We start from the raw sequence: 144,179 nt of genomic DNA on the forward strand, positions 1-144,179 counted from the left end.
TATACTTGCCATCCGCTATATGATACCATTTCCAATGAATGTGACTTTGATATCCATACAGCATCAGTGATCACTAGTGATGAGCAAATGTGTTCGGATATCATCGTATATTTTATGTTTGACCCTCTGTGGCTGCATGATTTGCGGCTCTTAGGCAGCCTGAACACATGTTGGAATTGCCCGTTTGTTAGGGAATTCCCACGTGTTGAGGCTGTATAACAGCCACAAGTCATGCAGCTGCAGGGACTGAAACATAATATACTAGCACTCCCAAGATACTCAGATAACACCAAATCGTGCCTTCGATAAGACGTTATCAGAGCACGTTTGCTCATCAATAGTGGTCATATGTTCCACCCTCTGGTTATGTTCACTGGCCCACTTTGGTTCACCTCACAAACCATGTAATCACCATTGCGAACACCTCTTTCAGCTTCAGCTTTGTTTTGTGGCTAACCTTGATATCAGCTTCAGTACTGTACTACCTCTGGTATGGCTATCATCAATACAGTAAACTGAAGTTCTTATTTACCATTGTTGGCGCATGTGCACATTATGAAAACACTGCAGATAATCTATAGATGTGCGTCTATTGATCACTTGTAGTTCAAATAGATGATTGGGATACTGGTTCTAACACCCTCACATTAAGCTTTCCTTTGCGAAACATCCATCCAGAACGAAGAGTCCCCCCGCCCCGAAGGCTGCTATTCCTTGCAATATTATTAGTAAAGCTTTCTTTGAACCTTCAGTCACTTTTTTCAGATTTTTACTTGATATTTGTTATACAGGTGCTTCTCACAAAATTAGAATATCATCAAAAAGTTAATTTCAGTTATTCAATACAAAAAAGTAACACTCATTATAGAGAGTCATTACAAACAGAGTGATCCATTTCAAGTGTTTATTTCTGTTAATGTTGATGATCATAGCTTACAGCCAATGAAAACCCAAAAGTCATTATCTCAGTAAATTAGAATAATTGACAAAAACACCTGCAAAGGCTTCCTAAAAGTATAAAAAGGTCCCTTAGTCTGTTTCAGTAGGTTCCACAATCATTGGGAAGACTGCTGCCTTGACAGGTGTCCAGATGGCAGTCATTTACACACTCCACAAGGAGGTAAGACACAAAATGTAATTGTTAACCCCTTCATGACCCAGCCTATTTTGGCCTTAATGACCTTGCCATTTTTTGCAATTCTGACCAGTGTCCCTTTATGAGGTAATAACTCAGGAACGCTTCAACGGATCCTTGCGGTTCTGAGATTGTTTTTTCGTGACATATTGGGCTTCATGTTAGTGGTAAATTTAGGTCGATAATTTCTGAGTTTATTTGTGAAAAAAACGGAAATTTGGCGAAAAATTTGAAAATTTTGCAATTTTCACATTTTGAATTTTTATTCTGTTAAACCAGAGAGTTATGTGACACAAAATAGTTAATAAATAACATTTCCCACATGTCTACTTTACATCAGCACAATTTTGGAAACAATTTTTTTTTTTGCTAGGAAGTTATAAGGGTTAAAATTTGACCAGTGATTTCTTATTTTTACAACAAAATTTACAAAACCATTTTTTTTAGGGACCACCTCACATTTGAAGTCAGTTTGAGGGTTCTATATGGCTGAAAATACCCAAAAGTGACACCATTCTAAAAACTGCACCCCTCAAGGTGCTCAAAACCACATTCAAGAAGTTTATTAACCCTTCAGGTGTTTCACAGCAGCAGAAGCAACATGGAGGGGAAAAATTAACATTTAACTTTTTAGTCACAAAAATGATCTTTTCGCAACAATTTTTTTATTTTCCCAAGGGTAAAAGGAGAAACTGGACCACGAATGTTGTTGTCCAATTTGTCCTGAGTACGCTGATACCTCATATGTGGGGGTAAACCCCTGTTTGGGCGCACGGCAGGGCTCGGAAGGGAAGGAGCGCCATTTGACTTTTTGAATGAAACATTGGCTCCAATCTTTAGCGGTCACCGTGTCGTGTTTGGAGAGCCCCCGTGTGCCTAAACATTGGAGCTCCCCCACAAGTGACCCATTTTGGAAACTAGACCCCCCAAGGAACTTATCTAGAAGCATAGTGAGCACTTTAAACCCCCAGGTGCTTCACAAATTAATCCGTAAAAATGAAAAAGTACTTTTTTTTCCACACAAAATTTCTTTTAGCCTCAATTATTTCATTTTCACATGGGCAACAGGATAAAATGGATCCTAAAATTTGTTGGGCAATTTCTCCTGAGTACGCCAATACCTCATATGTGGGGGTAAACTACTGTTTGGGCACATGGTAAGGCTCGGAAGGGAAGGAGCGCCATTTGACTTTTTGAATGAAAAATTATCTCCATCGTTAGCGGACACCATGTCAGGTTTGGAGAGCTCCTGTGTGACTAAACATTGGAGCTCCCGCACAAGTGACCCCATTTTGGAAAGTAGACCTCCCAAGGAACTAATCTAGATGTGTGGTGAGCAGTTTGAACCCCCAAGTGCTTCACAGAAGTTTATAACGCAGAGCCATGAAAATAAAAAAATATTTTTCTTTCCTCAAAAATGATTTTTTAACCCACAATTTTTTATTTTCCCAAAGGTAACAGGAGAAATTGGACCCCAAAAGTTGTTGTGCAGTTTCTCCTGAGTACGCTGATACCCCATATGTGGGGGTAAACCACTGTTTTGGCACACATTGGGGATCGGAAGGGAAGTAGTGACGTTTTGAAATGCAGACTTTAATGGAATGCTCTGCGGGCGTCACGTTGCGTTTGCAGAGCCCCTGATGTGCCTAAACAGTAGGAACTCCCCACAAGTGACCCCACTTTGGAAACTAGACCCCCAAGGGAACTTATCTAGATGTGTGGTGAGCACTTTGAACCCCCAAGTGCTTCACAGAAGTTTATAACGCAGAGCCGTGAAAATAATAAATGTGTTTTCTTTCCTCAAAAATATTTTTTTAGCCCAGAATTTTTTAATTTTCCCAAGGGTAACAGGAAAAATTTGACCCCAAAAGTTGTTGTCCAGTTTCTCCTGAGTACGCTGATATCCCATATGTGGGGGTAAACCACTGTTTGGGCACATGCCGGGGCTCGGAAGGGAAGTAGTGACGATTTAGAATGCAGACTTTGATGGAATGGTCTGCGGGAATCATGTTACGTTTGCAGAGCCCCTGATGTGCCTAAACAGTAGAAACCCCCCACAAGTGACCCCATTTTGGAAACTAGACCCCCCCAAGGAACTTATCTAGATGTGTGGTGAGCACGTTCAACCCCCAAGTGCTTCACAGAAGTTTACAACGCAGAGCCGTGAAAATTAAAAATCATTTTTCTGTCCTCAAAAAAGATGTTTTAGCAAGCAATTTTTTTTTCACAAGGGTAGCAGGAGAAATTGGACCCCAATATTTGTTGCCCAGTTTGTTGTGAGTATGCTGGTACCCCATATGTGGGGGTAAACCACTGTTTGGGCGCACGTCAGGGCTTGGAAGGGAAGTAGTGACATTTGAAATGCAGACTTTGATGGAATGGTCTGCGGGCGTCACGTTGCATTTGCAGAGCCCCTGATGTGCCTAAACAGTAGAAACACCCCACAAGTGACCCCATTTTGGAAACTAGACCCCAAAAGGATCTTATCTAGATGTGTGGTGAGCACTTTCAACCCCCAAGTGCTTCACATAAGTTTATAACGTAGAGCCGTGAAAATAAAAAATAATTGTTCTTTCCTCAAAAATTATGTTTTAGCAAGTAATTTTTTATTTTTGCAAGGGTAACAGGAGAAATTGGACCCCAATAGTTGTCGCCCAGTTTGTCCTGAGTACGCTGGTATCCCATATGTGGGGGTAAACCACTGTTTGGGCGCACGTCGGGGCTTGGAAGGGAGGGCGCACCATTTGACTTTTTGAACGCAAGATTGGCTGGAATCAATGGTGGCGCCATGTTGCGTTTGGAGACCCCTGATGTGCCTAAACAGTGGAAACCCCTCAATTCTAACTTCAACACTAACCCCAACACACCCCTAATCCTAATCCCAACTGTAGCCATAACCCTAATCACAACCCTAACCCCAACACACCCCTAACCACAACCCTAACCCCAACACACCCGTAACCCTAAATCCAACCCTAATCCTAACCCTAATCCCAACCCTACCCACAACTGTAACCCCAACACAACCCTAACCCTATCCTTAACCCTAACCACAAGCCTAATCTTAACCCTGCTTTGTGCAAAAAGAAAAAAAAGAGCATGAACCGCACATCCCAAAATCATACGTTGATCTAAAGCCGCTAGGCAAAAATTTAAATACTGAACATGAGGTTTTCAGTTTAACATTCTGATCAGACTGTATGAAGCCCACTGCCCCTTCACGGCAAACCTCGTAGTGGGTCCTAACGCCCTAACGGAGCGGAGCCGTGCGGCAACCACCGCCGCAGCGGCCATGCACCAGCAGGGCGGACGGCCTGTTGCCCCACAGCACCCATGCTGCGAGACTGAGCCCCCAAGACTCCAGACCGCGCCGCCCCACCAGCACAAAGCCACAGCAACAATGGCCGCCACACAGCACCAGCACCAAAATGAAAAGGAGCATTTAAACTCACCTTCCTCCAGCTCTTCAGTGAGAGCCAAAATGGGCTAGACCCCTTACTTTGCAGTCTCCTGCTAATTAAAATCACCTGAGCCAAATGGGAGGAGTGCTGGTCCAAAAAAAGAGACAAGTACATGCTTTGTGCAAAAAGAAAAAAAAGAGCATGAACCGCACATCCCAAAATCATACGTTGATCTAAAGCCGCTAGGCAAAAATTTAAATACTGAACATGAGGTTTTCAGTTTAACATTCTGATCAGACTGTATGAAGCCCACTGCCCCTTCACGGCAAACCTCGTAGTGGGTCCTAACGCCCTAACGGAGCGGAGCCGTGCGGCAACCACCGCCGCAGCGGCCATGCACCAGCAGGGCGGACGGCCTGTTGCCCCACAGCACCCATGCTGCGAGACTGAGCCCCCAAGACTCCAGACCGCGCCGCCCCACCAGCACAAAGCCACAGCAACAATGGCCGCCACACAGCACCAGCACCAAAATGAAAAGGAGCATTTAAACTCACCTTCCTCCAGCTCTTCAGTGAGAGCCAAAATGGGCTAGACCCCTTACTTTGCAGTCTCCTGCTAATTAAAATCACCTGAGCCAAATGGGAGGAGTGCTGGTCCAAAAAAAGAGACAAGTACATGCTTTGTGCAAAAAGAAAAAAAAGAGCATGAACCGCACATCCCAAAATCATACGTTGATCTAAAGCCGCTAGGCAAAAATTTAAATACTGAACATGAGGTTTTCAGTTTAACATTCTGATCAGACTGTATGAAGCCCACTGCCCCTTCACGGCAAACCTCGTAGTGGGTCCTAACGCCCTAACGGAGCGGAGCCGTGCGGCAACCACCGCCGCAGCGGCCATGCACCAGCAGGGCGGACGGCCTGTTGCCCCACAGCACCCTATTTCCAACCCTAGCCCTAATTCCAACCCTAAGGGTACCGTCTCACATAACGATTTACCAACGATCACGACCAGCGATACGACCTGGCCGTGATCGTTGGAAAGTCGTTGTGTGGTCGCTGGGGAGCTGTCACACAGACCGCTCTCCAGCGACCAACGATGCCAAGGTCCCGGGTAACCAGGGTAAACATCGGGTTACTAAGCGCAGGGCCGCGCTTAGTAACCCGATGTTTACCGTGGTTACCAGCGTAAAAGTAAAAAAAAACGTACATACTCACATTTCGGTGTCCTTCAAGACCCTACCCTTGCCGTCTGCTTCCCGCTCTGACTGAGTGCCGCCGTACAGTGAGAGCAGAGCGCAGCGGTGACGTCACTGCTGTGCTGTGCTCTCACTTTCCGGCCGGCAGACAGTCAGAGCGGGAAGCAGACGGCAAGGGACCTGAAGGACACCGAAATGTGAGTATGTACGTTTTTTTTTTTTTTACTTTTACGCTGGTAACCACGGTAAACATCGGGTTACTAAGCGCGGCCCTGCGCTTAGTAACCCGATGTTTACCCTGGTTACAAGCGAACACATCGCTGGATCGCTGTCACAACGATCCAGCGATGACAGCGGGAGATCCAGCGAAGAAAGAAAGTTCCAAACGATCTGCTACGACGTACGATTCTCAGCAGGGTCCCTATCGCTGCTGCGTGTCAGACACAGCGATATCGTATGGATATCGCTGGAACGTCACGGATCGTACCGTCGTAGCGATCAAAGTGCCACTGTGAGACGGTACCCTTACTCTAATTCCAACCCTAACCCTAAGGCTATGTGCCCACTTTGCGGATTCGTGTGAGATTTTTCCGCACCATTTTTGAAAAATCCGCAGGTAAAAGGCACTGCGTTTTACCTACGGATTTACAGCGGATTTCCAGTGTTTTTTTGTGCGGATTTCACCTGCGGATTCCTATTGAGGAACAGGTGTAAAACGCTGCGGAATCCGCACAAAATTGACATGCTGCGGAAAATAAAACACAGCGTTTCCGCACGGTATTTTCCGCACCATGGGCACAGCGGATTTGGTTTTCCATAGGTGTACATGGTACTGTAAACCTGATGGAAAACTGCTACGAATTCGCAGCGGCCAATCCGCTGCGGATCCGCGGCCAATCCACTGCGGATCCGCGGCCAATCCGCTGCGGATTCGCAGCCAAATCCGCACTGTGTGCACATGCCCTAACCCTACCCCTAACCCTACCCCTAATTCTAACCCTAGTTCTAACCCTAACCCTAGTAGAAAAAAAAAATATATATATTTTATTTATTTTTATTATTGTCCCTATGGGGGTGATAAAGGGGGGTCATTTACTATTTTTTTTATTTTGATCACTGTGATAGGCTATATCGCAGTGATCAAAATACATCTGAAACGAATCTGCCAGCCGGCAGATTCGGCGGGCGCAGTGCGCATGCGCCCGCCATTTTGGAAGATGGCGGCGCCCATGGAGAAGCTGGACGGACACCGGGAGGCCCGGTAAGTATGAAAGGGGGGTGATCGGATCACGGGGGGGACCGGAGCACAGGGAGGGGGGACCGGAGCACGGGGGGAGCGGACAGGAGGACGGAGGAGCGGACAGGACGACTTAGGGGGGCGGACCACGTAACGGAGCACTGGGGACGAGATCGGTGGGTGTGGGGGGGGGACAGATTAGGTTTTCCAGCCATGGCCGATGATATTGCAGCATCGGCCATGGCTGGATTGTAATATTTCACCGTTTTTTTGGGTGAAATATTACAAATCGCTCTGATTGGCAGTTTCACTTTCAACAGCCAATCAGAGCGATCGTAGCCACGAGGGGGTGAAGCCACCCCCCCCTGGGCTGAAGCACCACTCCCCCTGTTCCTGGAGATCGGGTGAAATTGGAGTTAACCCTTTCACCCGATCTGCAGGAGCGCGATCCCTCCATGACGCATACGCTGCGTCACAGGTCGGATTGGCACCGACTTTCATGACGCAGCGTATGCGTCAAAGGTCGGGAAGGGGTTAAAGAAGCTGGCTGTTCACACAGTGCTGTATCAAAGCATATTAATGGGAAGTTGAGTGGAAGGGAAAAGTGTGGTATAAAAAGGTGCACAAGCAACCGGGATAACCGCAGTCTTGAAAGGATTGTTAAGAAAAGGCCATTGAAAAATTTGGGGGAGATTCACAAGGAGTGGACTGCTGCTGGAGTCATTGCTTCAAGAGCCACCAGAGACACAGATGTATCCAGGACATGGGCTACAAGTGTCGCATTCCTTGTGTCAAGCCACTCATGACCAATAGACAATGCCAGAAGCGTCTTACCTGGGCCAAGGAGAGAAAGAACTGGACTGTTGCTCAGTGGTCCCAGGTGTTGTTTTCAGATGAAAATACATTTTGCATTTCATTTGGAAATCAAGGTCCCAGAGTGTGGAGGAAGAGTGGAGAGGCACACAATCCAAGCTACTTGAGGTCTAGTGTGAAGTTTCCACAATCAGTGATGGTTTGGGGAACCATGTCATCTGTAGGTGGTGTAGGTCCACTGTGTTTCATCAAGACCAAAGTCAGCGCAGCCGTCTACCAGGAAATTTTAGAGCGCTTCATGCTTCCCTCTGCCAACAAGCTTTTTGAAGATGGAAATTACATTCTCCAGCAGGAGTTGGCACCTGTCCACACTGCCAAAAGTACCAATATCTGGTTTAAAAAGAACAGTATCACTGTGCTTAATTGGCCAGCAAATTTGCCTGATCTTAACCCCCATAGATTTATTGTCAAGAGGAAGATAAGAGACACCAGACCCTACAATGCACACAAAGCTGAATGCTGCTATCAAAGCATCTTGGGTTTGCAAAACACCTCAGCAGTGCCACAGACTGATCGCCTCCATGCCACGCTGCATAGATGCAGTAATTGATGCAAAAGGAGCCCCGACCAAGTGTTGAGTGCATTTACTGAGCATACATTTCAGTAGGCCAACATTTCGGATTTTAAAATCATTTTTCAAGCCGGTGTTATAAAGTATTCTAATTTACTGAGATAACGACTTTTGGGTTTTCGTTGGCTGTAAGCCATAATCATCATCATTAACAGAAATAAACACTGGAAATAGATCACTGTTTGTAATGACTCTATATAATATATGAGTTTCACTTTTTGTATTGAAGAACTGAAATAAATTAAACTTTTTGATAATATTCTAATTTTGTGAGAAGCACTTGTATGATGTGGCTTCCGGGAACAATGGGTGATGTTATTGTAACTGGAGCCTTAGATTTAGATGCTCTTGAACTGTTCCTCCTTGAAATCAATGCCAATCCAGATGAACATCACAAGAAAACTAACAATAACTCAGATGGCACATGTAAATGGTTTTTTTATGCATATTTGACAAGGACCAAAGTGTTTGTTTCCAATGTGAGCCAATCAAATCTAGCTTCATTATGACATGGACAGTCACTGCAATATGACTTGTCATATAGAAAAGTGTGGAAAAGGAAAAACACAAACATGATAAAAAAAAAAAAGAGATTTATTCGTCAGCATGCCTATATTACATTTGTGCATTTATTCATGGACTTTTAGCAAATACATTTAAATCAGGCCAACATTTTATTTTCAATTATAGCATAATATACAAGCTTCTCAATGGCGTTTTAGAAGACACTTGACTTTTCACCAGCCCCCACAAAACTTTTTTTTTTTTTCAACAAAGACAGGTTACCTTAGCCATTCAAATTCTGGATTTTATTTCCAGATCTCTTGTATTTAAAGTGTGGCTGTTGAATATATATCGCAGTTTACTGTAATATAAGGGACTTTGTTCAAAATCCAACTTCTTTTCATTTTTCTGACTTCAAAGTTTAAAATTGAGTGACTGCCCCGACAAAATAGGGTCCATTGGACATTGTATGGAGACGCAGTACAACAGATACATCTGCGAATTGAAACCATAATACAAGTGTAACAAAAAAAATGTAATTACATTTACTCCTTCAGTTTACAATAACGGGCCATTACTCAGGTATTAATGGAATCAGATAGGTGCCAGATCATCAGTCTGAATTATTTGACTTGTCATAAAAAATGTATAATTCTCACTTATAATAGTTAAGGCTTCAGGAAGACCAAGGAATAAAATAAAATGTCAGTACTAAATGTGCCAATGTTTCTCATAAAATGTCACATGATGTTGCAGTTATCAAGCTTTACTGAATAGCAAATGCCAGAGTAAAGAACATTCATTTACTGTGCTTTTTTGTTGCAGGTCACAACTAATATTAGTGGCAACATACGTGGCCTATGACAACAATTTCTGTCTATAGTTTTCATACAGAAAGAATATATTAACAGTCATACAGTTTGCCAGATCTGAGGTGTGTGTAATATGCTCACAGTTAGTATTCGGCTCCACATTCTGATTCCATTGAACATCATGTGACAGCAAGTATGATTTTTGCATTGTTGCGGTCACGTGCCAACTAGAGTCTTCCTTGCTTCTCTCATTCTTCTACTGAGAGAAGTGTCTCAAAGTCTAGTTGGCATGTAACTGCAGGATTTGCCAAAAATTACTGCAGGGGTGGACAATCCCTTCAATGCATGAAATATCTAAGTGCCTGATTAAGATGTATATATACAAGCAAGCATATGCTCCCTCACCAATGTCAGGTTCCTGCCAATGCACAGTATACACAAAAGTGTCAATCAGTGATGTGGGCAGGGTTATACAGATAGAGCACTGCTAGATCTGTGGCAGAGAAAACAAAAATTTGATGAAAACTATACCAGGCAGCCCAGTATGTGATACATCGTTGTTATCAGAGTCTTGGTCACTAATTTATGCTGCCCTCAGAATTGGAAGCATAAACTTTTAAAGAGGATCTGTCAGAAGGTTTATGTCGATGTTTACAACCATTTTTGTTTTCACTCTTTCAATGCATATGAAAGCACATTAAATTCACAATAGTGGATTTATAAAGAGCTTACTATGTTTGTTGTTCGTTTCAGTTGTGACACAAAGGAGCTGTAGAAATAATCTCTGGGAAGCTTAACCTTGCAGTCAGACTCCCATCGATCTGTCTAAAAAAGCTACTCTACCAAATGTACACAAGTACAAGTGGGGGAAGAATGGAAAAAGTTGTATGGGGCTGTTCCACGGACAAAGTACATTTTAATCAATAGATCCTGGAATAAAAATAAGTCGAACAATTGGATATATAAAAAAAAAAGAAATAAAGTCCATGTGTTGAGATAATCTTATAAATGTGCCCCTGCTGTGTACTGTGTAATGGCTGTGTCTGACCGTACAGGCACATGGTCTGATCATACCACAGTTCCTGGGCAGGGGAGGAAGCAAAAGAGTAAACAAACATTAAAGCATGTGGTCACAGCTGATTTTTTTTTCAGTGAGGTTAAACATTTTCCTGCCTGTGAATACTGGAAGCCATTTCCCATGAGGTATTTCCTCAGAAACAGTGTTTAAAAACAGACATGGATATATGGTTTTCCCTCACAGAAAGAATCAGCTGTGATCCCATGCTATTTTATCTGTATACTCTCTTTTGCTTCCTCCCCTGCCCAGGAGATGTGGTATGATCAGACCATGTCCCTGCACGGTCAGACACAGCCATTGCACAGTACACAGCAGGGGCACAGTTATAACATTATCTCAGCACAGGGACATTTTATTTCAACAAATCCAATTGTGGAACTTATTTTTATTCCATCGATCTATTGATTAAAATTTACTTTGTTCTTGGGAGAAAACCTTTAAGACAGCAAGAATACACTACAAAGAATTTGTTTTCTGTCGGTTTTGGATGTTAGTGGTCAGTGTACAATTAAATAAAATGATTGGAAATATTTAACTAGAACCTTTTGAAAAGTTACTTCATTTTTCATCTTTGATTTATTGAGACAATAAATTGGATATGCAGGTGTACATAACTTCTTAGGGCGGTGTAAAGCTATTAGTTTTGCAGTTTTATTGATGCAAGATAAACAATCTGTTGTGAAATCACATCATGCATGTGGTATTAAGTGTTCTGCTAGAGCCAAGAAATACTGACTGTGCTCACTTGTGTCACAACAGGACTTCTATACGGACATCACCAAGTCCTCAAGTGTCCTACAGTGGAATGTACAAGAGATAAGGCGAGCTCCGATCACTTCATAATCTACAACCATTGCGAAGATCCACGTTTAGCTCATCACAAAAGCAACCACGTGTACATTTATAGAGCGCTGCAAACAAAACCCATATAAGCCTTCATTCATATCTGCGTTAGATCTGATCAGGACTGAAGTGCAAACACGGCAGTGACAACAGTTTAGGGTCCGTCTGTGTACTGTTATTTTAAGGGATGAAATAATGTCGTTTTCTTCATTATTTTATCCATCATTTTGAGTAGACTCTTTGGCAGCTCTAACACAGATGTGAATAGGGCACAAGTTAAAAAAAAAAAATCAATAATCCAATAAATCAATGGCTCTAAGACACAAAGTGCAAAACTACTGCCAAAGTATTACGTTCTCAAATAGTGCGTATCACAACTGAAGTGTGGAAACGCCAAGCTACTTACCTTTTGTCTATCACTAAGAAGTGTCTGCAGAAAACAAAGGTAAATTGCACTTTATTGAATAAAAAAGGCTCTCAAAAATCTGTACATTCATGTAACTCATGATGAAGAGGAGAAAGCTTTCTTTTATATGATAATTACAACATTCCTTGGTGCTCAGCCTTTTCTATCTGTCCTGTTGGCTGCCAGAAAGTTCAGTCACGGGGTTTACAAACCCTGCGTATTCTGAGTTACCATTGTCGTCCATCTCCGCACTCACAAAATCATTCTCCCACTCAAGTCCATTTGAGTCATCGGAGGCAGAGGCGGTGTGGCTTCCTGGTTTCTTGCCGCTGGATTTTAAAGCTGCTCGGAGGATGTCCTCTTCTGTTTTCGACCGTTCTCTCATTGGAACCATCCTGTTTATTCCTAGGTAAATGGAAAGGATAAAATGTAATCTTATTTACAGGGTCACTAGATTTAACCATTAAATTTGGCCAGCTTACAAAAATTATTTTTATGTAACCTATTAGGCAATTTGGAGTTAAGGTAGGAGTATCCCTTCCTACCCCTTACCCATATTGGAACTTGGCTACACAGCGTTCCTCTCTCCGTCTGGAGGACCTATTCAGTCCTACATCATGCAGATTGCCCACTGTATTAAGCACTGTCTAATGTTTAATATTCAATGTGCAAAACTGGAAACTTTCAGCCAGGTTTCCCATGTATTATAGATGATCATTAGGGGTCCCAGCAGGGGGGGGGCAGTTTTTGATCATATTATTGTCAATAGATTCCTCCAGCTAAAGCCTCATTCAGAAGTCAGCAATTTATTTTGTATGCAGAAAAGACCGACTGTATATAAGAAAAAAATAAAAACACTGACAGATTTCTCAGTCAATTAAAAATATACAGCACTCCGATTGCATCTGGGTGCTGTCTGATTTTTTTTAATGATCCATAGACCTGCATTGATGAGTTTGATCTGTGACTTGGATTAAAAATAAGACAAGTTTGCTTTTTTTGGTGCAGAAATACACAGACATGTGGACAGCTCCATAGACTATAATAGGTACGAGTTCTATCCGTGAGAAAGACAGGTCAGGTAGGGCTCACTTAGATGTTGGACAAATTCTAACAGAGAAGGATCGTCAGCCTGCTGGATATGTAATGCTTCAATATACGCAGTTTCATAGTTTTTAAGGTAGACAATAGACATAAGTCTACTGGGTACAATCGACCTAACATTGATCCAGAGAAACTCAAAAACACCATAAAGCAGATGCCAATTCCCAATATTACAAAAAAAATTCCTTCCTGACTCCACATACAAAAATCAAACTAGTTCCCTGGATCAACGTCCTATTACAGAATCTATTACCCATAACCTGCAATATCAACTTGATTAAGGAAAGCATTCAGGCCCTCCTGACTGAGGAAAATACCAGAAGTAATAAAATATAAAAATACATCATCCACAAATTAATCCAGTAAAAAAAAGTTGAGACGGCATGCAATGTAGATCAATTATCTTATATTGTGCCAAGATTTACAGTGTGAAGAAGCAATGTCTCAAAACTTCAACTGTGTGTTTGTCATGGTCTAGCGAAATTCCAATGAGATTTTGAATTTAGTTATTAGATAAACAGGCACCAACAGAGAATTCGAGAAATGGACAGGCCCTAACAAGTAAGTATGGCATTACGGTGCTGTGAATTAAAGGATTGTCGGCGTGACGTCTGCTCATATGTAGGATGTAATGTGGAAATAATCTGCTCAAATTGTTCTTGGCCTTCAGACCAATCTCTTACCTTCCTCATCCTCCCACTCAAGGTCTAGAGATGTGCTATCATCATTTCCACTTGTCGACTTTGTTCTGGTTGTAAGATCACAGCTACTCTCTGTGTTAGGGGTTAATAGGTTTGTGTCTGATGATAACCCTAATAAAAGAGAAACAAAACATACAAGAAACAGGTTTTACATTAAAACAAACTTTTATTTTTCTTAAATTGTCTTATTTGCAGAGGTTTGTTTTCCTGGAAAACATTAAGAATGATATCCACATTATTATTATTACTAGACAAAGTACAGGTCATGTGTAGCAAAAAAAAAACAAAAAACTGAAAAACATTCTGAAGAGTAAGGTTAGTGATCCTGACTTAAAGGGAACCCATCATGTCCCCAAAAGCTATTGTCCTGCTGATATGAGGTTAATCTGCAGATTAATAGCTTTCTAAGGGCTCTTCCACACATCAGTTTGTCCAGTATGTGTGGTGACAGTTTTCACACGTACCAGAGACACTTCCACATGTAGACCCATTTAAATGAATGGGTCTCCGCACATGTCAGTGTGTTTCCATGGACTGCGTGTCAGTTGGCAAAATACGCCGACATGTCCATTTTTTTAGCAGCCACACAGGCCTCAAAACGTTCCACATACATGCGCATGGATGACACACGAATGAAACACGGGTAACATCCGTGTGTCATCAGTGTGACCCGTATTGGCGCCTGGGAATCAGCAGTACTGTTCATGCTGATCCCCAACGCCGGGTGCTGAAGACAGCTCGCATCATTGTCCCCTGCTCTGCCGGTGATTAGCGTGAGCAGGGGACAATGTTAAAAGTTGTAGTCAGCTCCTGCTGTCTACATCGAGTGTAAAGTTAAGAATACAAAAAAAAAAAAAAAATCACATTATACTCGCTTTAACACCTAATCCCCCTAAGCCATTGTCCCGGTGATAAAACAAACAAAACGAAAAACAATATCCCTCACCGGTCCATAGTTGCAAGAATCCATAGTGTCCCACGCCGTAATCCATCTGTGCGACATTTGCTCATCAGCATGTGCGGTGGCCTGAGGTGACCACTCATGCTGAAGAGCGGGGGAGAATGACTCACTGCAGTGACAGGGGGACTCACAGTGAACTGCGATCATCTCACTGAGGTCCCCTGCAGTTCATGGGTCCACTCTCGCTGCAGCGAGTCATTCTCCCCTGCTCTTCAGAGTGAGCAATTGCCTTTGGCCACCGCACATGCTGATGAGCAAATGTCGCACAGGTGGATTATGGCGTAGGACACTATGGATTCTTTCAACTATGGACAGGTGAGGGATATTGTTGTTTTTTTTGTATATAATGTGATTTTTTAAATTTTACTCTTAATTTGACACTCTATGCAGACAGCGGCGGCTGACTACAACTATCAACATTGTCCCCTGCTTGCTCTGACTGCTGAGAGAGCAGGGGACAATGATGTGAGCTGTCTTCAGCACCCAGCACCTGAGAACAGCGCGAACTATGCCGGCTTGTCTCAGGCGCCGGTACCTGAGATACTGATGTGGCACACAGAAACATGTAGGAAACACACATACACACAGACACGTGTATCCCCGGTACTGGTTTTTCAAGTACTGGAAATATCAGGACACATGAAAGAGCCCTAAAGCTGTGTGACCACTGCACTGAATGCCGGGCTACCGGGAGGAAATTAACTTTATCCCTTCTGGCAGCCTTGGGCTTTCAGTCACAGAGGTTTGCTAGCATGGCTTCAGTCACCACTCAGACAGCTGTGCTGGACGCGCTTATAGCCCATGGACTGAGCGTTGACTGACGCTGCGCCTCTGTGACTGAAAGCCAGATGGTAGACAGGCTTTCAGTGCGGTGGTTCAAAGCACTATTAACCTACACATTTACCACAAATTTGGGGACATGACAGGTTCCCATTAAGATGCATATGTTTGATTTTAATTTATGGATCGTATTCACAAATGTGTAGAATAAGCATATTAAAGTGCAAAAGTTTTAGGCAAGAATGAAAAAAAAATACTGCAAAGTAAGAAAGCTTTCAAAAGTAGAAGTGTTAATAGTTTATTTCAATTAACAAATGAGAAATCTGAATCAAATCAAATTTGTTTGGTGTGTCCACCCTTTGCCTTCAAAACAGCATCAATTCTTATAGGTACACAAAAGTGAGAGATTTTGTAAGATTATAGACAGGTGAATGCGTAAATACACCACAAAGGTGATAATGTTCATCATATTCATTTATAGATTGAAACAGGAATAGCTGTGTAAGAGGCTTAAAACTGGGTGAGGAACAGACAAAAGGTAAGGCTGTGGAAGACAGTTTCACGTCACAAGTTATACACTGTGGCAAGACTGACCTGACCACATGAACAAGACACAAGATAGTACTTATACTGCATCAGTAAGGTATACCCCAGGCAAATAAATTTACTGTTCTGAGAAGTTGCGTCTGAAGTCGTCTTCATAAAAGAATTGTGTCCCAAAAGTAAACCTTCAACATACAAACAAGGCCAAGAGACTAGTGTGTAGAAAAATGGCAGCAAGTGCTCTGGACTGAGTAGTCAAAATGTGAAATATTTGGCTGTAACAGGGGGCAGCTTGTTCACCAAAGGGATGGAGAGGAGTACAATAATGAAAGTCTGCAGGCAACAGTGAAGCATGGTGGAGGTTCCTTGCAATTTTATAGCTGCATTTCAGCAAAATGGAGTTGAAGATTTATTCAGAAATAATGGTGTTCCTCAATGCTGAGATATACAGGCATATATGTATCCATCATGCAATACCATCCAGGAAGTCTCATATTGTCTTCTAATTTATTCTTCTGCAGAACAACCACCCAAACATCCTGTCAATGTCATTAAGCACTACGGTAAATTCAGTGTAGAGAAGAACAAGGAGACCTGGAATTGATGATTTGGCCTCCACAGAGCATTAACCTCAACATCAAGTCTATCGGGGGTTACATAGACAGAGGAGGGGAACAACCTCCCTGCAGAGATCCTTCAAAGACTGTGTGCAAGTGTACCCAAGATTGATGCCAATTTGAAGGCAAAGGGTGGTCACAACAAATTTTGTTTTGATTCAGATTTCCCTTTTGTTCACCCACTTTGCATTTAATTAATAAAAAATAACTATTAAAGCATCTATTTTTTTATTTTAAACCAGATGATTTGAATCTTGTTAATAAAAATTTAACAGAAAATCTCAGTAATACCAAGACTAACAAGGTCACATATTTTCAAATTACCGCTCTTCACCTCCCTCCCCCCCATTATATATATGAACAGCAAGTGATCAGAAATACAGCCTTCACTTGAGATCATCTTCTCTCCACCCATGGTTTCCACAATGTCTCAAATGTTTTTTCGCTCTTTCTTTTAACAAATATCATTTTCCATATTTATAATAAAGTCAGATTGTCTAATAAATTCCTGTAGCGTCGGCGGTTCTTCATTTATGCAATGTCTGGTAATTAATTTTCGTGCGACATATAACAATCTAGCTATTGCCAATTTATATTTATTTTGAAATTGAATCTCCTCCATGTATCCCAAGATACACACCACAGGATCCCTCTCAATTCTACAGCCATACACTCAACAGCGTTAACAACTGTCATCCAATATGTGTTCAGTTTGGGGCATTGCCATAAGATATGGAGGATCCCAGCCCCATCAGCCTGACATCATCGTGGACACTCAGAAGTCTGTCTCAATCCAGCTCTATACAGTCTGGAGTCCTATATACTCTATGGAGCACATATCTGTGAGAGCCTACTCAGTTCACTCAATGACAGTTGGGGTATGTATTCCAAAATCACCTCCCATTTATCCTCCTCTATCCTCCCCAACTCTTCCTCCCACTTCTCATTTGCTGTAATCAGGTACTTACTTAAAAAGTCTATAACATAGGAAGTGGCGCCAAGTGTCACAAATGCTAATACCCTGCAGCGAAACCAACAATTTCCCACGGAAATAAATTGTGCAATAAAAATTCAATATCACATATATACACTAGCGTGTATATGGGTTCGCGCTGGAAAAAAGCCAGCACAACAGCCAAATAAGTGTCCACAAAGGTGAAAATTCTTGCAAACACCAGTCCAGATAGGCATTAAGATATAAAATGGCTCAGGTATAGAGCAAAATGGTAAACTTTTTGATAAGCAATACTTCCAAATATCAGTAGGAGAGAGATTTTAGCTTACACACCGTGTAGGAATGATGCAAGAAACAAGTCCAGTAGCCCTGTCAGGCAGCGGCGAGTTTTCGTCCAGAAATTTCTTCGGTCAAATATTTAACAAAGCTAGTGGCTGCCCCGGCCGGTAGCAGCCACTGCTCACCGGATTGCAAGTGGAAGCGGGGTCCAGCTGCGCCGACGCCGCGTGTGATACGAGCGGTGCGTCCGGCTGGTCTGCAGGACCTGTGTGACGTAATCGCCCACGTGACCGCCGCTGCAGCCCGGTGATGTGTACGGAGTGCGGTAAGGACCTCTATCCTACACGTTTCGGAGACAACTGTCTCCTTCCTCAGGGATGGTCCTTACCCCACAAAGGATCTCCTTATAACGCCTCCCATAATCAGCTTGATTACTGAAAGCCGAACAATTCAGCTCCAACGTTGAGTCCTCTTGGTGCGGTGGTGTCCAGTAGAAATATCCACTTAGTCTCAGCTCTGGACATAGCCTTAATGTAATTACCACCTCTCCAATGTTGGTGCACCACTGCAATGCCTGAGACTTCCATATCTTGCACTCGTCCCCCATGATAGTCTATAAAGTGTTTCGAGAGTGGGGGGCCCATAAATTTATTTTTGATATTTCGGATATGTTCATTAATTCTTACTTTCATTGAAAGTTTGGTCCTCCCTACGTACCTTTTAGCACAGGGGCACTTAATAGTGTATATGACCCCTGTAGTAGAACATGTAATAAAATCTTTGATTATGAATTTTTGGTTACCTTTTTCAATATTAATTTGTTTGTGCACTCTTGTTTGTTTACACATGGTACATTTGTGACATGGGAAAAACCCCTTCAATATGTTATGAAAAAAGGTGGATTGTTTAGGAGGAGGTTTGTCCTGGACGGTGGGTGCAATCATATTTCCCAAATTACGGGATTTTTTATAAACAAAACGCGGGTGGCTAGCTATTTTATCCCCCAAAATTTTGTCATTTCTAAGTATATGCCAATGTCTGTTAACTATTTTCCGAAGGATGTTTACATTGGCATTATATTGTGTTATAATGGGGATAAAATCCGCTGTGTCTTTCGGTTTATAACTTGCATTCATGAGCTCCTCTCTAGATTTTTCGGAAACCATTGCTTTTGATAGTTCCAACATTTTTTCATCATATCCTTTCTCCAAGAATTTATCGGTGAGTAATTGGGCCTCAATGTTAAAATCATGGGGTCTAGAGCAGTTGCGGTGGATCCTCATGAACTGACTCTTAGGAATATTCAGTAACCAACTGGGGAGGTGGCAACTGTCCAAAGGAATGAAACTATTCGTGTCGGTGGGTTTCCTAAATGTGCATGTTTGAATTTCAGAGTCGTTGATAAAAATATTTAAATCTAAAAAATTTATATTAGTGGAGCTGGTGGTTGACGTAAATTTTAAAAAATATTTGTTTTTATTAATGTCCATTAAAAACTGGTTAAGAGTATCCAATACCATCCCTAATTCTCCACTAGTTATCCTGAATGACCAAAAACCAGCTCAGGAAACTCTCCCTTCAACCTCTATGGCCAGCCAGAATCGGTACCAGACCCTGACTGACATTTGTCAGTCACCATTAAGTTCAACCAATGGTCCTCGAGCCACCTCATCTAAGAAACAAAAAAGGGGTAGACCAAAGACCACAACAGGTCAATGAAATCAGAATAAAAATAAAAATACTACCAAACACCCTTTTTTTCAGTTGGGTTTAAAAAAATACGTAAAAAGGGTTGTAGAGGCGGGAAATTCTCCAAAAAGAAAAGGACAGTAGATATTTCCACTATGAATGAACCTACTATTTTTAATTTGAGTAAACATACTTTAAATACAGAGGAAACCTCTCTTTTAAAAAAGGGCTTGAAATATGCTCCAGCAAAAGGTCTTGATAAATTCGAAGCCTATGTGGGCATTAAATTATTCATGAGGAAATTGGCAATTCAAAGACAGTTTTTAAAAAATCCGTATGCTATTAACTCGGAACCAGTTTCAGACATGGGCTTTGTTCACACCAATCTAAGGAAGAAATCACACTTTCATCCCATTAACGAATACTCGGAACACATGGAAAACTTTCCAAACTAATGTTATAGATGAAATACGCAAAATTAATGACAAAAGATGTAAGAAATATAAATACAATTTAACTAGTGGAGAAAGAAAAGCCATTTTATCTCTACAAGAAAACAGAGAATTGGTTATCCGACCAGCTGACAAAGGGGGGGGGGGGGGGTTGTTATATTGGACCAGGAGGCATATCATAGGGAAGCCATGCGCCTTCGAATTTATTAGCGATGGACCTCCCAGACTGGCAGTATTCTACTATTTACCAAAGATACATAAAGATCTTAGTAATCCACCAGGGAGACCTATTGTGTCGGGCAATCAGTGCCTAACAGCCAACATGTCAAAATTCGTGGATTCCCATTTACAGAAGATTGTACCCTCGTTACCATCCTATTTAAAGGATAGTGCACATGTTTTGCGTCTCTTACAAAAATTTAAATGGCAGAATCACTATATATTAGGCACTTTGGATATTACCTCCCTTTATACGGTCATTGACCATAAAAAAGGGTGCGATGCGGCCAAATATTTTTTGAATAAGCTTTCTATGGTCCCGCGGGAACAGATCGATTTTTTTATGTGATTTTATGCAATTCATTTTAACACATAATTATTTTTTATATCAGAAGGACTACTACTCCCAGCAGTGGGGTACTGCTATGGGGACCAGGTTCGCGCCCAGTTACGCAAATCTGTATGTGGGTAGGTGGGAGGAGTCCGCTATCTACCTGGGGGGCTGTCTGCGCGCGGACCTGGTCCTCTGGCAACGTTTCATTGACGATGTCATTTTTATTTGGTCTGGTGGTTTGGATACTCTTAACCAGTTTTTAATGGACATTAATAAAAACGAATATTTTTTAAAATTTACGTCAACCACCAGCTCCACTAATATAAATTTTTTAGATTTAAATATTTTTATCAACGACTCTGAAATTCAAACATGCACATTTAGGAAACCCACCGACACGAATAGTTTCATTCCTTTGGACAGTTGCCACCTCCCCAGTTGGTTACTGAATATTCCTAAGAGTCAGTTCATGAGAATCCACCGCAACTGCTCTAGACCCCATGATTTTAACATTGAGGCCCAATTACTCACCGATAAATTCTTGGAGAAAGGATATGATGAAAAAATGTTGGAACTATCAAAAGCAATGGTTTCCGAAAAATCTAGAGAGGAGCTCATGAATGCAAGTTATAAACCGAAAGACACAGCGGATTTTATCCCCATTATAACACAATATAATGCCAATGTAAAAATCCTTCGGAAAATAGTTAACAGACATTGGCATATACTTAGAAATGACAAAATTTGGGGGGATAAAATAGCTAGCCACCCGCGTTTTGTTTATAAAAAATCCCGTAATTTGGGAAATATGATTGCACCCACCGTCCAGGACAAACCTCCTCCTAAACAATCCACCTTTTTTCATAACATATTGAAGGGGTTTTTCCCATGTCACAAATGTACCATGTGTAAACAAACAAGAGTGCACAAACAAATTAATATTGAAAAAGGTAACCAAAAATTCATAATCAAAGATTTTATTACATGTTCTACTACAGGGGTCATATACACTATTAAGTGCCCCTGTGGTAAAAGGTACGTAGGGAGGACCAAACGTTCAATGAAAGTAAGAATTAATGAACATATCCGAAATATCAAAAATAAATTTATGGGCCACCCACTCTCGAAACACTTTATAGACTATCATGGGGGACGAGTGCAAGATATGGAAGTCTCAGGCATTGCAGTGGTGCACCAACATTGGAGAGGTGGTAATTACATTAAGGCTATGTCCAGAGCTGAGACTAAGTGGATATTTCTACTGGACACCACCACACCAAGAGGACTCAACGTTGGAGCTGAATTGTTCGGCTATCAGTAATCAAGCTGATTGTGGGAGGCGTTATAAGGAGATCCTTTGTGGGGTAAGGACCATCCCTGAGGAAGGAGACAGTTGTCTCCGAAAGGCGTAGGATAGAGGTCCTTACCGCACTCCGTACACATCACCGGGCTGCAGCAGCGGTCACGTGGGCGATTACGTCACACAGGTCCTGCAGACCAGTCGGACGCACCGCTCGTATCACACGCTGCGTCGGCGCAGCTGGACCCCGCTTCCACTTGCAATCCGGTGAGCAGTGGCTGCTTCCGGCCGGGGCAGCCACTAGCTTTGTTAAGGATTTGACTAAAGATTTGACCAAAGAAATTTCTGGACGAAAACTCGCCGCTGCCTGACAGGGCTACTGGACTTGTTTCTTGCATCATTCCTACACAGCGGGTAAGCTAAAATCTCTCTCCTACTGATATTTGGAAGTATTGCTTATCAAAAAGTTTACCATTTTGCTCTATACCTGAGCCATTTTATATCTTAATGCCTATCTGGACTGGTGTTTGCAAGAATTTTCACCTTTGTGGACACTTATTTGGCTGTTGTGCCGGCTTTTTTCCAGCGCAAACCCATATACACGCTAGTGTATATATGTGATATTGAACTTACTTAAAAAGGTATACATTAAATCCTTATAAATATCCGACACCACTCCTTTTGTTCCCCCCTCTCCACAAACATATTCCACCAGTATGTCTTTTTAGATCTCCATATTTACCGTCTTGCTCTGTGTTACGTAGGCATGACTAAGGCTACGTTCACATTTGCGTTGTGCGCCGCAGCGTCGGCGCCGCAACACACAACGCAAACAAAAACGCAGCAAAACGCATGCACAACGCTGCGTTTTGCGCCGCATGCGTCCTTTTTTTGATTGATTTTGGACGCAGCAAAAATGCAACTTGCTGCGTCCTCTGCGCCCGGACGCGTGCGCCGCAGTGACGCATGCGGCGCAAAACGCAAGTGCGACGCATGTCCATGAGCCCCCATGTTAAATATAGGGGCGCATGACGCATGCGGCGACGCTGCGGCGCCCGACGTTGCGGCGCAGACCGCAAATGTGAACGTAGACTAAGCTGTCTATACTGGAACCGACAAACCTCCAGTAGCTCATAATCCTCCTGTAATTTTTCAAAAGACAATAATCCTCGTGTGTCCTGTACCTGAACCATGTATTGTATCCCCAATCTCTTGTTGTCCAATTTGTTCTGAGTACGCTGATACCCCATGCCTAAACAGTGGAAACCCTCAAATTCTAACTCCAACCCGAACACATTCCTAACCCTAATCCCAACCCTAACCACGCTCCTAACCACGCCCCTAACCCTAATCCCAACCCTAACTACACCCCTAACCCCAACACACCCTTAACCCCAATCCCAACCCTAACCATAACACTAAACACACCCCTAACCCTAATCTCAACCATAATCCCAACTGTAAACGTAATCCAAACCCAAACTTTAGCCCCAACCCTAACTTTAGCCCCAACCCTAATGGGAAAATGGAAATAAACACATTTTTTATTTTATTATTTTTCCCTAACTAAGGTGATAAAGAGGGGTTTGATTTACTATTTATAGCGGGTTTTTGTTTGGCAGCTGCCACACACTAAAAGCTTTTTATTGCAAAAACAAAGTTTTTGCATCAACACATTTTGAGAGGTATAATTTTTCCATATTCTGGCCCACAGAGTCATCTGAGGTCTTGGTTTTTGACGAGTTGACGTTTTTATTGGTACCATTTTCAGGCACATGAAATTTTTTGATCGCTTTTTATTATGATTTTTGGGAGGCAGAATGCACAAAAACCAGCAATTAATGAATTTCTTTTGGGTGGGGCATTTTTATACCGTTCCGCGTTTGGTAACATTGATAAAGCAGTTTTATTCTTTGGGTCAGTACGATTACAGCGATACCTCATTTATATCATTTTTTATTTGGCGCTTTTCTATAATAAAAACTATTTTTGCATCACTTTATTCTGAGGGCTATAAATTTTTAATTTTTTTGCTGATCACGCTGCATGGCAGCTCGTTTTTTGTGGGACAAGTTGACGTTTTTAGCGGTACCATGTTTATTTATATCCGTCTTTTCGATTGCATGTTATTCCACTTTTTGTTCGGCGGTATGATAAAGCATTGTTTTTTTTCCTCTTTTTTTTTACGGTGTTCACTGAAGGGGTTGACTAGTGGGACAGTTTTATAGGTCGTGTCGTTACGGATGCGACGATACTAAATATGTGTACTTTTATTGTTTGTTTTTTTATTTACATAAATGTATTTTTTGGAAAAAAAAAATGTTTTCTTTATTTAGGAATTTAAAAAAATATATTTTTAGACATTAATTTATTTTTTCAATTTTTTACATTGTCCAGGGTGGGACATCACTGTATAAAGTCAGATTGCTGATCTGACACTTTGCAGAGTGCTGTGTCAGATCAGCGATCTGACAGGCAGTGTAGGAGGCTTCTCAGCGCCTGCTCTCAGCAGGCACTGACAAGCCACCTCCCTGCAGGACCCGGAAGGACCCCGCGGCCATCTTGGATCTGGGGCCTGCAGGGGGAGACCCTCTTGTTTGATCGCAGTGTTCTGGGGGTTAAAGTGCCAGGAGCGGTCCGTGACCGCTCCTGGAACATAGTGCCGTGTGTCAGCTGTGACAAACAGCTGACACCCTGTCGCGCTCCCCCGGTGAGCGCGGCTGATCGCGTTATGACGTACTATCCCATCCATGGGAATTAAAGGGAACCTGTCACCCACAAAATCGAGGGTGAGCTAAGCCCACCGGCATCAGGGGCTTATCTACAGCATTCTGTAATGTCACCTGAAAGAGAAGAAAAAGGTTAGATTATACTCATCTGGGTGGGCGGTCCGATCCTGTGGGCGTCGTCATCCGGTCCAGGGCCTCCCATCTTCATAGGATGACGTCCTCTTCTGGTCTTCACGCTGCAGCTCCGGCGCAGGCGTACTTTGTCTGCCCTGTTGAGGGCAGAGCAAAGTACTGCAGTGTGCAGGCGCTGGGCCTCTCTGACTTTTCCCGTCGCCTGCGCACTGCAGTACTTTGCTCTGCCCTCAACAGGGCAGACAAAGTATGCCTGTGCCGGAGCCGCAGCGTGAAGACCACAAGAGGACATCATCTGATAAATATGGGACGCGCCGGACCAGACCGCGACACCCATTGGACCGGACCGGACCCACCCCTGGGTGAGTATAATCTAACCTCTTTTTCTCATCTTTCAGGATACATCGAGGGCTTATCTACAGCATTACAGAATGCTGTAGATAAGCCCCTGATGCTGGTGGGCTTAGCTCACCCTTGATTTTGGGGGTGACAGGTTCCCTTTAAGTCCCAGGTCACATGGACAAGATAATACATCCAATGGCAGAAAGGGGTTAAAGGGGTGCTAATGTTCATTTTGTGTTAAGACAAGTTTTCTGCCATGACTGCATTCTGAAAGTGGCGCTAATGAATGGACATGTGACCCGACATGTCCATTCTGTGCTACTTCCATGGAAGCACATTGTGCATGCACATGTTTACTGGAGATGTATGAACTGAATAAGAGGTATTCAACATCTTACTATTGAGTATGCGTAATGAGTTAGCACAACATTACTTATAGACTGTCCATTTCAAGAACACAAGCGGTGTGCTGTAAAGGCAGAAAGCTAGGCTTAACAAGGGGGTGAATCTGTTTATGGCAAGCAGAAGTTTTTAGAGATATGTTGCCAAGTCGGCTATATGCCCATTTCACCCACATTTATCTATTAAGCTGCCAACCCCTTTGTCTCACTCTCTCTCTCTATATATATATAGTGGCCATTTCTGTGGGATGCTGGATGTATAGTGTGCTTTCATATAGATGCTGTGGATTTTTATGTGGACTGTGCATTTTAGATACATTGTGGGACCTGCTGACGGGCAGCACAGGAAGAGTTGGTCTTCTCCTCACAGGCTTGATCGTGTGACCCAGCTCTGTTTTAATATGCAGAAGGTTCTGGAAAAATGCCTCAGGGCAGTAAGCCAATGACTGCAGCTCTACAGTCACATAGAAGGGGAGGAGCCAAGTCCTGTGAGATAGTTTTAATGTTTTAATTTGAAGTGGCAGTTGGTGGTCAGACATCTTGAGAAGAGGAAGCCATTTTGTAGGTGAAGGAATTACCTACCTTCTCCCTTCCTGCTTTGCTTAAAAAGGGGACTGACACTATAAGGGGAGTTAGTAGTCTTCATATGAGGAAGACTACCACTGCACCTTTAGGAAGAAGAATGACCTCAGAGCAGAAAGAGCACAGTGCTGAAGAAAAAATATTCAGACTTAAAGGGAACCTGTCACCCCGTTTTTTCCGTATGAGATAAAAATACCGTTAACTAGGGCCTGAGCTGTGCGTTACAATAGTGTATTTTGTGGACCCCGATTCCCCACCTATGCTGCCGAAATATGTTACCAAAGTAGCCATTTTCGCCTGTCAATCAGGCTGGTCTGGTTGGATGGGCGTGGTGACATCGCTGTTTCTTCCCCCAGATCTTGCTTATTTTTCCGTTGGTGGCGTAGTGGTTTGCGCATGCCCAAGTGCCGAATCCACTGCAGAGTTGTGAAGAAAAAGAGCGCGATCTGCGCTATTACCCTGGTGATCGGTGGGGGCGGCCATCTTGCTGTGGCCGCGCGTGCACAGATGGAGCGCTCTGCTGCCCGGGGCTTCAGGAAAATGGCGGCGGGATGCCGCGCGTGCGCAGATGGAGATCGCGGCGGCCATTTTCCTGAAGCAGAGTTCGCATCTCGGCTTCAGGAAGATGGCCACCCCTACCGATCACCAGGGGAATAGCGCAGATCGCGCTCTTATTCTTCACAACTCTGCAGTGGATTCGGCACTTGGGCATGCGCAAACCACTACGCCACCAACGGAAAACTAAGCAAGATCTGGGGGAAGAAACAGCGATGTCACCACGCCCATCCGACCAGACCAGCCTGATTGACAGGCGAAAACGGCGACTTTGGTAACGTATTTCGGCAGCATAGGTGGGGAATCAGGGTCCACAAAATTCACTGTTGTAATGCACAGCTCAGGCCCTATTTAACGGTATTTTTATCTCATATGGAAAAAACGGGGTGACAGGTTCCCTTTAATAAAACCAGGGGCTACAAAGATCTGCCTGTCTGCAGGTACACAGCAATCATCAGCCGTGAGTGTAATCCTGTACCTCAGTTTCCTGCTGTTTGTAAATAATAATTTGCCCCATTATCTTCAGTAAAAAGACTTCTGTTTTAAATTCAGCAGCTTCATGACCGGGGCTCAAAGGCACCAACTACTACCACCATCATCATCATTTTCTGCCTAGAGGCAGTTACTGTGCAAATATTGTATTGTGGAGTTTCCTGTGTGTGTGTAATTTGAGAAGGAAAGACTCCTCCTGACAGAAAACTTGGCCACAGTAAGATACATCATACCCTGCTAGGAGTACAACCCTCAGCCATATACCACATGAGAACACCACATACACATACACAAAGATACAGTCTGTATTTGTGTGCATTCACACAAAGCAGATTTTTTTTTTATTTTTTTTTTTTACAAAAAAACAACCACTGCTGGATGTGAATAAACCTGCAGAACATTAAAAGATACCATAGCCTATAGAACAACTCCGGATTAATACACATTGATACCTAATTAAATAATAATTCATGAAATTACATTGAAGGGTTATCCAGCTCTATAAAAATTGGAATTGTACTTTAACTTTTTTTGCGTAAACCTACTCTATTTGTAAAGATAAAAAAGCACATGAACATCTTAACAGCAATGCATAGAAATGCCAACTCTCAGACCTTCCATTCTGTGATTAATTATAGTATGTCAAGGTAACATTTGTAGAGTTGCAAAAGCATACAATGATCACATTCATTTACCAATAGTAATGGGCGAACCCCCCCGATGTTCAGGATCGGTGGGATTGCCAAAGTTTTTTGTAAAGTTCGAGTTCGAGACCAGACATGACACGAACTTGCATCCGAACTCGGACTTTATAAATATGGGAAGGGGTGGGGGCTGTAAAAAAAAAAAAAAAAAGAAGCCGAAAGTTAATAATAAACATTGGAATTATACTTACCTGTCCAGCGACACGGCCTCCCGTCCCACTGTCTCCCGACTGCATCTGCTTCCAGGGCCGCTCATTAACTGCCTGCAGTATTCACTGCACTCGGCAGTCTTCAGCTTTTTCCGGCAGTGTTCGTGCTGTGACGTCACTGCTGGAAAAAAGCCTTAGGCTTCTTTCACACTTCAGTTGTTTGGCGTCAGTCACTTCCGACATAGTGACGGATAGACGGTTCCGTCACAATTGTTGAGAAAACGGTTCCAACGGATCCGTTTTTTTGATGGATCCGTTACTTGGGGGTTGTCTGGGAAAAGTATCTACTTTTTGGAGCATGCGCAATTGAAAAAGCGGATTGGGGCGACGGATCCGCCGAAATGACGGTCGCGACGGATCCGTCGCCCATAGGCGGCCATTCTATGGAATGACGGACGCGACGGATCTAGACAACGTCCGCCAAATTTCGACGGATCCGTCGCATGACGGATGGAACGGACGACCATCCGTCACAATCCGTCGCCAATGCAAGTCTATGGGAAAATAACAGATCCGCCCAAAAAAAATGACGGATCCGTTATTTGAGGAAACTGGCGGTTTTAGACTGACGCCAAACAACTGAAGTGTGAAAGAGGCCTTAGACTGCCGAGTGCAGTGAATACCAGCTGAAGATAATGAGTGGCCCCGGAAACAGATGTGGCTGGACCAGGAACAGGATGGAGCCAATCAAATCATACCAGAATAAGGATGGATCCATGCATACCAGGATGGGGATGAGGGCCAATCATACCAGGATGGGGATGAGGGCCAATCATACCAGGATAGGTGATCTTAAGTACAGAATTGAGCACATTTTTTGCTTCAGTTTTTTTTCCCCCTAATTTCCTCCTCTAAAACCTAGGTGCGTCTTATGGTCCGATGCATCCCCATAGTCCAAAAAATACGGTAGTTAAAAAGACAGGGCAGAGTAAAGCCTCTAAAGAAGTGGGGAGCAGTAGCAGCAGCAAGTAATAAAGTGCACAGTCTTTAACTATATATTTTTTTCATCTTTGTTATTCAATAAAGTATTTCTTTTAAATTTTACTACTGTGTTTCTTCTCACTTCTTATCTACATGGCACCTACCATAGTATATTATATTGATATCGTACCATATTGGTAGTAGAGAGGAAGAAATTATAGCAAATTTTTAAGTTGTCATCACTGAGGTGGTCGCTCACATCATTTTTCTCGACAGTGACAGAAGAAGTCATCAGAAGGACACATTAGAAAGCAACAGCGCTGTCCTCATGAAAACTGGTGAGACTTATGACTAGCTAGGCTCAGTGAGTGCTCAGTGGTTGTTACAAGATCCTGCTCTTTAATAGGGCAGAACCATATTGTGGTCACAAATCTGACAATCCCCCCCAAAACCCTCAAAACACTGGAATTTTTACTTACTGCTACTCCGGACAGCTTCATATTGAGATCTCACATTTCGCAAATAGGATTCAAAATCTTCAGCTACCGAGCTGTAATGACAGAATACGGTTATCAGTATTTGTGCACGCTGATGTCTTTCATTGACTCAAGCATTGCCTAATGAGAAAAAAATGTATACACCTACCACGTCTAAGCAATTTCAAAATGGAGGTGTAGATTGCGGAATTACAGTACTTTAGATTCACAATTACAGCAATGGCTGAAAGTGTTGGCACCTTTGAAATTGTTCCAGAAAATCAAGCATTTCTCCCAGAAAATTATTGCCATTACATATGTTTTTTACACATGATTACTTCCTTGTGTGTATTGGAACACCACAAAAAAAAGAGCAAATTGGATAATTTCACACAAAACCCTAAAAATACGCAAGTCAAAATTGTTGGCACCTTTCCATAATGAAACAACTTTGTTTCAAGCATGCAATGCTCGTTCAAACTCACCTGTACCAAGTAACTGGTGTGGACAATATGAAAATCACACCTGAAACCAGATATAAAGGGGAGAAGCTGACAGTGTAGTACATACAGATGCACAATGCAAAGACTAAGTTTAGACAACAGAACTGTCTAAGGACTTGAGATCCAAAATTGTTGAAAAATACCAACAATCTCAGGGTTACAAGTCCATCTCCATAGATCTGGATGCCACTTTGTCCATGGTGCACAACATAATCAAGAAGTTTTCAACCTATGACACTGTAGCTAATCTCCCTGGACAGAGAATTGATGAAAGGCTGCAACACAGTGTAGTCCGGATGGTGGATGAGCAGCCCCAATCAAGTTCCAAAGAAATTGAAGCTGTCCTGAAGGCTCAGGGTGCTTCAGTGACACCGCAAACTATCCATTGACATTTGAATGAAACACTATGGCAGGAGACCCTACTGCTGACACAGACTAACAAAAAAAGGCTAGACTGCTGTTTGCCAAAATATACACGAGTATGCCAAAATTGTTCTGGGAAAGAGTTTGCGTTCAGATGAGGCCATGATAGAGCTTTTTGGTAAAGCACATCATTCTACTGTTTACAGAAAACGGAATGCTGCCTACAAAGAAAAGAACACAATACCCTTAGTCAAATATCATTGAGGTTCAAAGATGTTTTTGGGTTGTTTTGCTGCCTCTGGCACTGGGTGAAATGACTGTGTGTAATCTGAAGCTGGGTTTGCATCCTAGGACATGGGTCTTCCAGCAAGACAATGACCCCAAACATACTTCAATAAGAAACCAGAAATAGATGAAAACTAAGCTCTGAAGTGGCCAGCAATGAGTCCGGATCTAAATCCCATTGAACACCTGTGGAGAGATCTTAAAATTGCTGTTGGGAGAAGGCACCCTTCAAATATGGGAGACGTGGAGCAGTTTACAAAAAAAAGATTGTTCGAAAAATTCCAGTTGAGAGATGTAAGAAGCTTGATGCTGGTTTACAGGAAGCGATTGATTGCAGTTATTTATTCCAAAGAGTGTGCAACCAAATATTAAGTTGAAGGTGCAAACAATTTTGTCCAGCCCATTTTTGGGGTTGTGTGTGAAACTATGTCCAAATATTTTTTTTTGTTTGTTTGTTTTTTTTTTGTTGCTCCAATACACAAGAGGAAATAAACCTGTGTATAACAAAGCATGTGTAATTGCAGTAATTTTCTGGGAGAAATACGGTACTTCATTTTTCTGGAACAATTTCAAGGGTGTCAACACTTTCGGCCAGGAATGTATATCAGTAATCTGCAATGTATCTCACTATGGGGAATCCTGTGACCCCCTCCAAAGCACACATATTAGATTCAATATCCCATGTTTTTCACCTGTACTGAAGGGGTGGCCATTCTTTGAGTGTGGAAGAAATAGCCAGGAGAGAACCCATCTGTTTCTATCATTATAATGCCATCTCTTTGCAATCAGGGGGACACATGGCCTACGTTCAAGAGATCTGTACAGGTTTCAGTGATCAGACCGCCATCGGTGAAATATTTACGACAGCCTACATCATGAAATGTAGAATTATCTGGAAGTCTACGTAGTAAATTATCTGTCCTGCTAACCAGAGAGGGTACGCTCCTCAGATATCACTGCTCTGTGTTGGATATATGCAGCACCCTGCCAAAGAGGGTACGCTCCTCGGATATCACTGCTCTGTGTTGGATAGATGCAGCACCCTACCAGAGAGGGTACGCTCCTCGGATTTCACTGCTCTGTGTTGGATAGATGCAGCACCCTGCCCACCATTTGATCACTACTGTAATACAACCATCAGCAGCAGCAGCAAGAAACAGCTAATGTAGATTGTATGTGAATTCCACGCAAAACTGACACTATCGTTACCTTTCTCCATTTTTAGCAGCATGAGCCCTCTGCTTTATCCACTGCAATCGATGTTGCTGAAAGAGAATGTTTGTGTAAGAAATGTTGAGATCTCAGTCTGCAAATAATCGAAAGCCTGTTTTCCATGATTTGTAATACAATGCCGTTTATGATTCTCTGTAGTATCTCGAATAGACATTTTATTAGATGCTAACACAGCCACCATTATCCACTCACATTGCACTATTTTATTGATTTGGAAATGTGAGTTGCGAAAATACCAGTTAGCCAGTTAACTTATTAAAAGACACTAATTAACAAGCAATCAGGTCAGGAGCAAGAAATCTACTCCACTGCCAGCATATGCTGCGTGGGTGGAAGAGGAGCCAATTGTTCTACGTCTCAGTTTACACATTTGAAAGTGTACATGGTAAAAAATAATAAAAAAAAAGCAGTGTGTCCTTTGTGATTTTCATACTATGTGTGCAGCTATTTAATATAATACTCCATCCACTTTTCTAATGTAGTGAAATTCAAAATTCCCTACCGTTCCCTCTCTACTCTAATTTTCTTGCGGTGTTTTTCTTTTTTTTTCTTCTTCTTACTTACGATGACTATTCAGGACTGCTGTCACTTGCACGGCTTCCTTTTCTGTTCTGAAGTGGATAGTCATCAGCGAGAAGGTGCTGCTGTCACTTACCAGAGCTTCAGGAAAAAAAAGGAAAAGGGACCGACAGCACTCACTCCATGGGGCGCCCGTTCTATGTCCAGGGAACCATCCCGGATATAATAATAATAATAATAATCTTTATTTTTATATAGCGCTAACATATTACGCAGCGGATATCCAAGCAAAGTCAAATAGATGAACAGCGCTCCAACCAGGTGTGATAATATCAAAGTGAAAAATTTATTAAGCCATGGTACAGCAACGTTTCGACCAAAAATGTGGTCTTTTTCAAGCATACATATCAGCACAACATGCTGGCTTAAATAGTGTGGATACCACGCAGGGCACCAATCACCATCCGGCCATCAATTATATAGAAAAGCAACACAAAATATACATCAGATAACCATATTATAATTAAACATCTATAAAATCCAATTCCCCACATAGATAATCTCAATATACAATCGTATACACAAGATGGATAATGTGTTTATCTTCTGCTCAACGAATAGAAGCAAGACATCCTCGTTTCCATAGTAATATTCATCCAATGTCCATGTCCATATGGAAATCCGCAAAGCCAATCACATATCAGCATAAATCGGCGCCAAAAAACAAAGGCAGCGAATGGTAGCGACACACACATAAGTGTGCTCCCTAGAACGCCAATCAGACACTCTATTACATAGTACCTCCATACCTTCATTATACAAGTGCGTCCATCACCAGGTTACACCACCGGGTCATAGGTCCCTCAGGCACCGCATCGTGAGAGCGCAAGCGCACCATCCACTAGACACGCCCACACCACATGACCGCGATGCGGACATGCCCAGCGATGCAGCGAAAGCCACTCCCACAACCCGGAGCCCACGTGACCGAGACTGGAAGCGGTAACCTAGGTAACCCAATCGCAGGCTGTAGCACCAAGTCGCATGTCACACAGGCACCGTGACATGCAGGCTCCCGCACATCATCCGCCCGATGAGCCCCCATCATGAATTCACGAGGCGGACAGATCAAGCAAAGATGTGCACGCAACCCCCAAGCGCGGACCCACGTGACCGCGACAAAAGACAGCAGCCTAAATGCTATTTAGAGGAAGAAAAGAAAAAAAATTTTTGCAGAACAACCTTCAAATATAAAGATGACATATAGGATACAAATTGTGTCAAAACGAGCTAGACCCAATCACATAACACACCCCATACCCATATAATGAGGCAGTCGGGAGACAATATACCAGAGGCCAATATACAAAATCCATGTATTCTTCATTGCGTAGAAGACATAATCTTAAATGCAATTTCCAAAGAACTCCAATGGTCTGTCCACCGACTGTCACATCTATTACCTATTGGGAAAAATAAAATAAAAAATACAAGCAAAAAATGTGTTAATAAAAACAAGAACACTGATGATGACATTACAACAACCCAGAAGAGCAAAGCTATTCTTTGGAGACAAATACTTGTAAATTAAAGTCTAGATTCAGACCCCTGGGTTGTAAGGACCCCAGTTCATAAATCCATCTCATCTCCTTCCTTTTTAGCAATGTTAGTCTATCACCTCCTCTTCTCAGAGTAGGGACACTGTCTATCACTCTAAAACGTAGCTGATTAACCGAATGTTTTTTATCCAGAAAATGTTTGGGAATTGGCAGATCAGTAAGACCTGTTCTGATGGTGCTTTTATGCTTGCTGATACGGACCTTCACCTCCATTGTGGTCTCACCCACGTAAACCAAACCACATGGGCAAACAATCATGTAGACCACAAAACTGGAGGTGCAGGTATATTGTCCCTTTAAAAAGATCTTTTTTCCTGTATGAGGATGATAGAAAAATTCCCCTTTCAGCAAATTGTTGCAACAGGCACAACCCAGGCATGGAAAATTACCATTCCGGGGTGTGCTTAAAGTCTGTTGAATTGGAACTTTCGATGTCCCAATATCCGATTTGATCAATTTATCCCCCAAATTCCATCCCCTTCGATACGACATCAGGGGATAATATCCAAAAGCTGAAACAGACGGTAAACCATGTTGTAAACACGACCAATGTTTTTTTAAAATCCTATCAACCCGATTGCTAGCTGAGTTGTATGTTGACACAAATGGGATCCGCTCACAAGAGCGTTTCGGTGAGGTTTTCCTACGAATTGAATCACGTGACAATGATCGTACTCTCATATTAAACCTCTCCAACTCCTTTTTGGGATATCCCCTAGTTGCAAATTTACAACACATCTCACCCAAGCGTTGATCCACTATAGTATCATCAGACACTATCCTCCGTACCCTCAGTAGCTGACTCCAAGGCAAAGAGTTTACCATTCTCCTTGGATGATTGCTGTCAAACAATAGCAAATTATTCCTCTCAGTATCCTTGACAAAAATGTCCGTTTTCAATCTGTCTTCTTCCTTATATACAAGGGTATCTAAAAATTGTACCTGGGTAGTCGACTGCGTTAAAGTAAACTGCAACTCCGGGTAAATCCCATTCAAGTATTCACGTAATTGATCAAGTTCCATTAAACTCCCCTCCCAAACCACAAAAATGTCATCTATATAGCGCCACCAGGCTCTGACGTGGCGCCATAGGCTGGAATCGTACACGTACCTGTCCTCGAATACCGCCATGTAGATGTTAGCGTAAGTTGGGGCCACATTGGACCCCATGGTGGTACCCCTTAACTGCAAAAAGAACTCATCCCCAAAGAGGAAATAATTCCTCCTGAGGATGAGCTCCAGCAGTGTGAGGACAAGTCGTGCACACTCTGGGGCCACGTCAGAGCCCGATAGCGCACATGACACAGCATCAAGTCCCTTCTCATGTTCAATCGATGTGTATAATGATACAACATCGAATGAAGCCAAAATGGTGGATCCAGAAACAGTCAAATCATTTATTTTATTCAAGAAATCATTCGTGTCACGAATATATGATCGTGCTGAAACAGCATATTTGCGGAGCACCCGATCTAAAAAGATAGCAGTTTTATTAAACAGGGAACCCCTCCCTGAGACTATCGGTCTCCCGGGAGGGTTCAACAGATCTTTATGTATTTTGGGTAGCACATACAGTACCGGTACCACCGGTGCATCCACAATCAAATATTCTGACAGCTTGTGGTCAATGAGTCCCTTTGGACAGTTGGAAGTACAGAGCAGAGATTTTATGCCAGCTAGATGATCATTGTGTATATGAAAGGCTTTCTTGTAATCCTACTGCTCGTTTTCAAAAAGAACTACAGCTTGTGGTCAGTGATTCCTTAGCCATGGGACTCATTGACCACAAGCTGTCAGAATATTTGATTGTGGATGCACCGGTGGTACCGGTACTGTATGTGCTACCCAAAATACATAAAGATCTGTTGAACCCTCCCGGGAGACCGATACTCTCAGGGAGGGGTTCCCTGTTTAATAAAACTGCTATCTTTTTAGATCGGGTGCTCCGCAAATATGCTGTTTCAGCACGATCATATATTCGTGACACGAATGATTTATTGAATAAAATCAATGATTTGCCTGTTTCTGGATCCACCATTTTGGCTTCATTCGATGTTGTATCATTATACACATCGATTGAACATGAGAAGGGACTTGATGCTGTGTCATGTGCGCTATCAGGCTCTGACGTGGCCCCAGAGTGTGCACGACTTGTCCTCACACTGCTGGAGCTCATCCTCAGGAGGAATTATTTCCTCTTTGGGGATGAGTTCTTTTTGCAGCTAAGGGGTACCGCCATGGGGTCCAATGTGGCCCCAACTTACGCTAACATCTACATGGCGGTATTCGAGGACAGGTACGTGTACGATTCCATCCTCTGGCGCCACGTCAGAGCCTGGTGGCGCTATATAGATGACATTTTTGTGGTTTGGGAGGGGAGTTTAGTGGAACTTGATCAATTACGTGAATACTTGAATGGGATTTACCCGGAGTTGCAGTTTACTTTAACGCAGTCGACTACCCAGGTACAATTTTTAGATACCCTTGTATATAAGGAAGAAGACAGATTGAAAACGGACATTTTTGTCAAGGATACTGAGAGGAATAATTTGCTATTGTTTGACAGCAATCATCCAAGGAGAATGGTAAACTCTTCGCCTTGGAGTCAGCTACTGAGGGTACGGAGGATAGTGTCTGATGATACTATAGTGGATCAACGCTTGGGTGAGATGTGTTGTAAATTTGCAACTAGGGGATATCCCAAAAAGGAGTTGGAGAGGTTTAATATGAGAGTACGATCATTGTCACGTGATTCAATTCGTAGGAAAACCTCACCGAAACGCTCTTGTGAGCGGATCCCATTTGTGTCAACATACAACTCGGCTAGCAATCGGGTTGATAGGATTTAAAAAAATTATATCAAAATTTAAAAATGGTGGCGCAAATTGTCACCGTTATTATCAAAGCCTGCTGCAATACCAACAAACCTCCACCTAGGTTTGTAAAAGTGAAAACAGAAATAAATATATATATATATATATATACACACAGGGTGTATATAGGTATGCGCTGGTACAAATAACGGAACTGCTGGTAAACCTGAAATAGTGCTAAAAAAACTGAAAAACTTTTAAAACAACTTAAAATAACACGTATCCCTGAATAAAGGTCTAACACTCAGGTGGGTGCTAGTAAAGGCCCAGTGTATTCACTTGAGTGAGTAAAGAGCGAAATAGATGCTTTTCAAGAGAGTTTCTTCCTACCTCCGTTGCAGGCTGGCAGTCTTGTAACTTGATTCCGTTTCTAAAAAGTGTTTCAGCAAGCGAAATATGAAATGTAGGTGGGTGGCTGCCCCGGCCGGTGGCAAGCCACCATCAAGAATCTTCCAGGTGGGAACAGGATCCTGCAGAGCCGCCGCTGTGTGCCGACGCGGCAGTGAATTCGAGCGGTGCGCAGGACCTGAGTGACGTAATCGCCATGTGACCGTAACCCCCGGGTGGTGAGTACGGAGTGCAGCTAGGACCAAACAACCAACGCGTTTCGGAGACACCTGTCTCCTTCCTCAGGGTTGGTCTCTGCCTCGTACTCATTAACCTTATATAGCTGCTTGATGAGGACTATTTAATTAAAATCCGAAAAGTTCAACGTTCACATTCAATCCTCTCGGTGCCAGAGTGTCCAAGATAAAGATCCATTTGGTCTCTGCCCGTGACATTGCTTTTATAAAATCGCCACCTCTCCAATGGCGATGTACCACCGCAATGCCTGTTATTTTCATCCCTTGCAGTGTCCCGCCATGATGTTCCGCAAAGTGTTGGGAAAGTGGATGACCCCTGAATTTCTTTTCAATGTTCCGGATGTGTTCATTCATCCTTATTTTTAAGGGTCTTTTTGTTCTTCCCACGTAGAGTTTTCCACATGGGCATTCAATAGTGTAGATGACCCCTGATGTGCAACATGTAATACAGTCCCTAATTTGAATAATCCCATCTCCTTTCTTTATACTTGTGCATTCCTGTGTTGTTGTAAGTTTGCATGCATTACATTTGCGGCATGGAAAAAAACCTTTCAGTTTGGTGAATGTAAATGAAGGCTGGATCAGAGGGATTTTTTTCTTTTGGACTGTAGGGGCAATCATATTTCCCAGACTTTGACCCTTCTTATATACAAAATTTGGCCGATTATTGATTTTTTCTCCCAGCACTTTGTCATTCTTTAGAATGTGCCAGTGTCTGCTGACTATTTTGCGGAGAAAATATGAATTTTAATTGTATTTGGTGATAATGGGGATGGATTCCAAAGATGTTTTTATTTTTGGGGCTGGATCAATAAGTTCCTGTCTGGGTTTACTCACGGCCATTGTTTTTGATTTTTCTAACAATGTTGCATTATACCCTTTTTCAAGGAATTTTTTAGTTAAAGTTTGTGATTCTACATCGAAATCCTGACGTCTGGAACAATTTCGGTGAATCCTGGTAAACTGGCTGCCTGGAATGTTAAGCAGCCAGCCAGGTAGATGGCAGCTGTCCAAAGGGATATAACTGTTCGTATCCGTTGGTTTGGTGAATGTGCAAGTATGGATTTTCAAATTTTCAATAAAAATCTTCAAGTCTAAAAAATTAATTTCCGTGGTACTTTAAATAAATTTTTAATAGATATCAATAAAAACCACTATTTTTTAAACTTTACCTCCACCACCAGTACCACGGAAATTAATTTTTTAGACTTGAAGATTTTTATTGAAAATTTGAAAATCCAGACGTCAGGATTTCGATGTAGAATCACAAACTTTAACTAAAAAATTCCTTGAAAAAGGGTATAATGCAACATTGTTAGAAAAATCAAAAACAATGGCCGTGAGTAAACCCAGACAGGAACTTATTGATCCAGCCCCAAAAATAAAAACATCTTTGGAATCCATCCCCATTATCACCAAATACAATTCAAATTCATATTTTCTCTGCAAAATAGTCAGCAGACACTGGCACATTCTAAAGAATGACAAAGTGCTGGGAGAAAAAATCAATAATCGGCCAAATTTTGTATATAAGAAGGGTCAAAGTCTGGGAAATATGATTGCCCCTACAGTCCAAAAGAAAAAAATCCCTCTGATCCAGCCTTAATTTACATTCACCAAACTGAAAGGTTTTTTTCCATGCCGCAAATGTAATGCATGCAAACTTACAACAACACAGAAATGCACAAATATAAAGAAAGGAGATGGGATTATTCAAATTAGGGACTGTATTACATGTTGCACATCAGGGGTCATCTACACTATTGAATGCCCATGTGGCAAACTCTACATGGGAAGAACAAAAAGACCCTTAAAAATAAGGATGAATGAACACATCCGGAACATTGAAAAGAAATTCAGGGGTCATCCACTTTCCCAACACTTTGCGGAACATCATGGCGGGACACTGCAAGGGATGAAAATAACAGGCATTGCGGTGGTACATCGCCATTGGAGAGGTGGCGATTTTATAAAAGCAATGTCACGGGCAGAGACCAAATGGATCTTTATCTTGGACACTCTGGCACCGAGAGGATTGAATGTGAACGTTGAACTTTTCGGATTTTAATTAAATAGTCCTCATCAAGCAGCTATATAAGGTCAATGAGTACGAGGCAGAGACCAACCCTGAGGAAGGAGACAGGTGTCTCCGAAACGCGTTGGTTGTTTGGTCCTAGCTGCACTCCGTACTCACCACCCGGGGGTTACGGTCACATGGCGATTACGTCACTCAGGTCCTGCGCACCGCTCGAATTCACCGCCGCGTCGGCACACAGCGGCGGCTCTGCAGGATCCCGTTCCCACCTGGAAGATTCTTGATGGTGGCTTGCCACCGGCCGGGGCAGCCACCCACCTACATTTCATATTTCGCTTGCTGAAACACTTTTTAGAAACGGAATCAAGTTACAAGACTGCCAGCCTGCAACGGAGGTAGGAAGAAACTCTCTTGAAAAGCATCTATTTCGCTCTTTACTCACTCAAGTGAATACACTGGGCCTTTACTAGCACCCACCTGAGTGTTAGACCTTTATTCAGGGATACGTGTTATTTTAAGTTGTTTTAAAAGTTTTTCAGTTTTTTTTTAGCACTATTTCAGGTTTACCAGCAGTTCCGTTATTTGTACCAGCGCATACCTATATACACCCTGTGTGTGTATATATATATTTATTTCAGGATTTAAAAAAAACATTGGTCGTGTTTACAACATGGTTTACCGTCTGTTTCAGCTTTTGGCTATTATCCCCTGATGTCGTATCGAAGGGGACGGAATTTGGGGGATAAATTGATCAAATCGGATATTGGGACATCGAAAGTTCCAATTCAACAGACTTTAAGCACACCCCGGAAAGGTAATTTTCCATGCCTGGGTTGTGCCTGTTGCAACAATTTGCTGAAAGGGGAATTTTTCTATCATCCTCATACAGGAAAAAAGATCTTTTTAAAGGGACGATATACCTGCACCTCCAGTTTTGTGGTCTACATGATTGTTTGCCCATGTGGTTTGGTTTACGTGGGTGAGACCACAATGGAGGTGAAGGCCCGTATCAGCAAGCATAAAAGCACCATCAGAACAGGTCTTACTGATCTGCCAATTCCCAAACATTTTCTGGATAAAAAACATTCGGTTAATCAGCTACGTTTTAGAGTGATAGACAGTGTCCCTACTCTGAGAAGAGGAGGTGATAGACTAACATTGCTAAAAAGGAAGGAGATGAGATGGATTTATGAACTGGGGCCTTACAACCGAGGGGTCTGAATCTAGACTTTAATTCACAAGTATGTGTCTCCAAAGAATAGCTTTGCTCTTCTGGGTTGTTGTAATGTCGTCATCAGTGTTCTTGTTTTTATTAACACATTTTTTGCTTATATTTTTTATTTTATTTTTCCCAATAGGTAATGGATGTGACAGTCGGTGGACAGACCATTGGAGTTCTTTGGAAATTGCATTTAAGATTATGTCTTCTACGCAATGAAGAATACATGGATTTTGTATATTGGCCTCTGGTATATTGTCTCCCGACTGCCTCATTATATGGGTATGGGGTGTGTTATGTGATTGGGTCTAGCTCGTTTTGACACAATTTGTATCCTATATGTCATCTTTATATTTGAAGGTTGTTCTGCAAAAATTTTTTTTTCTTTTTTTCCTCTAATAGCATTTAGGCTGCTGTCTTTTGTCGCGGTCACGTGGGTCTGCGCTTGGGGGTTGCGTGCACATCTTTGCTTGATCTGTCCGCCTCGTGAATTCATGATGGGGGCTCATCGGGCGGATGATGTGCGGGAGCCTGCATGTCACGGTGCCTGTGTGACATGCGACTTGGTGCTACAGCCTGCGATTGGGTTACCTAGGTTACCGCTTCCAGTCTCGGTCACGTGGGCTCCGGGTGGTGGGAGTGGCTTTCGCTGCATCGCTGGGCATGTCCGCATCGCGGTCATGTGGTGTGGGCGTGTCTAGTGGATGGTGCGCTTGCGCTCTCACGATGCGGTGCCTGAGGGACCTATGACCCGGTGGTGTAACCTGGTGATGGACGCACTTGTATAATGAAGGTATGGAGGTACTATGTAATAGAGTGTCTGATTGGCGTTCTAGGGAGCACACTTATGTGTGTGTCGCTACCATTCGCTGCCTTTGTTTTTTGGCGCCGATTTATGCTGATATGTGATTGGCTTTGCGGATTTCCATATGGACATGGACATTGGATGAATATTACTATGGAAACGAGGATGTCTTGCTTCTATTCGTTGAGCAGAAGATAAACACATTATCCATCTTGTGTATACGATTGTATATTGAGATTATCTATGTGGGGAATTGGATTTTATAGATGTTTAATTATAATATGGTTATCTGATGTATATTTTGTGTTGCTTTTCTATATAATTGATGGCCGGATGGTGATTGGTGCCCTGCGTGGTATCCACACTATTTAAGCCAGCATGTTGTGCTGATATGTATGCTTGAAAAAGACCACATTTTTGGTCGAAACGTTGCTGTACCATGGCTTAATAAATTTTTCACTTTGATATTATCACACCTGGTTGGAGCGCTGTTCATCTATTTGACTTTACCAGAGCTTCAGTCACTGCTGTCCCATATCTTCAGTCCAGTGAACGAGGTGGCGGGGACAGAAGCAGTGTGCACTGAAGTTGCGGGCGTCAGGGACGGCAGAAGTGTGGCGGGGACAGAAGGTGAGGTCACGTTTTCATCACCGCAACTGAAACAGGAGGTCATCAGGGAATGGAAGCTGCGCAATCGTCCGTAGCACCGCCCATGAGGATGTTTTATTTCAGGGCGATAAAAGAATCAATGGGAGTGACAGCAGCCCGGGTCCCCTGATGATGATCCACTGGAAAATACACAGTGCATGCAGGGAGGCTCAAACAAATCGGTATCAGAACAACAAAAAAAAAAACCACAGACAAAGTCGGCGTAGAGAAGGAACTGTAGGGAATCTTCAATTGAAGTAAATTAGAGAAGTGGTAAAATTCTTGAATTAAACAATTAGACATATAATATGAAATTCACTTAGTAAGAGACAACTCCTTTAAGGGCATGACTTAATGAGGGTTCCATATGTATTTTATTACATCATAGGTTTGCTTTGTTAAAAGTTACAATAAAATGAGCTTTACTTACCCTGTGCCGCTCCGCTGTAGCATCAGGTGTCTGTTTATATGGCTGGAGTGGTGACAACACGACTATAGCATGTGACAGTGACAGCCAATCACTGACTGAGGGAATGGCGCGAGACCACTGAGCCCAGTGATTGGCAACAAATGAAGCTTATTTTATTTTTATAAGGCTAGTTCATGAATAAATCTGCAAAAAATGCAGCCAATATCCAGATGTAAAAGGTAAAATAGCGGTAATGTGAACCCGCCATGTCGTGTTGATCTCAGCTGTGATGTTTACCATATACACTTTCAAATCACCCAACATTGGAAGCCATCAATCCATCTCAGTTCTGTTAGAGCAGGGCTCGGCTTTGAGTACCAGGCTGCAAAACAATGTTTCATATACTTTGTGGTAGAGATCAAATATTAGCTGTAATACTGAGGTTCCCGTCCCCTCACCTCCATAATCTTTTTCTGCTTGGCTGCCCTGCCAGCTTCACGCTTTGCAGCATATAAAGTCTCTTCTTCTAGTCTTAACTTCTCCTCCTGTAAGGCTAACTGCATATGAACAAAATAATAATGGTTAACAAAATCAGAACCTGTCTACCTGCCCTCACTAGTAAAAGAGAACGTAGAGAAAAAGAAATCCATGCAAACAAAAAAATGCAAATGTTTACCACCCACACTATGTCCATCGATAAAACAGGCATTAATATCAAATAGAAATATCTTAAGATTCAGTCTAAAACATCTGTAGTAGAATCCAGCTTCACTAACCCTTAAGGCAGGGGTGGGGAACCTTTTCTCTGCCAAGGGCCATTTGGATATTTAAAGTTTTGTTCGGGGGCCGTACAAATTGTGGGCTAACTCTGCCCACAAAGAAAGGGTTGACTCTAGCTCTGCACGCTCACAAAGCAGGAAGATATTAAAATGCCGGCGGCATTTTAGGCAGCACATGGGATGGCATACAAGTGCTGTCTGATTTTTCTTTTGTTCACAGACTGAGACTTTCACTGCAGAGTTAGGTCAAACACTATAATAACTATTGGAAGTGTCTCAGGGATTTTTTTTTTAGGAACCACTCAGACCACAAATGATAAGGAACACATTGTGATTTCGGGAATAAGTCTTTAACCCATCTAGAGGTGCAATTTACTTTATAATTTTGCAATCAGATGTTATGCACGTCACTTAACCCAATTGGATGTACTTTTATTACTTTGTTCCCTTTGCGTGCCCCTCTGTGCTCTGGTTGGGCGACTGGCAGTAATATCGATAGCTGCGATTGCACCATGCTGTCATTGGCTCGCTGAGGATATATTGCACATGGAGGATACATTTCCCATTCTCAGTAATGCATGTGCTCTATTGTGCAATGTGTGGGTACTTTGCCCTCTTCCTACATGGTGTCCATATCTTGTTATGCATAGAGCGCACAAGCAAATCAGAGCCATTGTAGCTGTTGTAACTTTATTATTACTGTCTGGGTGAGCGGTCTTTACTAGGAGGAACGCAGAGGATGGCGTCCTCCATGAACACATGGGGCTGTACGTGACCGGTGTGATAAGTGGAGATTGTTTTACTTTAATATATAGCATTAGTTATTGCAAGTAATTATAAGAGAAAATGTATGTATGTATGTATGTATGTATGTATGTATGATGAATGGCTGCACTTTATTATGATGGAATAATGTGGCTACTTTGCACACTGTAATTTACATTACATTACTGTATATGAATTGTGGCGCTTGATATATTTACACACATTTGGAACACCCTGTATATACTTGAAAAAGGCTCAGTCAGAGCAGAGACTATGTATACCTTTGGCAAGGAATTAGTGGTCACCTTTTTTCATATTTACATGGGACTGCTGCTTGTTTTTGCACCACAGAGCAAATTCTACCCACGTGTTCTTTAGCAGTGGTTTTACATAAATGCAAGCTGTAGTAAACAATATGCAGAAATCTGCTATTACTGTGCAACAGGCAGAGAAGCAGTGTAAAGCCAGAAACAACAGTGTAGCCAGCTATGTAAAGAAGTTTCCCCACTCCAGGAGAGAGAGGATTTAATATACACTACCGTTCAAAAATTTAGGGTCACTTAGAAATTTCCTTATTTTTTTAAAAAAAGCACAGTTTTTTCCAATGAAGCTAACATTAAATGATTCAGAAATACACTCTATACATTGTTAATGTGGTAAATGACTATTCTAGCTGCAAACGTCTGGTTTGTAATGCAATTATCTTCAAAGGCGTATAGAGGCCCATTTCCAACAACCATCACTCCAGTGTTCTCAGTGTGGTACTTTGTGTTTGCTAACTGTGTAAGAAGGCTAATGAATGGTTAGAATACCCTTGAAAACCTTTGTGCAAGTATGTTAGCACAGCTGAAAACAGTTTGGCTGATTAGAGAACCTATAAACCTGACCTTCCTTTGAGCTAGTTGAGAATCTGGAGCATTACATTTGTTGGTTCCATTAAACTCTCAAAATGGCCAGAAAAAAAGAACTTTCATGTGAAACTCGACAGTCTATTCTTGTTCTTAGAAATGAAGCCCTTGAGAGCTGATTATATGACTATCTTCGCATGTTAATACTAAATTTCAAAAGATACAATAAAAATTATTTGAAAAGACATGAAGGCTATTCCATGCGAGAAATTGCCAAGAAACTGAAGATTTCTTACAACGGTGTGTACTACTCCCTTCAAAGGAGAGCACAAACAGGTTCTAACCAGAGTAGAAAGAGAATTGGGAGGCCCCGCTGCACAACTGAGCAACAAGACAAGTACATTAGAGTCTGTAGTTTGAGAAATCGACGCCTCACAGGTCCTTAACTGGTAGCAAAATGGCAGTGTCAACGTCTACAGTGAAGAGGCGACACCGGGATGCTGGCCTTCAGGGCAGAGTGGCAAAGAAAAAGCCATATATGATACTGGCTAATAAAAGGAAAAGATTAATATGGGCAAAATAACACAGACATTGGACAGAGGAAGATTGGCAAAAAGTGTTATGGACAGACGAATCCAAGTTTGGATCACACAGATGCACATTTGTGAGACGCAGAACTGAAAAGATGCTCGAAGAGTGCCTGACGCCATCTGTCAAGCATGGTGGAGGTAATGTGATGGTCTGGGGTTGCTTTGGTGCTGGTAAAGTGGGAGATTTGTACAAGGTAAAAGGGATTTTGAATAAGGAAGGCTATCACTCCATTTTGCAACGCCATGCCATACCCTGTGGACAGCGCTTGATTCGAGCCAATTTCATCCTACAACAGGACAATGACCCAAAGCCTACCTCCAAATTATGCTAGAACTATTTAGGGAAGAAGCAGGCAGCTGGTATTCTATCAGTAATGGAGTGGGCAGCGCTGTCAACAGATCTCAACCCCATTGAGCTGTTGTGGGAGCAGCTTGACCGTATGGTACGCAAAAAGTGCCCATCAAGCCAAACCAACTTGTGGGAGGGGCTTCTGGAAGCATGGGGTGAAATTTCTCCAGATTACCTCAGCAAATTAACTGCTAGAATGCCAAAGGTCGGCAATGCTGGAATTGCTGCAAAGGGAGCATTCTTTGACGAAAGCAAAGTTTGGAGGAGAAAATTATTATTTCAAATAAAAATCCTTTTTTCGAACCTTGTCAATGTCTAGACTAGATTTTCAATTCATTTGGCAACTCATTTGATTAATACAAGTATAAGTTTTCATGGAAAACACAAAATTGTCTGGGTGACCCTAAACTTTGGAACGACAGTGTATACCACCCACTAACCAACATCCTACACAAAAACAAGTTCACCGTCAAATTCAGTTCAAAAAAGCAAGATATAAACTACAGAGTTAACAGAACTGATGGCCTTCATGTGTATTCAGCACATTATTACCTCTCATCATGATCTAAGTGATCACATTTCCTAAACCTGCCACAACTATAAAGAGCTTTACTGTAACGTATTTTACAAGCACCTAGGTGATCGTAGTCACATGTTCTCTATTAAAACTATCTCAAAAAAGCGGCTGGTCTACTGGATCATCGTTGTGGCTTGCATGTCTAAAGTGATCCTCCAATGCACATTTTTCAAAAGAGGACAATTTGAAAAACTCTAGATTTGAATGTTAAAAAAAAACCAGAACAACAAAACCTTGATAAGATAAGGCCTACTTTTGATGCCGTCTGAATAAAGGGTGGCTGCCATTGATGAAACATCTTATTCATTGTCCTCTAGGTGGCACTGTTCCCCATCCACTTAAATCGTAGCCAAACCAGGAGGAACAAAAGGAAGAGAACCTAACAGGAAATCAATAGTGATGAGCAAACGTGCTCGGATAAAGTGTTACCAGGGCATGCTCAGGTGCTAACAGAGTGACTATCAAAAAGGCAATCCCTGCATGTGTTACTGTGGTCGAACAGCACGAGACATACAGCTGCGGGGAATCGAACATATTTTTCGAGCATGCTGAAGTCATTCGGTTAGCACCCGAGCATGCTCAGATAACACCTTATCCGAGCACGTTCCCTCATCACTACTTATAAAGATTGCAAGTGCCGCTCAGAAGCTAGCAGGAAGGCAGGGGAAGGTGGGCTCCTGAAGACTGAACATGCAGCAACACCTTTTAGCACGCAGCCAATACGCTAAGTTGTAAGGGTACTGTCACACAGTGCAATTTTGATCGCTACGACGGTACGATTCGTGACGTTCTAGCGATATCGTTACAATATCGCAGTGTCTGACACGCAGCAGCGATCAGGGACCCTGCTGAGAATCGTACGTCGTAGCAGATCGTTTGGAACTTTCTTTCGTCGCTTGATCACCCGCTGACATCGCTGGATCGTTGTGTGTGACACCGATCCAGCGATGTGTTCGCTTGTAACCAGGGTAAACATCGGGTAACTAAGCGCAGGGCCGCGCTTAGTAACCCGATGTTTACCCTGGTTACCAGCGTAAACGTAAAAAAACAAACAGTACATACTCACATTCCGGTGTCTGTCCTCCGGCGTCTCAGCTTCTCTGCACTGTGAGCGCCTGCCGGCCGGAAAGCGAGCACAGCGGTGACGCGGTGACGTCACCGCTCTGCTTTCCGGCTATGGTGCTTACACAGTGGAGAGAAGCAGAACGCCGGGGGACAGACACCGGAATGTAAGTATGTACTGTTTGTTTACGTTTACGCTGGTAACCAGGGTAAACATCGGGTTACTAAGCGCGGCCCTGCGCTTAGTAACCGATGTTTACCCTGGTTACCCGGGGACTTCGGCATCGCTCCAGCGCCGTGATTGCAACGTGTGACCGCAGTCTACGATGCTGGAGCGATAATCATACGACGATGCGACGTCACGGATCGTGCCGTCGTAGCGATCAAAATTGCACTGTGTGACAGTACCCTTACAAGTAACTAAATCTAACCAAACTGATAACACACAAACCATTGATCAAGTCTTTTATTGGACACAGAGTAAACAGTACAGAGAGTAAAAGTAAGCCTCGTGTTAAAGGGAATCTGTCAGCAGTATTCACACCCCAAACTACTTATATGAGCATGGAGCCATTTCAAAGACTAGTTCAGCAATACCTTTACATGACCAGTTCCTTCCTCCAGTACTGAGATGTTTTTTTGCGGTAAAATCCTGCAGCAGGGAAATTTCCCTTTAATGACTGAGAGCAAACTGGTAACCGATGTTTCAACTAACGAGAGGATACTGGAAATATGGGTATCATAAGCACCTTGCCCATTAAATAGGGTGTTCTCAACTTCTTAAATTGCTTTAATTATTTAGACAGCATGAAAATAAGCACGTTTGCAATTGACTTGCTTTTTCTACCCGCTGTAATCCTGCAATAAAAGGTTTTATCTTTTACAGTGTAACCCTGGTTTCCATGGAATCCCATCTCTTCTAGTGCTTGGCTGTGGGTGGCAGTAGTGACATTGCAATAGAGGGATTAAGGGTACCGTCACACAGTGCAATTTTGATCGCTACGACGGCACGATCCGTGACGTCGCAGCGATCGTATGATTATCGCTCCAGCGTCGTAGACTGCGGTCACACGTTGCAATCACGGCGCTGGAGCGATGCCGAAGTCCCCGGGTAACCAGGGTAAACATCGGGTAACTAAGCGCAGGGCCGCGCTTAGTAACCCGATGTTTACCGTGGTTACCAGCGTAAAAGTAAAAAAAAACAAACCGTACATGCTCACCATCTGATGTCCGTCCGGACCCTTGCCGTCCGCTTCCTGCTCTGACAGATCCGGCCGTACAGTGAGAGCAGAGTGCAGCGGTGACGTCACCGCTGTGATCTGCTCTCACTTTCCGGCCGGCAAACAGTCAGAGCGGGAAGCGGACGGCAAGGGACCGGACGGACATCAGATGGTGAGCATGTACGTTTTTTTTTTTTTTACTTTTACGCTGGTAACCACGGTAAACATCGGGTTACTAAGCGCGGCCCTGCGCTTAGTTACCCGATGTTTACCCTGGTTACCAGCGAACGCATCGCTGGATCGCTGTCACACACAACGATCCAGCGATGTCAGCGGGTGATCAAGCGACGAAAGAAAGTTCCAAACGATCTGCTACGACGTACGATTCTCAGCAGGATCCCTGATCGCTGCTGCGTGTCAGACACTGCGATATCGTAACGATATCGCTAGAACGTCACGAATCGTACCGTCGTAGCGATCAAAATTGCACTGTGTGACGGTACCCTAACACTTAACATCCCAGTCAGCTCTCTACAGTTCATTGATACACCAGTTAGCTGCTCACCTCCCTCATCTGAAGAGATACAGTTATAAATCATGTCTCCTAATCACAGTTCTCTGCTCTCTGGACCTGTGTGCTTGTTCAAATGCCAGGTTATTTCTAAGAGGTAAGGTTTCTCCTTGTGGAGAGTGACATACCAGCTCTGGCTTGTCAAGGTAAGGAGGCTTATTCTCCGTGCAATGCTCCTCTGGGAAATGTAACCCCTTCACCCCCGCAGCTTTTTTCGTTTTTCGCTTCCCTTATTTCCAGAGCCATAACTTTTTTATTTTTCCATCAATATGGCCATGTGAGGGCTTATTTTTTGCGGGACAAGTTGTACTTTTGAACGATACCATTGGTTTTACCATGTCGTGTAACAGAAAACGGGAAAATATTTCCAAGTGTGGTGAAATTGCAAAAAAAGTGCAATCTCACACTTGTTTTTTTGTTTGGCTTTTTTGCTAGGTTTACTAAATGCTAAAACTGACCTGCCATTATGATTCTCCAGGTCATTACGAGTTCATAGACACCAAACATGTCTAGGTTCTCTTTTATCTAAGTGAAAAAAAAAATTCCAAAGTGCTAAAAAAAAAAAAATTGCGCAATTTTCCGATAACGGTAGCATCTCCAATTTTTGTGATCTGGGGTCGACTGATGGCTTATTTTTTGCGTGCAGAGCTGACGTTTTTAATGATAGCATTTTGGTGCAGATACGTTCTTTTGATCGATTTTAATGCAATTTTGCAGCGACCAAAAAAATGTAATTTTGGCGTTTTGATTTTTTTTCTTACTATGCCATTTAGCGATCAGGTTAATCCTTTGTTTTAATTGATAGATCGGGCGATTCTGAATGCGGCAATACCAAATATGTGTAGGTTTGATTTTTTTTATTTATTTTGATTGGGGCGAAAGGGGGGTGATTTGAACATTTATATATTTTTTTATATTTTTAAACACTTTTAAAATTTTGGCATGCTTCAATAGCCTCCATAGGAGGCTAAAAGCATGCACAACTCGATCGCCTCTGCTCCATAGAGGTGAAGCACAGATCACCTCTATGTAGCAGAAATGCAGGGTTGCTTTGAACGCCGACCACAGAGTGGCGCTCAAAGCAATCGGCCATCAACAACCATAGAGGTCTCAAGGAGACCTCTGGTTGTTATGGCAATGCACCGATGACCCCTGATCATGTGACGGGGGTCAGCGGTGTGAGCACTTCCGGCCGCGCAGCCGGGAGCGCTAGTTAAATGCATGTAACTGTAAACGCAACGGAAACTGCTGGGGACCCGCAGCTGCAGAAACGCTGCGGTTCCGCGGTAAAAACCGCAACGTGTGCACATAGTCTTAGAGTTTGTGCTGCCCTAGGTACTTTTAGTGCTTCCTCCCCCATTGGTATGACTAAGGGCTCACATGCAAGAAATTCGGATGAGTTTCGCACGTCAATACCCGGCACTGAGATCGGAGCCTGTGGCCGCATAGCAGTACACGCTCCGCTCCTGAGTGCCAGGTATTGATGTGCGACACTCATCCGTGTTTCTCGCATGCGAGTATGAACCCTAATGCAGACACTGTCGGCAGTGACTTAGGATACTTTCACATCAGTGATTTTTGCCATTCGCGGCACACATACATACAGCCCCGCACACACACACAGCTCCGCACACACACACATACAGCCCCACACATACAGCTCCACAAACACACATACACAGCCCCCCACACACATACAGCTCCGCACCCACACACATATATACAGCTACACATACACACAGCTACGCACACATATACAGCTCCGCACACACACAGCTCCGCACACATACAGCTCTGCACACACACACAGCTCCGCTGCCCGCACACACACACATACAGCCCCACACATACAGCTCCGCACACACACAGCACCCCACAGACACATACATACAGCTCCGCACATACACACACATACAGCGCCGCAAACACACAGCTCCTCACACACATACATACATACAGCTCCACGCACACACAGCTCTGCGCACACACACATACAGCTAGGTTGCCCGCACACACACAGCTCTGCACACACATACAGCTCTGCGCGCATGCACACACATACACCTCCGCTGCCCGCACACATACACATATACATACAGCTCCACTCTGCGCACGCGCGCGCACACACACACACACACACACACACACACACACACGATACAGCCACACACACACACACGATACAGCCACACACACACACGATACAGCCACACACACACACACACGATACAGCCACACACACACACACACACGATACAGCCACACACACACACACACACACACGATACAGCCCCACACACACACGATACAGCCCCACACACACACACGATACAGCCCCACACACACACACGATACAGCCCCACACACACACACAATACAGCCCCACACACACACACGATACAGCCCCACACACACACACGATACAGCCACACACACACACACGATACAGCCCCACACACACACACGATACAGCCCCACACACACACACGATACAGCCCCACACACACACACGATACAGCCCCACACACACACACGATACAGCCCCACACACACACACGATACAGCCCCACACACACACACGATACAGCCCCACACACACACACGATACAGCCCCACACACACACACGATACAGCCCCACACACACACACGATACAGCCCCACACACACACACGATACAGCCCCACACACACACACGATACAGCCCCACACACACACACGATACAGCCCCACACACACACACGATACAGCCCCACACACACACACGATACAGCCCCACACACACACACGATACAGCCCCACACACACACACGATACAGCCCCACACACACACACGATACAGCCCCACACACACACACGATACAGCCCCACACACACACGATACAGCCCCACACACACACGATACAGCCCCACACACACACGATACAGCCCCACACACACACGATACAGCCCCACACACACACGATACAGCCCCACACACACACGATACAGCCCCACACACACACGATACAGCCCCACACACACACGATACAGCCCCACACACACACGATACAGCCCCACACACACACGATACAGCCCCACACACACACGATACAGCCCCACACACACGATACAGCCACACACACACGATACAGCCACACACACGATACAGCCACACACACGATACAGCCACACACACGATACAGCCACACACACGATACAGCCACACACACGATACAGCCACACACACGATACAGCCACACACACGATACAGCCACACACACGATACAGCCACACACACGATACAGCCACACACACACACCAGCACTGGCAATGTTTGCTCCCAGGACCAAGATAGAGTGAGTGGGGGTGTATTATACCCCACCCCCACCATTCACTCTCTGGGTCCATCTGCCGGGAGCAAAGATCAAACATCAAACATGTGAGGGCTGCTGACTGTGTTTTCATGGCTCCTCCAGCCTCAGGCACTACAGGCAGAAACGAGGCTGAGGAATGTGAGGGAAGGCAAGGGGTGAGGACCGTGAGGTGAGTCACAGACAGAGCCGTGCAGCAGGCAGCGCGCGGGCAGGAGCAAGGAGGAGATCATTACATAGACAGTACACTACTTACTGTGTATGTACTGCTCTACTGTCTGCGAGTCCGCCAGGCCAGCAATGTGAGTCCAGGTCACGACCCAGGATCGGGACACAGGGCGCTGCCTCTCCACCTCAGCAGGCAGTCAGTCACATTCCGGCCTGGCACCAGTGCGGCTGTGAGCAGGGGCGTCACTGTGTCATAGCAGGGGAGTAGGGAGAGTCGGCACCAGCACCACGTGTTCTGGCTCCCGCTCTGCCGCCCCCTGTCTTCAGGAAGGGATGCAAAGCCAGAGCCAGTACTAGTATATATTAAAAAAAAACAAAAAACCTTGCTCAGGTGCCGCCCCCCCCCCCCCGCCCCCCCCCCCCCCCGCTTCTTCCCACCCTAGGCATGTGCCCTCAAGTGCCTAATGGCAAATACGGCCCTGATTAGGAGGAACCCAGGGCCAACCACACCAGAATATGGTCTCACAAGGGGTCTGAGGATCTCATCTCGGTACCTAATGGAAGTCAGGCTACCTAGGGCGAGCACATGGAGGGCTATGCAGCCCTCCAAAGAAATGTCACCCCACACCATTACTGACCCACTGCCAAACCGGTCATTGCTGAAGGATGTTGCAGGCAGCAGATCACTCTCCACGGCATCTCCAGACTCTGTCCAGTCTGTCACATGTGCTCAGTGTGAACGTGCTTTGATCTGTGAAGAGCACAGGGCGCCAGTGGCGAATTTGCCAATCCTGGTGTTCTGTGGCAAATGCCAAGTGTCCTATACGGTGTTGGGCTGTGAGCACAACCCCCATCTGTGGACGTCGGGCACTCAGACCATCCTCATGGAGTCAGTTTCTAACCGTTTGTGCAGACACATGCACATTTGTGGCCTGCTGGAGGTCATTTTGCAGGGCTCTGGCAGAGCTCCTCCTGTTCCTCCTTCCACAAAGGCTGAGGTACCGGTCCTGCTGCTGGATTGTTGCCCTCCTACGGTCCCCTCCACGTCTCCTGGTGTACTGGCCTGTCTCCTGGTAGCGCCTCCAGCCTCTGTACACTACGCTGACAGGAACAGCAAACCTTCTTGCCACAGCTCGCATTGATGTGCCATCCTGGATGAGCTGCACTACCTGAGCCACTTGTGTGGGTTGTAGAGTATGTGCTTTCACACTCGTGGTAGAATGAGACAACCAACATTCAAAAGTGACCAAAACATCAGCCAGAAAGCATTGGTACCGAGATGTGGTCTGTGGTCTCCACCTGCAGAACCACTCCTTTATTGAGTGTGTCTTGATAATAGCCAATAATTTCCATCTGTTGTATACTCCATTTGCACAACAGCATGTGAAATTGATTGTAAACAGTGTTGCTTCCTAAGTGGACAATTTCATTTCAAAGAAGCTTGATTTGCTTGGAGTTATTTTCCGTTGTTTAAGTGTTCCCTTTATTTCTTTGAGCAGTATATATATTATATATATATATATATATATATATATATATCTCTATCTAAGGGTCTCTTCCGTCTTTCTGTCTGTCACGGAAATCCCAAGTCGCTGATTGGTCGTGGCTGTTTTGCCGCGACCAATCAGCGACGGGCACAGTCCGGCGGCAAAATAGCAGCTCCTACTCCCCGCAGTCAGTGCCCGCTCCATACTCCCCTCCAGTCAGTGCTCACACAGGGTTAATGGCAGCATTAACGGACCGCGTTATGCCGCGGTGTAACGCACTCGGTTAACGCTGCTATTAACCTTGTGAGACCAACTTTTTACTATTGATGCTGCCTATGCAGCATTATTAATAAAAAAGATCTAATGTTAAAAATGATTAAAAAAATAAAAAATAGTTATATACTCACCGTCCGTCGGCCCCTCGGATCCAGAACAGGCCTTTCCCGCTTCTCGTGACGATCCGGTGACAGCTCCATGCATTGCGATCTCGCGGGATGATGACGTAGCGGTCTCGCGAGACTGCTACGTCATCATCTCGCGAGACCGCAATGCACACTTTGGACCGGTGAACGCTTCACCTGGATCCGGGGGCCAACGGAAGGTGAATATATACCCTTTTTTTTTTTTTTTTTTTTAACAGGGATATGGTGCCCACATTGCTATATACTACGTGGGCTGCGCAATATACTACGTGGCTGTGCAATATACTACGTCGGCTGTGCAATATACTACGTGGCTGTGTAATATATTATGTGGCTGCAATATTCTGCGTGGGCTGTGCTATTTACTGCGTGGGCTGTGTTATATACTGCGTGGGCTGTGTTATATACTGCGTGGGCTGTGTTATATACTGCGTGGGCTGTGTTATATACTGCGTCGGCTGTGCTATATATTACGTGGCAGTGCTATATACTACGTGGGCTGTGCAATATACTACGTGGCTGTGCTATATACTACGTGGACTGTGCAATATACTACGTGGCTGTGCTATATACTACGTGGGCTGTGCAATATACTACGTGGGCTGTGCAATATACTACGTGGGCTGTGCAATATACTACGTGGGCTGTGCAATATACTACGTGGGCTGTGCAATATACTACGTGGACTGTGCAATATACTACGTGGACTGCAATATACTACGTGGCTGTGCAATATACTACGTGGCTGTGCTATATACTACGTGGGCTGTGCTATATACTACGTGGGCTGTGCAATATACTACGTGGACTGTGCAATATACTACGTGGCTGTGTAATATACTGCGTGGGCTGTGCTATACACTGAGTCGGCTGTGCTATATACTACGTGGCTGTGTAATATACTGCATGGGCTGTGTTATATACTGCGTCGGCTCTGCAATATACTATCTGGCTGTGCTATATACTACGTGGACTGTGCAATATACTACGTGGCTGTGCATTATACTACGTGGCTGTGCAATAAACTTTGTGGCTGTGCAATATACTACGTGGCTGTGCAATATACTACGTGGCTGTGCAATATACTACGTGGGCTGTTGTGAATTCTGTTCTCGAACTCCCTCCTGTGGTGATGAATGGTACTTCGGCGAGTTCTGTCCATGGACTCCCTCTGGTGGCTGTGAGTGGAGCTGCTGGTTCTGAGGTTCCTTCCTCAGCTGACCTCGTTTAGTCCTAGGCTGGCTGCTCTATTTAACTCCACTCAGATCGTTACTTGATGCCAGCTGTCAATGTCCTAGTACTGGTTCAGTTCTCTCTTAGATCTTTCAGATGACCTGTCTACTCCAGCAAAAGCTAAGTCCCTGCTAGCTAAAGGCCCGAAAAGGCCCTGGACGCATATTTCCATGGATTTTATTTCAGATCTCCCTGTCTCTCAAAAGGATGTCGGTTATCTGGGTGGTTTGTGATCGCTTCTCTAAGATGGTCCATTTGGTACCTTTGCCTAAATTGCCTTCCTCCTCTGATTTGGTTCCATTATTTTTCCAGCACGTGGTTCGTTTACATGGCATTCCGGAGAACATCGTGTCGGACAGAGGTTCCCAGTTTGTTTCAAGGTTTTGGCGGTCCTTTTGTGCTAAGATGGGCATTGATTTGTCTTTTTCTTCAGCTTTCCATCCTCAGACAAATGGCCAAACCGAACGAACCAATCAGACTTTGGAAACATATCTGAGATTCTTTGTTCCTGCTGATCAGGATGATTGGGTGTCCTTCTTGCCTTTGGCTGAGTTCGCCCTTAATAATCGGGCCAGCTCGGCCACTTTGGTTTCGCCTTTTTTCTGTAATTCTGGTTTCCACCCTCGTTTTTCTTCAGGGCAGGTTGAGCCTTCGGACTGTCCTGGTGTGGATTCTGTGGTGGACAGGTTGCAACAAATTTGGACTCACGTGGTGGACAATTTGACATTGTCCCAGGAGAAGGCTCAACGTTTCGCTAACCGCCGTCGCGGTGTTGGTCCCCGACTTCGTGTTGGGGATTTGGTTTGGTTGTCATCTCGTTATGTTCCTATGAAGGTTTCGTCTCCTAAGTTTAAGCCTCGTTTCATTGGTCCTTATAAGATTTCTGAAATTCTTAATCCTGTGTCATTTCGTTTGGATCTTCCAGCTTCTTTCGCCATCCATAATGTGTTCCATAGGTCGTTATTGCGGAGATATGTGGCTCCTATGGTTCCCTCCGTTGACCCTCCTGCCCCGATGTTGGTTGAGGGGGAGTTGGAGTATGTGGTGGAGAAGATTTTAGATTCTCGTATTTCGAGACGGAAACTTCAGTACCTAGTCAAGTGGAAAGGTTATGGTCAGGAGGATAATTCCTGGGTGGTTGCCTCTGATGTTCATGCTGCCGATCTTGTTCGTGCCTTTCATTTGGCTCGTCCTGATCGGCCCGGGGGCTCTGGTGAGGGTTCGGTGACCCCTCCTCAAGGGGGGGGTACTGTTGTGAATTCTGTTCTCGAACTCCCTCCTGTGGTGATGAATGGTACTTCAGCGAGTTCTGTCCATGGACTCCCTCTGGTGGCTGTGAGTGGAGCTGCTGGTTCTGAGGTTCCTTCCTCAGCTGACCTCGTTTAGTCCTAGGCTGGCTGCTCTATTTAACTCCACTCAGATCGTTACTTGATGCCAGCTGTCAATGTCCTAGTACTGATTCAGTTCTCTCTTGGATCTTTCAGATGACCTGTCTACTCCAGCAAAAGCTAAGTCCCTGCTAGCTATTTGTTTACCACTGTTTTCTTGTCCAGCTTGCTATCATGATTTTGCCTTGCTAGCTGGAAGCTCTGGGATGCAGAGTGGCACCTCCGCGCCGTGAGTCGGTGCGGGGGTCTCTTTTGCACACTCTGCGTGGTTTTTTGGTAGTTTTTTATGCTGACCGCAAAGATAACTAAACAGACTGAAGATAGAAAAGGTAAGTCTGGCCTCCTTTGCTGAAACCTATTTCATTCCTGTGTTTGTGACTTCCATCTTAACTCACAGTCAATATGTGTGGGGGGCTGCCTTTTTCTTTGGGGAATTTCTCTGAGGCAAGGTAGGCTTTATTTTCTATCTTTAGGGGTAGTTAGCTCTTAGGCTGTGAAGAGGCGTCTAGGCAGAGTCAGGTACGCTCCACGGCTATTTGTAGTTGTTGTGATAGGATTAGGGGTTGCGGTCAGCAGAGCTCCCACTTCCCAGAGCTTGACCTGTATTACTAGTTTGCTCATCAGGTCATTCCTAGTGCTCCTAACTACCAAGTCATCATAACAGTGGGCTGTGTAATATACTATGTGGCTGTGCTATATACTACGTGGGCTGTGCAATATACTACGTGGCTGTGCTATATACTACGTGGCTGTGCTACATACTACGTGGGCAGTGCTATATACTACGTGGACTGTGCTATATACTACGTGGACTGTGCTATATACTATGTGGACTGTGCTATATACTACGTGGACTGTGCAATATACTACGTGGCTGTGCTATATACTACTTGGCTGTGCTATATACTACTTGGCTGTGCTATATACTATGTGGGCTGTGCAATATACTACGTGGGCTGTGCAATATACTACGTGGGCTGTGCAATATACTACGTGGCTGTGCTATATACTACGTGGGCTGTGCTATATACTACGTGGGCTGTGCAATATACTACGTGGACTGTGCAATATACTACGTGGCTGTGTAATATACTGCGTGGGCTGTGTTATATACTGCGTCGGCTCTGCAATATACTATGTGGCTGTGCTATATACTACATGGGCTGTGCTATATACTACGTGGACTGTGCAATATACTACGTGGCTGTGCGATATACGATGTGGCTGTGCAATATACTTTATGGCTGTGCAATATACTACTTGGGACTACGTGGGCTGTGTTATATACTGCATGGGCTGTGCTATATACTACGTCGCTGAGCTATATACTACGCGGGCTGTGTAATATATTATGTGGCTGTGTAATATACTGCGTGGGCTGTGCTATATTTTGCGTGGTCTGTGTTATATACTGCATCGGCTGTGCAATATACTACGTGGCAGTGCTATATACTACGTGGGCTGTGTAATATACTACGTGGCAGTGCTATATACTACGTGGGCTGTGCAATATACTACGTGGCAGTGCTATATACTACGTGGGCTGTGTAATATACTACGTGGCTGTGTTATATACTATGTGGGCTGTGATATATACTACGTGGACTGTGCAATATACTACTCGGACTGTGCAATATACTACTCGGACTGTGCAATATACTAAGTGACTGTGCAATATACTACGTGGCTGTGCAATATACTACGTGGGCTGTGCAATATACTACGTGGCAGTGCTATATACTACGTGGGCTGTGTAATATACTACGTGGCTGTGTTATATACTATGTGGGACTACGTCGCTGTGCTATATACTACGTGGGCTGTGCTATATACAACGTGGTTGTGCAATATACTACGTGGGCTGTGCTATATACTACGTGGACTGTGCTATATACTACGTGGACTGTGCAATATACTACGTGGCTGTGCTATATACTACTTGGCTGTGCAATATACTACGTGGGCTGTGCTATATACTACGTGGACTGTGCAATATACTACGTGGCTGTGCGATATACGATGTGGCTGTGCAATATACTACGTGGCTGTGCAATATACTTTATGGCTGTGCAATATACTACTTGGCTGTGCTATATACTACGTGGGACTACGTGGGCTGTGTTATATACTGCATGGGCTGTGCTATATACTACGTCGCTGAGCTATATACTACGTGGGCTGTGTAATATATTATGTGGCTGTGTAATATACTGCATGGGTTGTGCTATATTTTGCGTGGTCTGTTACATACTGCATCGGCTGTGCAATATACTACGTGGCAGTGCTATATACTACGTGGGCTGTGCAATATACTACGTGGGCTGTGTAATATACTATGTGGCTGTGTTATATACTATGTGGGCTGTGATATATACTACGTGGACTGTGCAATATACTACTCGGACTGTGCAATATACTACGTGGCTGTGCAATAGACTACGTGGCTTTGCAATATACTACGTGGCTGTGCTATATACAATGTGGGACTACGTCGCTGTGCTATATACTACGTGGGCTGTGCAATATACTACGTGGCAGTGCTATATACTACGTGGGCTGTGCAATATACAACGTGGCAGTGCTATATACTACGTGGGCTGTGCTATATACTACGTGGACTGTGCTATATACTACGTGGCTGTGCTATATACTACGTGGGCTGTGCAATATACTACGTGGGCTGTGCAATATACTACGTGGCTGTGCTATATACTACGTGGACTGTGCTATATACTACGTGGACTGTGCTATATACTACGTGGGCTGTGCAATATACTACGTGGGCTGTGCAATATACTACGTGGGCTGTGCAATATACTACGTGGGCTGTGCAATATACTACGTGGGCTGTGCAATATACTACGTGGGCTGTGCAATATACTACGTGGGCTGTGCAATATACTACGTGGGCTGTGCAATATACTACGTGGGCTGTGCAATATACTACGTGGGCTGTGCAATATACTACGTGGCTGTGCTATATACTACGTGGACTGTGCTATATACTACGTGGACTGTGCTATATACTACGTGGACTGTGCTATATACTACGTGGGCTGTGCTATATACTACGTGGGCTGTGCAATATACTACGTGGGCTGTGCAATATACTACGTGGGCTGTGCAATATACTACGTGGGCTGTGCAATATACTACGTGGGCTGTGCAATATACTACGTGGGCTGTGCAATATACTACGTGGGCTGTGCAATATACTACGTGGGCTGTGCAATATACTACGTGGCTGTGCTATATACTACGTGGGCTGTGCTATATACTACGTGGGCTGTGCAATATACTACGTGGACTGTGCAATATACTACGTGGCTGTGTAATATACTGTGTGGGCTGTGCTATATACTGAGTCGGCTGTGCTATATACTACGTGGCTGTGTAATATACTGCGTGGGCTGTGTTATATACTGCGTCGGCTCTGCAATATACTATCTGGCTGTGCTATATACTACATGGGCTGTGCTATATACTACGTGGACTGTGCAATATACTACGTGGCTGTGCGATATACGATGTGGCTGTGCAATATACTACGTGGCTGTGCAATATACTTTATGGCTGTGCAATATACTACTTGGCTGTGCTATATACTACGTGGGACTACGTGGGCTGTGTTATATACTGCATGGGCTGTGCTATATACTACGTCGCTGAGCTATATACTACGCGGGCTGTGTAATATATTATGTGGCTGTCTAATATACTGCGTGGGCTGTGCTATATTTTGCGTGGTCTGTGTTATATACTGCATCGGCTGTGCAATATACTACGTGGCAGTGCTATATACTACGTGGGCTGTGTAATATACTACGTGGCAGTGCTATATACTACGTGGGCTGTGTAATATACTACGTGGCTGTGTTATATACTATGTGGGCTGTGATATATACTACGTGGACTGTGCAATATACTACTCGGACTGTGCAATATACTACGTGACTGTGCAATATACTACGTGACTGTGCAATATACTATGTGGGACTACGTCGCTGTGCTATATACTACGTGGGCTGTGCAATATACGTGGGCTGTGCAGTATATTAAAAGGCTGTGCAATATACTACGTGGCTGTGCAATATACTACGTGGGCTGTGCTACATACTAAGTGGCTGTGCAATATACTGCGTGGGCTGTGTTATATACTACGTGGCTGTGTTATATGCTATGTGGGCTGTTATATACTATGTGAGCTGTGTTATATACTACGTGGCTGTGTTATATGCTATGTGCGCTGCTATATACTACGTGGCTGTGCTATATACTACGTGGCTGTGCTATATACTACGTGGCCGGCCGCGAACAATCAGCGACAGGCACACTCCGGCCGCGAATTGGTGCGGGATTTGACCCACGCTTCGCTAATTGGTCGTGACCAGCCAGCCGAATTCTGTGTATTCAATGTATTATTCTAAAATCTTCATAAATAAACTACATATATATTCTAGAATACCCGATGCGTTAGAATCGGGCCACCATCTAGTATATATATATATATATATATATATATATAATATCAAATTATGTTATAGGGGTTGTCCATAGATTGAGATCTGAGCTCTGCTCAGTGACTGGTTGCTCCCCATTACTGCAGCTCCTATTCCTTCTTGTATAGAGTTATACTGTTCTGCTCACACATGTCAGACACCCACTGATCTGATATTAGTGACCTATTCTGAGGATAAGTCAACAGTATCATAGTAGTGAACAATCACTTTACGTTCAATGAAGACCACCAGGATGTTCTGGGAAAATTAACACTGAATACTGAAACCAAAGGTTAATCCCAGCCGTGAAGCATGCTGGAGGCAGCATTATTATTAGGGGCTGCTTTCCTGTCTCTGGACACAATTCATTTAAGCCCAAATATTTCCAGGAAGAATGTAAGGGCAGCTGTCCATGATCTCAAGCTGAAGAGACGTTAGTTGATGTAACAAGACAACGAATCAACATACAAGTTAATCATCTTATGCACTCTTGAAGATTTCTTATTTTGAAATGTCCAAGTGATAGTCCTGACAATAACCCTATTGAGATAATGGGACATAACCTGAATATGGCTGTGCACACCAGGCATGCAGCTCTATCGATGAACTGAAACATATACAGGGAGGAATGGTCAAATGTATGTAGAGCGTATCTTGTTTGTAGTTACAGGAAATATTTGGAGGAGGCGATTGCTGCTTACAGGGATCTAAAGGTAAATAATTCAATGTTCACTTACATTTACTTCCTGCAATGTGGAAGTTAATTTTTCCATGTTCAATAAAAGACACATACAACTGTTTGTGCAGTATTAGTCTAGTCAGACCACATTATGTTAGCAATCTATGCAGAATTAAAGGGAATTTTAAAGGGTTCACTTACTTTTCTTCTTGCAATTGTTCAACTCTGGAGCAGAAGAAAAAACACATTCTGTGGGGTAACTATGCGTTTCTAGCTATAAGAAAGGCCGTTTCCTGTTTCAAGATACCCGTAAATAAAGAATAGTTCTAGTTTGCAAACATCGCTGCCGGACCTTAGCTCTGCTCTTGTGGATGAAGAAATGCCAAACCTCAATCATCTTTCAAAATCTAATAGAAAGACTTCCCCAAAAATGGAGAGAAGCCAGGAGGAAACTATACATGAACCACTAAAGCTCATTTGAAATAATGCACAATGTAATGTACTATACAAGTCACCGTCATGTATGATCCATGTATACTGTTATCTAATATATAAAGCTGAATGTGTGTGTGTGTGTATGTATGTATGTATGTATGTATGTCCGGGATTGGCATCTGAACCGTAGCAGCTACAGCCACAAAATTTTGCACAGTCACACGTCTGGACCCCGAGAGCGTCATAGGCTATGTTGTGAGGTGAAATTTTAACCCCGCGCTTTCCAATTCACCAAACAATTTTGCCCCTATCTACATAATGGGGAAAAAGTGAAAGGAAAAGTGTTGGAGGCGTCGCAGCTACAGGCACAAAATTTTGCACAGTCACACGTCTGGACCCTGAGAGCGTCAAAGCTATATTGTGAGGTGAAATTTTAACCCCGCGCTTTCCAAGTCACCAAACAATTTTGCCCCTATCTACATAATGGGGAAAAAATGAAAGGAAAAGTGTTGGAGGCAAATTAACAGCTGCCAGATGTGAACAAGGGGGACTTAAAGAATGACAGCGATGGCACCAAAGAGTATATACTGTACAGTTGCTAAGGTGGGGCCCCAACATGGGATAATCACACCACCACGGGGATATGAACACACACACAAAATGCGCCACACACTACCACGTGCTCGAACACATATACCACCCTCAGTGCACATTTCACCACACATACACCAACCTCGCCACATAAAAGTAGAAACACAAAAGTCGCCGCTCAAAACTCGCCACGCGCAAAACTCTCCACATGCAAAACTCGCCACACGTGCAAAACTCGCCACACGCAAAACTTGCACACGCAGAAAAATTGCCACACGCAGAAAAATTGCCACATGCACAAAAGTTGCAACACATGCAAAAGTTGCCTCACACAAAACTTGCACATACTCAAAAGGCACCACACATAAAACTCGCCACGCGCAAAACTCGCCATGCGCAAAACTTGCTGCACACAACTTGCTACACTAACCTGTCACATGCAACTCGACACACAAAAAGTTGCTACACGCATGTCGCCACACAAAACTCATCTCACAAAAGTCCCTACATGCATGTCGCCACACGCAACTCAACACACACAACTTGACACACGAAACTCGCCCTAAAACACACACAAGTCTGGTATCCTTCAAAAATAAAAATCTGATTAATAAGCAGACAAACTACAAGAGCAACAAATGTACCATATAGGAATCCGGCAGCTGTCAGTCACATGACCAGTCTATTATGTGTATGTGTGAGCTAATATATACTGCCAGGGGGTGGGCTTACTGTTGGCTGGGGATTTATCAGGCTGCCATTTTAGCTTACAAATACTGAGGTAAAAATACTGACCAAATAACGTGTGAACGAGGGCTAATACAGGAGGAGATGGCATACAGCTATATACTATATACAGGAGATGACACACAGGTATATACTATTTACAGGGGAGATGACACACAGGTATATACTATATACAGGAGGAGATGACACACAGATATATACTATATACAGGAGAGATGACACACAGGTATATACTATATAGAGGAGGAGATGACATACAGGTACATACTACATACAGGAGGAGATGACATACAGGTATATACTATATACAGGAGGAGATGACACACAGGTATATACTATATACAGGAGCAGATTACCTACAGGTATATAGTATATACAGGAGGAGATGACACAGGTATATGCTATGTATAGGAGGAGATGACATACAGGTATATACTATATACAGGAGATGACACACAGATATATACTATATATAGGTGAGATGACACACAGGTATATACTATATACAGGAGATTACATACAGGTATATCTAATATATAAAGCTGAATGTGTGTATGTATGTATGTGTGTATGTCCGGGATTGGCATCTGTACCGTCGCAGCTACAGCCACAAAATTTTGCACAGTCACACGTCTGGACCCCGAGAGCGTCATAGGCTATGTTGTGAGGTGAAATTTTAACCCTGCGCGTTCCAATTCACCAAACAATTTTACTCCTATCTACATAATGGGGAAAAAGTGAAGGGAAAAGTGTTGGAGGAAAATTGACAGCTGCCAGATGTGAACAATGAGGACTTAAAGAATGAGAGCGATGGCGACAAAGAGTATATACCGTACAGTTGCTAAGGTGGGGCCCCGACATGGGATACTCACCACACACGGGGATATGAACACAAACACAAAATGCGCCACACACTACCACGTGCTTGAACACATATACCACCCTCAGCACACATTTCACCACACACACACACCAACCTCGCCACATAAAAGTCGAAACACAAAAGTCACCACTCAAAACTCGCTACATGCAAAACTCGCCATATGCAAAACTAGGCTCACGCAAAACTCGCCACACGTGCAAAACTCACCTCATGGAAAACTCACCTCATGCAAAACTTGCACACACAGAAAAATTGCCACATGTACAAAAGTTGCACCACATGCAAAAGTTGCCTCACACAAAACTTGCACATACTCAAAATGCACCACACATAAAACTCGCCACGCGCAAAACTCGCCATGCACAAATCTTGCTGCACACAACTTGCTACACTAACCTGTCACATGCAACTCAACACACAAAATGTTGCTACACGCATGTCGCCACACAAAACTCATCTCACAAAAGTCGCTACATGCATGTCGCCACACGCAACTCAACACAGACAACTTGACACATAAAACTCGCCCTAAAACACACACAAGTCTGGTATTGTCCTTCAAAAATAAAAATCTGATTAATAAGCAAACTACAAGAGCAACAAATGTACCATATAGGAAATACGGCAGCTGTCAGTCACATGACCTGTCTATTATGTGTATGTGTGAGCTAATATATACTGCCAGGGGGGAGGGCTTCCTGTTGGCTGGGGATTTATCAGGCTGCCAATAGCAACCAATCACAGCTCAGCTTCTATTTTGCTACAGTTAATTAACCTGAGCTCTGATTGGTTAATATAGGCAACAAAGACATTCTCAGTATAACAAAGCTAATATATGTTGTGAAATGCTTCTATTTGCTTAGTTTTTGCCTTTTAATAATTACATTTCTATCTATTTGTTTTGTGGTTTTTGTGTGCAGAATAAATTTTTGTTAACACATTCTATTTTGCTAACAGCAGTCATTAGCCCGGGCGAAGCCGGGTAGTACAGCTAGTCTAATATATAAAGCTGAATGTGTGTGTGTGTGTATGTATGTATGTATGTATGTATGTCCGGGATTGGCATCTGAACCGTAGCAGCTACAGCCACAAAATTTTGCACAGTCACACGTCTGGACCCCGAGAGCGTCATAGGCTATGTTGTGAGGTGAAATTTTAACCCCGCGCTTTCCAATTCACCAAACAATTTTGCCCCTATCTACATAATGGGGAAAAAATGAAAGGAAAAGTGTTGGAGGCAAATTAACAGCTGCCAGATGTGAACAAGGGGGACTTAAAGAATGACAGCGATGGCACCAAAGAGTATATACTGTACAGTTGCTAAGGTGGGGCCCCAACATGGGATAATCACACCACCACGGGGATATGAACACACACACAAAATGCGCCACACACTACCACGTGCTCGAACACATATACCACCCTCAGTGCACATTTCACCACACATACACCAACCTCGCCACATAAAAGTAGAAACACAAAAGTCGCCGCTCAAAACTCGCCACGCGCAAAACTCTCCACATGCAAAACTCGCCACACGTGCAAAACTCGCCACACGCAAAACTTGCACACGCAGAAAAATTGCCACACGCAGAAAAATTGCCACATGCACAAAAGTTGCAACACATGCAAAAGTTGCCTCACACAAAACTTGCACATACTCAAAAGGCACCACACATAAAACTCGCCACGCGCAAAACTCGCCATGCGCAAAACTTGCTGCACACAACTTGCTACACTAACCTGTCACATGCAACTCGACACACAAAAAGTTGCTACACGCATGTCGCCACACAAAACTCATCTCACAAAAGTCCCTACATGCATGTCGCCACACGCAACTCAACACACACAACTTGATACACGAAACTCGCCCTAAAACACACACAAGTCTGGTATCCTTCAAAAATAAAAATCTGATTAATAAGCAGACAAACTACAAGAGCAACAAATGTACCATATAGGAATCCGGCAGCTGTCAGTCACATGACCAGTCTATTATGTGTATGTGTGAGCTAATATATACTGCCAGGGGGTGGGCTTACTGTTGGCTGGGGATTTATCAGGCTGCCATTTTAGCTTACAAATACTGAGGTAAAAATACTGACCAAATAACGTGTGAACGAGGGCTAATACAGGAGGAGATGGCATACAGCTATATACTATATACAGGAGATGACACACAGGTATATACTATTTACAGGGGAGATGACACACAGGTATATACTATATAGAGGAGGAGATGACATACAGGTACATACTACATACAGGAGGAGATGACATACAGGTATATACTATATACAGGAGGAGATGACACACAGGTATATACTATATACAGGAGCAGATTACCTACAGGTATATAGTATATACAGGAGGAGATGACACAGGTATATGCTATGTATAGGAGGAGATGACATACAGGTATATACTATATACAGGAGATGACACACAGATATATACTATATATAGGTGAGATGACACACAGGTATATACTATATACAGGAGATTACATACAGGTATATCTAATATATAAAGCTGAATGTGTGTATGTATGTATGTGTGTATGTCCGGGATTGGCATCTGTACCGTCGCAGCTACAGCCACAAAATTTTGCACAGTCACACGTCTGGACCCCGAGAGCGTCATAGGCTATGTTGTGAGGTGAAATTTTAACCCCGCGCGTTCCAATTCACCAAACAATTTTGCTCCTATCTACATAATGGGGAAAAAGTGAAGGGAAAAGTGTTGGAGGAAAATTGACAGCTGCCAGATGTGAACAATGAGGACTTAAAGAATGAGAGCGATGGCGACAAAGAGTATATACCGTACAGTTGCTAAGGTGGGGCCCCGACATGGGATACTCACCACACACGGGGATATGAACACAAACACAAAATGCGCCACACACTACCACGTGCTTGAACACATATACCACCCTCAGCACACATTTCACCACACACACACACCAACCTCGCCACATAAAAGTCGAAACACAAAAGTCACCACTCAAAACTCGCTACATGCAAAACTCGCCATATGCAAAACTAGGCTCACGCAAAACTCGCCACACGTGCAAAACTCACCTCATGGAAAACTCACCTCATGCAAAACTTGCACACACAGAAAAATTGCCACATGTACAAAAGTTGCACCACATGCAAAAGTTGCCTCACACAAAACTTGCACATACTCAAAATGCACCACACATAAAACTCGCCACGCGCAAAACTCGCCATGCACAAATCTTGCTGCACACAACTTGCTACACTAACCTGTCACATGCAACTCAACACACAAAATGTTGCTACACGCATGTCGCCACACAAAACTCATCTCACAAAAGTCGCTACATGCATGTCGCCACACGCAACTCAACACACACAACTTGACACATAAAACTCGCCCTAAAACACACACAAGTCTGGTATTGTCCTTCAAAAATAAAAATCTGATTAATAAGCAAACTACAAGAGCAACAAATGTACCATATAGGAAATACGGCAGCTGTCAGTCACATGACCTGTCTATTATGTGTATGTGTGAGCTAATATATACTGCCAGGGGGGAGGGCTTCCTGTTGGCTGGGGATTTATCAGGCTGCCAATAGCAACCAATCACAGCTCAGCTTCTATTTTGCTACAGTTAATTAACCTGAGCTCTGATTGGTTAATATAGGCAACAAAGACATTCTCAATATAACAAAGCTAATATATGTTGTGAAATGCTTCTATTTGCTTAGTTTTTGCCTTTTAATAATTACATTTCTATCTATTTGTTTTGTGGTTTTTGTGTGCAGAATAAATTTTTGTTAACACATTCTATTTTGCTAACAGCAGTCATTAACCCGGGCGAAGCCGGGTAGTACAGCTAGTATATATATATGATCAGTATTATAAGGCCCTCCATATATGACCACTGTTATCAAGTCAGTACAAAGTAATGTGTCCATTTGTTTAAATAGACGCGATGAAGAAATAATATAATCATTACCTCATTCTGTATCTTGACATCGTCCACTTTCTGACGCTCAGTAATGGAATTGTAGTGTCTTTCCTTTAGGTCAGATATTTCTTCCTCGCTTAAGGGTCTATTAAAAAAGTAAATTAAATCTTTAGCCAGTGGCTCCATCTGGTCACATTACCTAATTAAAATTTATAGAATAAATAGCAATGTTCAGACGATCCTTTACTGCAATTTTGCAGAAGCTGTATTTTCTATGTTGGTAAGACTATGTGTGATCTGGTCCGAATAACTAAAGCGATTGTTACCATCCACCTCTCGTTTTTCCCTTTTTCCTCATAGTTTGTAAGCTTGCGAGCAGGGCCCTCATTCCTCCTGGTATCTATTTTGAACTGTGATTTCTGTTATGCTGTAATGTCTATTGTCTATACAAGTCCCCTCTATAATTTGTAAAGCGCTGTGGAATATATTGGAGCTATATAAATAAAATTATTATTATTATTATGTGAGTAAAGCAAAATTAAATCTAAGGCCACGTGCACACGTTCAGAATTTGGTTTGGAGTTTTTTACCTCAGTATTTGTAAGCCAAAACCCAGGAAGAAAAGTATAATAGAAATACATCACCACTTCTGCATTTTTCACCTATCCCTGATTTTGGCTTACAAATATTGAAGTTAAAAAACTCACTAAATACTGAATTTACATGGAACCCCAGAAAAAAAAAAACACGTAGGCTCCCCCTATAAATTCAAACCAATAAAGACTAAAATAGACAGCTGTGGGTTGATATTAATAGCCTGGGAATGGGTCAGAAATATTGTCCTCCCCCCAGGCTACCAATATCAGCCATCAGCCGCCCCAGAAATGGCGCATCCATAAGATTTGGCGCTTAGCCTAGCCCTGTCCACTTGCCCTGGTGTGATGGCAAGTGGGGCGATATTTGTAGAGTTGATGTCACCTTTGTATTGTCAGCTGACATCAAGCCCAGGGGTTAGCATTACTAACCCCATAGTAGTATGGAAATAAACACACAGCAAGAATAAAATCCTTTATTTAAAATAAAAATAAACACCCTGTTTTATATATTTATTTAAAAATAAAAAACAAAGTTATACTCTCGCCTTATGCTTATTCCATTGAGCCCTTATACCCGGTGAAAGACAGAAAACAATAAACAACCATAATAATCACCTTATGCTTAATCCATTGAAAAACTTGTCCCCTGTAAAACAAAAACAGCCACCATATCCCTCACCTGTCTGAAGTGAAGATAAGCAATACTGTCCCACGCCGTAGTCCATCTCTGCGGTATCTGGTTTACAACCTGAACGGTGGCAGATGTGACAGTCCAGGCTGAAAACCATGAGACAATGATGTGCTTCGAGCACAGCTTCAGTGACGAGTGGTGACGTCATAGAGGTTACTGCCAGTCACAGAAGGTGCATTCCCAGGCTCACTTCACTCTGAGCGGACGGATGAACTGTGGTGACCTCAATGAGATCACCGAGAGATTCATGAGAAAATTCTCACTGCGATCTCATTGTGGTCACAGCAGTTAATCGTGCAGCGCACCGTAAACTGCGCCGGCAGCAGCTCATTGTGTCCTGCTGTTCAGCGTGAACAGACACATCATGGCACCGTTCATGTTAAAAATGAGATATCGCAGAAATGGATTATGGGGTGGGACAGTATGGATTAACTTCACATCGGACAGGTGAGGGATATAGTTGTTTTGTTTTTTACAGGGGAAATGGGAGTACAACTTTAAATAAAAGTGTAAAACAGGGTGCTTTATTTTATTTCAAATAAAAGATTATATTCTTGCGGTGTGTCCATTTCATTACTTAGTATAGAGTTAGTAATGGGATACAATACAAAGGTTACATCAACCCCAACCCTATTACCCCACTTGCTACCTCCACAGAGCAAGTGGAAAGAGCGAAGTTAAGCACCAGATTTGGTGCATCTTATGTATGCACCATTTCTGGGGCGGCTGAGGGCTGATGTTGGTAGTCTGGTGAGGTGGAGGGCAATATCTCTGGCCCCTTCCCACGCTATTAATATCAAACCACGGCTGTCTGTTTATCCTTTGCTGGCCTGAATTTATAGGGGGACCCTACGTCATTTTTTTTCTGGGGTCCCTGTAAATTTCCCAGGAAAGGCTAAGCAAACAGCTGTGAGCGGTTATTAATAGCCTGGGAACATTATGGGATATTGTCCCTTTTCCCAGATTATTTACATTAGCCTCCAGCCGTGGGCTTTCCCTCTGCTGGTTATGAAAACTGAGCCTTTTTCAAATTTAATTCTTTATTTTACACAGGAGGGACACAGCAGGTGCTGAATACAACATCCATCATTGTCTCCTGATTACGCGGATCTCAGCAAAAAAACAAAGTATGAATGCAGCCTAAAATATTAAAATTCAATAACAGCACAGACACTAAAATACTGAAAGCTCAGAGAGTAACCACTGTTTTAATATTTAATCCATAAATCAATAATACACATAAAATTAAGCAAATTTGTTATAAGATAAATCAGCTTCTTTATCCTCCTGGACCTTAAATTCTGTATTTAAAAGGGTATTCCCATCTCCAAGATCCTATTCCAATATATAGGAGGTGTAGTAATAATAATAATGTGCACAGAGCAGAAAAACGGCACCGCTGTGACACTGCTTTTGTGTCAGTTTTGGATTATATCTTGCCCCTAGGATCGCGGGTGCTTACTGTGAGGAAAAGCAATTCAGGTGATGTCCATGAGCAACCAAAAAAAGGGGTGGCACTCACCATTCCATTTAAAAGTTCTTTTTATTGGTTCATGTTAAAACATGCAAGCAGGAAGGCATTCTCGTTTGATGCATGGCGAATGACGGCCATTTTGCACCTCGTCCGCTTCAACGGTTTCTCTGTTGTACCAGATGAATGCCTTCCTGCTTGCATGTTTTAACATGGACCAATAAAAAGAACTTTTAAATGGAATGGTGAGTGCCACCCCTTTTTTCTTGCTCATGGATATAATAGCAAACACCTCCAATTAGAAATGCAGTATAGTTTTTGTGATTCGTGGGCTCTTTCTCATGTGCAGGCATTGCAGGACCTTAGGCATCCATGGTTACGACCATTGATAAAGTGAGTCAGTTAGCAAGTTGCGTCAGATTGTAACCATGGATACCTAAGGTCCTGCAATGCCTGCACATGAGGAAAGAGACATAGCGAACCAGAAAAACTATAATACATTTCTAATTGGAGGTATTTGCCAATATTATTACACCTATTACATATTGGGATAGGATCTTTGAGATGGGAAAACCCCTTTAATGAAGACAAAGGTTTCCATTACTGAGATAAGAATTGACAGTTTGTGCTTTTAAAATTGTATGGAGGGGGATTAGCTGAAGGCAGTCAGACATTCTGCTGAAAGTTCACCAAATGTCACCTCCTACCTACATAATGGAAGTATTTATTCACCAAATACAAATTTTACCTGTCAATGGAGAATTTTGAGAATGGTTAATCAGTTCTGAGGGATAACGAAGAAGATTCTTCTGATAATATATATTACAAAGTTTTTTTTATTTTCAAGTGCACTATTGATCTATGGTGGGAAAATGTAATTACAACGATGGTTGTGAAAATTAGTTACATTTGTTTTGAATTTTTTGGTAGTTATCATCTGTCTCCATAACATCCTTGTTTGGGCATTATTTGGCCTTCCCAGGGTGGGAGTTTTAATTCTCAGATGGAGATCAAACTCTCCTTTTGGGATGGGACTAAGGGAGAGTCCGGACTTCTATTTTTGCCAAAGACAAATTGCTTATGGTGGTTTTTGAGATGTAGTTCAGGCGCCATAAAGGCAGCCATCATATACTGTGGCAAGTTATTGCCTTTACCAATAGTTATGCAACTATTCTGCAATCTCTGCTGTGATTAGAGACCCTATAAAAAGATGGGTCTTTGTCATAAGAAATGAGTTTCTTTAAGGCAACCTGGTGTGTGGTGTGCATCTTTGTTTGTCTTCCGATAGAAGTCCAGGTTATACCCATGCCAATCTACCTTACGGTGACTAAGAAGTCTCCCACACGGATACCCTTTATAAAAAACATGAAAGGTTATTCACAAACACAATGGAGACCGTTAATTTAATGAACCTGCTTGACCATGAACCATCAAAATCCACCTTTGACAGACACTGGGTTCTACACGTTTCTAAAATGAAGGGATCAGCAATTTCTCTTTGTAAGTGAAAAGCTCTTATACAAGAGAGAAGAACACATTAGCATCTCCCAAGGGAGACCTACAAAACCTCAACCCTGCTCCGAGCTTTGCACAGCTAGGCGGCTTAAAAATGGCCAAGTAACAGATTTTCCCAGGATCCTCAGATAACCTACAAATACCTAGCAGAACAAAGATTGTGAGGGAAGCCTGAAAAACTCAGCCCTGCTAGAACCATTACGTGAAGTTCCCATGATGAGTTTGTGATGCTGCGTATTTTCACTATGCCAAATACTAAGCGCCTTCAAGTTCCAACTAAGTGGATGGGATATAGAGAAGCCTCATGCCCACTGTGGGGTTTTCACTCAGTGTAGACTGAACTGCAGTGCGTTTTTGAAATCCGCATTATGTCAAAGCCAAATACCAGGCAGTATACATTATAAATCCACTGTATTTTAAATTTTGACACACCAAAAAGAAAAAGCTACAGTGTCAAAAACGTGATAAAAACGCACTGAAAAAAAGGCAAGTAACCGAATTTACTTACATGCAGAAAATCCACTACATCCAAAGTCACCAAATACTCATTATTATGTAGCCACAGGGTATGTGCAGACGTTGAGTACCGGTATGTATAAGGCACAACATTTCTGAACCAAAAACGCTACTCTTGGAAGGAAAAATGCTGAGAAATTTGTGACACACTGTTTTGACACATTTTTCTCCCATTCATATGAATGAATGAATGAATGAAAAACACTGGAAAAAAATACTGAAGAAACATCTTCACATCTGCAAGGGAAAAATAAGCAGCAGATGCACGAGACTTCAGAAATCTCAAAAAAAGGGGGGCAAAACTGCAATGTGTGCACATACCCACAGGGTAAGTTCACGCAGGGTGTTTTTGCTGTGGTTTTTTTCTGAAGTAAAACCTGATCATCTTGGCAGGAAAGAAGCTGTGCCAAAAACGCAGGTTTAGGTGCGTTTTTCATGCGTTTTTTTTCTTCTTTGTGCATGCCAATAAAGTTGAGTGCACACAGAAAAAAAAAAAAAACAACTTCCTGTAGATAGAATGAATAGATAGAACAGATAGATTGATAGAATAGATAGATTGATAGAATAGAATAGACAGAATAGATACATTACCTGCGGTATCCTATTCCCGGGCATTTTCCCACGGTCCAGAGGTTACCTGAGGTCAGGCAGTGAGGGAGCGCAGGCTCAGCGACGTCACCGAAAGTTACTGAGCCTGCGCCTGCTCCGTCTCATTTATTCCCCAGTAGCTTACAGCCGGGAGCGGTCGCATTAGCAGCGCTCCCGGTTGTAAGCTTTATCTCCCCCAGATTCTGAGTGGGACACATGTTATATCGGACTACGACGGATCAGGGAGTATACTTTTGTTTTTTTATCTTTTTTTTATTACAGAAGATCGAAGGCTTTGCTTTCGAATGGCAGAATAATAAAAAGATGGTCAAAACTGTATGGTGTTTTATTTCATTAAAAGACTTCTGCATGTGTGTTTTTATTTAACCCTTTAATTACTATAGGATTAGTAATAGATGGGTGTCCACGCCTCTCCATTACTAAGCCGGCTTAATGTCACCTTACAATAGCAAGGTGACATTAACCCCTTATTACCCCGCTTGCCATAGCTACAGGGCAAGTGGGAAGAGCCGGGCAAAGAGCCAGAATTGGTGCATCTAATAGATGTGCCTCTTCTGGGCGGCTGCGGGCTGCTATTTTTAGGCTGGGGGGGCCTATATCAATGGCCCCTTACCAGCCTGAGAATACCAGCCCCCAACTGTGAGCTTTAGCAAGGCTGGTTGTCAAAATGAAAAACACCAGTATACAGGCAGAGATGCTTACCTGTTCAAGGCCTCCAACAATTGCACTAACCAAAATACAGCGGACCCAAGTTAAGATGGCAAATACACAGGTGCAATAATACCGATAATGCAGCCACGCTACAATCAGGAATTGGCCGCTTGGTGCACCTGTGCAAACAAATAGTCTGTATGTGGCGTGTTCACACAGGAATGCAAGGTATATGGCTCAGAGCCTATTAATGACGCCATATAGCGGGCTCACCATAATGCATCCTGCGTGAACAGAGGCCACAGTGTACAGAGCCAACTTGGGTCCACTATACCTTGGTTAGTGCAATTGTTGGAGGCCTTGAACAGGTAAGCATCTCTGCCTGTATACTGGTGTTTTTTGTTTAGAATAGTGGAGGTCTTTCCTCTTATGGTGTTTTTTTAGATTAGGACTGCCAATATTTAAGGACCCTTGACGCGGGTTCGCAGCTTAAATATTGTGGCCATAATATCGACCAATACCTTGCATACATTGTTATGTTTTTGGTGCACTGCATATTTTTCCAGGGTGCGGCTGGGCCCTAGATGGCTCTGTACACTGTGGCCTCTGTTCACGCAGGATGCATTATGGTGAGCCCGCTATATGGCGTCATTAATAGGCTCTGAGCCATATACTTTGCATTCCTGTGTGAACACGCCACATACAGACTACTTGTTTGCACAGGTGCACCAAGCGGCCAATTCCTGATTGTAGGGTGGCTGCATTATCGGTATTATTGCACCTGTGTATTTGTCATCTTAACTTGGGTCCGCTGTACCTTGGTTAGTGCAATTGTTGGAGGCCTTGAACAGGTAAGCATCCCTGCCTGTATACTGGTGTTTTTTGTTTAGAATAGTGGAGGTCTTTCCTCTTATGGTGTTTTTTTTGGTTGTCAAAATGGGAGGGACCCCATGCCGTTTTTTTTTTTTTTTTTTTTTTTTTTTTTTTTTTAATTATTTACTTAAATTAATAAAAAAAAAAAAAAAAAGTGTCAGGACCCCTCTATTCTTGATAACTAGCCTTGCTGAAGCTGACAGCTGAGGGTTGCAGACCCCAGCTGTGAGTTTTGTCTGGCTGGTTATCAAAATTAGGGGGGGTGGGGGACACACGCTTTTTTTTTGTAATTATTTATTTATAGCGCAGGAGTGGCAGATGAAAACTCCCATCCGCCGCTCCTGCTCTCACTGTAATTAGCGGCTGTAGGTGTCAGATGATGGGAGCAGTTGTCCCATCAGCTGACACCAGTGATCGGAGGTGAGGTTTACACCTCTGATCACAGCTGAGCGGTCCCTGCTTTCTTCTGACAGCGGGGAGCCGCGTCTCTCTGACCGGCAGGGAGGATTTCCCCGCCAATCAGAAGCGGTGTTTGACGCGCGGTCATGCTGCTGGATGACATGTAGAAAAGCCGCGGAGACATCATCACGTGTTTCTGAACGTAAGCAATGAATAGCCATGTCTTTCACCGGGAAGGAACAACCACGGGAAGGGAAGCATCCAATAAAGGAAAACCACCTATGCCAAAACATGGCATCCATCCACAGACAGCTGTTTCGGGGTATTTGCCCCTCATCAGTGTGGAGTAGGAAACTGGCTATTAGGAGCAGTGCCTAGTGAAAAGACTATAAACATAAGGATGAATGACCTCGGGGAGATCAAAACATCCAACACCGCGGAGACACCATCACGTGTTTCTCAATGCAGTGATCCAGAACACTGCCCCCATCCCTAAAGGGAAATATGCAAATGCATGTAGAAAAGCCGCGGAGACACCATCACGTGTTTCTCAACGCAAGCAATGAATAGCCAGGTCTTTCACCGGGAAGGAACAACCACGGGAAGGGCAGCATCCAATAAAGGAAAACCACCTATGCCAAAACATGGCATCCATCCACAGACAGCTGTTTCGGGGTATTTGCCCCTCATCAGTGTGGAGTAGGAAACTGGCTATTAGGAGCAGTGCCTAGTGAAAAGACTATAAACATAAAGATGAATGACCTCGGGGAGATCAAAACATCCAACACCGCGGAGACACCATCACGTGTTTCTCAATGCAGTGATCCAGAACACTGCCCCCATCCCTAAAGGGAAATATGCAAATGCATGCAGAAAAGCCGCGGAGACACCATCACGTGTTTCTCAATGCAAGCAATGAATAGCCAGGTCTTTCACCGGGAAGGAACAACCACGGGAAGGGAAGCACACTGTCTCCGCAGTGTTGGATGTTTTGATCTCCCTGAGGTCATTCATCCTTATGTTTATAGTCTTTTCACTAGGCACTGCTCCTAATAGCCAGTTTCCTACTCCACACTGATGAGGGGCAAATACCCCAAAACAGCTGTCTGTGGATAGATACCATGTTTTCGCATAGGTGGTTTTCCTTTATTGGATGCTGCCCTTCCCGTGGTTGTTCCTTCCCGGTGAAAGACCTGGCTATTCATTGCTTGTGTTGAGAAACACGTGATGGTGTCTCCGCGGCTTTTCTACATGCATTTGCATATTTCCCTTCAGGGATGGGGGCGTTCTGGATCACTGCGTTGAGAAACACGTGATGGTGTCTCCGCAGTGTTGGATGTTTTGATCTCCCTGAGGTCATTCATCCTTATGTTTATGCTGCTGGATGACAGGCTGCATGAACGCATCATGCAGCCTGCCATCTAGATGTAGCAGAGCCGAGTGTGACATCACATCCGGCTCTCCTTGACTTTTCTGCAGCAAATACGATGCAAGAAAAGTCAACCTAGCGTATTTGCAGCATTTTCACCACCCATTCATGTTAATGGGTGAAAAATGCTGAAAAAACACTGAAAAAAGGCTGAAAGAAGTGACATGCCCTATGTAAAAAAAAACGCTGCAAAGCACAAAATACCGACTACACAAAAACCCAATGTGTGTGCATGAGATTTCTGAAATCTCATATACTTTGCTGGTACTGTAAAAAGCAGCTGAAAATTAGCATAAAAAACAGAGCAAAAACGCCCAGTGTGAACCTACCCTTATAAGGGAAGCAGTTTATACTGTGACACCTGGTAAGAGATCGGATTTAATATGGGCCTGTATACAGGCATTGTATATCTATTATACCAGATGTTCACTTTTTGGTGTCTGACTATCTGGATATTAAGAGGTAGGCAGCAGTGATGAATCCAGATGTCCTCTACCAGCTCACCGGACGCCATCAGCATCACAAGAGAACTCCTCCTTCCCTCCATTATCTCATTACAATTCTGGTAGTAGCTGATGGCAGCTGCAGGAAAGTCAAAACATGATCCATGGAGGAATTTCTGATAATTCGATTCTCTAACGCAATGCTCCTCAATCTATGAGGCGCAGCTAGGGAGGCAGTTTTGACAGGAGTAATTATGTTAAGTGCATGCCTCGTTCCGTCTGAATTCACATTGTACTTGCTTTGCAGTGGGATCAGAAGACATTTGAAAAGCAAATGATTATTATTTTGGCAAAACTTTTGACCAATTTGGGTGGCACCAAAGAACAGTTAAGATAGGTTTGAGAAACCTGGGAACAGCAAAATAATTAAAGTCCCAATAAAAGTCCAAAATATTTCACATATAAAGTCTCTATATCAAATTACAGTGGAGCTGATCCTACCAGAAAGTCTAGCAGGAACTCCACAACAGACAAAATAAACAAATTAAATTAGGTCCGCTTAAAAGTATCACCGTTGGAATCGCGTCATTAACTTTTTCTAAATTCTAAACAGCAATTAGTAAACTCACTAAATAGCATAGGATAGTCAGCACATCAATATAATCCAATTGCAGAAAAAAATATATGCTATGCATCCTGGCTAACCCTGGGCTTCGCTCTTATGGCTCTTTCGAGGGACATCCCCAATTATGTACTGATTATTTATTATGCTTTTGCTATAAGCGCAATCTTATTCCGCATCGTTTTATATACATTATCATGAATGTCCCCATAGGGAATTTAGATTGTGAGCCCCAATCAGTATGTCTGGAGTATTGATGTGCAGACTACGATCCTATGCTCTTTTCTTAGTATGCTAATTGGGCTTCACAATAAAAAAATGTTGTAAATGGATTTACACTGTTTTGGCTTCTCATATTTATAGAGTCACGTCTTTATTTGGCGATGAGAACAACCACCAAGTGTAAATGCTGTAATCCTACATTTATCCTAATGGATGCTGCCTAATTAAAAGAACTGCTTCGGTAAAGCATTAATACAAAACGACAGACGTCTGCGAGGTTTTCGGGACTCCATTTAGACTAAGAAAAAAAAGAGGTTAGGTGTTAGCCAGTTGAAAAAAAAGATTGCTTTCAGTGGGAAAAAAAAATGAGATAACCTTATAGTTATGATACCTTTTAATGGCTAACAAAGATAATTTATTTTATGTCTGAAAGCAAGATTTAGAGACTTATTGGGCATGGTATAACAAAGTATCTGAAGAAACAAATATATGCACAAACAAAAAACAAAACAAAACAGAGGCATGGTATAATAAATGAACATTTAAATAAGCAAGCAAACTGAGCTCAGAGAATGAATCCTTAATTGGATTAGATTAGTGGTGTGAAGGTTTTATAGTCCCAATATCCAAGTAAGGGTACCGTCACACAGTGCCATTTTCATCGCTACGACGGCACGATTCATGACGTTCTAGCGATATCGTTACGATATCGTTGTGTCTGACACGCTACTGCGATCCGGATCCCCGCTGATAATCGTACGTCGTAGCAGATCGTTTGAAACTTTCTTTCGTCGTCTAGTGTCCCGCTGTGGCGGCATGATTGCATCGTGTGACACAGGTTGTATACGATGTGCGCACAGTAACCAACGGCTTCTACATCGCAAATACGTCATGAAATTATCGCTCCAGCGCCGTGTATTGCAACGTGTGACCGCAGTCTACGACGCTGGAGCGATAATCATACGACGCTGCAACGTCACGAATAGTGCCGTCGTAGCGATGAAAATGGCACTGTGTGACGGTACCCTAAGATCAGAGGCCTGGTGCCCTCACTGTCTCTGGAGCAGATCCCTCAGATTCTGTAGTTTGTTTATTTAAATGTTCTTTATTATACCATAAATGCCTCTGTTGTTGTTTTTTTAGTTTGTTCATATATTTGTGTTTCTTCAGTATCTTTGTTATACCTGAGGAAGTGACCTAAGAAGTCTCGACAGCTTGCTTTGCATCATCATTTTATTTTTGTTAGCCATTAAAACTTATCATAACTATAACATTCTCTTGTTTTTCCCACTGAGAGCTTATCACTAAGGCCATGTGCACACGTTAAGTATTTTTCGCGTTTTTTTCGCATTTTTGCGCTATAAAAACGTGATAAAAATGCGAAAAAAACGCTAACATATGCCTCCTATTATTTTAAGTGTATTCCGCATTTTTTGTGCAAATGTAGCCTTTTTTTCCGCGAAAAAATCGCATCGCGGAAAAAAAAGCAACATGTTCATTAAAATGCGGAATTGCAGGGGATTCCGCACACCTAGGGGTCCATTGATCTGCTTACTTCCCGCACGGGGCTGTGCCCACGATGCGGGAAGTAAGCAGATTATGTGCGGTTGGTACCCAGGGTGGAGGAGAGGAGACTCTCCTCCACGGACTGGGCACCATATAAGTGGTCAAAAAATAAGAATTAAAATAAAAAATAGTCCTATACTCACCCTCGATGTCTTCCCGCCTTCACTGCATGCTGTCGCTTCGGTTCCTGTAGCTGATGACGTCACTGTCCTGTGATTGGTCGTGAGCGGTCATGTGACCGCTCACGTGACCGCTCACGTGACCGCTCACGTGACCGTGACGTCACGGAAGGTCCTGTGCGCACACGCCAGCTATAGGAAGAGGAACGGACGCCGCTGAGGAGATGTCTGGGTGAGTATAAGCATTTTTTTATTTTTTTTTATTATTTTTAAACATTCTATCTTTTACTATTGATGCTGCATAGGCTGCATCTATAGTAAAAAGTTGGTCACACTTGTCAAACGCTATGTTTGACAAGTGTGACCAACCTGTCAGTCAGTTTTCCAAGCGATGCTACAGATCGCTTGGAAAACTTTAGCATTCTGCAAGCTAATTACGCTTGCAGAATGCTAAAAAAACGCGAAAAACACGGGAAAAAACCGCAAAAAAAAAAATGCGGATTTCTTGCAGAAAATTTCCGGTTTTCTTCAGGAAATTTCTGCAAGAAATCCGCAACGTGTGCACATACCCTTAGACTGAGAACGGTCCCAAGTTCACTTTTTTAATGTTTAAAGTGGAGTAATGTGGAAGTTTTCTTGTGCAGGCTTTATGATTAAAAAAAAAAAATAAAATTCAGCACATGCCATTGGCTTATTTCCTGTACTTTCGTTAGTGGGGTTGTGTCAGCATCATGCTGAAAATGACATTTCCCTTAGATCCTCAGCATTTGTTAATTTCTGCCTCCTCATTTCCCTTCCCCTAATTTGTTAGTTTCTGCCTCCTCATTCCTCTTCCCCTCTGTACCTCCATCTCTACTGCAGCATCAATGGCGACTGAGCATGTGTGGTGTCAGGAGCAGTGGCTGCTTCACCGGAAGTCTGAGGCTAATTCCCCACCCACCCCCCAAGAGGATGTCACTGACAGCCAGTAGTATATTGGGGTGACTGCCATCCGAAGCAATATCATGCAAAGTGCTCTACGTCATTACTTCTAGAAACACACACCAGCGGCCCCTACACGGGACCCATCACGGAAAACCACAAGCACGTTTTTAAAAGTAAATTAATTGAAAAAGTATTATATTATCAGTATTAGGAGCAGGAGGGGACACACAAACAAAAAAGATCTGTCAGAACTTCTTTTAAACTAAGACCATTTTTACTTATGTGAACAAGAATTCCTAAGTTCTTTAATTGACATTATACCTTTGGCTGCTTCCTGGGCTTTCACCCTAGTGGAAAAAAAAAAAAAGAACACAATACATTACTCACATTGTTATAAAGTTCAATATTATGACAATACGGCCATTGTAAAATTACTTTATTGGCACTCCTTGATACGTACACAACGCTAAAACTCTACCAACATTTACAGAAAAAGGTAGTTAAAAAAAATAAAAAAAAAATTGTTTTAATCGCTAGATGCCATGCTGATTACCATTTTAACTAATGGAGGCTGAAAATAAAGTATTGGTCATGCAAACCAGACATCCTTCAAATTATTCGAGCCAGGATAGATATAGATATAGATATATATATATATATATATATATATATATATATATATATATATATATATATATATATATATATATATATATACACACACACACACATACACTCTTACTGAACGCAGGGGTCCAACCTCTGGGCTACATAGTGAACCAGGGATCAGGGCTCTGGAAACCGTCATGAGTGCTCAACCTTGGCTCTAGTCTCTGTTCGGCTAGAGGAAGCAGGGCACTGATGTCAGCATCCTCCCGCAGTCCCAAAGACAATGAATGGCGCAGAGGCCGAGCACGTGCATGTCCACTCTCACTGTAGGAGGGGACTGCAGTCGGACCCCCAACGATCATTATGCTAGCCCATATCTGAAAGGAAATAACTTGTTTTTATGGTGAATAGCCCTTCAAAATATACACTTTTCATAGTGTCCAAATTCACTTAGATAGCCTGCCTTTCCCTCAAGGAGTCAACCTTTCAAAAAAACTTACCCTCTGTCTTTTTCCAATGTGACCCTGTTAGATAGATATGGATCTCAGTGGTGGGACCAACATCTATTAGATGTAGATATGCCATAAATGTCCCAGATGGGAGTAACCCTTTAATAGTTAATACCTTTTAGGGGGCTAAAATGAAATGATTTTCAAAACTACTTAGCTTTTCATCAGGTCCGATGGCATTAATGCAAACAGCAGTAGGGATCATTTATGGTCAGAATGCATCAAATGTTCACTCCTGAGTGATTGACGTATCCAGGAACTCGGCTCCCTATCTTCCCCTTACTAAGTCCATGTTTAGTCCACATTTCAATCAAGCCCATGAACAGTTACCTGTACAACAAATATTTCCCACCTCCATGTAGCAGTCACAACATGCAGCAATTCATAGAGAGATATTGGACGTGACACTTTCTGATGCCAAGGTACTAAGGACACAATGCTGTTTCAGAAGTACAAACATGTCCCATCACTTTCACGCTCTCCTGGATTCACATTTATAGAGGTCACATTAAAATGTTTATCTGTGCTCCGTTTTTACAAATGGTGCCATTTTGCGCCTACCAAAGTAAAATCTGTATACATACCTCATCACTTTCTACAAGGTTTTCAAACTGTTAGAAAAAAACAAAAACACAAATGTTGATTTTGAAAATTCAATAATACAGGAAGGTCCTACACTACAAAATACTAAAAAAACATTTCAGTTAGTTTTTGTGTGAATGAAAATGAATGCTAAAAAATAGTCAGTCACAAGGTTTTTCCTGCCCTATCCGAGAGCAGATTAAAGTAGGGGCAGAGACCCTGACTCCAGTGATGTGTCACTTACTAGGTTTATGCTGTAGCTTTGATAAAATACTGTCTTATCTGCTGCAGCTCTGCTAGTTATCTCAGCCATGAGCTCCAGCTATGTAGTCCTTGATATTCATGAGCTTTCTCTATCCCTGCCTCTCACCACTGATTTGCAGCCAACTATACACAGTGTAGGCAGAAAGCTGCGGATCAATGGTGCAGGCGGAGATAGAGAGAACTAGCAGAGCTGCAGCAGATAAAACGGAGATTTTCATCAAAGCTACAAGAAGAAGCCCAGTAAGTGATACATCACTAAAATCATACTGTTTGTCCTTATTTCATGCTGCTCTCAGATTGGTAAGCATAAATATTAAAAGACATTGATTTTAAAGGGGCATTTCCACAATAGAAAGCTGGCTCCTAGCCATTGGATTGTGGATTACTTACATATAGCTGGGATTACCAGAACTCCTGAGAATGTGGGCTCTTCAGAACCTTGTCTGAATTTAATGAAGATGGGCATAATCGATCTTCGCTCCATTCATTGCCTATAGGACTGTTGGGGGAAAAACAAATACAGCACTCAGCTATTTTTACCAGTCCAACAGACACTGAATGGAGCGGAGGTTGAGTGCGCTCATCTTCACTCTTATCAGTGGGAACGCTGTAGATCCTGATCTCAGAAGACAGATCCCTCGCTCTCACTATCCCTGGGAGTTAGAGAGGTGATAACTTTCAATTGTGGGAATACCCTTTTAATGGTAGAAACCTTCCTGGGGGACATTAAAATGAAAATATCATCATTTCAATATAACAAGAGTGAGACACATTTTGTTGTCCACAGCTACAAGGCAACTCAAATTTTGTTAATTTCGAAATAAAATTGATTTGTTCGTCACTTATTATATTAAAAAATGGAGCCATGGGTGTCTGAAAATTAAAAAAAATGACTCCCCACTACAAGATCCCCTTCCATTCCTAGGTTCTGCTGCCTCATGGACTCTTTGCCTCCTCTTCCACGTGACTGCTGCAGCCAGATTCCCAAATGTCTCTTCTAGCTTGGATAGCATGTGACCGCTGCAGGTGATCAGTGGCCAACTGAAGAGGATGGCCCGTGATGTTACTAATACCAAAGGTTGAAACATTCCCTTTGCAAATAATTCTTACTCTTAAAGGGAACCTGTCACACCACCACCAGAGCCACCTTGTGCAGCACTAATGCTGCATTCTGTCAAGGTGGCTCTTTTAGTTGGGGTCCCTTCCAATGCTAAAATATTCGTTTTTATCATTTGCCCCATACCTGTAGTCTGTCGGGGGGGGGCATGTCTTTCTCCCCCCCCCCCCCGGACACAAACACCTCCCGGCCATCCCTCAGCCGCTATGTGCGCTAGGCGTTGCCTCCTCTGCAGTCATTAACGTCCCCGGTGCCTGCGCTGTAAGTTTTTTTTTTCTGAGGGGGGGACATGCGCAGTTTGCGCTGGCCTTCGACTCCCATCACATGATGGGAACTTACAGCGCAGGCGCCGGGGACGTTAATGACTGCAGAGGAGGTGGCGCACGGAGGGCCTGAGGGATGGCTGGAAGCCGTCGCCGTGGCATGCGCTTAGGGATCAGCTGACGCCGCACAGTCTGAAGGAGGCGGAGGGAGATGAGTGAGAGGCGAAAATATGCACTGCGCATGCCCATGAATCCCCGCCCCGCAGTATGAGTAAATCAGAAGACACTGAAGGGCGGGATCTCGGGCAGCGTGGCTGCACAGGCGCAGTCAGCCTGACAACAAATGATGTCAGAAGACGGGCAGCGCTAACTGCGCATGCCCAAGGGATAACATAACAGCGCAGGCTCCGGGACAGATTCAAACAACGCTGAGGAGGCGACGCCCGGCGCCAAGGGGGTATGAATGACGGCTGTGCTGCGTCTGATTAGGAAGGAAAGTAAAGCCTCCTTGGCGATTTCACGGTATGAGAGGGCACATTTTATAAGTGTTTATTTCAGCGTGTGCAAGGAGCATAACTAAAAAAGCCACCTTGTCCAAATGCAGCATCAGTGCTGCACAAGGTGGCTCTTTTAGTTACAAACCCCCTGGGGGGGGGGCGTGACAGGTTCCCTTTAACTTTCCCCTCTCTTTATGCTACGACTAAGGTTCCTAAATGCTTGAAAAAAGTCAGCATAGTCCTTACTGGATCTTCTCGGAAGCAAAATAAAAGATTGTGGATTTTACGGGATGCTGTAATCGCCAATTCTTTTTGCATCCCTGATGAGTCCTCCACAAGTTTGTGTATATATCAATCTCATATCCACACATGCATACATACTGAGATTATAACATATACCGGGATCACAAGCGACTAAACACAGACATTATAACTCTTGTGGAGATTACAAGACTGAGGCAAATACAGTATGGAGGAACGGAGCAAAGCACTGAGCAAACAAACAGTATGATCCAGACAGAACAGAGAGCGACAAGAGTTCTTTATATCAATCATGCAGAGTGAGGAATCTGCTTACCTCAATAGTATAGTGTTCTCCCCGCGAGGAGGTTCTAAAATATTTGGATCTGCAGGGGAAAAAAACAAAACATTTACTAAATATATTTATGGTATAAACGTTGTAATAATGGAATTCTATGTAATGCTGATGGTTCAAATAGCGAGCTGACGGTCACAATTCAACTTCATAGAATCATCTTCAGAATTCCACTTCATTCTGGAGATCTTACAGTCTGTGGGTGAATCAGTCCATTACTCTTCCCACACCCCCAATCTTCATTCCCTATAGAATTCTCATTCCATACGCTTTCCCACAACTGAGATCTATATATTCCAGTTGGGATAATAAACTGCTGAAAGTGCAGAAACCTTTGCTGCTCCAGCACTGCCACATAGTAATAGAACATGGCAACCATCCAACTGAACAGCAGTCCATGTAATACACGCCCAGATCAGGTCAGCAAGAGATAGAGCCACCGATACACTGCTCTAGGCGCTGGCTCGTACAGGGGCACGGGGAAAGGGGTTGTTTCTCAAATTTTATAGAAAAGTATCTAGGGTCAAATTGATAATTGCCACTTATGAAATCCCATCAATCTATCATCAAAACTAAAAAAAAGGCAGAGATCAACTCCTTCTGTAGGGTGGCTACCGTAAGAGTGATATAGTCCCCTGATAAATGGTGGTCACGTTTTTCAGTTGTGGAAACACAACTGCTCCACCACATACCGTATATGTGTAGGTCTATTTGTGAAACTGTAGTCATTGGTCAGTTTTGTTTTTTTTTGAGAGAGATTGTGCTGTCCAATCATGTGCTCTCAAAAAAGTGAACAATGCCACACAAAAAGAAAAAAAAAACGTGCAAGAATGTGGTCTAGAAGAATAGGAGATTGTCTCCAGCGATGAATGACTCCACTTGTCAGATAAAAACTTAACTTTTAATCAAATCCACTAAAACATGTAACCAGTGTAGGTAATAATACCAGATATTACACACATATGTAAAAAAAAAAAAAATGTGGTCTATCGCAGCACACTAAATCACTCCCTGTCTTTCCAGTCCAGAAGACCATGGCAGAAGACAGGGATCAGTAGCTTTCTTTAACCGAAGCTCAGGGAGAGCCGCTCACACTCCTAACATCCACCTCGTCTGCCACCCCAACTAGGAACTGATTCTAGGTCAGCCCTCTACCGGAAGTAAAAGAGCCAAAGTTTGGAAGGGGGAAGAGGAACCCAATGTCCATGGATTCTCCACTCTTCACTCCCCAGATCAATCAGCAGGAAACCCATAAAGGAAAAGCATCCCGAAGTCCTTGTGATGGACACACATGAGAAAGGTGACACATGGTGAAAAACAACAATTAAAATTAAAGTGGTTGTCCACTACTACAACCCCTGGAAAAAATGATGGAATCATCGGCCTTGGAGGATGTTCATTCAGTTGTTTAATTTTGTAGAAAAAAAGCAGATCACAGACATGGCACAAAACTAAAGTCATTTCAAGTGGCAACTTTCTGGCTTTAAGCAACACTAAAAGAAATCAAGAACAAAAAATGTGGTAGTCAGTAATGGTTACTTTTGTTAACCAAGCATAGGGAATAATTATGGAATCACTCAATTCTGAGGAAAAAAAATTATGGAATCATGAAAAACAAACAAACAAAAAACACTCCAAAACATCACTAGTATATTGTTACACCACTTCTGGCTTTTATTACAGCTTGCAGTCTCTGAGGCATGGACTTAATGAGTGTCAAACAGTACTCTTCATCGATCTGCCTAGAAATTTCTCTGATTGCTGTTGCCAGATCAGCTTTCAGGTTGGAGCCTTGTCATGGACCATTTTCTTCAACTTCCACCAAAGATTTTCAATTGGATTGAGGTCCGGACTATTTGCAGGCCATGACATTGACCTTATGTGTCTTTTATCAAGGAATGTTTTCACAGTTTTTGCTCTATGGCAGGATGCATTATCATCTTGAAAAATGATTTAATTATCCCCAAACATCCTTTCAATTGATGGGGTAAAAAAAGTGTCCAAAATATCAACATAAACTTGTGCATTTACTGAAGATGTAATGACAGCCATCTCCCCAGTGTCTTTACCTGACATGCAGCCCCATATCATCAATGACTGTGGAAATTTGCATGTTCTCTTCAGGCAGTCATCTTTATAAATCTCAATGGAACGGCACCAAACAAAAGTTCCAGCATCATCACCTTGTCCAACGCAGCTTCGCGATTCATCACTGAATATGACTTTCATCCAGTCATCCACAGTCCACGATTGCTTTTCCTTAGCCCATTGTAACCTTGTTTTTTTCTGTTTAGGTGTTAATGATGGCTTTCGTTTAGCTTTTCTGTATGTAAATCCCATTTCCTTTAGGTGGTTTCTTACAGTTCAGTCACAGACATTGACTCCAGTTTCCACCCATTCGTTCCTCATTTGTTTTGTTGTGCATTTCCTGTTTTGCAGACATACTGCTTTAAGTTTCCGGTCTTGACGCTTTGATGTCTTCCTTGGTCTACCAGTATGTTTGCCTTCAACAACCTTCCCATGTTGTTTGTATTTGGTCCAGATTTTAGACACAGCTGACTGTGAACAACCAACATCTTTTGCAACATTGTGTGATGATTTACCCTCTTTTAGGAGTTTGATAATCCTCTCCTTTGTTTCAATTGACATCTCTCGTGTTGGAGCCATGATTGATGTCAGTCCACTTGGTGCAACAGCTCTCCAAGGTGTGATCATCCTTTTTAGATGCAGACTAACGAGCAGATATAATTTGATGCAGGTGTTATTTTTGGGTATGAAAACTTACAGGGTGAGTCCATGATTTTTTTTCTCAGAATGGAGCGACTCCATAATTTTTCCCCTATGCTTGGTTAAAAAAAGCAACCATTACTGACTACCACATTTTTTGTTCTTGATTTCTTTTAGTGTTTCTTAAAGTCAGAAAGTTGCCATTTGAAATGACTTTAGTTTTGTGCCATGTCTGTGATCTGCTTTTTTTCTACAAAATTAAACAACTTTAGGATAACCCCTTCTGGATGAAAATATTTGGCCACATAAAATAATAAAACTTATACTCACGTCCCGTGCCGGCGTTGTTCCTGCGCTGTCGGCACTCGCACTCCCGCAGCTCCCGTGCGGTTGGACACTGACAATCAATACTGGCGTCACTGTCCCCGACTTCAGAGAAATCAAACATGAAGTGGAAGTCTGGGCTGCAGCTGATCTCCGACTTCCTCTTCACGCTCAATTCAACAGGAGACAAAGGCAGTAATGCCAGCGATGATTGGGTGCCGGCGTCACGTGTCACAACTACACTGGAACCCTGGGAGAACGAGTGCAGACACCACGGGAACGATGCTGGCACAGGAGGAGAGTATAAGCCTTATTATTTTATGGGGGCAAGTGTGGGGTATGAGAAGAAGTTGTCCAAGTGGTGGACAACTTCTTTAATAGTTAAGGGTTTCACAGTTCATGTGCTCAATCCCAAGACAATATAAAAAATGGTCAGTTTTATCCAGAAAAGAGGGAAATGTTTTTACTTTTTTTCTCACTTGTCAACCATGTGCAATTCATTTTGTTTGTTTTCTTCTTTTACAACAGCAATCTTTTACAGGGCCATTTACAGTTTCCAATGTTCCAGAATTGCAATGTATCCATAAAACTCAGATGCTATACAATGTTTTTTGGGGTTTTTTGCGCACTCAGACTTGAATGGATGAGTCTCACACCTGACTGAAGAAAACTAGTGTATGCTGCTATTTTCTTCTCAAGCAAATCCGGTCAGAGAAAAAAAAAAACACTCATCTGCACTACCCCATCGAATAACATTGGTCCGAGTGCTGTTTATTTTTTCCCCAAGGACAGCACTTGAACCAAAAATACGAGTGGTGTAATACTGACCAGACCTTCCACCAGGAAACTTAAAAATTAACCAGAAGTCCAGGAATAAAGATGTTCACTTAAAGGGAAGTGGGGAATCTGGAAATACAGATTGTAATGGGCTACATTTTTATAATAAAGAATGTAGTTTCCGTGCAGCTCTCCTTAGTGCGCAAACTACAATCTTTATTACAAAAAGATGCCCGATTACAATCTGTATTTCCAGATCCTCAACGTGTGTGCTTCATGCAGCCCCCAATCTAAGAAGCATCATTGTTAAGCTCCCTGTCCTCTCTGACAGCTACAGGAACCTTTCCCTGAAACCAGAAAAAATGTAAAAGTTGTCCATTTATAATGACCACAGACAAGATAAAGATCCCCAGTTCACATCAGGACTACAAGATACCAGATACTTTCAGCTGCATCACATCTAATGTAGTGTGCTTAATTATATGTTCCAAATGTCCAGCTGGGGGTCTGTATGTAGGGGAGACAGGGCAAAAGCTTAGAACAAGAATGAATTCTCATCGCCGCACAATAAAAAAGAATAGATCTACCTGCGGACAAACATTTCCACATCCCTGATCACAGCATCATAGACACGAAATTACTTGTATTAAAAGGTAACTTAAAGCCACAGAGAGACAGAAAAATTTGGGAGTATTAACTTATGACAACCTTCAGTGCAGGAATGAATGTGTTGCATGGATTTATGTCTTACTACATCAACTAAGGAATGTGCTCCTCAGACCATTTGGGGGCATCACAACCATGAACAAGAGGTCAATCATATGACACTAAAACTTTCACACTCCTTTTCTATGAACTGGTTTAAAGGGAACCTGTCACCCCGTTTTTTCCGTATGAGATAAAAATACCGTTAAATAGGGCCTGAGCTGTGCATTACAATAGTGTATTTTGTGGACCTTGATTCCCCACCTATGCTGCCGAAATACGTTACCAAAGTCGCCGTTTTCGCCTGTCAATCAGGCTGGTCTGGTCAAATGGGTGTGGTGACATCGCTGTTCCTTCCCCCAGATCTTGCTTATTTTTCCGTTGGTGGCGTAGTGGTTTGCGCATGCCCAAGGCCCGAATCCACTTCATAGGTGTGGAAAAAGAGCGCGATCTGTGCTATTCCCCTGGTGATCGGTGGGGGCGGCCATCTTCCTGTGGCCGCGCGTGCGCAGATGGAGCGCTCTGCTGCCCGCGGCTTCAGGAAAATGGCCGCGGGATGCTGCGCGTGCGTTGATGGAGATCGCGGCGGCCATTTTCCTGAAGCCGAGAAGCGAACTCTGCTTCAGGAAAATGGCCGCCGCGATCTCCATCTGCGCACGCGCGGCATCCCGCCGCCATTTTCCTGAAGCCCCGGGCAGCAGAGCGCTCCATCTGCGTACGCGCGGCCACAGGAAGATGGCCGCCCCCACGGATCGCCAGGGTAATAGCGCAGATCGCGCTCTTTTTCCACACCTATGAAGTGGATTCGGGCCTTGGGCATGCGCAAACCACTACGCCACCAAAGGAAAAATAAGCAAGATCTGGGGGAAGAAACAGCGATGTCACCACACCCATTTGACCAGACCAGCCTGATTGACAGGCGAAAACAGCGACTTTGGTAACGTATTTCGGCAGCATAGGTGGGGAATCGGGGTCCACAAAATACACTATTGTAATGCACAGCTCAGGCCCTATTTAACGGTATTTTTATCTCATACGGAAAAAACGGGGTGACAGGTTCCCTTTAATATTTACGGCCACAAGTGTTTCTCCCTCTCCCATAGTGATATTTCTGCTTCACCTCACTTGTCTTATCTATTGCATTATCCTGTTGTGTATAAATATGTGACTCTTCAGATTTTGTGTTATTCTATGCCTGATGAAGGGATCTGTGTAGTCTGAAAAGTTTGCCATTTGTCACCATCTTTTCAGTTAGCCATTAAAAAGGTATCAACGACAGAGGGCTCTCAAATTGTAATATTTTCCTCTCTACTGGATAACACTGTACACGTTATAAAAAACAGTAGGCACTTTCTTCAATCACTGCCTGTAGTACGCTGCACTCCATTTCATGGTGACAACTTTAGTCACAGGTAAAAGGGTATTCACCAAAATTAACATGTCACATGCAATTTGTCATTTCTTCTAAAGTGAATGTGAAGATCACGTTTATTCTTCGAGTGGTAAAGCTACGTTCACATGTCAGTATTTTACATCAGTATGTGTAAGCCAAAACCAGGAGTTGAACAATCAGAGAAGTACAAAACACGTCCCATCACCACTTCTGCATTTTTCACCCACTCCTTGTTTTGACTTACAAACACTGATGTCATTATAATAATAATCTTTATATAGCGCCAACATATTCCGCAGCGCTTTAGTTTAACAGTTTCAAACACAACAGTCATAGGTAACAACGTTAACAATACAATAATTAAAGCAAAATAAGACGACCCTGCTCGTGAGAGCTTACAATCTACAATGAGGTGGGGGAGATACAAAGTACAGGTGTGTATTTACAATGATGGTCCAGCCATCTTCAGGGGGTGGGGGATAGATGGAAGTAGTGAATGGGCTACACACACACACACACAAACCTAAAACGACTTCGATTAGGGAATGTAAAAAACTGACCAAATACTGAACGTGTGATCGTGGCCTAACGTGCATCAGACTCAAGATTCTGAGAACTGAATAGCCCCTCCGAGAGAGCGGAGGCTGGTCTAAAAGTGTTGGCAAAGTTTAAACGTCCATTGTCACATTCCACCTCACTAAGGGCAAAAGTGACATTCTGAAGGACTTCGTAGTATCTAGTCCAATTAAACATAAGAATGTGTAAACTAAAATATGATCTCCAGAAAATTTTTATAAATACCTTTTACTTTTATTGTATGTGACTTTTGTGGATTTCAAGTTTTTTGTTACACATAGAAGCGGGACGAGGGTAAATATGTAGGGTTTGTATAATTTCGTATATGTTTATTTGGTCGTGAAGAAAAGGTCTGCACCCTGAAATGAGTTATCCATGTGACTATAAGGCTATGTGCACACGTTGCAGATTTGCCTCTGTAATTTTCTGTGCGGATTCTGCATCTTTTGGCAGAAAACGCAGGTGCAGATTTGATGCGTTTTTCTTGCGGATTTTGTGAGGTTTTCCTGCGGATTTCATGCATTTTTACCCCTGCGGATTTCTAGAATGGAATGATTGCAGAAACGCTGCAGATCAGCACAAAAGAAGTGACATGGTCCTTTTTTGAATCTGCTGCGTTTTCCATGCAGATTTTTCGGCACCATTAGCACAGCATTTTTTTTTGCAATTGATTTACATTGTACTGTAATAAATCACTTGCAGATCTGCAGTGTTTCTGCACGGAAAAAAACGCTGCAGTTCTGCAGGAAATATGCAACGTGTGCACATAGCCTTAACACCTGCAACGCTATGTGCACAAGTCAGGAATCTTTGCAGAAATTTCCTGACCCAAACCGGACTTCTTCCACAGGAAATACGCACGTGTTTTTTGTGCGTTTTTTTCCGGAGCTTCCCCAATGCAATATATAGCGGAAAAATCTGCAAAATTAATGAACATGCTGCGTTTTTTACCGCGATGCGTTTTTTTCGTAGAAAAAAAACAACATGTGCACAAAAATTGTGGATTGCATTCTATTAATAGGATGCTTAATGGATGCGTTTTTTCTCGCGGTTTTATCGTGTTTTTATAGCGAAAAAAAATGGAAAATCTGTAACGTGTGCACACAGCCTTACTGTCACACATTGAGCATTTGGTCTTTAGGGGCAGACAGACGGCTGTATTTCTTGTGCGAGGATTGCATTGTAATCCTCAGGCTGATCATCTGCTCTCCTGACCTGAGTGTGACAGTTGTATAGAAATACATCACGCTGTCACGCTCGAGTCAGGAGAGCAGTCTATGCACTGCAATGCAATCCTCACACAAGAAATACAGCCGTCTGTATCCTCGGAAATTTTATTCTTAGGGTATGTGCACAGCTTGCAGATTTCCTGCAGATCTGCAGCCTTTTTTCCCACGCAGAAATGCTGCAGATCTGCAAGTGATTTACAGTACAATGTAAATCAATGACAAAAAAAGTGCTGTGCTGATGGTGCAGAAAAATCTGCACGGAAAACGCAGCAGATTCAAAAAAGGACCATGTCAATTCTTTGTGCAGAACTGCTGCGTTTCTGAACCCACTCCATAATAGAAATCTGCAGGGGTAAAAAAAAGGAAGAAATCTGCACAAAAATCTGCAACGTGTGCACATACCAAAAAAAGGTGCAGGTTCTGACCTGCGTTTTCTGCCAAGAAATGCAGAATCTGCACAGAAAATTCCACAGTCAAATCTGCAACGTGTGCATATAGCCTTATGGTGAACAATCAAATAATACAAAAGAAATTTAAAAGGAAATTGACAGGTCCTCAAGGCCCATCTATCTGCCCCAGAAAAATTACAGCCATAATCCTGCAATAAAACCTTGCCCTTCATTTATTTATATAATCAGTTATGTGTTAACAAAAAAACCTTTTTTTGAAATCACTTACATGTGCAAATTGCCCCGAACTAGTCCGACCCGGCTTCGATTTCACAGTCTAGTCCGGCTGTATAGTCTCTAATCATGTCCCCAGGAAGTCACTAGTATTCACCTAGGAAGATGATGATATGGCGGATTTCGAGCCTTCACGCCACTTCACTCCTCCCTGTGTATGCACATAAAGTTGGGGGAGATCACCCAGCTTCCATCATCTTCATAGGCGATTGCAGGTTAGAGAATGTCAATCACATCCTGGGCCTGCAATCAGAGACTGATTGTGAAACCAATGACCTGTTGGACTAGTTCAGGAGAATTTGCATAAGTGAGCGATTACTAGAGGTTATCTTTGTGAAGAAAAAAAATATTACAGTACATCAGGGTCATAATAAGTTTGGGCGAGCTGACAGCTGTTTTTTAAATATATATTTTTATTTATTTTAAATGTATTTTTTAAAGGGCCACTGTCACCCCCTCCAGCCGTTATAAACTAAAAGAGCCACCTTGTGCAGCAGTAATGCTGCAGTCTAACAAGGTGGCTCTTTTAGTTTTTGATTCCGTTATTCCCTCAATAAAGCGTTTTAAAATTTGCCCTAACTACCTGTCTGCAGACCTGGAGGCGGTCCGAAGCCTCCTCTGTGAATCTCCCAACGGCCGTCACTCTTCTCTTCTGGGGATGTGGTCGCCGCCCCCTGAGCGCTGTTGCTTCTTAAATCCGGCGCCTGCGCTGTGCGTGCCTGCCTGGGGCAGGCGCAGTCTTCATTGTCAGTCATAGGTCAGATGCAGGGTGCCTGACTGCGCCTGTGCCGGCAGTGCGGCCACCCTGTTGCTGAATCCCTGCCCCGCACTGTTATTCATTATGCACAGTGCGGGGCTGGGGTTCCTGGGCATGCGCACTGCGCTGTTCAGACGCTCCCCCAGCTCAGACGCTCCCCCAGCTCCCCCGCCTTCCAGCGTTGTTATTTGCGGCTGCTTCATTCCAAACGCTGGCAAGGAAACCTGTATATTACGGCAACGCTGGAAGGCGGGGGACCGGGGGAGCGTCTGAACAGCGCAGTGCGCATGCCCAGGAACCCCAGCCCCGCACTGTGCATAATGAATAACACAGGGCGGGGATTCAGCAACAGGGTGGCCACACTGCCGGCACAGGCGCAGTCAGGCACCCTGCATCTGACCTATGACGGACAATGAAGACTGCGCCTGTCACAGGCAGGCACGCACAGCGCAGGCGCCGGATTTAAGAAGAAACAGCGCGAAGGGGGCGGCGACCATCGCCCCTGAAGAGAAGAGTGACGGCAGTTGGGAGATTCATAGAGGAGGCTTCGGACCGCCTCCAGGTCTGCAGACAGGTAGTTAGGGCAAATTTTAAAACGCTTTATTGAGGGAATAACGGAATCAAAAACTAAAAGAGCCACCTTGTTAGACTGCAGCATTACTGCTGCACAAGGTGGCTCTTTTAGTTTATAACGGCTGGAGGGGGGTGACAGTGGCCCTTTAAAAGATAATTACCGTAGGTCTTTACTTGCAGTTTGAAGCAATCCCCAATTTGAATATTGACACATTATATTTCTTAATGGCTGTGGGGATCTGTGAAAGGTATGGCATTCAATATGCTTACACAAGCCAATCACCCAAATGCAACAATAAAATGGAGGCTGACCATAAGTCTTATAGGAACAGGGGAAGCATCACTGCAAAGTCAAAAGAATAAACCATTACCAATATAAATAACAAACGGCAAGCATTCAGCAGAAAAAAATAACAATGATCTTTAAAAATATATATTAGAAACTGGATCTGTTGCAAAACAGGTAATGAATGAGAAATCTTCTCACTTGTGATCTGCTGCCTATTCCAAGTCATTATTAAAGATAAGGTACGTGTGGCCTTCTATCAGACGCCAGCAGACAGACATGTGCCTGTTCCAGGATCCCTTATGTAATGTTACTCCGACCTCCCTGGCGGGCACACCAGTGATGGGAAAAGGAGAGATCCCGCTCACTGGACTACAATGACGCCACATTTTACAACAAAATGCATAACACACAATAAAGATGCAGTCCGCCATAAACCTTCCGTTCTGTTACAATCCTGTTGTAAACCAAAATGAATAAATCATCACAGAATGTGGAAAATGGAAGCACATTAATTAATAAAGTCATTCCATGAATATTTCATGGTTTTCAGGCTGCTCGGCAGCCACTGAAGCACATGCTCCTGCTTGCATAACGTCCAGCGACATACAGTACAGACCAAAAGTTTGGACACACCTTCTCATTTAAAGATTTTTCTGTATTTTCATGACTATCAAAATTGTACATTCACACTGAAGGCATCAAAACTATGAATTAACACATGTGGAATTATATACTTAACAAAAAAGTGTGAAATAACTGAAATTATGTCTTATATTCTAGGTTCTTCAAAGTAGCCACCTTTTGCTTTGATGACTGCTTTGCACACTCTTGCCATTCTCTTGATAAGCTTCAAGAGGTAGTCACCGGAAATGGTCTTCCAACAATCTTGAAGGAGTTTGCCTTCACTCTGAAGTCCAGCTCACCCCAAACCATCTCGATTGGGTTCAGGTCTGGTGACTGTGGAGGCCATGTCATCTGGCGTAGCACCCCATCACTCCTCTTCTTGGTCAAATAGCCCTTACACAGCCTGGAGGTGTGTTTGGGGTCATTGTCCTGTTGAAAAATAAATGATGGTCCAACTAAACGCAAACCGGATGGAATAGCATGCCGCTGCAAGATGCTGTAGCAGCCATGCTGGTTCCAATATGATCAAAGCAAAAGGTAGCTACTTTGAAGAACCTAGAATATAAGACATATTTTCAGTTGTTTCACACTTTTTTGTTAAGTATATAATTCCACATGTGTTAGTTCATAGTTTTGATGCCTTCAGTGTGAACTTACAATGTTCATAGTTATGAAAATACAGAAAAATCTTTAAATGAGAAGGTGTGTCCAAACTTTTGGTCTGTACTGTATACCACAGAACACACTGCCTGGGGCTTCCTCTGTTCAGGACACTGGGATGCTAAAAGGCGGTGCCCACGTCTGCGGCAGTGGAGATCTACTGAAATACAATAAAAAGCATTTCCCACAAACGGAGTAAAAAAAAAAAAATGTAATACTAAAACACTTGTTTCAATTAACTTCAAAAGGGAACCCGTCATGTTGTTATTATTATAGCGTCATTTATTCCATGGCGCTTTACATGTGAAATGTTGAACATGGTATCCGAACTGCTGACAGGATGTTATACAGCAAGAGCAGCTGATCAGATTGATATACAAGTTTATTGGAGAAGTTTCAGTACAACACGTATTTTCATTGAAATCCCTGGTGCTTTTGTACACAGGAGTCCAGTGGGTGGGCCTACTCAGTGATTGACAGTCTTCCCTGTACAACTATACATGCAGAGTGCAGTCCATCACTGAGTAGGGCCGCCCATTGGTCTCATATGCCCACAAACACCATTGACACCAATGAATAAATTACAGGTTGCCCTGAATATTTTCCAACAAATCTAATTCTGCTTAGCTGTTCCTTCTCCATATTATGCTGTCGACAGATCAGACTGCATGTACATGTCAAGCTCCTTTTAAAGGGGTTGCCTTTAGCATACTGCACCAGTCTGATTAATGATAATCTTACTAATCCCCACCACTTATGTACCGCTACTTTCCACGTCCCTCACCAGGGTCTCTAGAATTTGGCCTGTGATGACCTGTGGTTGACAATCACTGGCTGGACTGGTCACCATTAAAGTTACCACTGCACCATTCACGGTCACATGTCCATGTCAAAAGTCATCAAAAGTACCCAGTTAACTAATCTATTAGAGTACACCACATTGATGGCACCATAAAAATCACCTCAACATCATGGTCCTTAGGGCCCAAAATACTAAAAGACAGTTTTGTTAACAATTATGGGAATATGGTCTTCAATGAAAAGAATACCTTTAGCGTACTAGCCTTTGGCAAGCTAAGGTGCCAGCGTCAAAGCAGTTGGGGCCAGGGCCGGACTGGCCATCGGGCATTTCTGGCAAATGCCAGAAGGGCCGGTCCCTGTAGTGGGCCGCTTGATCTGTCGCCCCCTTCAAGCTGTCAGCCGGCGTTCTGTTTTCTGCAGCCAGCACACTAGGCAGCATCAGCTTGCCTTGTGCACACGATTACGCTGCACTTCCAAAATCACCGCTGCCGACAGGATGAAGTGGATGGCCGCGGTCTGATGACCTGATCACCAGCTGCGGTGAGGTAACAGACACAGGGCATGAGGAGGGGGAGAGGCGCGCTCTGCTCTTCTGTGCTGCCCCGACCCTGCCACTTAATGCAGCCGCTTGTTGTCAGGACATCAGACCGCCCACTTCCTACTGTCCAGCAAGGCGGCAGGGACAGAATGGATTTATGAGCTGCTGCTGATAACCTTGCCCTGCGTGCACGGAGCAAAAGCACAAAAGCCCCGGAGTTGTACCTGGAGCTAGCAAAGAAGTTACAGGCAAGCGTTAATAGAATTAAGAAAAAAAAAAAGCTGTGTCCACTCTTCTTCCATGGCACTATCTCAAAAGAAAACCACCATTCCTGTGAACTATAACTCCCACTCAGCATGCCATAGGAGCTGCTGTACATGCTGGGAGTTATAGTTCTCCTCAAAAGCAGGGATAATAGTCAACTATGGGATCTTAAAGGAAATCTGATGGCTGAGGGTATGTTTCCATGTGGCGTACTTGCTGTGGATTGGATGCAGCGGCCAGATGTTACAGTAAAGTGGATGGGATTTTATGAAATCCCGTCTCCACTATGCATGTAGGGATGCCTCTGGCTTCCCTGCGGGGACGAACATGCGGCGTGTCTCTCCAGACCGCACCATGTCTATTTATCTTATGATAAAGATTGAAAGAGGACAGCGCCACATCAAGAAGTGATAGACAGCAATACACTTTATTCTGCCTCCTGCGGCAACGTTTCGGTCCGAAGACCTTTTTCAAGCTTGCCGCAGGAGGCAGAATAAAGTGTATTGCTGTCTATCACTTCTTGATGTGGCGCTGTCCTCTTTCAATCTTTATCGTGGACTTCTTCTACTGGGCTGGACCCCCTGGTGTGGACGTGCGCCCTGATGTCCGTGGAGACCATGTCAGTATTGGGTGCGGCTTGACCAAATTCTGTTTGATATTTATCTTATGGAGACGCTCAGTCTCCACAAGATAAATCTCACCGTTCTATGTACAGGATGCGGTGATTCCGCACGGTTAATGAACACTTGCAGAATCACCGCGCGTACTAAAGCTGGCAGCGCTTTGGACGGGGCGGGTGTCCACTGCGTCCAAAGCGCTTGGAATACGCCACGTGGAAACATAGCCTTATGCATCCACAGGCCGCATGTATCAGATATTGGCTGCATGATTCGAGAAAGGTATGGTTGACTCTGAAATGCTGCTGTGTTTCAGGCTAAAAGCTGCCGAGGACCAAGGCATACGGGCTTAGATTATACAGACGGTGCCGAATATGTGCTGCCCATAGGTCACACAGCAAGTATCAGCGGTCAGGTTCACTTTAAAGGGTTTGCTCAGTGCTGCTTTCTTCTGCATTGGGAGGCGAGCAGCGGTGAAGACATAGTGTACAAATATCCAACGGGACAGATGCATGAATGGCAGCTATCATGGCCGTGTCTTGGTGGGTATGGTTTCACCACAGGGTATCACCACCACTCAGTTCCCAATGTAGAAATAAATGATGCCGGAGAAACCCTTTAATCCAACTGTATAACAATGACAACTCCAAACAGAAAAATTACTGTTAGTTGTCAATGATTTTTTTTGAGGAAAAGAAAAATGTAAAAAAAAATAAATAAATTTGATATCTTTCTAATCATATCAAGAGCCAGAATTAAGTTATCTTGTCATTTATACTTCAGGGAGCTTAAAAAAACTAAATTTAGATATACATATATATATATATATATATATATACAATATGTACAATTGAAGACTTACACCTGTTCCTCCTCTGCAGTTTGTTGTAAAAGAATATCCACTGCTGCTGCACCCGGCCTCTGTTATTGTCTGCATCTCTGACATCACGGCAATAGCGCTGCAGAGAATTAGCTTCTGAGCTCCTGATTGGCTGCAGCATTAATGACGTGACATGAGAATTGTAGACACTGGATCTGCGGAGTGTGGATAAAGCGCAGTTTGTTTGGGGTGTAGTGCTATGTGATGTATCGGATAGCACTCGGCCCAGTGTTACTCTATGGGGCAGAGCAGTTCAGCGATTATTTTCTCATGCTGAATTGGCATGAGAGAACAATGGCAGCATAATAATAATAATAATAATCTTTATTTTTATATAGCGCTAACATATTACGCAGCGCTTTACAGTTTGCACACATTATCATCGCTGTCCCCAATGGGGCTCACAATCTAAATTCCCTATCAGTATGTCTTTGGAATGTGGGAGGAAACCGGAGTGCCCGGAGGAAACCCACGCAAACACGGAGAGAACATACAAACTCTTTGCAGATGTTGTCCAAGGTGGGATTAGAACCCAGGACTCCAGCGCTGCAAGGCTGCTGTGCTAAAGCATACTGTAATTGGCAGCGAGATTTGGCTCACTCGCACCCCCATACAAGTCTATGGGTGCGAGTGACACAACGCACTGCACTCGGATATCATACCAGTGCAGTCCAAGATATGCCAAGTGTATGACCCCAGCCTTAGGCTACTTTCACACTAGCGTCGTACGACGCACGACGAATTGCGTCGTTGCGACCTACCGACGCAAGCAGTGAAAGCGCTGCACAACGGGGGCAGCGCATGCTGTTTTTCAACGCACTTGCTGCCCCATTGTGAAGTGCGGGGAGGCGGGGGCGGAGTTCCGGCAGCGCATGCGCGGTCGGAAAAGACAGTCTCGACGCACCAAAAAAACGTTACATGCAACGTTTTTTGTTGGCGACGGACCGATGCAACACGACGCAACCGTCGCACGATGGTTGCGACGTGTGGCAATGCGTCGCACTCCACGCTAATGCAAGTCTATGGAGAAAAAACATATCCTGCAAGCACTTTTGCAGGATGCGTTTTTTCTACAAAACGACGCATAGCGATGTGCAGTGCACGACGCTAGTGTGAAAGTAGCCTAAGAGCAATAAATAATTCTGAGCTGTAATACTGGGCCTTCTGTGACTGTATGTTATATAGTCGTGTTACACTCACCACATGTCTTGTAACCTACAGGTGCACAAAGATATTATACAGTCACCATGTGACAAGTGGGCCTGTGTACCTTCAAATGCCAGGGCTGAATTTTAGTCCCAGTCCGGCCCTGGTTGGGGCTGTTGGTTACTCAGTAAAACCAGCTCTGTGGATCTCCCTTCTCACCAAGAAGCCCAAGTGTGCAGTGCATGAGACAGTACAGAAAGGGAACTTTTCCGTTAAAGGGTATTTCTTGAGTTGTCTCTTGAGCAGAACACAGCCATCCAGTCTCCTCACTTCCTGGTTTCTGACAGGGTGGACACTCCTCCTTGAGTGCATGCATGTATCAGAGGCTTCTTCTGTAGTGCACAGTACCAGCAAAGTATTTACACACAGATCTAATGGGGCACTGGGAGCCATGATTAGAAAGCCTGCCAAGAAAGCTGCTGATGGTGGGGCCGGTGAGTTTTTAAGCTTTACAAACTTAGCTTGTCAGGAGGAGCAGAGAGGGAAGTGAGCAGCTAAATGCTGTATAAAAATCAATGTGCTGAACAGCTGGTTGAAAACTGACTGATGTAACTACTGGGCATTCTTAATATGGATACAAGTGGCCAAGCTCCATGGAAACCAACTGTAACCACTATGTAAGATAAAAGCCCTCAAAAGCAAGAAAATTAAAGCAGACATAAAAAGCAAGTCAAATGAAAACCTGCTCATTTTCAAGCTAACTAAACCAAATTAATTACATGAGAATAACCCTTTAAAAAATTAGGTCTAACAAAAGGTTTTGTCAAAGAAATTGCTGTACACTCTGGCACACTTGTCAAAATTAGATCATGACACCGTGAGAAGTGCACTCAAAGAATGTGCCAGGTACTTTATAAATTTGGCACATGGTAGCTTGGTGTTTAGCACTGCATCCTTGCAGCGCTGGGGTCTTAGATTCAAACCTCACCAAGGACAACATCTGCAAGGAGTTTGTATGTTCTCCCCGTGTTTGCGGGGGTTTCCTTCCACACTCCAAACACATAATGATAGGGAATATAGATTGTGAGCCCCATCGGAGAAAGCGATGATAATGTCTGTAAAGCTGTGGAATATGATATACAAAGGGAAAAAAGAGCAGGCCAAACAAGGGATCACCTATCACTAGTGATGAGCGAACGTGCTCAGATAATGAAGCAAAACATGCAGCTGCTGGGATCCAAACATTACTCAAGCACGCCCAAGGGATGGCTGCTCTCTGTGATGTAACCCGAAGTATTTTCTCTAGTGCACGTAAGCGCTAAGAGGTTCATTTGGTGCACCTGGGACCGGGTTGCAGGTAGATGTGAGAGATGGGCAGGTCTAGCTAACCACACACCTCTCCTCTGGGTGTGGTCAACAGCCTATATAATGGAGACTGTTGTCTGGGGATGAGCAGAGGACACTTTTCTTTTTGCAAGTGTTTAGCCAACACCTTAGATCAGCACGGTAGACTACAGGAGCCCACTCCAGTCTGTTCTTTTTATTAGCGAGGCAATGAGGACTTACACACAGTGCGTTTTTAGGCGCATTTTCATCCAAAATCCTGAGATCAGGTCCTGCCACCAGTCGCTTGATCAGTGGGACCTTTTGAATGTATTTAATAGAAGGGATACTTGGTTTTTGGCTTTTCCTTTAAGAAGCTATTCAGTGTCCTAAAGAACTGATGAGCTGCTGAATTAGGATATCTCATGAAAATGAAAGAGCTCCAACAAAGAGAACATTACTGATTCAAGGAGACCTACTCCTACATCTCAATACACTTCAATGTTAGGACAAAAGGGAAAAACTAAACATGAAATGGAGAAATAACTATAAGCATAAAAGCAAATAGTTCGAATGACTAGTGGAGGTCAATGGAAAACTACAATATAGTGAGTGATTTAGTAGCACCGATGTCCCTGAACGCCTCACATCCTGTACATAATGTATTGGGTTATTGGCTTTTATTCCTTTGACGCCATTAGAACTTGGACCACCTCACTAGATACCACTTAAATGATTGAAGAAAATATTGCAAGAAGAAAACAAATTGATAATATACGGTAGTCAAGAAAACAGCTGTTCTCTCCAATTCAATATTATAATAGTACAATTAATGTCCTCTCTGACCACACTATTCCTGTAATCGTCCTTGGCTTCTGTTCAGCTATGGGAAAAGAGTTTCCATCTACTTCAGGAGTAAAAAAAAAAAAAAAAGTGTTTCTAGAATAATCAACCTGGTTCCAAAGTGCAACTTCAATTTCCAGGAAACAAGTGAAGAACATTACTGAAAGTAGGGAATTGCCAATACAGAACTTTACTATAATAATGGAATTGCACCTAAAATAAGGAGGGCAGTGAAGGCGGAATTCTACTACATTTTCATGGGAACTGGATAAATAAGGTCCAGATCACACTGGGTTCTTGATAGACTATTTCCTGTAAATCGATTCATACCAACTCTATCGGCCATGTCTGTGATCTGTGGCTACTGGACAGGAGCACCGAGAACCACCTCCTATCTCCAGGAATTAGCGTCCCTTGTTTTGATTACCCAGCGTGGCATGATATCACTTGCCACATGCCGTAACGGTGTCGCAACAAGCTGGCAAATCAAAAGACTAGCTAAGGATGCCGGAAGGCAGGAGGTTGTTCTCTGGACTTCTGTCCAGCAGCTATAGATCACTGACATGGTTGCTGTACTGGGTCCTACAAATTGATTTGCACCAACTCTAGTTCTTGACCTACAATGTTAGGAGAGCACCCAAGAAACGGAGTAAAAGTGTACATAGGGGTCTAATGCAAGAAACGTGTCCATTTGGTCTTTGTCTAGCTAGAAGCAGCATACTGCAAAAAAGTATGGAAAGTGTTGTAGACTATGCTATTCCAAACCATGCTGCCCAAAAAACATTGAAATCCTTGGGTGGCAGCTGCCACTGTATAACATCTGTCACAGGAATCCATTTGATGGACAGTCGTGAGATTTTTCATTACACATATATTAGAGTTAACCTGTCACCTGATTCATGCTGCCCAAGTTGTGGACAGCATGAACTGCAGCTCTGTATATTTTTCTCTTAAAATGTCCAGCATTTCCGAGACAATATAATTCACAGATCCAGCCAGTATAAGGTCTCCCAGAGGCCACCTCGGACAGACTTGTTGCAAGCCACTCCATCTGACAGATACCACAGGAACCCCGGTCTTGACCCTATAACACCTGTACAGGGATCTAGCCTTATAACAAGGTCCACTGTATGGCTTCCATAGAAGGGTTGCAGTCAAGAGAAGCGAACCAGGGCAAGAGTATGGTAAAACAAAGTGGGCAGAGAAGACACAAAATAGTCATGCAGAAACGCCAATAAACAATCCATGGTCAAAACAAGAAACATATACTAGACAGGAGCAGAGAACACAGACGACAACCAGAAGAGCACAAAGCTATGACTGGCAGCTACCAGTAATATGCTGGGTGCATTAATAGGGTGTGGTGCTTCCCAAAAAACTGAATCAGGGAGTGGATTACTCCAGCTGGACAGCACACACACCAATACTGCCAGACTGGACAATAGTACAGGGCTCAGCCACCCTAATCTTAGAGGCTGGACACAGACTATACCGCTTTTAGTTTTTACATCTGCTCTATCACCAGCGTCTCCCATAGAGTGAATACAGTGGCAACTGGTGACAGAAGCAGACTTCACCAGAGCAGATCTGGGTGGAGATGAGACAACCAGGAACCATAGCAAGTCTAGTCTGGAAACGCCTCTTCCTAGTCATGCTAGAGATGATTGACAGGTTTCTCCCGTGTCTGTACATAGTGAGAGTAGTCAGTCATCTGCAGCGGTGCTGGGAAAAGACAACCTAGTCTCGTCTCTCGCTATGATGCCCGGCCCTAAGTATATCTTGTCTGAAATGCTGGAACATTTCATAGAATGTCACACCGATTGTAAAAACAGACACATGGATGAAAATTGTATCCCGCACACTGATGAAAAACTGAACTTTATGTTTAAATAAAAACAGAGGTCTGATTGAAGCCTTTGTGTGAGGGAGGCCGCTGTCATAAATCCATCACAGCCTTTATTTAAGGTACACGACATAAGCCAAAATATAATGTGCCCCTTGTTTAAATTTTCACTCCCGATAAATGGCCAGTGGGATCAGTGCCCAATATGGTCCAGTATGGCAGAAGCATGCTGCAGGCAGTATTTTTCTGTCTGACCCATGGTCTCCACCCATGTTCCACTGTCATATACAGTTGTGTGAAAATGTTTGCCCTCTTCCTGATATCCTATTCTTTTGCATGTTTGTTACACTTTAATATTTAAACTTGTTTGGTGATCTGAAATATTTGACAAAGATAACACAAAATACAGTTTATAAATGAAGGACTTTATTATTAAAGGAAAAAGAAATCCAGACCTACATGGTCCTGTGTGAAAAAGTGATTTCCCCCTAACCCTAATAACTGGTTGGGTCACCCTTAGCAGCAACAACTGCAATCAAGCATTTGCGATAACTGGTAATGAATCTATCTATATAATCGTCTAAGGGGCACTTCCGTCTGTTTGTCTGTCTGTCTTTGTCTGGCGACCAATCAGCGACGGGCACAGTCCGGCCACAAATTCGCTCCTTCCTACTTCTCTGTCAGAGCCCCGTCCAGTCAGCGCTCACACCGGGTTAATGGCTAACGCTGCTATTAACCCTTTGTGACCAACTTTTTACTATTGATGCTGCCTATGCAGCATCAATAGTAAAAAGATCTAATGTTAAACATAAGAAAAAAAAAAATCATTATATACTCACCTTCCGGCGCCTTTCCCGCTTATCGCGACGCTCCAGGCCTTGCATTGCATTCTCGCGAGATGATGACGTAGCATCTGGGTAATTTCGCAATGCATCGCTGGGAACGGAAGCTGGCGGCCGCAGTGCGCGCATAGGGATAGCTTCGCTGGACGCCGGAGGGTGAGTATATAACTTTTTTACTTTCATTCTTTTTTTAACAGGGATATGGTGCCCACAGTGCTATATAGTACTTGGGCAGTGTTATATACTGCGAGGCTGCTATATACTACGTGGGCAGTGTTATATACTACGTGGGCAGTGTTATATACTACGTGGGCAGTGTTATATACTACGTGGGCAGTGTTATATACTACGTGGGCAGTGTTATATACTACGTGGGCAGTGTTATATACTACGTGGGCAGTGTTATATACTACGTGGGCAGTGTTATATACTACGTGGGCAGTGTTATATACTACGTGGGCAGTGTTATATACTACGTGGGCAGTGTTATATACTACGTGGGCAGTGTTATTATCAGGTCTAAGGAAGTGGACCCTCTGGGTCACGGCTTCAGAGCCCCCGAGGACGAGTGGACCAGATGATGCCACCCCCTGTACAGGGAGAGTTAGGGACAGGCCCAAGGAGGGTGAAGCCGCAACTGCCGGAGCCAAAGGGACGACTGGAGTTAGAACACAGAGAGAACGGCAGACGGAGGGAGGACGGAACTAGTTAAGTGACTAGAATGGCGGAGGCACTGGACAGATCTTACTGACCGGTAAGATGCTAACACTCGACAGATGGAGACAACGGAGACTCTGGACTGGCAAGGTACGGCAGGAACGCAGGACTGGCAGGTGACGGCAGGAACACAGGACTGGCAGGTGACGGCAGGAACACAGGACTGGCAGGTGACGGCAGGAACACAGGACTGGCAGGTGACGGCAGGAACACAGGACTGGCAGGTGACGGCAGGAACACAGGACTGGCAGGTGACGGCAGGAACACAGGACTGGCAGGTGACGGCAGGAACACAGGACTGGCAGGTGACGGCAGGAACACAGGACTGGCAGGTGACGGCAGGAACACAGGACTGGCAGGTGACGGCAGGAACACAGGACTGGCAGGTGACGGCAGGAACACAGGACTGGCAGGTGACGGCAGGAACACAGGACTGGCAGGTGACGGCAGGAACACGGGACTGGCAGGTGACGGCAGGAACACGGGACTGGCAGGTGACGGCAGGAACACGGGACTGGCAGGTGACGGCAGGAACACAGGACTGGCAGGTGACGGCAGGAACACGGGACTGGCAGGTGACGGCAGGAACACAGGACTGGCAGGTGACGGCATGAACACAGGACTGGCAAGATATGGCAGGAACGCACAGTTGGCAGGAGACGGCAGGAACGCAGGACTGGCAGGAACACAGGACTGGCAGGTGACGGCAGGAACACAGGACTGGCAGGATACGGCAGGAACACAGGACTGGCAGGGTACGGCAAACAGAGACAGTAAGAGAGACACAGCAAAGACAACGCGGATCAGAGCCTTGGAACCTAAGGGGATGCTGGCAAGCCAGCGAATGCAATAGACGCAAAGGCATCTAAGCAGGGCAGGCGCTGGGAAGAAGTACCCGACGGGCGCCGCCATATTGGAGGCGGAGCCGCCGGGTCACGACCTTCCAGAAGCCCCAGCGACGAAAGGAGCGCGTCTGCGCATGCGCGAAGCACAGAATGGACGAGCGCCGGAAAAGCTGGAAGACAGAGAGCAGGAGGGAGCATCGGGAGCGCGCCGGCCGGCCAAGTGAGTATGAGGAAGCGGCGTAACAGTTATATACTACGTGGGCAGTGTTATATACTGTGTGGATGCTATTTATTACGTGGGCTGTGTTGTATACTACGTGGCTCCTATATACTACATGGCTGTGCTATATACTACGTGGCTGTCTGTTACGTGGCCTCTGCTATATGATATATATATATATATATATATATATCATATAGCAGAGGCCACGTAAAACAGACAGCCACGTAGTATATAGCACAGCCATGTAGTATATAGGAGCCACGTAGTATATAACACAGCCCACGTAATAGCATCCACGCAGTTTAAAACACTGCCCACGTAGTATATAACACTGCCCAAGTAATAAATAGCATCCACGCAGTATATAACACTGCCCACGTAGTATATAGCAGCCTCGCAGTATATAACACAGCCCAAGTACTATATAGCACTGTGGGCACCATATCCCTGTTAAAAAAAGAAAGAATGAAAATAAAAAAGTTATATACTCACCCTCCGGCGTCCAGCGAAGCTGTCCCTAAGCGCGCGATGCGGCCGCCAGCTTCCGTTCCCAGCGATGCATTGCGAAATTACCCAGATGCTACGTCATCATCTCGCGAGACTGCAATGCAAGGCCTGGAGTGTCGCGATAAGCGGGAAAGGCGCCGGAACGTGAGTATATAATGATTTTTTATTTTTTTTCTTATTTTTAACATTATATGTTTTTACTATTGATGCTGCATAGGCATATATATAATTGTCTAAGGGGTACTTCAGTCTGTTTGTAACTTCCGTAACGGAAATCCCGGGTCGCTGATTGGTCGCGGCCGGCTGGACGCGACCAATCAGCGATATTGGGGCGGGATTTAAACACCGCTTTACTTTTTACTATTGATGCTGCCTATGCAGCATCAATAGTAAAAACATATAATGTTAAAAATAATAATAAAAAAAACCCATTATATTCTCACCTTCCGGCGTCCACGGCACCCTTTCCCGCTCCTTGCGACGCTCCGGTCCCAAGGATGCATTGCGGCAATGACTCGAGATCACGTAGTAGTCTCGTGAGATGATGACGTAGCGGTCTCGCGAGACCGCTACATGATCACGGTTTATTGCCGCAAGGCATTACTGGGAACGGAGCGTCGCGAGGAGCATCGCTAAACGCCTGGGCTGGATCCGGGGGCCGCCGGAAGGTGAGTATATAACTTATTTTAATTCTTTTTTTAACTGGGATATGGTGCCCACATTGCTATATACTACGTGGGCTGTGTTATACTACGTGGGGTGTGTTATATACTACGTGGCTGTGCAATATACTACGTGGGCTGTTATATACTGCGTGGCTCTGTTATATACTACGTGGGCTGTGCTATATACTACTATACATATTCTAGAATACCTGATGCGTTAGAATCGGGCCACCATCTAGTCTTTTATAATGCTCTGGAGGAATTTTGGCCCACGCATCTTTGCAGTATTGTAAGTCAGCCACATAGGAGTGCTTCTGAACATGAACAGCCACAGACCATCACACTTCCACCACCATTTTTTACTGTTGGTATGATGTTCCTTTTCTGAAATGCTGTGTTACGTATACGCCAAATGTAACGGGACATACACGTTTCAAAAAGTTCAATTTTTATCTCGTCAGTCCAGACAGAATTCTCCCAAAGTCTTGGGGATCATGAAGAGGTTTTATGGCAAAACTGAGACGAGCCTTTATGTTCTTATTGCTCAGCAGTGGTTTTCATCTTGGAATTCTGCCATGAAGGCCTTTTTTTTGGCCAGTCTCTTTCTTATGACTGAGTCATAGACACTGACCTTAACTGAGGCAAGTGACGCCTGCAATTCTTTGGATTTTGTGGCGTCTTTTGTAACCTATTGGATGCGTCATCGCTGCGCTCTTGGGGTAACTTTGGATGGACGGCCACTCCAGGGAAGGTTCAAGACTGTTCCAATTCTTTCCATTTGTGGATAATGGATCTCACTGTGGTTTGCTGGAGTCCTAAAGCTTTAGAAATGGTTTCATGACATTTTCCAGGCTGATAGATCTCAATTACTTTGTTTCTCATTTGTTCCAGGAATTCTTTGGATCGCGGCATGATGTAGGTCCCATTTAGGTGTTTTCTTGATTGAAAACAGGTGTGGCAGTAAACAGGCCAGTGTGTGGCTAGGGATTTTGAAATCCGCTTCCCAAAGATGTGATAAACCACAGTTAATTTCATGTTCTAAGGGGAGGGGGCAATCACTTTATCACACAGGTCCCTGTCGGTTTGGATTTCTTCTTCCCTTAATAATAAAGACCTTCATTTAAAAACTGCATTTTGTATTTTATTGAGTTATCTTTGTCTAATATTTAAAATTTTGTTAGCGATCTGAAAGATGTGTGTGATAAACATGAAAAAGAATAGGAAGACAGGAAGGGGGCAAACACTTTTCCCACAACTGTAGGTTCTGTCAGGCTCCTCTGTGACTGATCCAGTGCTGGCTTCTGTTATACAAAGAATCATAATAGGGCCACAGTTCTCCCCACAGGAGGCTGCACCTATGAGTTTGGGCAGCCTGTGTCTGGAATAACTATCACGCAGTCCTGTGTGACCCTATTATTCGTCAGTCGACCACTATGGGTGGCAATGAGCAAATGGCACATTTCTTCTCTGTTATCAAACATTAGGCACCACATAGAGGCTCATCAGACAGCTCTCAGTCCACAGACAGGTCCACCGGCAGGTGTAATGTCTAGTGACCCTATAAACCCAGGGGCGGACATGTCATTGGTGCAGGCACACGAACTAAGGAGGAGGAGAACGAGGAGGAGGAATTGGACTACAAAGGGCCCATTTCTTTTTCTTGCACAGGGGCCTCTTCTGTGTCCATGTGTGCTATAGCCACAGCCATAATGGGGTAACAGACGTACGTCACAGGTAGTATAATGTAAGTTACGTCACATACACGATAACTGGCAATAATGTCTCTTAAGACGGACACAAGACGACAGTAATAGCAGCCACAGAAGCTGACACACACAGTGACACTGTACTTCCTGGTACAGCAATGTCACCTCCCCTCTGGGGAGACTGCCCCTTTCTCAGGTGAGCATACCCTGCCATGGAGCTGAGCGCCTCCCACAGGGGGTTATTATAATGACACACATGACTGCTGACAATCATGAGACATACGTGCCGCCCCACTATCACTGCAGCCCAGGGGCACCAGGTCACGTGGCTGCTGTCCTTCTCCAGCTGTGTGCCGGCCACATAGAAGTGTTTGGAAGCCGATGCTGCGCCGAGTCCTGTTTAACCATAGCAGTGCCATGTCACGGCACCCCCGGACTCACTCACCCGCCCACTCTCACCACATCCCTGTCACTCACCCTCCTCCCGATCTCTGGATGCGATTGTTCTCCCTCCTGCAGAGACTCCAGCACCGGGTCCAGCAGATCCCCATGGCATACTGAGCCGGGCGCGTACACAGCAGTGTGCCCACCTCAGCCAGCCGGCATGCTGAGCTCGGTCTCCGTCACGTGACACACGCCTCTTCTCCTAGAGGCCAGAGTGTTGCATTGGGAGACTCCGGAGCCAGAGTAGGGAGATGGTCTACGACAACATGGCCGCCGCTGGACCATGCAGTTACCGTAATTACTCAGAGAAGGCGTCACATCAGCTAGTGCGTGTCACTATTGTGCAGGAAACTAACGCGGTGACGGGACAGCTGCCCCTAGTGGCGCAGTACTAGTAAGTAATATATCAGTGGTTAGGGAAGTCCAAAACGCTATATATACACAGTATTGGCACCATGCGCTGCCAGCAGGGGTGTCTACACCAGGTGCAGGGGTTGCAATTGCAATGGAGCCTAGGGGGCCCTAAAAGTCCCTTTAATAATCTTTATTTATATAGCGCCAACATATTCCGCAGCGCTTTACAGTTTAACAGTTTCAAACACAACAGTCATAGGTAACAACGTTAACAATACAGTAATAAAGCAAAATAAGACGACCCTGCTCGTGAGAGCTTACAATCTACAACTTACCTATAGAAAAAATACCTTTTCTTCAGTCCTGGAGGCAGGCCTTTCCCCCCTGCTGCAGACGCCACACAGCCGTCACTCAAATCTTCCTGGCGCCGCCTCCTCACCGCTGTTTTGAAATGATCCGGCGCCTGCGCTCTTTTCCCCTGCCTGGTGCAGGCACAGTGAGCGCTGCCCGTCTGTCCTCATATGCAGTCTCGCTGACTGCGCCTGTGCGGACGCTCTGCCTGTGAATCCCAGCCCCGCAGTGACTTATGATTTATTCACATTGCGGGGCTGGGATTCACAAGCAGGGCGGCCGCACAGGCGCAGTCACCGAGACTGCATATGAGGACAGACGGGCAGCGCTCACTGTGCCTGCACCAGGCAGGGGAAAAGAGCGCAGGCGCCGGCTCATTTCAAAACAGCGGTGAGGAGGCGGCGCCAAGAGGATTTGGGTGACGTCTGTGCGGCGTCTGAAGCAGGGGGGAAAGGCCTGCCTCCTTGACTGAAGAAAAGGTATTTAGGACAAATTACAAAACTGATTATTTCGGCAGTTACAGCACCCAGAACTAAAAGAGCCACCTTGTCAGAATGCAGCATTACTGTTGCACAAGTTGGCTCTTTTACGCTACTTTCACACTAGCGTCGGGCCGAGGTCACCGACGCTAGAGTTCTCTCCGCCGTACAATGGGGGCAGCGGATGCATTTTTCCAGCGCATCCGCTGCCCCATTGTGAGGTGCGGGGAAGTGCGGGGAGGTGGGGGTGGAGTTCCAGCCGCGCATGCACGGTCGGAAAAAGCGGACCGTCGGGAGCAAAAAACGTTTTTTTTTCTCACGACGGTTGCGACGTGTGGCAATCCGTCGCAATGCGTCGCTAATGTTAGTCAATGGAGAAAAACGCATCCTGCAAGCACTTTTGCAGGATGCGTTTTTTCTGCAAAACTACGCATTTTGACGGATTGCAGTTAACGCTAGTGTGAAAGTAGCCTTAGTTAAAAACGCCTGGCGGGGGGGGGGGGACAGGTTCCCTTTAAAGATTTAAAATATTTGGGGGCCCATGAGTTTCAAGTTACGCCACTGGCTGCTAGGATACATACACTGTGTTCCAAATTATTATGCAAATTGGATTTAAGTGTCATAAAGATTTAATAGCTTTGTTTTTCAAATAAACTCGTGGATGGTATTGTGTCTCAGGGCTCAATGGATCACTGAAATCAATCTTAAACACATGTGATAATTGGTTTTCCAGGTGATTCTAATTAAAGGAAATCTACTTAAAAATGATGTTCCACATTATTAACCTCTTAATCCCATATGACACACTATCCCGTCAAGGTGACCTGGGACTTAATTCCCAGTGACGGGATAGTACGTCATATGTGATCGGCCGCGCTCACGGGGGGAGCGCGGCCGATCGCAGCCGGGTGTCAGCTGACTATCGCAGCTGACATCCGGCACTATGTGCCAGGAGCGGTCACGGACCGTGGTACAGGGAAGCATCGCGCAGGGATGGGGCTCTCTGCATGCTTCCCTGAGACCCCCGGAGCAACGCGATGTGATCGAGTTGCTCCGAGGGTCTCTTACCTCTTCCTCCCTGCAGCAGGCCCGGATCCAAGATGGCCGCGGCATCCGGGTCCTACAGGGAGGTGGCTTCACTGCGCCTGCTCAGAGCAGGCGCCGGGAAGCCTCCAGGAGCTGTGCATGTCAGATCGCCAATCTGACACAGTGCACAGCAAAGTGTCAGATCAGCGATCTTACACTATAACATGATGCCCCCCCTGGGGCAATGTTATAGTGTAAAAAAACAAATATTCACGTGTAAAAAAAAAAAAAAAAATTCCCCAAAAAATTCCAAAAAAAAAATATATATATATTGTTCCTATAAATACATTTCTTTATCTAAATTAAAAAAAATAATAATAAAAGTGCACATATTTAGTATCGCCGCGTCCGTAACGACCCGACCTATAAAACTGTACCACTAGTTAACCCCTTCAGTGAACACCGCAAAAAAAAAAAGGCAAAAAACAACGCTTTATTATCATACCGCCAAACAAAAAGTGGAATAACACGCAATCAAAAAGACGGATATAAATAACCATGGTACCGCTGAAAATGTCATCTTGTCCCGCAAAAAAAAAAAAAAACGCCATACAGCATCATCAAAGAAAAAATAAAAAAGTTATAGTCCTCAGAATAAAGCGATGCAAAAATAATTATTTTTTCTATAAAATAGTTTTTATCGTATAAAAGCGCCAAAACATAAAAACAAATGATATAAATGAGGTATCACTTTAATCGTACTGACCCGAAGAATAAAACTGCTTTATCCATTTTACCAAACGTGGAACGGTATAAACGCCTCCCCCAAAAGAAATTCATGAATAGCTGGTTCTTCTGCCTCACAAAAATCAGAATAAAAAGCGATCAAAAAATGTCTCGGGCCCGAAAATGTTACCAATAAAAACGTCAACTCGTCCAAAAAACAAGACCTCACATGACTCTGTGGACCAAAATATGGAAAAATTATAGCTCTCAAAATGTGGTAACGCAAAAAATATTTTTTTGCAATAAAAAGCGTCTTTCAGTGTGTGACGGCTGGCAATCATAAAAATCCGCTAAAAAAAAACGCTATAAAAGTAAATCAAACCCCCCTTCATCACCCCCTTAGTTAGCAAAAAATTAAAAAAATGTATTTATTTTTATTTTCCCATTAGGGTTAGGGCTAGGGTTAGGGCTAAGGATAGGGCTAGGGTTAGGGCTAGGGTTAGGGCTAGGGTTAGGGCTAGGGTTAGGGTTAGGGTTGGGGCTAGGGTTAAGGCTACAGTTAGGGTTGGGGCTAAAGTTAGGATTAGGGTTTGGATTACATTTACGGTTGGGAATAGGGTTGGGATTAGGGTTAGGGGTGTGTCAGGGTTAGGGGTGTGGTTAGGGTTACCGTTGGGATTAGGGTTAGGGATGTGTTTGGATTAGGGTTTCAGTTATAATTGGGGGGTTTCCACTGTTTAGGCACATCAGGGGCTCTCCAAACGCGACATGGCGTCCGATCTCAATTCCAGCCAATTCTGCGTTGAAAAAGTAAAACAGTGTTCCTTCCATTCCGAGCTCTCCCGTGCGCCCAAACAGGGGTTTACCCCAACATATGGGGTATCAACGTACTCAGGACACATTGGACAACAACTTTTGGGGTCCAATTTCTTCTGTTACCCTTGGGAAAATACAAAACTGGGGGCTAAAAAATAATTTTTGTGGAAAAAAAAAAGATTTTTTATTTTCACGGCTCTGCGTTATAAACTGTAGTGAAACACTTGGGGGTTCAAAGTTCTCACAACACATCTAGAGAAGTTCCTTGGGGGGTCTAGTTTCCAATATGGGGTCACTTGTGGGGGGTTTCTACTGTTTAGGTACATTAGGGGCTCTGCAAACGCAATGTGACGCCTGCAGACCAATCCATCTAAGGCCGGCGTCACACTGGCGAGTTTTACGGACGTATGAGCGCAGAAAATACACCCTTAAAATACGCATAACACACGGCCCAATGATTCTCTATGTCCCAGCTCCTATCAGCCGTATTTTACGGATCCGTATTATACGGTCTTCTACGACCGTAGAAAATCGCAGCATGCTGCGTTTGTCACCGTATTGCGCAAAAAAATTGCAAATGAAAGTCTATGGGGGCGAGAAAAATACGGATTACACACGGACCAGCAGTGTGACTTGCGAGAAATACGCAGCGGTGTTCTATATAAAATCCGGTAATTCAATTGCCGGCTTTTCATTTCTCCTTCCCAAACCCGACAGGATATGAGACATGGTTTCCATACAGTAAACCATCTCATATCCCTTTTTTTTGCATATTCCACATTACTAATGTTAGTAGTGTGTATGTGCAAAATTTGGGCGCTGTAGCTTGTAAAATAAAGGGTTAAATCGCGGAAAAAAATTGGCGTGGGCTCCCGCGGAAAAAATTGGCGTGGGCTCCCGCGCAGTTTTCTCCACCAGAGTGGTAAAGCCAGTGACTGAGGGCAGATATTAATAGCCTAGAGAGGGTCCATGGTTATTGGCCCCCCCTGGCTACAAACATCTGCCCCCCGCCACCCCAGAAAAGGCACATCTGGAAGATGCGCCTATTCTGGCATTTGGCCTCTCTCTTCCCACTCCCGTGTAGCAGTGGGATATGGGGTAATAAAGGGTTAATGTCACCTTGCTATTGTAAGGTGACATTAAGCCAGATTAATAATGGAGAGGCGTCAATTATGACACCTATCCATTATTAATCCGAAAGTACGAAATGGTTAATAAAACACACACACATTATTTAAAAGTATTTTAATGAAATAAAGACACAGGGTGTTGTAATATTTTATTATACTGGTAATCCACCTGAAGACCCTCGTTCTGTAACAAAGGAAAAATAAAAAAACAACAATATCTCATACCTTCCGTCGCTCAGATCAAGTCCCACAAAGTAAATCCATCTGAAGGGGTTAAATCATTTTACAGCCGGGAGCTCTGGGAAGAGTGTGGCCAAGTGCCAGAATAGGCGCATCTTCCAGATGTGCCTTTTCTGGGGTGGCTGAAAGAAATTTTTGAGAAAAAGGTACATGCAAATAAGGTAGGAACACCACAAGTATGTAGGCAAAAGATGTACAAAAGTTTATTTCCACACAAGAATATTACACACAATTTTTAAAACCATCTAAAAATACAGTCCACTTGGTGGAGTGCATGTCCACTCCAATCTACCATGATACAATATTTTAGAAAATATATAACTGTACATATGAAATGTCTGGCTTATAAACATATAGTGCACCAAAAGTAAATTACATCACAGTATTGCTGCATGGAACACCTAAATAATCTGTAGATTCTAATATATGGACCCTTAAGGTGGCAATCCTAAGACCAATGTCCCCTGTACGCCCTATTGTGGTTTACAACAGTATATAATAAAGAGCAGTAGATATACATAGGGCTCCTATTCTAGGTGCTATTGGTCCGGACAGTGGAAATGCATGTTGGAGATCAAATACCCGGCATCTTTAAATGGTATCTACAAACATGCTCATATTGAAGGTGCCCTGTGCCTCCCTCTTATCTGTACCAGAAGGTGGTATGCCTGGTGAGAAGAGGAAAAGAGACACGTGCTGTATACTTAGCCCTGTCCAGTCCACTAAGGTCGCCCCCTCGTCCCATGTGCAGCCAGTATAGAATGGAGTGTGGAGTATGGAGACCCACGCGTTCCGACACACCAGGTGTCTTTCTCAAGGTGAGTATATCATATTTTCTGGGGTGGCTGGGGGCAGATGTTTGTAGCCAGGGGGGGCCAATAACCATGGACCCTCTCTAGGCTATTAATATCTGTCCTCAGTCACTGGCTTTACCACTCTGGCGGAGAAAATTGCGCGGGAGCCCACGCCAATTTTTTCCGCCATTTAACCCTTTATTTTACAAGCTACAAATTTTGCACATACACACTACTAACATTAGTAGTGTGGAATATGCAAAAAAAAAGGGATATGAGATGGTTTACTGTATGTAAACCATGTCTCATATCCTGTCGGGTTTGGGAAGGAGAAATGAAAAGCCGGCAATTGAATTACCGGCTTTTCACATATCTCGCGCTGAATTAAATATAAATACAGTAAATATATATATGTGTGTGTGTGTCTCAATGACATATATATATATATATATATATATATATATACTGTATATATGTTTTATCGAACATTTGAACACATAAATCCATTAGATGTCGGTTTTGCAAGCCTGCGAGAAAATATCGCAGTACGGATGCCATACAGATTACATACGGAGGATGCCATGCGCAAAATACGCTGCCCCACTGTCACGGGGAGACTGGGTGAGCGAGAGCTAATAACCCGGGCCCCTGCAATTTCCCTCAGACTAGGGAAATCCTGACTGACCCTCTACCTGGAGTTTACACTGATGGTGTGCATGTCCAGGCCTCGACCCTCGCCCTGTCTCCTGTTTCAACCCTAGGCTGAAACCAACCGCCCACCACCCAGTGAAGAGGTAATACACCAATACCCACAGTTAGCACAGAAAAGGATAAAGGAAAATATACACCACGCCGCAGTCACTCAGGAATACACTAAAAATGTGCAGGGCAAAATAAATACAAATATAGGAAGGAGTAAATAAGACTAAGGAAAATACACCAGCAGCAACGAATCTCCAACAACCAGCTCTCCACTCCGGACCGAGATAACAACGCACAAGACAGAAGCTATAATCGGCGACGCCCAATGATCAGGAGAACTATTTAAAGGCAATGGGCATGGCCCAGCTTCCAATCCGAAGATCAGGTAAATTAACCCCGGAACAGCTAGATAAAATCTAGCCGACGCCAATGAGCAAATAGTGGTCAAAAGCGGAATTACCGCTGTCTGTCGAACGACCTGGTCTGAACAGCGTCCGACATGACAGTACCCCGCCTTCTACGAGGGACCCCAGGGCCCTCACGGCTTATAGGACCCGGCTTGTCTGGATGGCGACGATGAAAAAACCTGACCAGCCGATCCGCATGAATATCCGAGGCTGGTACCCAGGACCTCTCCTCAGGCCCATAACCACGCCAGCGTACCAAGTACTGTAAAGTGCGACGCACTACACGAGAGTCAACCACCTTGGAGACTTCAAACTCCAAATTACCATCCACCAAGACTGGAGGTGGCATAGGTGCCGCATCCACAGATCCTACCACCTTCTTTAGAAGAGACCTGTGGAACACGTTGTGTATCATACACCGTAGGGAGCTCCAATTGGTACGCTACTGGGTTAATGACGGCGGTGACCCTAAATGGACCAATAAACCGTGGACCCAATTTAAGGGATGGTATTTTGAGTCTTATGTTTTTTGTGGATAACCACACCCAGTCATCCACACTCAGGTCTGGACCTGGCACACGCCTACTGTCAGCCACACGTTTGTACCTAGCACCCACACTCAACAGGCGCTGTTTAACTCTCCTCCAGACTGATGACAATTGTGCTCCTAACTGATCCTCCTCCGGAACGCCGGAAGAGCCCCTCTGACTCAAGGTACAAAATTGAGGATGTAGCCCGTAAACACAAAAAACGGAGACTCCCCAGACGACTCCTGGCGGTGATTATTGATGGCAAACTCAGCCACAGGAAGAAAGGTAGACCACTCCTCCTGGTTATCAGAGACAAAGCAGCGTAAGTACTGTTCCAAATTTTGGTTCATATGCTCAGTCTGACCATTTGACTGAGGATGGAATGCCGAAGAATGAGACAACTTGATCCCCAGCCGTGAGCAAAATGCTTTCCAAAATTTTGCCACAAACTGAGACCCCCTATCAGACACGATGTCAGACGGAACCCCATGAAGTCTGACCACCTCCTGCACAAATACCTGAGACAGAGTCTTAGCGTTAGGCAATGAAGGCAAAGACACAAAGTGCGACATTTTAGAAAACCGATCAACAATCACCAAGATGACCGTATTCCCAGCTGATGAGGGCAAATCAGTGATGAAATCCATGGAGATTTCCGTCCATGGCTTACTAGGTACTTCAAGAGGAAGTAGTGTGCCAACAGGACGGGAGCGGGGCGTCTTAGCCCTAGCGCAAGTGGTACAAGCTGACACGTATGAGACCACGTCCTGTCGGATCTTGGGCCACCAAAACAGACGTGACACCAATTCCAAGGTACCTCTAACCCCTGGGTGGCCAGCCAGGACAGCATCATGATGCTCCGCCAAAACCTTTAAGCGGAGATGAAGCGGTACAAAAGATTTGTTGATGGGAAGCTCAGATGGTACCTCCTCCTGAGCCTCGGCAATCTCAGCCTCAACCTCGGTAGTGAGAGCCGAAACCACAACACCCTTTTGGAGGATGGGTACTGGATCTTCCCGAGGTTCACCCCCCGGAAAACACCTGGACAGAGCATCCGCCTTAGTGTTTTTAGACCCCGGTCTGTAAGTGACAACAAAATTGAACCGCGTGAAAAACAATGCCCAGCGAGCCTGCCTGGGGGACAGACGCTTGGCTGACTCCAAATACAGCAGATTCTTATGATCGGTAATAACAGTAACCTGATGTACCGACCCCTCCAAGAAGTGTCGCCATTCCTCAAAGGCCAACTTGATTGCCAACAACTCCCTGTTGCCGATATCGTAGTTACGTTCGGCGGACGACAGTTTCTTGGAGAAATAGGCGCACGGACGCAAACCACTCAAAGATGAGCCTTGAGATAGTACCGCCCCCACACCAACCTCAGACGCATCGACTTCCACAACAAAGGGTCTTGATACGTCTGGCTGCACAAGAATGGGGGCTGAAACAAAACTGTTCTTAAGAAATTCAAATGCGCGCACAGCAGCCTCAGGCCAAACGGAGAAATTGGTACCCTTTTTAGTCATGTCAGTTAGCGGTTTAGCAATGATGGAAAAATCCTTGATAAATTTCCTATAGTAGTTAGAAAACCCAAGGAACCGCTGAAGTGCTTTCAGGTTATCAGGACGTTCCCAATGCAGCACCGCTTGCACCTTAGCGACGTCCATTTTAAAACCAGAAGCAGACACAATATAACCCAAGAAAGGCAACTCTTGAACAGAAAATACACATTTCTCAAGTTTAGCATACAGCTTATTCTCTCTGAGAAGCTGTAACACCTGCCTGACATGATTTAAATGAGCATCACGGTCGCAAGAATATATGAGGATGTCATCTAGGTACACGATAACGAATTTCCCCAAAACACGCGAGAACACATCATTGATGAAATGTTGGAACACTGCAGGTGCGTTAGTCAACCCAAAAGGCATCACCAAATTTTCAAAATGACCCTCAGGGGTATTAAAAGCCGTCTTCCACTCATCACCTTGACGGACTCTTATGAGGTTGTACGCCCCCCTGAGGTCAAGCTTGGTAAACCACTTAGCACCCGCCACCTGGTTGAACAAATCTGGTATCAGTGGCATCGGGTATGGATCACGAACCGTAATCTGGTTCAACTCCCTGAAATCCAAACACGGGCGTAATCCGCCATCTTTCTTCTTCACAAAGAAGAACCCTGCTGCCACCGGCGAGGATGACGGCCTGATGTGCCCTTTGCTCAAGCTTTCAGCAATATAATCTTTTAGCGCTTGTCTCTCCGGACCGGAGATGTTAAACATCCTTGCTTTAGGCAACTTGGCCCCTGGTTTAAACCTGATAGAACAGTCATAGGGACGATGTGGCGGCAACTCTGAACAACCCTTTTCAGAGAACACATCCACAAAATCCAGAAGTGACTCCGGAACGCTTGAAGTCACCGCAGCCACACATGTGGCCAGGCAATTCTCCTGGCAGAACTCGCTCCACTGAATTATGTCCTGAGTTTTCCAGTCAATTACCGGGTTGTGCATGGACAACCAAGGAAAACCCAAAACCACCTGAGCAGGAAGATTCCTAAGCACCTTACATGTAACCCGCTCGGAATGTAGAACCCCAATGTGGAGTTTCACCTCAGCCACAAATTCAGTAATCTCCCCCTGAGAGAGAGGAGCAGCATTGATGGTGACCACACGGATAGGATGAGACAGTTTTTCAATCCTAAAACCTGCTGTGCGCGCAAACTCCTCATCAATGGGATTTATGGCTGAACCACTATCCACAAAAACAGTAATTGGCAGCTCACTGCCAGCGATAAAAACCTTAGCAGGGAGCATGCATTGAGAAACCACCATGGAGGATATACATAAGCTCAGATTGGTCTCCTCCACACCCTCTGAACTTAGAAGTTTTCCGCCGTTGCATTTTTCTTAGACAGCAGAGGACAGATGTTAATAAAATGACCAGTTTTACCACAGTAAAAACAGGCTCCCTGCTTCCTGAGCTCAGGGGCTCGATTCTTAACATGTGATACCCCTGCGATTTGCATAGGTTCTGTGGGCTCACCTGCAGCAACCTCACGTGAACCTAAACCCTCTCCCATAGGCGGTGTCTTATGCTCCCCCTGACGCAAACGGCGATCAATGGAAGTCATGGGATCCATGGCAAGAGAAAAAAAAAAAGAAACCCTTTTTTTTTGTTGTTGTTGTTGGGCCGATTATAATGTCACTGGGAGACTGGGTGAGCGAGAGCTAATAACCCGGGCCCCTGCAATTTCCCTCAGACTAGGGAAATCCTGACTGACCCTCTACCTGGAGTTTACACTGATGGTGTGCATGTCCAGGCCTCGACCCTCGCCCTGTCTCCTGTTTCAACTCTAGGCTGAAACCAACCGCCCACCACCCAGTGAAGAGGTAATACACCAATACCCACAGTTAGCACAGAAAAGGATAAAGGAAAATATACACCACGCCGCAGTCACTCAGGAATACACTAAAAATGTGCAGGGCAAAATAAATACAAATATAGGAAGGAGTAAATAAGACTAAGGAAAATACACCACCAGCAACGAATCTCCAACAACCAGCTCTCCACTCCGGACCGAGATAACAACGCACAAGACAGAAGCTATAATCGGCGACGCCCAATGATCAGGAGAACTATTTAAAGGCAATGGGCATGGCCCAGCTTCCAATCCGAGGATCAGGTAAATTAACCCCAGAACAGCTAGATAAAATCTAGCCGACGCCAATGAGCAAATAGTGGTCAAAAGCGGAATTACCGCTGTCTGTCGAACGACCTGGTCTGAACAGCGTCCAACATGACACCCACCCTGCCTACGGATGACATACGGATCACTATTTTGGGAACATTTCTGCGTATTACGGCCGTAATAAACGGACCGTATTTACATACGCTGAGTGTGACGCCGGCCTAAGTCTGCATTCCAAATGACGCTCCTTCCCTTCCGAGCTCTGCCATGCGCTCAAACGGTGGTTCCCCCCCACATATGGGGTATCAGCGTTCTCAGGACAAATTGGACAACAAATTTTGTGGTCCAATTTATCCTGTTACCCTTGGGAAAATACAAAACTGGGGGCTAATAAATAATTTTTGTGGAAAAAAAAAATATTTTTTATTTTCCCGGCTCTGCGTTATAAACTGTAGTGAAACACTTGGGGGTTTAAAGTTCTCAAAACACATCTAGATAAGTTCCTTAGGGGGTCTACTTTCCAAAATGGTGTCATCTGTGGGGGTTTTAATGTTTAGGCACATCAGGGGCTCTCCAAACGCGACATGGTGTCCCATCTCAATTCCAGTCAATTTTGCATTGAAAAGTCAAATGGCGCTCCTTCCCTTCCGAGCTCTGCCATGCGCCCAAACAATGGTTTACACCCACATATGGGGTATCTGCGTACTCAGGACAAATTGCACAACAATTTTTGGGGTCCAATTTCTTCTCTTACCCTTGGGAAAATAAAAAATTGGGGGCGAAAAGATCATTTTTGTGAAAAAATATGATTTTTTATTTTTACGGCTCTGCATTATAAACTTCTGTGAAGCACTTGGTGGGTCAAAGTGCTCACCACACATCTAGATAAGTTCCTTAGGGGGTCTACTTTCCAAAATGGTGTCACTTGTGGGGGGTTTCAATGTTTACGCACATCAGGGGCTCTCCAAACGCAACATGGCGTCCCATCTCAATTCCAGTCAATTTTGCATTGAAAAGTAAAATGGCGCTCCTTCCCTTCCGAGCTCTGCCATGCGCCCAAACAATGGTTTACACCCACATATGGGGAATCAGCGTACTCAGGACAAATTGTACAACAACTTTTGGGGTCCATTTTCTCCTGTTACCCTAGGTAAAATAAGACAAATTGGAGCTGAAATAAATTTTGTGTGAAAAAAAGTTAAATGTTCATTTTTATTTAAACATTCCAAAAATTCCTGTGAAACACCTGAAGTGTTAATAAACTTCTTGAATGTGGTTTTGAGCACCTTGAGGGGTGCAGTTTTTAGAATGGTGTCACACTTGGGTATTTTCTATCATATAGACCCCTCAAAATGACTTCAAATGAGATGTGGTCCCTAGAAAAAAATGGTAGTGTAAAAATGAGAAATTGCTGGTCAACTTTTAACCCTTATAACTCCCTAACAAAAAAAAATTTTGGTTCCAAAATTGTGCTGATGTATAGTAGACACGTGGGAAATGTTACTTATTAAGTATTTTGCGTGACATGTGGAGCGCCCCCAGACGCAGGGCACTCGGTACCGGGCCTCTCTGTCTCGGTCCTGGGGTTGTCACGGTGGCTAGACCCGGTCCGTGACCCTGCTAAGGGGCGTCCAATGAAAAGGTGTGATGGTGGTGCGTGGTGTAGGTCGCGGTGAATAACGAGGACACAGGGTTGCAGTCTCTTTACCTCTTTACTGAAGGCTTCAGGATCCTCAATCCAGAGTACTGTTAACAGGGCTGGCTGAGACCGGCTGGTCCGAAGGCACCTCCAGAGTTCCCTTTGCAGGTGGAAATCTGTGCCTACCTTCTAGCGTCTGTGTGTTGTAGTACTTCCCTGCTGAGCACCACGGGATAGTCCTCACAACTGTTGTGTCTGTTTCTGATGTTCTTTCTCACAACTTATATCTGTTCTGATGTTCTTCTCCGTCCCCCAGATGATATGGCTAGGACGCACCCGTATGACGGGTAGGCCTGGAGTTCTTCTGGGACCCTAGTGACGCCCCTCTCCCACAGTTGCCCCCTATGTCTGCTTAGGTGATTTAGGTGAGACAGCCAACCTATAATTAACTGTCCTGCCGTTGGTTTGAAGTAATGCTTGGAGCCCAATACTTCCTCGGCGTTCCGGCCACCGGCTACACGCCTCAGTAGGATGTTGCCTCGATCTTACGGCATGACTCCTACGCATTATCTCCTTTTTGCTGTGATCTCGTTTCTCACTCTGCACAATAAACCTCGCTTCTTGTCCTTTTTTGAGATACCGCCGCAATGTCGTGCAGGCTTGGTTCCTTAACGCTCTGTCTTGTTCACTAGGCCTCTGTCAGGATCCCACCCCTGAGAGGGACCCCCCTGAATCTTTCCCCTGCAACACCCCCTGCCACAGGATGTTGCCTGGTTCCAACCCAGTCAGCTTCTAACTAACTTCCTATCCAACCCCCAGTTTTACCAGATTGTGAGGAGTGGCCTAATACATAGTACCCTTTACTCCCCCTGGAGGCCAGACTGTGAAGTGTATTGGTGTCTGTGATACCTGGTCAGGTGAACTCCTTAAGTGCCATCAGACGTACCATCACTCCCCTTAGCGGCGGAGCGTCAGTACTGCAACGACCAGGACTCTGGGGCGCTGCACATGTCTCTGTGATTTAAGGGCATAAAAATTCAAAGTTGGAAAATTGCGACATTTTCAAAATTTTTGCCAAATTTCCATTTTTTTCACAAATAAACGCAAGTTATATCAAATAAATGTTACCACTATCATGAAGTACAATATGTCACGAGAAAACAATGTCAGAATCGCCAAGATCCATTGAAGCGTTCCAGAGTTATAACCTCATAAAGGGACAGTGGTCAGAATTGTAAAAATTGGCCCGGTCATTAACGTGCAAACCACCCTCGGGGCTTAAGGGGTTAAGCAGGCCACAGGTTTCAAGTAACATGGGAAAGAAAAAGGATCTCTCTGCTGCTGAAAAGCATCAAATAGTGCAATGCCTTGGTGAAGGGATGAAAACATTAGATATTTCCCGAAAACTTAAGCGTGATCATCGTACTGTTAAGAGATTTGTGGCTGTATCTGAGCACAGACGTGTTTGTGCTGATAAAGGCATAATGCGGAAGATTTCTGCCAGGCAATTCATCGAATTAAGAGAGCAGCTGCTAAAAAGCCATTACAAAGCAGCAAACATATATTTGAAGCTGCTGGTGCCTCTGGAGTCCCTCGAACCTCAAGGTGTAGGATCGTTCAAAGGCTTGCTGTGGTGCATAAACCTACTATTCGGCCACCCTTAAACAGTATTCACAAGCAGAATTGGTTGCATTGGGCCCACACATACATGAAGACTAATTTCCAAACATTCTTGTTTACTGATAAGTGTTGAGCAACCCTGGATGGTCCAAATGGATGGAGTAGTGGATGGTTGTGGATGGCCACCATGTCCCAACAAGGCTGCAACGTCAGCAAGGAGGTGGAGGAGTCATGTTTTGGGCCGGAATCATGGAGAAACAACTGGTAGGGCCCTTTAAGGTTCCTGAGGTGTGAAAATGACCTCTGCAAAGTATATAGAGTTTCTGACTGACAACTTTCCTCCATGGTATAAAAAGCAGAAACGTGCCTTCAGGAGCAAAATCATCTTCATGCATGACAATGCACCATCTCATGATGCAAAGAATACCTCTGAGTCATTGGCTGCTATGGGCATAAAGGAGATAAACTCATGGTGTGGCCACCATCTTCCCCTGACCACAACCTCATAGAGTACCTTTAGAGTATCATCAAGCAAAAGATCTATGAGGGTGGGAGGCAGTTCACATCAAAACAGCAGGTCTGGGAGGCTATCCTGACTTCATGTATAGAAATACAAGCAGAAACTCAATGGATGCAGGAATTGTGAAGGTGATATCAAAGAAGGGTTCCTATGTTAACATGTAACTTGGCCTGTTAGGATGTTTTGGAGCTAAATAGCTTTTTTGTTCAGTGAATGTGACCTCCTAATGCTGCAAATTCCACAAATGAGCATTTTCAGTTCTTCAAAACATATCAAATGTCTAGAAATTCTACTGTGCCTAATAATTTGGAACAGTGCATTTTGAGTTTTTATTCATTTTGGAGACTATACTGTTATCATTGGGAGGTTTCTTCAATAAAATTCGATGTATACTCTAACAGGTGATGACTTTTATTAGACTGACTGTCATTTGCACCAACCATTTAGGAAAATCTGATAAAAATGTAATTTGCATAATAATTTGGAACATAGTGTAATACATACTGCAGTGCCCAGATGAGCCATATATGGGGCTCATGTATGTGGCCTGCCGAAACCCACAGAGCACTTGTACTGACAATTTACTAGATTTTATACCCATAGCTTTGATATGTGTCACTGCGCATAATGGCATCAGTGATATGAAACCAGAGTATTTTCCTCCAGCACACTACATGTTGTGTGGGTTAAATTAAAGTTGCATTACATGGTCTGGTTTTAGATGGACATCTATAGAGTGGGTGGGAAGATGTCCACCATATCTCCACCTGCAGAATAGGCACAGCCCTGTGCTAACAGGAGCTATGCGATGTCACAGTCATGTGATCAGTCACATGGTCTGGGCTTAAATGGCTGGACTGAGAGGCAGTCTGTGTGGTGGTTTGGAGAGACATATGGTGGCTCCAGGTGGAGCTGAAGATACATGGCGGTCTGAGCAGGCGAACCCCTCAGACATATGGTCTTTAGGTACCTTCACACTGAACAACTTAACAACGATAGCGATCCGTGACGTTGCAGCGTCCTGGATAGCGATATCGTTGTGTTTGACACGCAGCAGCGATCAGGATCCTGCTGTGATATCGTTGGTCGGAGCTAGAAGGCCAGCACCTTATTTCGTCACTGGATCACCCGCTGACATTGCTGGATCGGTGTGTGTGACACCGATCCAGCGATGTCTTTAGTGGTAATCAGGGTAAACATCGGGTTACTAAGCGCAGGGCCGCGCTTAGTAACCCGATATTTACCCTGGTTACCATTGTAAAAGTTAAAAAAAAAAACAGTACATACTCACCTTCTGATGTCTGTCACGTCCCCCGGCGTCCACGCTGCTGCTCAGAGCTTCCTGCACTGAATGTGTCAGTGCCGGCCGTAAAGCAAAGCACAGCGGTGACGTCACCGCTCTGCTTTAGGGCCGGCGCTTACACAGTGCAGGGAAGCGGACGCCGGGGGACGCGACAGGCACTGGAATGTAAGTATGTAGTGTTTTTTTTTTTTTACATTTACACTGGTAACCAGGGTAAACATCGGGTTACTAAGCGCGGCCCTGCGCTTAGTAACCCGATGTTTACCCTGGTTTCCCGGGGACTTCGGCATCGTTGGTCGCTGGAGAGCTGTCTGTGTGACAGCTCTCCAGCGACCACACAACGACGAAACAGCGACGCTGCAGCGATCGGCATCGCTGTCTATATCGCTGCAGCGTCGCTTAATGTGACGGTACCTTTTGTTATATGTTATCTGTTTGTTATGCCAGAAAGGCCATGTTTATATTGCTGAACCCTGCTATGGTTTATGCTGTTCCACAATAAACCAGCAGGTGACTGGGGGGGGGGGGTCAGAGGTCATGGAGACCACATACTCTGAAGGGCAGAAGAGCACTCATGCAAAGAATGCAATAAAAAATGTCACAATTGGAGAAAATCCAGAGACCCTCTTGGCTGATTTTACTACTAGTGAGGAAGATAAAAGAAAAAATGTGTTATTCTTCACAGACCATCCCATGGACTGACACACTGCCCTGTGCAAGCAATATAAATATATAATAACCAAGTCTGATACCAGTAAAGGCCAGAAGATCAGAATTAGAAACCATGAAGATGAGTGCAACTCACATCAACCTGTACAACAATGGCATCTTTCTGGTACAAGGGGCTGAGGACCGTCTTCAGCTATTTCAAGATAGTTTCTCTCATATTAAACTCTAGGCCCAAACTCACAAAGAAAAACAAACCCCAGCCGCCTCTGATGCCCACACCCTTACAGAAACATCCAGAGACCCCAGTGCTTCACACCCCTCACCGGAGACCCACCGAGACTATCTCAACTAGAAAGAGACTTTGTACAATTTAAGGAAGACCTTGGAAGAAACACTGGTGACAGAACTGCAAAAGACCAAGTAATTGATAAGATAAACAACCTGATATGAATACAGTCTCTGCAAAAAATAAAGAGGTGCAATGTGTGAACTGCAGCAAGAAAATGCCAGGCTGAGACAGGAGATAGAAAAGCTAAAACCACAGACACCTGGACATGTGAACCAGGAGGGGTCCATGGAACGGGGAGTGCAGACAACATTACCTCCACTGGCAAGGAGGCTATGAGGGCAAATAACCCCAACAATATGAAGGAACGTGAAACTAAGTAAAAAGGGTTAATATAATACGCTGCGCAACTCTTGAACAGGTGACGCGGTCATCAATAATCCACGCTTTACCAACCCTAATACTATTATTATACACACAGGTACAAACAATCTGCTAGACCAGCATCCTCATATTGCAGGACAACTGACCCAACTAACAAGGGCGGCAAAACTGAAATTCTCAGACAGCAAAATGATTCTGTCATCTCTGCTCCCGAGAAAGGATATGTCCAGCCAAACTATCCAGAACACCAACATGGACCTAACCGCAAGAATAAAATCTGTACCAGGAATGACTCTGGCACAACACCCCTCCATAAATCACCATCACCTGTATGACAGCAAGCACCTCAACAAACCAGGGGGAAGCCTTCTAGACAAAGAGCTGAAGGACATTGTACTAAACAGGGACCCTAGGCCTGGAGCCAAGACCAACCAACAAACCAACATTCTGTTAAAAGACCCCTTTCAAGACAGGAAACCACAATTATATCACAGGAAGATAGAACCAAAGACACTCGCCCAAAGTCTGACCATCAGAGAATACCTTTCGTATACTGGTGATTCTTAGTAAATCATGGTGCAATCTTTATAATTTTTAAAGTTATATTGCTTTATTTGGTTGGCACCTGTTCACACTAGCTTGGATGTGTTGATCTTTTCTTCTATTTGTATCAAAGCCTTTTTTGGACGTGTGCACTCCTCCCATTAGCCACAGGTGATTTTAAGTAGTTAGCTAGTCAATTCCTGCCCCATAAATTGTAGGCTTTTTTTTCCCAGGTGAGGTGACATATCAGGACAGGGACCCAACTTTCGAAGGATGCCTTGACATGGCAGTTTGGCCAATATATGTGAGCCCATCTATGCGTTAAAAACCTTTTTTTACTGTATTTTTCATAGCAATTTTGCAGATTAATATTTCATGTACACACTATATAGCGCTTCAACCCCATTTTTCTATGGCAGCAATGCAGTTTCAATGTTCTAGAGTAATCATTTTCGGTAAATCATGGTGTAACCTTTATAATTGTTCAAGTTATATGCTTTTATTGGTTGGCACCTGTTCACACTAGCTTGGATTTGCTGGTCTTTTCCTCTAATTGCATCAGAGAATACCACGACGGAGGAGACCACCGGCCTCAGGCAGAGACATGCAAAACAGAGGCATTTAGAGTAGAGACATGGAGGAGATAAAGACCATGCTCAACCCATTGTGCAGGAAACTAATGCGACTGGATGGAACCAACATCATTTATAACCCAGTCATAATCCCTGTGTGTCCTACAAAGCCACACCTATTACAAGGTATATACACCCAAATTATATAGAAAGACATCCCGAAGGAATGAATAAGCTAAGTACACAAAGACATAATGACAAAACTAAAGGCAATGGAGAAAAAAGTACAAAATTTCTAAAACCCTCTGGATACAGGAATGACATTACAGGGAGTTAGAGAGAATCTCTTCCATAGGCTGGCGTCACACTAGCGAGTTTTACGGACGTATGAGAGGTGCAGAAAATACGGATTGCATACGGTACAATGATTCTCTATGGCCCTGCTCCTATCTGCTTTATTTTACTGATCCGTATTATACGGTCTTGAACGGCCGTAGAAAATCGCAGCATGCTGCGTTTGTCACCGTATTGCGCAAAAAAATCACCAATTAAAGTGTATGGGGGCGAGAAAAATACGGATTACGCACGGACCATGCGTGTGACTTGCAAAAAATACGCACCGGTGCTGTCTAGAAAAGCCGGCAAGTTAGTGCGGTGTACAGTAAAATCACACTGACAGAATAGAATAGGTAGAATAAATGTCAGTAAACCATCTCATATCCCTTTTTTTTTTTTTTGCATATTCCACACTACTGTTAGTATTGTGTATGTGCAAAATTTGTGCGCTCTAGCTATTAAATTAAAGGGTTAAATCGTGGAAAAAATTGGCGTGGGCTCCCGCGCAATTTTCTCCGCCAGAGTGGTAAAGCAAGTGACTGAGGGCAGATATTAATAGCCTAGAGAGGGTCCATGGTTATTGGCCCCCCTGGCTAAAAACATCTGCCCCCAGCCACCCCAGAAAAGGCACATCTGGAAGATGCGCCTATTCTGGCACTTGGCCACTCTCTTCCCACTCCTGGGTAGTGGTGGGATATGGGGTAATGAAGGGTTAATGGCACCTTGCTATTGTAAGGTGACATTAAGCCAGATTAATAATGGAGAGGCGTCAATTATGACACCTATCCATTATTAATCCAATAGTACGAAATGGTTAATAAAACACACACACATTATTACAAAGTACTTTAATGAAATAAAGACACAGGGTGTTTTAATATTTTATTAGACTCTTAATCCACCTGAAGACCCTCGTTCTGTAAAAAAGGAAAAATAAAAAAACAACAATATCTCATACCTTCCATCATTCTGACAAGTGCCACTAAATCCATCTGAAGGGGTTAAATCATTTTACACCCAGGAGCTCTGCTAATGCAGTGCTCGTGGCTGTAAAACCCTGGGGAATGAATGCAAAGCAGGGGAATATCCTGTAGTTACCTTGAGTTGCAGTCAATTCCCAGGCTCAAGTTCATATGAGGACATCCAGCAGAGGGTGCATCACCGCAACTCAAGGTAACTACAGGACATTCCCCTGCACTCCATTCATTCCCCGTATTTTTACAACCACGAGCTCAGTTGCTTTAGCAGAGCTCCTGGGTGTAAAATTACCGTATTTAACCCCTTCAGATGGATTTACATCGTGGGACTTGCCAGAACGATGGAAGGTATGGGATATTGTTGATTTTTTATTTTTCCTTTTTTACAGAATGAGGGTCTTCAGGTGGATTAAGAGTATAATAAAATATTACAACACCCTGTGTCTTTATTTCATTAAAGTACTTTGTAATAATGTGTGTGTGTTTTATTAACCATTTCGTACTATTGGATTAATAATGGATAGGTGTCATAATTGACGCCTCTCCATTATTAATCTGGCTTAATGTCACCTTACAATAGCAAGGTGACATTAACCCTTCATTACCCCATATCCCACCGCTACACGGGAGTGGGAAGAGAGTGGCCAAGTGCCAGAATAGGCGCATCTTCCAGATGTGCCTTTTCTGGGGTGGCTGGGGGCAGAGGTTTGTAGCCAGGGGGGGGCAATAACCATGGACCCTCTCTAGGCTATTAATATCTGCCCTCAGTCACTGGCTTTACCACTCTGGCGGAGAAAATTGCGCGGGAGCCCACGCCAATTTTTTTCCGCGATTTAACCCTTTAATTTAATAGCTAGAGGGCCCACATTTTGCACATACAGACTACTAACATTAGTAGTGTGGAATATGCAAAAAAAAAAAAGGGATATGAGATGGTTTACTGTATGTAAACCACTTCTCATATCATGTCGGGTTTGGGAAGGAGATAGCAAAAGCCAGCAATTGAATTACCGTACCGGCTTATATGCTATCTAGCGCTGAATTAAATATCTATCTATCTATCTATCTATGTATGTATATATATATATACACTCACCGGCCACTTTATTAGGTACACCATGCTAGTAATGGGTTGGACCCCCTTTTGCCTTCAGAACTGCCTCAATTCTTCGTGGCATAGATTCAACAAGGTGCTGGAAGCATTCCTCAGAGATTTTGGTCCATATTGACATGATGGCATCACACAGTTGCCGCAGATTTGTCGGCTGCACATCCCAAAGATGCTCCATACAAGGCAGGATGGATCCATGCTTTCATGTTGTTTACGCCAAATTCTGACCCTACCATCCGAATGTCGCAGCAGAAATCGAGACTCATCAGACCAAGCAACATTTTTCCAATCTTCTACTGTCCAATTTCGATGAGCTTGTACAAATTGTAGCCTCAGTTTCCTGTTCTTAGCTGAAAGGAGTGGTACCCGGTGTGGTCTTCTGCTGCTGTAGCCCATCTGCCTCAAAGTTCGACGCACTGTGCGTTCAGAGATGCTCTTAGGCCTACCTTGGTTGTAACGGGTGGCGATTTGAGTCACTGTTGCCTTTCTATCAGCTCGAACCAGTCTGCCCATTCTCCTCTGACCTCTGGCATCAACAAGGCATTTCCGCACACAGAACTGCCGCTCACTGGATTTTTTTTCTTTTTCGGACCATTCTCTGTAAACCCTAGAGATGGTTGTACGTTAAAATCCCAGTAGATCAGCAGTTTCTGAAATACTCAGACCAGCCCTTCTGGCACCAACAACCATGCCACGTTCAAAGGCACTCAAATCACCTTTCTTCCCCATACTGATGCTCGGTTTGAACTGCAGGAGATTGTCTTGACCATGTCTACATGCCTAAATGCACTGAGTTGCCGCCATGTGATTGGCTGATTAGAAATTAAGTGTTAACAAGAAGTTGGACAGGTGTACCTAATAAAGTGGCCGGTGAGTGTATATATATCTCAATGACACATATATATATATATATATATATATATATATTAACGAACATTTGAGCACATAAATCCATTAGATGTCGGTTTTGCAAGCCTGCGAGAAAATATCGCAGTACAGATGCCGTATGGATTACATACGGAGGATGCCATGCGCAAAATACGCTGCCACACCCTGCCTACGGATGACATACGGATCACTATTTTGGGAACATTTCTGCGTCTTACGGCCGTAAAAAACGGACCATATTTTCATACGCTGAGTGTGATGCCGGCCATAAGGTGTAGAAAAGCCAGTGGCCTGAATGGAATCCCACCAGAAATGCTGAAATGTGGCCCACCAGAAATGCAGGCTGCAATGGCTAAACTGTTTAGTATTGTGCAGAGCGCTGGCTACTTCCCTCGTACCTAGAACCAAGGCTTCATCTCACCCATTCACAAGAGTGGGAACAAATATTAGCCTGCCAACTACACAGGCATATGTGTCAGCACCAACCTGGGAAAACTGTTCAACAATATCCTGAACAAGAGGATCCTCATTTTCCTCACCCAACACAACATCCACAGCAAAAGCCAAGCAAGGTTCTTGCCAAACTATCGCACCACCGACCACATCTACACCCTGCACAGCCTTAGGCCTCTTTCACACATCAGTGTCTCCAGTGCGTGTGGTGAAAGTTTTCACACGTATCGGAGACACTGACACACATAGGCCCATTCAAATGAATGGGTCTGTGCACATATCTGTGTTTTTTCATGGACCGTGTGTCCAAGTGACCCACACGTGGACATGTCCGTTTTTGTGCAGCTGCACGGATCACACGGACCCATAGAAATCAATGGGTACGTGTCAACACGTACCGCACACGGATGCCGTCCGTTTGCCGCCTCAGTAACACACGGACGGCCACTGGGGAAGAAGCGCTACAGTAAGCTGAAGCCGGCTCTCATCATTCTCCCCTGCTCTGCCGGAAATCGGCGCGAGCAGAGGAGAATGATGAGATATATATTAAAGTCCGAACTATGACAGCAGATGGGGGCTTTTGGGACAATTACTCAAATCATCCGACACCTGCTGCCACTAATAACAGTGACAGCAGGAGCGGATGATTGGGGTATTCCTCAGCCGCCGCCTGCGATCTAACAAAATAAATGAATGAAAAACCCGACATGGGTTCCCCCCTATTTTGTTGAACTAACCAGGCAAAACTCACAGCTGGGGGCTGCAACCATCAGCTGTTAGCTTCAACAAGGTTGGTTAACAAGGATAAAGGGGTCCCCTCACTGTTTTTTTATTTAAATAATTAAAAAAAACAGCTTGGGGTCCCCACCATTTTCTCAGGCTGGTAAGGTCCATTGATATAGGCCCCCCAGCCAGAAACAGCAGCCTGCAGCTACCCAGAAAAGATGCATCATTAGATGCGCCTTTTCTGGAGCTTTACATGTTCTTCCCACTTGCCCTGTAGCGGTAGCAAGTGGGGTTCAGTTTTGTGGGGTTGATGTCACCTTTGTATTGCCAGAATAAAATCTTTTAATTGAAAAAAATGACACAGATTCCTTTATTAATCTCAATTAAACCATACTTACTGCAATGCCTAAGTCCATGACGCCCTCGATCTCCTGTAATAAAAGTAAAATAAAAAAACAACAATATACCATACCTGTCCGTCGTTCTGTCCCATGCTGTTATCCATGTCTGGGGGATAATTAGTTTTCAACCTGGACGGTGCCAAGATGCGACCGTCCCGGCTGAAAAACGACTGGTGAATGAGCTGCTGAGAGTGCAGCATCATTCACCAGCGGTGACATCATCGAGGCCGGGCTGCACTGCGGTGACCTTAGGACCGTGGGAAACTGCCGGTGATGATTCATGAATATTAATTTCTCTTAAGTAGCGGCACACGTGACCACTGGCAGCAGGAAGCTGGTTCCTGACACTGCGCGCTACTCTGCTCTTTGCGCGCGCAGTCTCAGTGAGTATTCCGGCAGCTGTGCTCTGCTTGTGAGCAGCGCTTGACATCCCTGCCATGCGCTGCTTACAAGCATAAAGCAGTTGCTGGCACCGGAGAAGGACGCTGTTGTGAATTCTGCTCTTGGGCTCCCTCCGGTGGTTGCTAGTGGTAGTGCAGTGGTCTCTGGATTGTAAGCTGGGCAGGTGTTTCTGCTTATTGCAGTCCTATTAGGTATTTAGGTTTGTTGGATCCATTAATCCCTGCCAGTTGTCCATTGTATCTTGGAGGGATTGCATCTCTTTCTGGCTCCACTTGCCCTGCTGTCTTTCAGCTTAAGATAAGTGTCCGTTTTCGTTCTCTGTAGCACGCATGCAGTGTGCTACAATGTGCAGTGCAATTTATTGTGTTTTTGTCCAGCTTTGACTTGTTTGGATGTTTCAGTCATGCTGGTTTCTCTGGAGATGCAGATATACATTCTATGTCTTTAGTTAGATGTAGTATATTGTATCTTCTGATGTGGATTTTTCTAGTGTTTTAATACTGACCGCTTAGAAGTCTGTCCTATCCTTTCTATCTAGCTAGAAGGGACTCTTTTGCTAAGCTCTGTCTTTTCTGCCTGTGTACATATTTCCTCTTAAACTCACAGTCATTATTTGTGGGCTGCCTATCCTTGGGGACTCTGCTCTGAGGCAAGATAGGATTTCCCGTTTCCATCTTTAGGGGTATTTAGTCCTCCGGCTGTGTCGAGGTGTCTAGGCCATGTCAGGTACATCCCACGGCTACTTCTAGTTGCGGTGTCAGTATTAGGATTGCATATAACAAAACCTGGCACTCAACTTGTATGCAAGTGGTTTTATTTTACAGCAACAAAAACGTTTCGGTCACAAAGTTTGACCGTCATCAGTTACGTTTTGTGAGTGGTATACATGGGAGGCCTATAGTATTAGGCAGGTATTGTGGCATATCCTTACTCCATGTAGGGAGTGTATGCAGAGAAGCAGCCCTTGCTGTGCAGCCATAGGACGCGGTGTCTGGTGGCTGCCTATCCTTGGGGACTCTGCTCTGAGGCAAGATAGGATTTCCCGTTTCCATCTTTAGGGGTATTTAGTCCTCCGGCTGTGTCGAGGTGTCTAGGCCATGTCAGGTACATCCCACGGCTACTTCTAGTTGCGGTGTCAGTATTAGGATTGCGGTCAGTACAGGTACCACTAACTCCAGAGATAGTCCCATGCGGCTCCAGGGTCACCGGATCATAACAGGACGCTGCGAGGGAGCGCCGGGTAGGTAAGTGTAATGTTTTGTTTTGTTTTTTTGGGGGGGATTTTTGATGGGGTCATGCATACCAGGACCGGGGTTGGGGAGGAAATCATACAAGAATAGGGATGGGGCCCTGAATACCAGGATAGGGATGGGGTCATGCATAACAGGATAGGGATGAGGGGGCCATGGATACCAGGATAGGGATGAGGAGCCATGCATACTAGGATGAGGTGGGGTGCCCTGCATACCAGGACAGGGATGAGGAGCCATGCATACTAGGACAAGATGGGAGGCCCTGCACACCAGGATGGGGATGGGGCCATGCATTCCAGCATAGGGATGGGGCCATGCATACCAGGATAGGGATGGGGCCATGCATACCAGGATAGGGATGGGGCCATGCATACCAGGATAGGGATGAGGGCGATCATTCCTGCCAGGATAGGGATGAGGGATCCATGCATACCAGGATAGGGATGAGGGATCAATGCATACCAGGATAGGGATCAGGGATCCATGCATACCAGTATAGGGATGAGGGATCCATGCATTTCAGGATAGGGATGAGGGATCCATGCATACCAGGATAGGGATGAGGGGGCTATGCATACCAGGGTAGGGATGGGGGGCCAAGTGTATCAGGATGGGGATGAAGGGACCATGTATACCAGGATAGGGGATATTAATTACAGAATTGACCACATTTTTTGCTTCAATTTTTTTTCCTAACTTACTCCTCTAAAACCTAGGTGTGTCTTATGGTCCGGTGCATCTTATAGTCTGAAAAATACGATATACGCTTATTTTGTGGACTTTAAAAAGGCCTTCGACTCAGTATGGCACCCAGGCCTGTTCGTGAAGCTACAGGAGAGCAAAGTAGGAGGAAAGACAAAAGCTCCTACAAAGAGCACTGCTGCAGCGTGACATATAAATATATACACTGCTCAAAAAAAAATAAAGGGAACACTTAAACAACAGAATATAACTCCAAGTACATCAAAATTCTGTGAAATCAAACTGTCCACTTAGGAAGCAACACTGTTTGACAATCAATTTCACATGCTGTTGTGCAAATGGAATAGACAACAGATGGAAATTATTGGCAATTATCAAGACACACTCAATAAAGGAGTGGTTCTGCAGGTGGGGACCACAGACCACATCTCAGTATCAATGCTTTCTGGCTGATGTTTTGGTCACTTTTGAATTTTGGTTGTGCTTTCACACTCGTGGTAGCATGAGACAGACTCTACAACCCACACAAGTGGTTCAGGTAGTGCAGCTCATCCAGGATGGCACAGGAGACAGGCCAGTACACCAGGAGATGTGGAGGGGGCCGTAGGAAGGCAGCAACCCAGCAGCAGGACTGCTATCTCCGCCTTTGTGCAAGGAGGACAGGAGGAGCACTGCAAAATGACCTCCACCAGGCCAAAAATGTGCATGTGTCTGCAAAACGGTTTGAAAACGACTCCATGAGGATGGTGTGAGTGCCTGACGTTCACAGATGGGGGTTGTGCTCACAGCCCAACACCGTGCAGGACGCTTGGCATTTGCCACAGAACACCAGGATTTGTAAATGCTATTCACAGATGAAAGCAGGTTCACACTGAGCACATGTGACAGAGTCTGGAGACGCCGTGGGAAGCGGTCTGCTGCCTGCAACATCCTTCAGCTGATACACTCCAGCTACATAAGGTCTGGCATTGTCCTGCGTTAGAAGGAAACCAGGGCCAATCGCACCAGCATATGGTCTCACAATGGGTCTGAGGATCTCATCTCGGTACCTAATGGCAGTCAGGCTACCTCTGGCGAGCACATGGAAGGCTGTGCGGCCCTCCAAAGAAATGCCACCCCACACCATTACTGACCCATTGCCAAACCGGTCATGCTGAAGAATGTTGCAGGCAGCAGATCGCTCTCCATTGCATCTCCAGACTCTGTTACTTCTGTCACGTGCTCAGTGTCAACCTGCTTTCATCTGTGAAGAAAACAGGGCCCCAGTGGCGAATTTGCCAATCCTGGCGTTCTGTGGCAAATGCCAAGCATCCTGAACGGTGTTGGGCTGTGAGCACAACCCCCATCTGTGGCTGTCGGGCACTCAGACCATCCTCATGGAGTTGGTTTCTAACCGTTTGTGCAGACACATGCACATTTGTGGCCTCCTGGAGGTCATTTTGCAGGGCTCTGGCAGTGCTCCTCCTGTTCCTCTTTGCACAAAGGCTGAGGTAGCGGTCCTGCTGCTGGGTTGTTGCCCTCCTACAGCCCCCTCCACAACTCCGAGTGTACTGGCCTGTCTCCTGTGCCATCCTGGATGAGCTGCACTACCAGAGCCACTTGTGTGGGTTGTAGAGTCCGTCTCATGCTACCACGTGTGTGAAAGCGCAACCAACATTCAAAAGTGACCAAAACATCAGCCAGAAAGCTTTTGTACTGAGATGTGGTCTGTGGTCCCTCTTGTGATCTGAAATTGCCACTCTGATGTTATGAGTTAATACTAGAGTCTTAAAGTAATTTCAGGATGGTATTTTGATAGGGTTTTCAGCTGACCATGAAAGTGCCCTTTCTGTCTTCCTGCTATCTAGTAAGCGGACCTCAATTTTGCTAAACCTATTTTCATACTACGTTTGTCATTTCATCTAAAATCACCGCCAATATATGTGGGGGCCTCTGTCTGCCTATCGGGGAAATTTCTCTAGAGGTGAGCCAGGACTATATTTTCCTCTGCCAGGATTAGTTAGTCCTCCGGCCGGCGCTGGGCGTCTAGGGATAAAAAACGTAGGCAACGCTACCCGGCTACTGTTAGTTGTGCGGCAGGTTTAGTTCATGGTCAGTTTAGTTTCCATCCTTCCAAGAGCTAGTACTTATGTTTGCTGGGCTATGTTCTCTTGCCATTGAGAACCATAACAGTTTGACCGGCCCAAAAAGGGTTAAATTAATTGTAAAGACAAAAGAAAAAATCCAGCTCACCATAGTTGTAGTCCCTGGAGGCTCGGAGCACGGAAACACTGTGTCAAGGCGTGAGGAATGCAGGAAATAGAAAAAAATCCAGCTCAACGAGGTGGTGAAAAAGCAAAGTCTTGGTACTTTATTCACTTCATATCAAAAAATAGAGGATAAAACAACAGCACAATATAATTAAAAACACTATCTACGCGTTTCTGGTGACATAGCACCCTTAGTCATGATGAACCCTTCATGACTAAGGGTGCTATGTCACCAGAAACGCGTAGATAGTGTTTTTAATTATATTGTGCTGTTGTTTTATCCTCTATTTTTTGATATGAAGTGAATAAAGTACCAAGACTTTGCTTTTTCACCACCTCGTTGAGCTGGATTTTTTTCTATTTCCTGTTAAATTAATTGACAGAGAAAGGAGAGAAAAGAGAAGTCTGCTGAAGATTTTTATTTTTTTTTCCCCTTCCCTTCAGTTCTGAGTGTGCTTGTAATTGAATCTCTTGCAAGTCTGCCTATATTGCAGCCTTTCTCTCTCTCTCTCTCCTTCTAATCCTGGAATGGCTCTGTGTTCACCTGTTTAAAATGGATATTCAGAGTTTAGCTGCAGGTTTGAATAATCTCACCACGAAAGTTCAAAATTTACAAGATTTTGTTGCTCATGTTCCTATATCTGAACCTAGAATTCCTTTGCCTGAATTTTTCTCGGGGAATAGATCTTGCTTTCAAAATTTCAAAAATAATTGCAAGTTGTTTTTGTCCCTGAAATCTCGCTCTGCTGGAGATCCTGCTCAGCAGGTCAGGATTGTGATTTCCTTGCTCCGGGGCGACCCTCAGGATTGGGCTTTTGCATTGGCTCCAGGGGATCCTGCGTTGCTCAATGTGGATGCGTTTTTTCTGGCCTTGGGGTTGCTTTATGAGGAACCTCAGTTAGAGCTTCAGGCGGAAAAGGCCTTGATGTCCCTATCTCAGGGGCAAGACGAAGCTGAAATATACTGCCAGAAATTCCGTAAATGGGCTGTGCTTACTCAGTGGAATGAGTGCGCCCTGGCGGCGAATTTCAGAGAGGGTCTCTCTGATGCCATTAAGGATGTTATGGTGGGGTTCCCTGTGCCTGCGGGTCTGAATGAGTCCATGACAATGGCTATCCAGATCGATAGGCGTCTGCGGGAGCGCAAACCTGTGCACCATTTGGCGGCGTCTACTGAGAAGACGCCAGAGAATATGCAATGTGATAGAATTCTGTCCAGAAGTGAACGGCAGAATTTAAGACGAAAAAATGGGTTGTGCTTCTATTGCGGTGATTCAACTCATGTTATATCAGCATGCTCTAAGCGTACTAAGAAGCTTGATAGGTCTGTTTCAATTGGCACTTTACAGTCTAAGTTTATTCTATCTGTAACCCTGATTTGTTCTTTATCATCTATTACCGCGGATGCCTATGTCGACTCTGGCGCCGCTTTGAGTCTTATGGATTGGTCCTTTGCCAAACGCTGTGGGTATGATTTGGAGCCTCTTGAAACTCCTATACCCCTGAAGGGGATTGACTCCACCCCATTGGCTAGTAATAAACCACAATACTGGACACAAGTAACTATGCGGATAAATCCGGATCATCAGGAGATTATTCGCTTTCTTGTGCTGTATAACCTACATGATGTGTTGGTGCTTGGATTGCCATGGCTGCAATCTCATAACCCAGTCCTTGACTGGAAAGCTATGTCTGTGTTAAGCTGGGGTTGTAAGGGGACGCATGGGAACGTACCTGTGGTTTCCATTTCATCATCTATTCCCTCTGAGATTCCTGAATTCTTGACTGAATATCGTGACGTTTTTGAAGAACCTAAGCTTGGTTCATTACCTCCGCACCGGGAGTGCGATTGTGCCATAGATTTGATTCCGGGTAGTAAATACCCTAAGGGTCGTTTATTTAATCTGTCTGTGCCTGAACATGCTGCTATGCGAGAATATATAAAGGAGTCCTTGGAAAAGGGACATATTCGTCCTTCGTCATCTCCCTTAGGAGCCGTTTTTTTCTTTGTGGCTAAGAAAGATGGCTCTTTGAGACCGTGTATTGATTATCGGCTTTTGAATAAAATCACGGTTAAATATCAATATCCGTTGCCACTGCTGACTGATTTGTTTGCTCGCATAGAGGGGGCCAAGTGGTTCTCTAAGATAGATCTCCGTGGGGCGTATAATTTGGTGCGAATTAAGCAGGGGGATGAGTGGAAGACCGCATTTAATACGCCCGAGGGCCACTTTGAGTATTTGGTGATGCCTTTTGGTCTTTCAAATGCCCCTTCAGTCTTTCAGTCCTTTATGCATGACATTTTCCGTGATTATTTGGATAAATTTTTGATTGTGTATCTGGATGATATTTTGATTTTTTCGGATGACTGGGACTCTCATGTCCAGCAGGTCAGGAGGGTTTTTCAGGTTTTGCGGTCTAATTCCTTGTGTGTGAAGGGTTCTAAGTGCGTTTTTGGGGTTCAAAAGATTTCCTTTTTGGGATATATTTTTTCCCCCTCTTCCATCGAGATGGATCCTGTCAAGGTTCAGGCTATTTGTGATTGGACGCAACCCTCTTCTCTTAAGAGTCTTCAGAAATTTTTGGGCTTTGCTAACTTTTATCGTCGATTTATTGCTGGTTTTTCTGATGTTGTTAAACCATTGACTGATCTGACTAAGAAGGGTGCTGATGTTGCTGATTGGTCCCCTGCTGCTGTGGAGGCCTTTCGGGAGCTTAAGCGCCGCTTTTCTTCCGCCCCTGTGTTGCGTCAGCCTGATGTTGCTCTTCCTTTTCAGGTTGAGGTCGACGCTTCTGAAATCGGAGCTGGGGCAGTTTTGTCGCAGAGAAGTTCCGATTGTTCCGTGATGAGACCTTGTGCCTTTTTCTCGCGTAAATTTTCGCCCGCCGAGCGGAATTATGATGTTGGGAATCGGGAGCTTTTGGCCATGAAGTGGGCTTTTGAGGAGTGGCGTCATTGGCTTGAGGGGGCTAGACATCAGGTGGTGGTATTGACTGACCACAAAAATCTAATTTATCTTGAGTCCGCCAGACGCCTGAATCCTAGACAGGCGCGCTGGTCGTTGTTTTTCTCTCGGTTTAATTTTGTGGTGTCCTACCTGCCGGGTTCTAAGAATGTTAAGGCGGATGCCCTTTCTAGGAGTTTTGAGCCTGACTCCCCTGGTAACTCTGAACCTACAGGTATCCTTAAGGATGGAGTGATATTGTCTGCCGTTTCTCCAGACCTGCGGCGGGCCTTGCAGGAGTTTCAGGCGGATAGACCTGATCGTTGCCCACCTGGTAGACTGTTTGTTCCTGATGATTGGACCAGTAAAGTCATTTCTGAGGTTCATTCTTCTGCGTTGACAGGTCATCCTGGAATCTTTGGTACCAGGGATTTGGTGGCAAGGTCCTTCTGGTGGCCTTCCCTGTCTCGAGATGTGCGAGGCTTTGTGCAGTCTTGTGACGTTTGTGCTCGGGCCAAGCCTTGTTGTTCTCGGGCTAGTGGATTGTTGTTGCCCTTGCCTATCCCGAAGAGGCCCTGGACGCACATCTCGATGGATTTTATTTCGGATCTTCCTGTTTCTCAGAAGATGTCTGTCATCTGGGTGGTGTGTGACCGTTTCTCTAAGATGGTCCATTTGGTTCCCCTGCCTAAGTTGCCTTCTTCTTCCGAGTTGGTTCCTCTGTTTTTTCAAAATGTGGTCCGTTTGCATGGTATTCCGGAGAATATCGTTTCTGACAGAGGAACCCAATTCGTGTCTAGATTTTGGCGAGCATTCTGTGCTAGGATGGGCATAGATTTGTCTTTCTCATCTGCTTTCCATCCTCAGACTAATGGCCAGACCGAGCGGATGAATCAGACCTTGGAGACATATTTGAGGTGTTTTGTGTCTGCAGATCAGGATGATTGGGTTGCTTTTTTGCCTTTAGCGGAGTTTGCCCTCAATAATCGGGCCAGCTCTGCCACCTTGGTGTCTCCTTTTTTCTGTAATTCGGGGTTTCATCCTCGATTTTCTTCTGGTCAGGTGGAATCTTCAGATTGTCCTGGAGTGGATGCTGTGGTGGAGAGGTTGCATCAGATTTGGGGGCAGGTAGTGGAC

The 144,179-nt window shown here is 44.1% G+C and overlaps 1 protein-coding gene across 2 annotated transcripts; it reads right to left on the reverse strand.

The window, feature by feature from the left end:
• Positions 1-12,091: 12,091 nt before the first annotated feature.
• On the reverse strand, positions 12,092-112,134 carry AP1AR (adaptor related protein complex 1 associated regulatory protein). 2 transcript variants are annotated; one of them, XM_077278919.1, is made up of 10 exons: positions 111,852-112,134; positions 86,280-86,328; positions 83,564-83,590; positions 82,183-82,208; positions 69,264-69,360; positions 43,088-43,186; positions 31,895-31,950; positions 29,538-29,608; positions 13,845-13,973; positions 12,092-12,462 (listed from the first exon to the last, which is right to left on the reverse strand). In XM_077278919.1, exons 1-10 carry the CDS (start codon positions 111,923-111,925, stop codon positions 12,221-12,223), a joined length of 870 nt encoding a protein of 289 aa, XP_077135034.1. In that variant the 5' UTR covers positions 111,926-112,134; the 3' UTR covers positions 12,092-12,220. The 2 variants fall into 2 exon arrangements, with proteins under 2 accessions (XP_077135034.1, XP_077135035.1); XM_077278920.1 differs by lacking the exon at positions 43,088-43,186 and having other exon boundaries at positions 111,852-112,049.
• Positions 112,135-144,179: the final 32,045 nt, after the last annotated feature.

The sequence above is a fragment of the Ranitomeya variabilis genome, chromosome 1 (assembly GCF_051348905.1).
Source record: "Ranitomeya variabilis isolate aRanVar5 chromosome 1, aRanVar5.hap1, whole genome shotgun sequence".
NCBI lineage: Eukaryota > Metazoa > Chordata > Amphibia > Anura > Dendrobatidae > Ranitomeya > Ranitomeya variabilis.

Excerpts from the sequence above, each read along its gene's own strand:
- AP1AR (XM_077278919.1), bottom strand. The coding sequence starts at position 111,925 with ATGGGGATCTGCTGGACCCGGTGCTGGAGTCTCTGCAGGAGGGAGAAC. Across the intron at positions 82,209-83,563 it reads ACCTTGTAGAAAGTGATGAG|GGTGAAAGCCCAGGAAGCAG; the intron begins GTATGTATACAG and ends TTTTTCCACTAG. Across the intron at positions 31,951-43,087 it reads AGCAGAAAAAGATTATGGAG|CAACATCGATTGCAGTGGAT; the intron begins GTGAGGGGACGG and ends ATTCTCTTTCAG.